The sequence below is a fragment of the Anser anser genome (assembly GCF_964211835.1).
Source record: "Anser anser genome assembly, chromosome: 1".
Taxonomy (NCBI): Eukaryota; Metazoa; Chordata; class Aves; order Anseriformes; family Anatidae; genus Anser; species Anser anser.
This window is the reverse complement of record NC_139720.1, coordinates 184,748,957-184,893,135: the sequence shown is the minus strand read 5'-3', so window position 1 is coordinate 184,893,135 and position 144,179 is coordinate 184,748,957. Positions and strand designations below refer to the sequence as shown.

The 144,179-nt window shown below is 43.5% G+C and overlaps 1 protein-coding gene and 1 long non-coding RNA gene across 3 annotated transcripts; both read right to left on the bottom strand.

Moving 5' to 3' along the window:
- Positions 1-34,151: 34,151 nt before the first annotated feature.
- Positions 34,152-40,954, bottom strand: LOC310892452. Of its 2 annotated transcripts, none has more exons than XR_014578148.1 (3): positions 38,050-40,954; positions 35,761-35,932; positions 34,152-35,537 (listed from the first exon to the last, which is right to left on the bottom strand). It is a non-coding gene; the product is annotated as an uncharacterized lncRNA (long non-coding RNA). The 2 variants fall into 2 exon arrangements; XR_014578149.1 differs by lacking the exon at positions 38,050-40,954 and adding an exon at positions 37,871-38,039.
- A 35,809-nt stretch (positions 40,955-76,763) lies between these two features.
- FOXO1 (forkhead box O1) lies at positions 76,764-141,849 on the bottom strand. The gene is made up of 3 exons (XM_083804667.1): positions 140,937-141,849; positions 81,316-82,672; positions 76,764-80,940 (listed from the first exon to the last, which is right to left on the bottom strand). The coding sequence occupies exons 1-2, from the start codon at positions 141,612-141,614 to the stop codon at positions 81,329-81,331; spliced, it is 2,022 nt and encodes a 673-aa protein (XP_083660793.1). The 5' UTR covers positions 141,615-141,849; the 3' UTR covers positions 76,764-80,940; positions 81,316-81,328.
- Positions 141,850-144,179: the final 2,330 nt, after the last annotated feature.

Genomic DNA, 144,179 nt, shown 5'->3' with positions numbered 1-144,179 from the left:
CCCTCACCTGTCTTAACACACAAGGTAGGTATTGCTGGATAGTTCCACTGTTCTTGTTCAGCTCGTAGCAGTGTCCTTCCCTGAAGGGCGACAGGGAGAAGATGACCCACCAGATCCAGAACAGGCAGGAGCCTGCCACTGTTCACTGTCCCTCTCCTTCTCTGGAAGCCGTTTGTCTGTAGAAGCCTCTCATGCTCTTTGAACACAAGCTGGTGGATTCACACTGCCTGAGCAGAAGCACCAAAATCCATGTTTTTGGCTCCAAAATCCAATTTGGGGCTCCAATGTTTTGTCTTCCCTTCCCACCTATGCTGTACCCTCCTAGAACATTTTTATGAGAAGAAAACAGTACATGGCTTCAGCAGCCATTGAAGAGAGAAGAAGGAAGAAACAAGTAGATACATATTTATATCACGTATCTTCTGGCACTCCAGATGCCAGGGTTGTCCTTCATCCATGGTAACTGCAGAGATGAGGGCAGCCTCCGTGTGAAAGCCCACTCTTTGTCCTCATCACGAACAGCACTGTGCTATTTTCAGTACCGTCACTGATTTGTCTGGAGTGAGATCGCAGTGACATAAAAGTGACTCAAGACAGAAACAGACACAAAAACCACCCACCTTCCAAGCAAATGCATCAGAGTCCTAATTGCAATTAAGAAAACAACTCCAGAATCCCGTCATCATCAGCTGTTTCCACTTTTGTCCTGCATTTCCAAAACATTGCCTTCCCTGCCTCCACAGTGGACTAGAACACACAAGCCATAAAGTGGAGAGCATGAAGGAAGAGGAATTAATGGTTAGCCATTGCTGGAGGAACTGGTGATACAAAAACTGAACAAACCCTCCAGGAACAGCAGCTAGGGCTGGATTACAGTCCACAGACATCTCAGAATCAGCTTACCTCTTCTATCAGCTATCGATAACTGGAGGAGGGTTCCCCCTGTGCAGAAGCACAATGACAAAAGGAAATCCAGCTGGGGAGATGACATACCTCCATTTGAGACCTTGTGAGCTTCTCCAGGCCAGTGACTCCATGTTGGTTGGTGAACACAGTCAGAAGCCAGTGATGTTTTAGGAACCTGTCAGGAGGCTGTCTGATACCCTATGGTGCCTGGTTTTCCTCAACAATATTTTGAAGCTTCAGCTGAACATTAGTGTTCTGTGCACACAGTAACACATAAACCCCATTGCTTACCTCCACCTGGGACACTGGAAAAAACACTGATGGTTGTCACCACTGTCACCACCAAGAGCCTTAAAGGAGGAATATGCAATCAGTTGGCTGTCTATTGATGTGGCGTCCTTATCCATAATCTCCACCCACTTCTATATCCCATCACCATGAAATAATGCCTTATTATGTTCTTTCAAAATGGGCAGTCATTCAAAGACAGCCAACTATATCTTGAAGCATATGGATATGTGGTTCCGTCTACAAGCACAGGTAATTGGTCACACTCACATTTTATCTTATTCCAGTTTTCATCAGTGCATTTGGTAACAGATCAGCAAGTGAATCCAAGCAGTGGTATTTAAACCTCCCAGAACCTCCCAAACCTCTCGGAAACTCCCTTGTGTCCTAATCTTTTAGATAATTAAATTCTGTGCACATATACTCCCAGTATGTTCAGTACTAACATTGAAACAGATATTCCCTCCTTCTCGTGCATTTTTTTAAACAGATGTTCCAATATCCTGAAGAAGGCTGAATTATAAACCTGCATATTATAGTATACTCAGAACTCAGATTACTTTCATCTCAGAAACAAAATGTTTTCCATCTACCAGCTACTGCTTGTTGTGGAAGCAGGGAAATAGCCTGAAATCCTTTGTACAACACCCACCATCATTTACTGCACTGACATCAGGTTCTCCAAGGCAAGGAATACACTCTATGACTTGCAGCAAAGTGCTGGAGCCTCTGTCCCACTCTATAACTTCCAAACCAGGCAGATGGAGCTAGCCACAGCCAAAGGGTGCATCTCATCAGGGTGTGCAGCCAAAAGGTCCTTGCTGGAGGCCCACATCCCAATGCCAGGGGCTGCCAGGGGTCCTCCTCACCTCACCACACCACTCAGTGTGCCAGGCATGCCACAGCAGCAGCACAGCTCAGCATGTGGGTGGCTGGCTGTGCTCAGCCACTTTCAGGTGTCAACAGGCTGTTCTACACAAGTTTAGTCATTGTCTCAAGTGGCTTTAAACTGGGTTTGGCTTTTAATTAACGTCTGTCATCTAGGAGGTGCATTTACTGGGTAGGGGTTTGGTGACTGCATGTCCTCCACAGAGCAGATAACCGTGAGGGATCTCACAGGCCCCTCAGACACTAGCATCGTCACTCTCCTTCCTTGCACAAACATAATCCAATTTAGAAGTTGACCGAAGTTGCTGCCATCTGTAAAAATTCTGGGAGCACCTTACACTTTGGACTTAATGAATAAAACAATACCAAAGATATGTGATTTTGAGTTTTCCCAAGGATAACATGACAGGGTGGCCTGCATTACCAACAAAGTACTTAGAAAAAAATCTTATCCTCATGCAGTAAATTCTGAGGAGTTGTTGGAGGTAAGAGCATACTACAAAGTAAAGGAAAAGCACTTTGCATCTTACAGGAGAATTTGAGTTCAAATACCATCCATCCTCTCACACCTTGATGTAGCAGATGACTCAGAGATATCCCTTACCAAACAGAGCATTTTTTCTCCCTTTCAACAAGTCAGTATAGAGACACTGCAGACAGTAGAGACAACATAGGTCATTGTTGATTCTTCATAGGCCGGGGACTAGTCAAGCCGGTGGTGCTTTGTGGGAGAAGCACAGGTCTGGAATCAGAGCTGCTTCCTCTGCTCTGGGCTGCCCTGTGCATGTGTCCACTGATAGTTTTGTCCCTGACCTCTATTTCCTTTACAAACTCTCACTACATCTTTAAACAACTTGGCCTGTATCAGTTTTGTCCAACTTCAGGCTTTGCTTTTTTGGGGTTAATTTCCCCTTTTCTCTTCTCTTTGATCTCATTTACAAGTGAGACGTATGGGGTAGGTAGAGCAACCTCCTCTGATGGGTTTGCTCTGCAACAGTCTGACAGCTGCCCAGCAGATGCACAATGGAAGCTAAATGGCCATAACCAGGTGCTGTCAGGAAAGAAGCAGGAGCCCGGCAGTCATCCATCATGTCCTTGTTAGGCAGTTGTTGTTCTTGCCAAGCAGAGAAAAATGATTTTCAAGCATAAAAATGCACAATTTTTTTACAAAATTCAGGGGAAAAAAAATGCAAGCAAAATTTTTCAATCGCAGAATATTTTCCAAGTAAAACTTCATTCTGTTATGAACTTTGTAGCTTTCCCCCTCACAGACATTTGGCTTTCGGCCTCCTCCAGCACTAAGTGCTGATAGCTTCACTCCGGATCACGATACCGTGAAGTGAAGGCACTTAAATGCGCGTGTGATCAGGAAAAGAGCCAGCAACATATCTAGCAGAAAATCTCTACTTTGCCCCAAGAAGTATATTCTGTCCAGGATCATGATTTAGCTGTACCCGTAGCGTCACAGGGAAGACTTCCAAAGGGCATGTCAGAAGAAGCTGCACTTTGGCCTTAAGAAAAAAAAAAAAGTCAAAATCTTAACATATTTTATGGAAAAAGGTAAGCCTCTTTGTAAAGCCTCTGTATGTCATGCCCCATTGCATAGGCTTGCTTTTCCTCCTCTCCATGTGCTAACAACCCAGATAAACTGTTAGCACATAAGTGAAGATGTTCTCACATTCCCAGAGGACAAAGAGCTTTCCCTGGCCCTCCACCACAGCAACACTTCCAGAGAAAGGAGCAAGACCAAGTTACAACAAGCCAGCTGCTGGCTAGAAGACCACAGGCTGACCACACCTGCTGGAAGGTGTGTGTCCCCCCCTTCTGAGAAGGAACCATAAACGGGAATGTGAATGGTGCAGGGCCTGGTCACGTGCACCAAGCTCTGCAAGCTGAAGCAAAATGCCACCATTTTGCTCATTTATGAATCAAAGCCTAGTCTTGACTATGACCCCAAACATTCTCCATCTATTGCCTGTCATGGGAGTAGAGAGTCTGCTCCAGTGAGATCAAGAAAAAGGCAGGGGCATTTTGGCTGTTGAGAGAATGCCCTCTCATTGAGATTCAGACTACACTTCAGACAAGATCCATACTTACTTTTTTTTTTTTTTTTAAAGTAGTGGTCTTCTTCTGGTGCAGAGCAAAATGACAGCAGTATTTACTGGGTCTGTTTCAAAGCAGCAACCTAGTATCCCCTGTGGGATATACTCTGAATGAAGTTATTTCACATGTTTTAGCCCCAAAATCCCACTCAAAACTTTGATTAGACCTAAAATCAAATAGTGTCACCTGCTATGATGCTGTTCTCATCCAAAGTAGGTATGGAGCTTGCTGGACTGTCTAGTCCCATCTGCATTTGCAAGCACAGCACCAACACTGTGGCTTGGGTCACCTTCATTTGGGCACAACTGCTAGAAGGAAGGACTTGTGACAGAGAGGTAGCAGCTCTACCCTGGCCAAGCAGAAGCATCTGGTGATTCCCCAACACCTCCAGAAGAAGGGTGGGGGACTAAGCTTGTACAAGTTCAACACTTCCAGGTGTATCACAGTGTGGGAATCCTTGTTTCATGGCACTTGATGAGTCAGCTGTCTTTTGCAAGCTTATCAGTTCAAATCGCTATTTTCCAGCTTCTCAGCAGGGTTTGCTCAATATGAAAACAAACTACACAGGGCATTAACTTGTCTGTCCTGGAGCTGCTCCAGCAAAAGGCAGAACTGCCAGTGTGTGAGAAAAATTCTTCTAAACAGGAAAACTGCTGCTCTGAAGAAAATGACTTTATCAAGTATTGGTCTGTTAGATTTTTTTTGTGTGAGCTCAATGCCAAACTGTCATCAGTGTGTTTTTGCAAAGATCAAACCCTTCAAGAAATCATTTCAGGATACGTTAAAGCTTAGGCTTTGCTAACTCAAAACTCAGAAGCAAGTTTCCACATGGGTTCACCAAAGGTTTCAAACTTACTGAATGAAACCTGGCTGGTGGGCAGGTTTGCCCAAAAGTAAAGGAAACACCTCATTTTTCACATAAAATTGGAGAATTAAATCTGCGGGCTCAGGCCCAAGCGTGAAATCAGTTAACCTGGCATCTTTGGCCAGTGGCACACGCAAAGTTATCTGATTGAGTCCTCTTTCACTGTGAGCTAAGGTCGGTTGATCAAAATACCTTATATTTGTCTAAGGCTGAAAATGCACACATGGACAATTACCTTTGATGACTTTTTGTGGCACCAGTGAGTGACATTACACCTGAGTTTGCTTTGAGATTTTGCAAATCTTCCAGTTGCTTGCAATGGACCAAATCACATACCACAAAAAAAGAAAAAAAAAAAAAATCCGACATTTCTCCAATGAAGAGTTCCATATGGGCCCATCAACTCATCGATGCTCTTGAAGTCATACTGCTTTACTGAGCAACAACAAATATTTAAGGTTTCAGTCCTTTGCATTTGAAGTTGTAATGCATTATTGCTGATTGCATTAACCAAATAAGACAGCCTGGGTTAATAATTGCATATTCTGGACACAGACTGACTGGGGGCTTTCTCCATCCCTGCCCAGGGGGTGGCACCCTCTTGCACCACCAGCAGAATGTCCCCCTGCGACATGCTGTCATCCAAGCTGCAGTAGGGTTGTCTCCAACCTTGTGCACCACACTACTCCCAGCTGTGAGCCCCAAACCCAATACCTCTCTGCAGCCCTGAATTGAGAGGAGGGCACGTTTCCATCTTTAGTGTGTTTGTGACAGTAATCACACCCACACGCACTCATCTGCTCGTGGTTTCATGACCACACTACCACTGGAAAGTTTCCTTCTTCCAGGCCACAGCTCGGGGCCAGCTCCAGTAGGGATGCTGGCAGTCCAAACAGCACAGGGATCAGCTGAGGAGGGAAACACGGACACCAACAGTGTTATCAGCTCCCACGTGGCTTGTCCTGCCTGCCCCTGGCCCTCATGGCCAGCCAGGGACAACATGCCCTGTCCCCAGGGGTGTCACTGACATCAGGATCCGAGCGTCCCGGTGCATCCTTCTCTCTCACACTCTTTCATCTCCGCACAAATTTCCAGCACATGTGAGGAATGAATGTGCCCTGGGCAACAAGATTCTGATAGCTTGCTACCCTACTCAGACAGTGGAAAGCATTCAGGTTTTGGCACCTTGCACTGCAACAGACCCTCAACAAGTAATAAAAACCCATTGCCCCCCAAGACAGAAAAAAACACTTGTCTCTTATTGTCTTTTTATTTTTTTTCTCCCAAGTCTATTTCCTCTCACCTCTTAATCATTTTGCATTTATCATAGCACAGGCCAGTGCTTCATTACACAGATTGCCTATTTCTTCTACATAGGCATTCCATATACGAATCTCAAACTCTGCCTAGAAAAACAGTTCCAGGGCAAAAGCAAAAAAAATAAAAAAATAAAAAAAATTCCCTTTGCTATGTCATATCCACTAACAGACACCAACAGCTTCACTTGTCCCAAAGGAATAAAATGAATTGAGTATTTCCTAAGATAAAAGGCCATTGTTCAAAGGGTTCTTCCCCCTGCTAACCCTGAGCCAGTAAACCCCAAAATGACCCAAGTAATGTCTAAAGTAGTATAAGACAAAGGTCTTTGCACAACCAGGAAGAGGAAGAGCCCAGACGAGGCCATCTTTTTCCCCTTCAAGGGAAAGACTCAGGCTGAAGGTCCTCCTTCCAGAGGTGCAGGAGTCTCCCACAGCCCAAGGTTCACTCCCCAGAAATATCGAGCTGATTTTCAGGTTTCCCCATGTGTTCTGTACAGGGTCTGGAAGGAGAAGGGTGGCCAGGGAAGAAAGGCACAGGGCATCCTCGGAGAGAGCCACCACCATGGCAAACCCAGAATCCTGTGAACCTTTTGGGGTTGCTCTTGCCCTGGAATTTCCCCACCCTTGCTCAGGCTACTTCCATCTTTCTAACTATAAGCACTCTCTCCTGGTTCCTCCCATGCTGGAGGAGGAAGGAATTTCCCTACATTTCAAACCACTCAATCCAAGACCACACTGCGAGGTGATCTTTCCACCTTACAAGGACACGTGCTGAAGGTATTTCCAAGCAGGGGGAAGGGGGATATCTCCAGGCAGACAAGGTAGCAATACTGTGAATAGTGATAGCATCTCTATCTAGAATTTCATATGTGGTGTAGAAAAATTCACACTTAAACAAATCGTCAGGGAAGGGACTGACCCTGCTTCTTCAGTGGCCTTTTTGTTTGCATTTCTGGACCTTTTGGAAAAAGACCTTCTGGTGAAACTCTTCATTGAGTTCATTGACCATCACTTCACTGGAGCATTTTTTCTGATGAACTTCAGTTTCTGATGAACTTCAGCCTCTCTATTAGCACAAGCCACTATGTCAAGGCTGAGAGCTTGACTCACTTGCTAAGCACAGGTGAGCAGTGTTATTTCCAGCTCCCTACAATGTCTGAAGCATCAGCACAGGGACAGCCATACCCTACTGGAAAGGCAGCCAAAGGACATGCCAAAACACGAGGGTGCCTCAGGCAACACTGCTTGCTTAGGCTTAAACAACTGAATTGGGTCTCTGGGATGTATGCAGCAGGCATCTTGCCTAGGGCAGGATACAGAGCACTGGTCTTGTGTTTAACTCAATACAACCTCAGTTCGATAAATGAACCAGAGCTGTTCACGTGCTTTGGAAGAATGATAAATTCACTTCTGGGGTGTCCAAACCATGGTTGTGCCAATGAGGCAGAAAGTGCTGTGAGTCCAAGGTTCCCCATTCAGGGGAGCACAGCCTGAAATCTCAGCATACGTGGGGCACCAAAAAATGCAAGGACAAGGCGCAGGGCTTCGAGCTGTGGGATGATGCAGCAGCCTCCGCTTCGGTTTCTCTTACTAGTGGGTTTACTTCAAAGACGTTGATGCTATTTTAGTGTGTTGCCTTATATTTATTTCTCCTTTTTATCTGTGTGATGAGTTAAAAAATGCCATATGCCTGTTTTTATATTCCTTGGGCTTCACCCCCACACACACCCTATACATACACACAGAGCTTCCAGTTGACTAAGGAATGCTAAACATTTATCTGCGGCTCAGCACAGCCACTGGTATACCAATGCATACATCCAGTGTGGGTGTACTGAGAGATATAGATGCCATATGGAAACCACATCTGACACGTACGGCTTGGGACAAATGGGAGAGAAATCTGTGCCACTCACGCTCACCATGCAAAGAACATTTTTTGCTGAAAATCGTTATTTTGTTTTGACTTTACATGTCTCTGATGCACCAAAGCGCAGACACCAGCTTGTCACCAGAAAGGAGCTAGGGGGAGAAATGGAGTTCAGCAGTGGCACGGAGGGAGAACTGGTCACCCAGAGCCTCCTTCCCTCACCTGCATTTGCAAAGGGTTTGGACCCAACCAAAGGAGGCAGCTGTGCTACGCCCACCCACCGACTGGCAGCTCCACGTTGGCATTCCCATCGCTGCCAGGAAAGAGCTGGCTGCCATCCTGCCTCCCCGAGCTCCCTCCCTTCGGGGGACAATATACACTTCACCTCCTAAAAACTGAATTCCCAGGTACTTCATTCAGCCAAATGATAGCTGATAGGCAAAGAAGAGAAGTCAAGCAGGGCAAGGAGCTTGAGCTGGGCTGAGAAAAAGATAAGTCAGAAAGAGGATTTAATTATACAGATGTATGGTGATTAGGGTCATCCAAGTAGGTAGATGGATTTGCAAATACAGGAAGTTTTGCTCCAGTGGCAATGTCCTGGCTCCATTCAGAGTTGGTCTAGACTGCTCAGAGCGCCTAGGGGTAGCCGACCTTGGCAGTCTCTCTGCAGCTAGCAACCAGCGGGGCTGCACCAGTGCTGATGCGACTTGTTGGGATGCTCAGGGCAGGCTCAGCCCCCAGCAGTGCTCAGGAGGTCTGAAGGGAGGCTGCTTTTCCAGGGGCGGGGATGAGAAGAGCCATGATTTACAGAGGAGGCTGGCACCCATCCACAGAGAGGTTTGGGAGTGGGAGGCTCTCGCACCCACTCGCTATGCAAAGAGACTCGTACCGCCGTCAGTGGAAGGCTGGCTGTACAAAGACCCAAGGGCTGGGCTGGCAGAGGGAACGTGTTGTTCTGCAGTGTGAAATGAGCGTGGAGCCAAAAAAGTTGGTTTGGGGAGGAGCTGGGGTGGTCCTGCTTCTGGGGGTGTGAGGGAGATGCAGGCAGCAGCACTCCCTTCTAGCCCTGCAAGACCAAAGCTGCAAGTGGGGGAACAGAGCTGGGCAAATTCATTTAACTCCTGAAATGCAGCTTCTAGCTGTCTGATTGCTCATAAATCATCTCAACTGGAGTGAATAATGACAAAATGTCACAGGTTTTTGCTTCCCAAGCGTCAAAGCTGTTTCTATTACTTACAAACTGCTGCGGTGTGTTGGTGGTGGCATTTCTCAGAGGAACACGTCTCTCAACAACCATTACTTTGACTCAACCCCATCAAACCTGAAAGCCCTAACAGTGACACGGTCCCAGAGAGGAGGCTTTTTCACTTCTGTCAAAATGGGAACAGGCCAGGAGGCAGGAGGCAGGAGCAGGCCAGGTTACTAACACATGGAAGAGGACTAAAAATGTCTTGCAAAACATGAGCTGAGGAACGTGCCTGCTCTCCTCCTCCTTCAAGCAACTGCACAGCAAGGTGCTGACTGTAAAAACAAATATAACATTACAATGTAGAGGCAGGAAAAAACTTAATCCCAATCACAGAGACGCAGAGAAGAAAGAAATTAATCAAGTAATGCCAAACCTAATAATAACATACCACTCACCATCAGCCTCCTCAAAAGAGAGGAAAGGAAAACAAAGGCACTGAAACACAAAACACAGGAATTAATGGAAAATATCAAACAAATGCAAGAATAACAAGGAGTACAAGACTGCACACAGGTCTCTACTTCCCTTTTCCCCCTTATGCATACAAAGAAAGAGAGGGAAAGCAAGCACCATTCCCAGATCGTGGTATTTCTGGAGCTGGTAGATTGGAAAATTCCTTATAAGCCATTTGAACCAAGATAGCTAGATTTTATTCTACTGAGTGGTCTTGGTTTAGTGGAGTCATTCTACTGAATTGGGTATAAGGCCAACATGACTGTATTTGAACCCTATTCTGAACATTTATATTGAATTGAATTTAGCAGAGTAGGCAATCCCTTAGCAGAGGTGATTCCGCAACAAGAAAGGGATCTCAGAGAAAAACAAAAGAACCAGGTGCTGCTGAGGGAAGCATCCCATCCTGTGTTTCTAACACCAGGGTTTCCTACACTATCAATGTGCAAGTCATAAAAACCAGGAGCTGGAAAAGAGCAAGCCAGCTTGACAGACTTGCTGTACTGAGAGGTGGCTACGGAAAGAAGTACGTGGTTATTCTAGGATTTTGGCTGTCACACGCCAAAATCCTAGGGCACCATTTTGCCATGGCTTTGGCACTGATCCTGACTGAGGGATGGGGTTTTTTTCACCTAGCAGTAAACCTCTACAGAAGAGACATTTCCAGGTGACATCTCACCCGAGGGCTGCCCTTGGTACGTACTGCAGGGAAACAACCATCTCTAAGACGAGATTCACCTCATCTTAAAGTAGGTGTCTGAAATAGGTCAAGTGAGTCAGTCTCAAGAAGTACCAATTGCTCTCTATTCCTACTAAGGGAGTGTAGGTGTCTAGTTCAGGTGAAGACGTATGGTTATACAAGATTAATTCCAACCCCGCTGACCCTTGGCAAGTGTCTCTCCACTTCAGTTTCATCCACAGGCCAGCAATAATGATACCTGCCTTGTTCTGATACATCTCCTCCAAGTACGATGCAATATAAAAACTGAGTTTTGATTATTAATATTATTGTCATTTAAGAAAATAGTAAAAGTCTCACCCACTTTATGTTTGTTTTTGTTGTTGTTGGTGGTGGTGGTGGTTTGTTGGTTTGCTTTAGCTACAATTATTTTAGCTCCTTAATTTCCTGTGCACATATTCAGGGAAAGCATTTATTTATATTTAATTTATTTTTTTAATGGATCAAAAGAAGGGAGAGAAAAAGAATTCTCCTCAAGCAATGAGACCCACAGATCATATTTGCCTTCCCTTCTAGCTACCATGCTTCTTTCCTCTACCCTTCCTCCAACCTCAGTCACCCTGCAACCCACCATCCTTTCAGGCACGTAGTGATTCCTCCTAGATCTCCCCTTTCCTCTTCAGTCCCTTCCCACTAGCTATCCCACCCACATAGTCCAAATTTCCTCACCCAGCTCGCCCAAAGCTTGCTTCTGCTCCCCTGTTGGCAAAACACTGAGAGTACACAAGAAATATAATTGCGACTTCCCATGTCTGTGTTTGGACAGGAACGTGGCAGAGGAGTCAGGCTCCCTGACTCAGTTGCACCCCTCAGCAAAACCACGTGGAAAGGAGCAAAGCCTTTATGGATTTAAGTCACAAAGCCTCACTGAGCTGGCTATTTATAAAGGGATAAGAGTTTTGCAGTCACAGGCAGATTTCCACATAGATACAAAGGTACAACTCTAATGTGAGACCACCATTCTGCCAAATTTTGAATCCATGTCCCATTGCAGGGGAGGTAAATGTTCTTAGAGAAAAGGCCACCAGAGCTTTTTAATGTGGATGAAACTATTTCTTTTCCCCGTGATCCTCTTGGAAATGGATGAGTCTGTTTGTTTGTTTGTTTTCCTTCTTCATGTCCCTCCAAGACAAAGCAAAACACTTGAGGCAGGTGAGGAAATTCTGGTGTAGTTAACAGGACTATCTCCATCAAATTCTGTAATAGTGGGGCTATTCACACTGCTAATCACAGCTAATAAAATACAGCATAGCATCATTTACCCAGAAATTTCATTTAGCTCCAAAGCTCCAATGACTTGCTGCCCCTGCTTTCCAACAGACAAATTCTGCTCTCACATGGAGATGGACTTTACAGCCAACCACACCAAACTTTAGATAAACAAGGTCAAAAAAATTGCCCACACCAGGTCTTTACCTGATTTATTGCTGGGTCTGATTCAGTAGATGTGAGTGAGCTGAAATGCTGAGCCCACACAGCCTATATTTTGTATATGGCTTCAGTACCTAAACACAGTGGTACACAACATGCCTTTTCCACAGAAGTCACAGTAATGTTATTAAAACTTGTTAAAAAAATGTAAGTATGACATGAAAGAAAGCTATGGAAAAGCTAGGAGGATATCCTCATACACTTTTAAGAATCATTTGTGGTATGTGAGCCTGTGAAGCTGCTCCCTGTGTTCTGGTGCAGCATCCTGATTCAGTTTCTGTTCACTTCCCACACCTATGAAACCTTACACTCAGTGTCACATTAGTCATTTTTCTCCAACAGTGTCATAGGGCCAGTCATGAAGCTTTTCCAAGGCAAGATCACTCCTAACTGTATACCTCTATCTGTCCAACCTATACCTAAGAACACCAAAAGGTGGGGATCCACAGCTTCCCCACCCGACTCCCTCCCGTACTTCACTATCCCCAGTGTTGATCTAACCTCAACATCCCTTGTTGCTGTTTAAACCCAACCTATCTTCCTCACAGTGGACATGGAAAACAGATTGCTTCCTTCTGTTATGCATCAGTCTTACAGATATCTGAAGGCTGTTACAATCTCCTCTGCTCCCCAGTCCTCTTATTGTCATCAAACCACCCCAGTCATTCAGTTTTTCTCCACAACCCGGATTTTCTAAACCACTGACCACTAACATGGCTCTATTCTGAATTCCCTCTGACTGGTGTACATTTGTCATGAAGCCCAGTTTCCAAACCAGATGTATCTCATAGCTGAGGATCCACTAGTGCTAGGCAGGGTGGGTGACTGATGGAGCATCTCAGGCTAGACTTCTCCAAGCCAGTCACAGCACATCACCATATCAAGTTCATAACCACACATGCCTGGCCATGAGGTCTAGGTCATTTCAATGACTCTTATATCTCTGTCATGGTCGTATGGCAGACATAAAGAAGTATTATAACTGAGGCACTGAGCCTTCCTGGCAGACAAGAAAAGCAAATGTGCCATTCAGGAGGGAATGAGGAGGGCCAGCAGAGTACACCCTGGACCACCTTCACAAGGAGCTGGCTGAGAAGCAGGCCCCATGGTGTGACCAGTCACTAAATGGTTGGAGGGCAGTTAGTTTTTGGTTCGTGGCATGTAGAACAAGTGCCTTGTACAGAGGATACCCATCAGATTTCCCCTGGGAGCTGGCAATCCCCACCCAATGGCACCAGTCAGGCTCCCTTATCTGGACCATAAACCACAGCAGGGAAGCTTGCCGAGTGGTTCTGTCTGGGCATTCACACCCCTGGTGTGGCTACATTTACCGGTTTTCAGTGGGCTTCAAGCCTCTCCTCACATCACCCTCTCAAACCACAAGGCCTGTCGTATCTCCGCTTCTGCTTATATAATACTCCCAAATCGCCTCTTGCATTCTCTCTGAACCTCACACAAAAACCTTTGTCTTGGAGCAAAAAAAACTCCCAAGGAACAAGGAGCCAGGCTGAGGCTACAGGGTCAGAGCCAGCGGAAGCGGCTTTCCCCAAACCACCTGCTGCTCACCCAAACTCCCCTGCCTCACCTCTGCATGCATATAAATCACCGCAACTATGTCAGAGGACCAGGAATGCATCATGGAAACCCTTCCCATGTAACCGTAGCTGGGTGTAACATTTGCGAGTGTTAGGAGTTCATGTTTGTGCAACAGCGCTTCCGTACGCCGTGTTCCACCTGGGCGCGGGAAGAGGAGTTCACCGTGACCCTTTCACAGCATCAAATTTAGGCACAGTCACACTCTCCTGCCATGAAGGAGGTGAGGGAGGGAGCGGGGAGCTGAAAACTCCAATTTATTGCTAGCTGAAGCAGTAAGTTGAAGTGACAAAATTCAGGTTTCCACCCACTTTCTTCTAAATTTGACATTTTGCTGTTATCGTTTTCCACAATTTATCTGAGGAAAATCTACTTTTAGGAACAGCAGCATCAATCTACTCCATGAAATTCAAATGAAAGAGATCGAGTCATTTTATTGATAAATGTGCCAAGCAGCAGTGCAGGCAGTTCAGGGAGGATACCCGTAAGAGTGACCTGGGCTGCCAGGACACCGTAGATGCTGGCGCAATGGGACTGCAGGAGTGAACTCGTACTGACTGACAGGTTGTCAATGAAAACACTCAGACACACCTCGAATTTCCTTTGTCAGAGGGAGAATACAATATTATTCCAATTCCAATCCCTTCCCAAAGGGCTCAACTGGAAGAACGAGCACCCCAGTCCCATAGGAAAGCAGAGGGAGCAATAACCACTGCTGGCAGATGAAGAGTGGCACATTGTCACCCCCATCTTTTTGTGTATCTCCCAAAGGAAGGTTTTCCATCACATCTGTTCCACTAATTTCAGTCAAATCTACAGAATGTCGGAGTCAGCTCAAAACTGCATTTCTCCATTGTTAAATTATTGGCCAGGGAAAGGGGGGAGTGGATAGGGAGGGGGAATGCCCAATCCCCACCTGCAGCTTTTGGAAACAGATGGAGCTGAAGATGACTGCAGAGAGCAGAAGCAGGCTCCTCTCCCACTGCCAGGGAGTTGAGGGAGGTGGAGGCATTATAGCAGTGTCCTCCTCCTGCTGCTGCTGCTTCCTTGCATGACAGTAGAGACTGGTGAGAGCTCATGGTCCTTGTGCCCTGCCACAGCTCCTGCTGCAAGCATGGGAGATGCTGGGGCAGCAGGGCTCTCAGACATCTGCCGGCACTCCATTGACACTACCTCTCCTAAAAGCTGTGTGAAACACTTTCCCATCCTTGCCAGAAGTGTTTTACAAAGGAATACCTGTCAGTTTTGTCCTCCAGTTGGCACTTATCTTGCTTCAAATGCAGTAAGATTTTTTCTTTTTTAGAACAAATATGTTGCCCCAGTTGAAAAACATCATAGTCAGAGTTAGGGACAGGCTTATAGGCTTTTCATAACAAAGCCTAAGCAAAGATCACAAGATTTTTGTAGCAGAAATCAGAATTTGCTATTTGTTTAAATAATATCACATGCTGTGGTGTCCCAACCTAGCTGGGACCTCCAGATGTTCTGAAAATATATTAGGATACTTAAAATATTAGTATGTTTCAATAAAGCTAAAAGTGGCACTGATTATACTGCCATTACATTAAATTCCTACAGATTATTAGTAGCAATAATTATAAGAGTAAAGTAATAATAAGTGCAATGAAGCTATAACTGACTTTTCAAAATGGAGACTCCTGAAACCTCTTGCATTTTGAGCTGAAATACAGGCAACAGTCCCATCAGCTTTCATCTCTATTTGCTGAACAAATCGATGGTCACTTGTGAAGGAACTGTTCATTTGCTAGTGGGTCATCAGAAAGGCTGACAAACATCAGCACATCAAGCATTAATCTATTTGTAATAGTGCCAAAGGACACTTTTATTGCCAAAGGACACTTTGGCACTATCCAGTGTATCTGGATGGACAGCTTTAAACCTCTCCTCATACCACCTTTTTTTTCCTAAAAATAAAACAAAACTGTCTCCTTTGGTAACTAAAAATAGGTGCTCTTAAGGGTTTAAAGATCCAGTATTGACCTAGACAGTCCAAATGCAAGAAAAAGTCAACACTGAGAGGGGCCCAAAGGAAAACCTCAGACCTGAATAACTCCAATTTTAGGGAAGTTCAAAATCTAGTTCATGCAGAGGTTTCATACAAGAGCTTCCTCTGTCCTTGCAGCCATGCAAATGGTGACGCACAGGTTACACTGATATAACAGGGAACTTTCCCAGGCACAGAAACTCAGTGACTACCCCATGAGGATGGTTCCTGGCGTGCTTTTGGTTCATGGCTACCTGTGCATTTCGCAGTATGGCCACATTTCGCAGCATGGAAAGGGGCCATCCACCAAGGACTGCTAACCTACCTGTCCACAGACATGTCTTATGCTGGCTACTGCGGGGACAGCACTATCTCCATGCCACTGAGTTGGGTCCTTCAAGGAATGCTTCCCAGTCAGGGCCTGCAGCATCAGGGCTGCTATCTCTGGGACTCACCAAGGAGGGTATTAAACAAAAGAGTGCCTTTAGGCAGTTAACGCTGTCTCTGTCAAGCTGGTAACACAGACTGCTTTTTAATTCGACGCTCAGGAAGATAAGTAGCTGCCCCTGCAGAAATGAGCTGCATGATGTGGAGACCTGCTCAGGCTTTCCTGTTGCTTGCAGGCCCCATGCTCACTTCAGCCTCCTGCTGCCTCCTGTTGCTGTTTGTTGCTTCTTTGGAGGAGCATGGGGGATGTCACCACCCGCGTATGAAAACAAAACTCACTTTATGTTACATCAGTAGCCTATTGACATGGAACAGCACAGTAAGCTTTCTTGCTGATAAATAAAAACAATCAACCTAACTGGTTGTTGTATATTCATCATTCCTGATACCTGGCAAACATTCTGGTTGTCAGGCAGGTAATATCTGATACATCTGCCCTGTTGTTTATCTCTCAGGCTACACCAACTCAAGCACCCAGCCCTTGTCTTCATTCTTTGCCTACTCTCTCCAAAGGCCAGATTGAAAGGAGTGGTCACCTTGGTATATTTTTATTTATGTTTTTAAACTCCAAGAGTACTAGGTTAATTGTGGACTTCCGAAAGCTTATAAAAACTACAGCTCATACTTAGTACCATTATTAATTCCAAACATTTACTGCCTGCTATTATAACAAACACTTGCTTAGGACTATATTCAGCCTACCTAAAATAGCACCAAACACTCCAGCTTTGGAGTCAAAGCTCAAGGGAGCAGGAGCCATTTGGTTTGGGTTGGCTCCTCACAGAGCCTTAGGAGATAAATAGACACAGTGTCCACGTCAGGCACTTTATAAGCACCGGCTGGAAAACACAGCCCCTACGTCTCTGTTGGCTGGATAAAAAGCCAACTCTGCAGCCCTGGATAGCAAGCAGGTTGTTTCAGCTCTCAGTTCTCTCAAACATACCATTTGTAACTGGCATGTCAGCTAAGCCTGTGTGATGCTCGCTAAAAGGCAGACAGGATACTGCCTGAAGGGCCACATTCAGATAAAGTGGGATTGTAGTTAAGTTTGTATCTAGAATCAATAAGGACTGACAGGCACTTACAAAGTCTTTTCAGAGCAATTCAGAGAGCTTATTCAAGGTCCTGAGTGCCATCTCGCTATGTTATTGGCATAGATTCGGAAGGTAAACAGTTTTCATGTGATCACAACCATTTCTGATCGATTAAACTATGTCCTGTAAAACTAAAAATAAATGTGCCTCTGAGACCGGTTTTCAGCTTTTGCAATCAACAAAGACAAAACTGTGGTTCTTCACCCTGCCACCAAGATTTAATGAAATTGCTTTTGGAAGTATTAAAAACAAGAACAGCAAATGAAATATAAATTTTAAAGTAAGGAGTGTTTTATGTCCCAAATTACTTTGGCAACAACTGGAAAGAACACCTGCAAAAACAGAGAAGACCTCTAGAGCTGGGGCTCACCTGAGACTGGGTCTCAGCCGCCCAGAAGAGATGCAGTGCCAGCGTGTATGAAATAGAGCTATGGGGGCCAAAAGACAGAAGTACATTTCATATAGGATCAGTAAATTGCCCTTAGGTGTTTTAACTAACTTCCTCTGCCAGGTATCAGAACCCAAAATAGTTTCATTTACAACTAGTCGATTCACACGAAACAGAAAATAAATAAAATAAAATAAAATAAAATAAAATAAAATAAAATAAAATAAAATAAAATAAAATAAAATAAAAGCTATAGCAGAGTTGCTGTTTGTGTGCCTGAAAAGGAACAAGGGGAAGAAAGTTGCTCCAGTAAAAAGTAATTTTAATTGTCAACTCAACCTATAAACAGTCTCGGGACCTACATAAAAATTACTTTTACAAGACAGCTTTTTCTTGGGTTTGGAATATTTTTTTCTCTTCCTGGCTTTCTTTCCACAAGCACATACAAGAGAATGGACCTCACATTTCTCCATCTTGTATGAACTCCATGTCATTGAACAGTGTCCAGCTTAGGATCTATCACTGGTATTATCTGTGTGGATTTCTCTACAGTTTAGTTAACAGAGACTTGATAACTGCAGGAACTCCCATTCTCATTGCACAGTTCAGAGATCCCCACAAGCTTCCTGACCAAACAAATACAACCCCACAGCACAGTGTGTTAGTGACATTAGCACAGCTACTGACAGGAGTAACGTCATGTTAGTCCAGCCCTGGAACTTAGCAAATTAATATAATTCTAGGATTAACTAGCTCAAGCACCAAATTTTCTGTCCAGTTTCAGTTCTTGAGTTATTTTGGTCAATGATAGCTCTCAGCATTGGATAACTACCTGGCTGTTTTTCAGGGACTCACCACATGTTGGTAAAACATATTAATCTACCAGCTGACCTAGGGTGGGCTCATCTAGAAAAAGATGAGAATGGAGAGATGGAAGATCATCTCAGCCTATGGAGATAGGTTCTTGCCTATCTCGGCAAGAACCACGCATTTCCAGTCATTATAGAGACCCTACTAAATGCTTCACTAATCATATAGACACTGCCTCCAACACAGTGGTGGCAGGTTTGTGGGCTAACCTCATGCCAGCAGTCATTCTGTAGACTTCACAAATTCCACAATACCAAATTCCAGGGTCTTCTCTTAGAGCTCACCTAAGTGGGTACAGACCCAAGGAATCCAGGGAACCTGACCAGCGTTAGAAATGATGCATAGTGAGAAATCTGCTCTTCTCAAGAAAAGGGGAGGATGGGTTTTTAATTTCACCTACTGCTTTCTCCACTTTGAAAAGCCTTGCCCTTTCCTTTGCAAGACTTTATCAAATGTCCTCATGTCTTGATGACTGGCATGAGCAAGAGAGAGAGAGAGAAACTGAAAGTGTGCAGAAAAATAAGAGGAAGAACAGGAAGCAAAACAATGAGAAAAAAAGCCTGATACTGGAGAAAGAGACAGGGATAATGTCTCCCTTCCCATGACTGACTGCGAGATTCATATCTGAGGAAATGGCAATGGATGCCCTGACAAGGAGCTGTGTTGAATATGAGAACTGGGACTAACTGGGCAGATTCACAGTGGGGCAGGACACAGACATCAGACAAGCAGACCCAGTGAGAGACAAACCCATGGAGCTAATCTGGATAAATGACCAGGAGCACAAATGAAGAGGGAGAATGATAAAAGGGAAGAACTCAGTGACAAAGGAAAACTGGTGGCAACATGAAGATGCTGCAGGGGCAGGTGGAAGTGAGTGGTTCCAGTCAAAACCACCTGGGGAATTTGTGGTGGGAAGTCATCACAGGACCTGCTGAATAAGGAAGCTGGAATTTGGGATAGGAGAGCTGAAGATGAGGGAAGGAAGCTGGCTGGGCATGGAGAAAAGGACTCAAACAGGCAGCCAGATTTGGCACAGGACAAAGCAGAAGGATGTGTTGATCCCGTACACTGAAGTAAGCAATGCTTCTGAGCCCACCATCAGGAATTTAAAGACTGTGCCAGGAGATAGGTACAGGAGACAACAGTAAATTGCTATTAAGTTAAAAATCCAAAAGGAGCCTTTATTCCCGGTTTAATTTGGAACAGCTGAATTTTGCAGCCCCAGAGTTCTTGTAATGTGCTTTGTGCACATGCACATTTGTACTTTATAGCACAGGACAGGTTCAGTCTATGCTATGACGGAAGCCAAGAGTACAAAATCATGGCTTTCGTTCTTTGTGATTTATTGCTTCTGACTCTTCAGCTGAAAAAGTTCGTTGGCCTGTCTTGTTTGTGCTCCAGATTACAGCACCTAATCTCACATCTGATCTGTTGTCAGACAAGGCTCATCGAGGCTGCCTCATCTCCATTACCTGTCCCCCATCCTAGTTTTTCAAGCTTACTGCTCCACCAGTTTCTCCTTTTCGTGGGAGGAGACCTTACATCACCTTTAGAGGGCTGGTTTATTTTTACCTACATTGAACTTCATTGTGCTATGTTTTCCAAGCATTTTAAATGCTGATGTGTCTCTTGCTTATTCCCTGTCCTCTGTCGGGCTCTGATCAGCGGGAGGCCTGGTTTACTTTCCTCTGGAAATGGCACCTTCAGATGTGAGCTACCATTCAGCAGAGCTCTTAGCAGGCCATTCCTTGGTGTGCCTGTCTCAGAGGCCACCAGAGAGCCAGGGACTACTGAAGCAGCAGGAGGAGTACAGACCTGGCAGCAGTACTAAAAGGGCAACAGTACATCCAGCCCCAGCTTTCCATTCCCACTTCATAAGCAAGACCAAGCTCATTGTACTGTGGCTGGTTTTGCACAGACACATCCAGCCTGGGCAGATCACTCTTCATGGGGCTCCAGGCCATTCCACATAGATTGGCTATGGATTAAGGATAACCAAGCAGCCTCAACATTGTCACCAAAACGGTCATGAGATAACAGCTTTCTCCTCTCTCCTGCTTTCTTCTTATTCCATCCCAAACCTCAGCTCCCCATGCAAGGATCCCCAAGCCATACAGAAGAGGATTTCTGATTCTCTCATTCCCCAAACCTATACTGCTCCACACACAGCTCCCCTTCCATGATTCCTGCTTCCCTTGTAATTACTTTACAGAAGAAGCCCTGACTGCTGACCTCTTCCATATTCCATGTTCACAGACCCTTTTCCTTACTTTCTGAGCCCATCCCACTCCCACATCCCCAGCTGAAAGCACTGACTCCAGCATTAGCTGAATTCCTCCCCAAAGTGCTCCAGAGATGGCTCCAGAGCAGATATGGAAACCCAGCCTGCCACCTTACACAAGACCAAGTTACCATGTGTGAGTTGATCCTTGCTCAGCCATAAGAGCTCCTATGGCCAACCACATCACCACTACATAGGAGCCTCTTCTCTATTGCTATCTTAGTGTTGCTGAAGTCCATGCAGTCCCAAGAGAGTAGGCAGGAGCAGCTGATGTCTCCTGGCCACCTCAAAACTAAGACATATGGAGAGAATCACTGATAATTTTTGAGATGTATCATGTGACAGGTGCTTTTGGCTCTGGTTGTCTGGAAGGAGGGGGAAGAGGTGAAGAGGGTCTCAGATGGATAGTTTTCTAGTGGAGGTTTAAATATGCCTAGCCATGAATCATTCTCATCTATGCTGACCGCAGAGCATCACATCTGTTGTTTTTATGGTCAAAAAAATAAAAAAAGAAGATGACTAATACATCGTTATATAGACAAGCCACTTGACTCAAGCCTGAAGCACAGTCTGCTAATTGGACAAAACCATGGCTCGTAATCGCATTTTAACATTCCTCCTGCTTAATGTTTGTGTTTGGTTAGCTACTGAAGGGTGTTAACCTAGAAGTGGTCACCACAAAGGTTTGAAGTTACAGTAACACCCCATTAAGCAGAACATGGCACATTCGCTTCACACCTGACATGCCAGTGGTAGCATTTGACACTCAGGAGGCTGCCAGCCAAGCCAAACAGCAGCACAGGGATCCATGCAAGGACAGCCAGGAAAGCAGGCAACGTTCTTCCATCTCCTAAAGAAAGCATGGGGGGATTCAAGCAAAGATTGTAAATCAACCATGTCCAGGTCAGCAGGCTCTCAGATAGCTCTTCTCTGCCAGCAGTCATTCTGCAGGTACATGCCCAGATCTGCACTATTCTGGGCAAAGCTGCCCAATGCACGTGACAGCAGAGGGGAACCAGTCTTCAAACACCGGCTGGAGCTCAGCACATAGATTCAAATCACAGCAGTGGCTGACTGAGGTGATAAAAATGCATGACAAAAGCATGCAAAACACTGAAACTGCAACAACAGATCAAGTGAAAGTGTTGGCTTATAGGACTCAGCTTGCTTTTCTTTGCAATCACTGGGCTGGAACCTATGAGGTTTTAATAATGCTCAAGGAAATGCCTCTGTGCAACTCTGGAGCACTCTTTACGGCCAGGTCTGTATTTTCCAGTCCTCTTTGCCCTTTTTCCCTGCTGATATACTCAATGGATTACACCACTGTGGCCTCATATATCCTCTGCTACCGTTTGACTGGTAAACATAGAGCAAGGGGAAAAAAAAAAATCTTTCTGTATTCCAGTAGCTCCCCAGGCTCAGCTCTCAAACATTCTCTGAAATAATGCCAGCTACTTTACATAGGTGCTATTCATGTTTTTATTTATGTATGAAAATTTATTTAACCTACAGGGTGGGGTTTACTTCTTGTCCACTGAATGGTGCCACCTTCAAACATGCAAACTTGATCTGTTTGCAGCATCCAAAATAGAAACATTGCTTGAAGAGTAATTAGATCAAAGTTTAAAAGGATAGATCCTCATTAAGGCTTTTCCTCAAAGACATTACAATCTTAGAGCTTGAAGCTAATCTTCAGTGTCAGCTGAAAGGGGAGCCAGGAGGGTTGAAAGAGGGGAACAACAACCATAACTTGCAATGGTTGCTGTTGCTGAAAAGAAACAAGGATTTAGTGCTCCAAATAGTTAAATCCATAAGATCTTTGAGGGAGAGCAACAGCCTTGAGACTTTCTCAAGTTTCCCTGCTTTCAACAAGACTTTGGTGTATTGTGAAGCAAAAGCTGAGTTGCCGAGTGCCCTGACTTTCCCACCCTCCCTCTCTCTCCCCCCCAAGGAAGCTGTCATTGCAAGGCAGCCACATAGAGCATGTGGAATATCTTGGGAGGAAAAATCCATAATAAGGTTGGTGATTTCCAGCCAGATTTCCCCTGGCCTGGCTTAATTCAGTCTTTCAGAAGCTTCATTCTCTCCTTTTTCTCTCTTTAGTTTTGGTTGTTTCTTCCTTTCTTCCTGTCACACTGGTGACCCTTCTTCCCCACTCTGTTTCTTAAATAGCACAAACAGCCTGCAAAAGATCCTGATGAGTTAGAAAGGTTTTTATCATTCATGTTTTACAGATAGAAAACTGAGGGACTAACCGGCTGTACGAACTGTATGGCAGGGCACAGACCCAACCTACAAAACCATCTTTCCTGTCTCTAGCCATTCATTCAGACACAGCCCTTGCACAATGGTTTCTTGTTTAATTTTCTTTCCTTGTAGTCAGCTTTCTTTCCTTGTCAAAATCTTCAGTTTCACTATCCCTCCACTTCTTAATGTTCTTATTTGATTCTTGACCTTTTGCTACAGTCCTCACTCCCATATATCTTTATTTGTGCCCCAAAATATCCCCTTGCCAGGGTTCTGTACATTTTCTTTGTGCCAAAGCTTTACACATCCCAGGAAAGCTATATGTTCCAAAGATATGAAAGGCAGCAAGAAAGCTAATAGATACTGGCAGATTTATTTCAAACTGTAGGAGTGGATTTAAGACTTGACTGATTCATAAGGCATGGGACTTAATATGGAAGAAGAGATAAAGTAATCCAATTGATCTATGCCTTAAACATGGACCAGTTCTGCTTGCTAATTAAAAGCAATAGTTATGTATAATCTATAAAAGCATTTGATTTCATTTCAATGGTCTTTGCAAATTGCAGTCCTTGATCAGCTGATTACAAGAGCAACAGATTGTAAAACAAATCTATCACCTCTTACCCCTATTATCACATCAATTACAACAAATTGTGCAGGATATAAAACTGAGTGGAAACATATGCATCCCTTTGATAATTCTGAATTTCAATTTTCCATCGTGTAAAAAGATCTCTTTAATCTCCAAAATGTTTCTAGTCTGAATCTTACAGTATTAAGAAATGTATGTGTACCACATGAATGAGTTAGGAAAGCTAGTGCACAAATGTTATTATAAAGATTATAAAGATTTATGAGACAAAATGCAGTCTACAATTAGGGTCCACTGATCTAAATGTGATGCCAGGACCAGAGCACCCTGCTCATGAGCCACTGAATACACGTGACATTACCCCTTACACATTTACACTGCTCAAATAAGAGGTATGCACCTAAAATATGTTTTCAGTGTTGGAACAATACTTCTCCCACATTACACTTCATTTCCATTTATTTAGATGGTTTATCCACTTCATGCTAAACTCTGACATATTTTAAGCCACTAATTAGCTGAATTCCCATCGGACCTGCTGCTACAAGTTTCTGAGATTTGTGTAGCTAGTTAGACCCAGCCTAATCAGAGAGGTTCCATTGTACAACCAGTCCTCAGAGGTATAAAAGTATATAAAAGGATAAGAAGAAAAAAAAAAAAAAGCGTTGGATCACATTGATTTCAGTGAGTCAATGGGAGGTCTGGTTAAACACAGAGTAAGAGCTGAGGAAAGAATCTTATAAATCAGTGCAATACAGATGACATTGTCAGTCTACAAAAATGCTTTTCCAATATAATAAAAAGAGGGTCACTGACACACTGGAAGAAATCATTTAAGTGCCTCCATCTTAAACAGAAGTAACAAATAAAAAGAGATTATGCATTTTGCCAACCTAAATACCTTTTCTAAAGACAGCCAAGGATCTTAGATGTTAAAGCAAAACAACCACCCCAGTGAAGAATTATCTAGCTCAGTGGACCCCTTAATGGAGAAGGAGGGGAAAGAAGCCCCTGGAGCAGACTATACAGGCTTAATTTCCCCAGCCCTCTTTCCCTCTCCCTGACAGCCCCCTGAAGGATTAGCTGAGCCACAGGGAGCTGGAGGCAAGCGGGCCCAAAGACATGGCATGGGTGCTGCAGCCAGCCCATTGACCAGTCCCATCTCCAATCTTCCTGTGGGATCTGGGGTCAGGCTCGTATAGGGATTTGCCAGAACAGAAATTCAAGGATTGCTGCATGGAGAGAAAGTGGTGTGAGTAGATTCTGACTGCTACACCCAGGGAAATGTCATGTATAGGGGAAGATGGAGACTGGAGAGAGGATTATAGGAAGGATGACAAATTATTGAAATGGAAATTATTATCCAATTGAATTGTTATTGAATGGAAATCTATGTGGAAGAGAGGAAACAGTAAAACTTGACTGAGAATTGCCGTTCTGGTTTACAGATGGGCCGTTACACCATCTGAGTGAAAACCAAAGTGATAGGACCAGCACTTTATGCAAGATAAAAAGATGCACCTGCTAAGTGAAATAGAAGCTGTGCTCACACACACCCTGGCTAAGTCTCTGGGCCTAGATCCAACCAGTAACAAAAATGATTACTTCTTTTTTCCTTCTGACTTCCTATTCCACTTTCAAGTCACAAACATTTACACATTTTTGGTCATGAATCTGGCCCCTCAAAATGGGTATTTAAAATTTAAAATTTTATGAAATTTGTGGGAAAAAAAAAAGGAAAGTAGGGCTATAAAAAAGAATGAAGAATCTGTGTGGAGAGATACTACCATCTTAGAAATGCTAACAGAGAGTTTTGTGCCCATGCTAATGAGTAGAAAAAGAGATCATATTCCTATCTGCACTAGAATCTGGGTAGTTTGTTCAAATATTTTCTGTATGGAAAATAAATAAATAAACAGTAGGGATGAAAGAGGCAGAGAACTCTCATGGGGCCAAAATTTGCTTTCTGAAGCAAACACAGTTCATCTGGACTTCCGTCAGACTCTTCAGAAATATGTTAGCTCAGGTTGTGCCTGCAAGTGAGCAGGCACTGTACCAAACATAAATATGCCATCTAGTCAGAGGAGGGAGAACAAGATATACTTTTTTACATGCCAAAACTTATTTAGTAACTGAACAGAAATACACAGATATTGTCGAGCACCTTTCATTATCTTTGCAAAACCCCTGGGTGAATGCATGAAGAAGCTTGAAAGCAGTAAGATTTTGCCTTTCCCTCCTTGTGAAGTTTTGCCTTATTATATCCCCAGCCATAAACATTGAATTTCAGCCCTATTCTGGTTTGCTGGAGTGCAGCCACCCTGCCACCTAAATCTTTCTTCAGTGTCCTACTGCTGTGGCCTTCACACAAAGCAAGCAACAGAGGTTACCTAAAATAAAAAAATGAACAAAATCTCCTGAATTATGAAGCCATGTATTATACACCCAACTCTTAAACTGTCATGTTTAGCACATGGCTATTCTTAAATTTGTCTTCCCTTTGCATCATTTACAACACATATGTCTCAACCCTACTGCTGGATCATTCTGGGAGGATATATGCAAGTGAGAAGCCTTAATGACACTAATGAACCCTCACTTGGGAATGGAAAAGCTATCCTGAAAGTGTAGGACCTGGTTCTTGCATTATGGTAACATGTGGATTTGTGCTTTTCATGGAGAAGAACTGCTAAGGTCAGTCAGGACTAAGGAGAGATGAGCAAGAATGAGCAGGAAAGAAAGAAACATTCTGGTCACTGCTAATAATTATCGTCAGGCAATCACGTTAACCATTTTTAACAAGAGATTGAAGTATTGAAACTCTTTATTTAGAGGTTGCAAAAAATATATGCGTGGATAGTGGAATGCAGCAAAAGAGAAAAATCCCTAAGCCAGGGAGTGCTTTCTGCTTGCCCAAGCTGGAAGAGGTCTGCACCTCCAAGTTGCCTCTGTCCATCCTGGAGGTGCAACCTGCTCTGTGGAAGGGAAATGGATGAAGACATGCACCTACGTCTGCCTTCTCCACCTTGGCACAGCCACATGGTTGCTCCTGAGCCCCCATGCAAGCCCTGCCCCACCAGCAGGAGTCTGTCCAGATCTCCACAGCACTGGGTCACTGCTTGTGTCACTCAGAACCTCCTTCCACCAAGCACTGGCTAAAAGGAGGGCACTCCTGTGTGGGTGGCCATGCACAGGAACAACACCCAGAGCTCTCCATGGCCCTCTGCTTGGGTGTCCCATAGGAGTGTGGTGGGTTGACCATAACTGGTTGTCAGACCCAACCACTCTCTTAGCCCCCTTCTTCCACAGGACTGAGGGAGAAAATAGGATGAAAAAGCTCATGAGTTGAGATAAAGACAAGGAGATCACTTATTAATTACCACCACAAGCAAAAAGACTCAACTTGGAGAAAATTAATTTAATTTAATGACAGTTAATATAGACTTGGATGGTGAAAAACTACTAAAATTAAACCAACACCTTTCACTCCACTGTCCTTTTTCCCAGGCTGAACTTGACATCTTCATCCCCAACAATTCCACCAGCAACCCCCAGGACAGCACAAAGGGATGGGGGCTGCAGTCAGTCCATAACAGCTCCTCTCTGCCACTCCATCCTCCACACACTTTTCCTCTCCTCCAGCAAGGGTCCGTCACGGGCTGCAGGGGACTAGGCTCCAGCGCCTGGCCCACCTCATCCCATGCCTCCTTCCCTCTCACTGGTGTTCAAACTTTTGTTTGTCACTGCTTTTCCTCACCCTGCTCATCTGGCAGTTTGGCCCTATCTTAACCATGTTTTCCCAGAAGCAGCACCGTCTTGGCTGCTGGGCCCTGAGGCAGCTAGATGTGGCTGTGTCCTGCATGGGGCAGCCCTGGCCTCACCTCACAGGGGAGCCCTACAGCCCTCGTTTGCCCTTTACAGAAGAGGAAGAGGGGAAAAGAGAAAGGGAAAGAAAGGGAGAGAAAGAAAGGGAGAGAAGGAGAGAAAAGGGAGTGGAAAGACAGAGAGAAAAGAAAGGGAAAGGAGTAGGGGTAGGGGTAGGGGAATGGAAAGGAAAGGAAAAAGAAAAAGGGAGAAAGGTAAAGGAAAATACAAAAAGGAATAGGAAAGGAGGGTTTCCCACATTTGTGCTTAACTTCCTAAGTATATATATTTGTAAATGCCTCTTTCTCTGGTGATTCAGATTTTTGTTTCTTTTCTTGTCTTTTTCTTTTTTTTAACGGAATTTCATACATAAAGTATGCTTTTTATTCCATTTTTTAATTTTAAGTCTCACAAAAACACACACACAAAAAGAAAAAAAAATATTTGTTCCAATTCCCTGGTTGTGATTTCTTATGGATTGGTTCATAGTTCAGATCTAAGCTCAGTGATCAAAAAAATCAAAGGGCTTTCGGGAGGTCATCTACTGCTGCCCAAAGGCAGAATTGACTATATGTCAAGGGTTCTTGGCAGCTGCTTGTCTAACCTGTTCTTAAAAATCTCCAGTTATGGAGATTTCATCACCTCCCTAGGCAACCTGTGCCAGGGCATAACTATCCTTATCATTAGAAAGCTCTTCTTCCCACTATGTAGGATCATCTACTGGAAGATATATCATAGCTGCTGAAAAATGCTTTGAGATAATGCTGTGCTATCACCCAAATCCACCAGGTGCTTACTTACGCTTAACATTTGGTCAGGAATACACCATCCTTGAAAGATACAGAAATGTTTTTGAGCCACTCCCAAGGCAGCAACTGATAGCAACTGATTCAGATTCAATCAGCCATTGGCTCTTTACAGGCAATAAATATCTCAGTGGCTGCTGCTGGATATCTTCCACACAATGAATAGGAATGAACCGGTTCCAGCACATCTCCAAAATACTTAATTCTTAAAGAATAGCCATTAAGGAAAAAAAAATAAGAAAAGAGAAGAGAAGTGCCCGGATCAAATACTGAAAGCATCCAGCCCCCAATGAGATCCAGATGGCGTTGTGAAACAGATCAGATTAGACTGGATTAGGCCAAATATATATTCCAAGTTTTTACTGCCAATGAGCGAGAAGAAGTTTCCAAGAAGGCCTGCTGAGTTTTTAATTTAAACTGGCACTCCCTGCAACATAATCACATAACTTCAGTGACAGGCAGTCGAGAGAACGCATGCATATTTTGTGCATGGCTGTTCAAATGCAAGAAAAATAAAGCAGTTGTTTAATGGTGCAAGAGGAAAGCCATTTCCAACAATGTTCTGACCAGCAGCTCTTATTTGGTGTGCACATTTCATGAGGGGAATGGAAGTTGCAAAAAACTGATCTCTTCATCCATTTTAGCTAATTCAATTTTCCGTGCCTGAAATTCCTGAGAAAAGAAAGAGACTGAGATGCATCTTATTTCTTCATTAAATTTTGTAAGAAAAAGTATTGAAGCTGTTCTCTTACTCTATTGAAAAATCTTTCCATGGAAACCAGATAACGAGGGTTAAAAAAGAAAGAAAAAAAAATAAGCAAAACAAAACAAAACAGAAACTCCAAGCTTCAGTCACAAGCCATCCATTAAAATATTATTCTGTTCAGATCCTAGCACTCATTTGGTCCTCATCTAAATGATAGCTGAGACAGCACACTGAGCCACCTACTTTTTTAATTCCATTAGGCGGCAGGAAAACCAGCAAGCCCTGTGCCTGTGTGAAGGCTCAAACATGTACAGGGAAGCTACGCATGCAGGAAAACCTTACAACTCCAAGGAAGAACCAGACGGCACACGAAACAAACTAGATGTGAGAGAAGATAAATACTGCAGTGTTTTTTGGTGGTCCCACAATGGACTTCCAGGGGACCTATGCCTGAATTCAACCCCTCCAACTCAGGCACGTAACTGAAGTATCCCTTCACCTCTGGTGACCTCAGTAGTCAACAGAGAAAGAGATTTCCTGCCCCACCCAGGACCTGCATTGCTCACAGAGGTGTCCCTCTTCCACTACTGTTAGCAGGGGAAGTTTGGAGTGTTCAGGCTCCTCAATTAGTAACTTCCTTTAGTGTCCAAAATTAGATAGGATGCAGTCAGGGCTTACTGCACAGTGTGGTGCAAATAGGATGTTTTTGCTAGGTACTTTTTGCACTGTGTTGGTAATTGAGGGACACAGGAACCTAGGAAGAAGTGGGGAGACCCATAAGCTATTTTAAGAAATAACTTCTAAGAAAGTTTAGAGTTTGAGTGCAGAGTGCAGAAAGGACTTTTCACCCCTTTGAGATTCTCCAGGACTTGGACAATATAGAAATCCTGTCTCCTTAAGACTCACCTAAAAAAAAAAAAAAAGGCAATAAAAGAACCACTGGGGAAGTTCCTTCTGAGAGTATTTCAGACAATTACTTCTACAAAACAGATCTAACCACAAAGACATGGGGCATTCAGAGTAGCTCTGTCTGGTTTGGGCCATCTAGTCCTCATCCTGGCAGGTAGGGTGATCGGTTAATCTCTGTAGCTGTGATCGGAATATGTCTATAACACAGGTCCTGCAGCATGACTGAACTAATACCCAGTAAGAGTCTGCTTTCTGGCTATGTGTGTGTTTGAGCACATATATGTGTCTCCATGTGACTTTTCCTCTGGTTTCTTCACCAAGGATCTAAAAAACTAAAGTCAAGACTGTCCCCAGAAAATGTGTCCCATGTTCTCAATTGAACCTCTCATTTTCTGGCAGCAGGAACCTAGTCAGCATTTTAGCAGTGTTCACATATTGCAGACATGATCATTAAAGAGGGCTTATGGTTGGCTGCAACCAAGATTCTCTTCATTTTGCAGCACTGAGGCTGTGGCCTGGAGAGGCTGTGGCAACATCTCCACATCTTTTAAATTCAACCTTTCTGGGCTCCCGAGGACAAGCAATCACAGGATCAGTATGGTTCAGCCTGTGGTTTTTCAGTTGCATGTCACACTACCTCTTTTTCCTTGTCCCCAGCCTGAGGCTGATATTTCAGGCTGCAGCAGAGGGCTGCCAAGAGAGTGGCTGCCTGCATATCCCGGGGCCGTGCAGCCTGCAGGGGAAGCACAGCCCCAGGTGCTGGGAAAGACACTTTCTGGGTGAGAGGGCTCTGCTAAGCAGCCTGCCCTTAGAGCAGCTGCTGCCCAGGTGGGGAGCAAGATCCCCACTGAGCTGAGTGGCTTTCCCCATTGAGCAACAGGGCAGACCCATTGCTGTAGATCTGGGAGCACCTTACCTGTCATCTCTGTCCTTGGTCCTATCCCAGTCACCTCCTCTTAGCACAAAAAGGAAAAGCAATGAGATGCAAGTGCAGGGAAAGCAGAGGGTCCTCACCACTCAAGGGATGCTCTTTTGCCTAAACCACTGAGACAATAAAAAAGAAAAAAAAATAGAAAGAAGTATTATTTAATCTTGGTTTGGTCATGACGAGTGATTAAGAGAAGCTTTGTGTTACCAACCTGTGCACTGTCATGAGAGCTTATTTCTTGATGGTAAACAGACCTAGAAATTATAGTTAGACAGGGATATTAAATTTTATTGATGGAAAATATAACTAAAGATTATAAGCTTAGAACTGCTAACTGGTCTGTCTTCCATGTATTGAATGGCAAAAATTGCCCTGGCACTAATAGGCAGGAAAAGAAGAAAAAGAAATGACTGAAGTTGTCTATTTTTTTTCCTTTCCACCATGAAGTTATCCAGAGCAGGTTCCTTATCCTAATAAAGGCTAGTTAATAACTTATTTTAGAAAGAATAATTATGTGCACTTTCATCTTGCACCCTGATTACTTGCTAATGATAAAAGTAAATCTGTTAAGGCAGAAAGTTAGGAGGATTTAGAGTGGACAAAAGAAAAAAAAAAATCACAATTTCCAAAAAGTTTATGCTGAACAATTGACATTAAGTTATTTCCCTAAATCCTTGGTTAAGACCAGCCCAGCTTCAAGTCTGACATGGCAGGGGCTCTTTGGTCCCCCAAGGTTTCAGCCACATCAAAATTATAAGAGGTATATACGTACATCCAAAGGGAAGCTAGTCAGGTGGGAACCCAAAGGTTAATTAACGGGTCTGGTAACTCGCAGCCTTTTTATCCACCACCAGATTACTCCTGTTTACATATCCAGAGATACCAAACCTGTACAGAGAGAGGAAAAACAACAACAACAAAAACAACAAAAATTAATTTAGAAAGCAACCCACTTTGTTACTCTCTTCTCCCTCTGCTCTTTGCTGAGGTCTGGTCGGATGGGCTTGTTCCATGTGTGGCTGCTTTTCCTCTTTCATGTAGGGTGCTTATTCCAGTACCACTGAAGCAGGTATTAATATTAATCATTCATTGCCATCACAGTCTTGACTCATCCAAAACTGCAGGGGTAGGTTTTCTTTACAGCTCCAATTAAAAATGGAGGTGGCTTTATCCTTCTCAAAAGGAACTGTTGGCAGTGAAATACAAATGACAGAAACTTTGATGCCTCAGGATCTTCCACCACCCTGCTATGAGGTTTAAAGGCCAGCAGGTTCCTGACAAAAATGTATTCAAATGCAGATACCTGTTAAGATTAGCCTTCAGCTACTATAAAAAGTTTATTTATTTCTCAGTGATCAAACTGTTGTTAAGATTAACTGGAATTTGTGTGCTTCTAAACTAAATGGCTACAGGGGATACTCTAATGAGCAGGGGCTGATATCCAGCCACAAAGGAATATCCATTTTTAAATAAAATGATATACTTTTAATTGCATTTTGTCTTTTATTTTCAATGAACCAAACCACAAGAATTTCCTTTTGAGAAATTAAACTCTTAGCTACTGAGACTCAAATAAACTTGGACCCAAAAATGAGTTTGCCCTGGATGATAAAAGTCAGGAGATCAGTTTTGCTAAGATGTGAAGCTGAAAAGTGTTTCAAAATACAAGCACTGAGACATCAGGCTGACTTGGGGGCAACCTGCCAAGCAGGCTTTGCTTTCAAAGCCTCGCTTCCCACTTGCCAAGGCAGGGAGGATCTTATTTGGTGTAGATGTCATAGTTTATGCAATATCACCCAGCGGAAAAACTCAAAGCGCACATGTCCCGCACTGACTCAGCAGAACGGGGTTACAGGGATGTGGTCTGCTGAGAAGGGATCACGCACCAGCTCAGGTCACTGGTTCCCCCATCGTGGTGGCCTTCCTCTTCCCAGACAAACACCCTGCAACCTGGCAGCTCCTCGGGGTGCTGCATTGCCTACACCCAGGGCAGGACAGCAGATGTGCAGGAACTCAGCCATTACCGACAGCAGAAAGCAACTATGGGTTCAGGACCAAGAGCCCAGACACACAAACCCCTCTCCGTGAGCTCAGGGTTGCTGTTGCATGTGAATCATCCTCCTTCCCTCTTTCTGGGTTATTCTTTCCCTCCTCCAAAACCGCTGTCCTGCCTTCCCCCTGCTCCCCACAGCCACCAGACCCATGTAGTAAGCAGCGCTTCTTAATCCTTTCTTGGGGCCCCATTTCCTGCACCTACTAGCCACGAGGGCTCAGGCTGTTAGATGTGAGCTTGAGCTTTGGCGTTGCTTGTGCGTTATGAATTCGTGCTCCTCTCTTCCTGAACTTGAGCTCAAAACTCAGCTGGTGGGGACAGCTGTCGCCTTTCTTTTTTCTTTTCGGTTGCTTGCCAAGGGACCACCCTTCACGTCTGACTCACCACCTCGCAGGCAGGCTCGGAAGGAGTTAACTTCCTTGTCACCCTGCTTTGAGGTTTCCTGCTTTGATACTGCAAAGACTCTTCGTAGAGCAGTGCAAAGGAAAATGGGGGGGGGGGGGGGGGGGGCAGGGGGGAAGCCCTTCTGGTTGTAACACCTGGTCATGATCTGCTCACATGAATAAAAATTACACTCCCCTTTCTCTCAAGTTGAAGACAATCAGGACTACTTCCCTGCAATCAGAATTAAATAAGCACATAGCCAGGCTGAGTGGGGACCAGGGAACTGCAAATCAGTCAGTTTGAGATACAAGCACCCTCAGCTGCTCTGGGCTACAGCAGCTCTGGCTGTACTCCTGCAGGGGAGGGAGCCCAAATGGCACAGACCAGCCTGCACTGACCATCTTTGGAAACCAGGACCCCTGTGGCCAACAGTGTCTATACTATAGAGCACAAGACCCTGGATCTCCATCACTGTGGTCCCCTGTAACAGTATTATCATGATTTCTTATGCTTTTTTCCACTCTGAAGCAGTGAGGACTTTGCTCCACCCCAGTGGCATGGTGTTAACGGCACTGAGAATCCATGTTGTGTACTCCTGGTGTGGCATGAAGGTATCTGGGAGTGTGTGAGGACACAAAGCCCTCGGAGATAGCGCTGGACAGTCGTGTAGGGTGAAGGCACTCACACCTGGTGCACTTCGGGTGGGCAGTATGAGCTGTCCCCAGGACTCTGCTGGGGCTGTGCCTTGGATTCAGATAGCTGAAGGAGTTTGAAAGAAAGACAGGGAATGTGTTAAGCAGTAAAGTCAATTATGACTTGAGGGTTCATGCTTGTTTCCTGACTTTTCTATTTAACACGATGGATGTACCCATTGAGGCTGAGAGTGCCAGGGCCATGTGGGCACACACCCGCTGCAGGAATGTCCACAGCGGTGGCCTTGCAAGGCTTTTTCGCTGGGGAAGCAGAGCTAGCAAGTACGAGCAAGGATGTACAATCCACTTAACCCAAATGAGCTGATCCATGGCAGTAATTTATGAGTCTGCTTTCTGTCTGTAGTAAATGCAAAGAGGGTCCAGCTAAACCACAGTGGTAGGTGGTTAAGCTGGGTCAGATTTCCTCCTGTGTGCCATAGGCCAGGAGCATGCACTCAATTACCATGCCCCAGCTGATGCTCAATCTATTTATTGTGCCACAATATGCTGATCATATGTCTGAGCCTCAAGAAATGATTACCATTTCTGGTTTGATTAAGTGAATGTCTCTTTTGAAGCTGCAAATGATGCCGCTACAATCTATCAAGCAAATATGTATTTATGAATATTTAAAAATGCTAGTTATGCAAATATGCACTTAGGGAATTTAAAAATACACGTAATTAACCTCTTTGGGGTTGCTGTGATCTGCCGAGTGAATACATATCCAAGGAGAATAATCAAGCCAATAAGCCAACAATGACTATTGCAGATGGATACTCAGTTGTATCTCCCTGCTCCCCAGGTGGTGGTAACACACACTGGTTCTGGAGTAGACAGTTACCTTATGTCTTCAGTCATTTCTCTGCTGAGCTGCAATAGCTCAGGCTGGCTGGTGATTCTCTGCTACAGCCACACCTAATCAGGGCGTTAAGACTCATTATGAAATCACTGCTGGGGAAAAAAAAATATGCAGCTTCTTTTCTAAATTAAATGTTTATGTTCATATCCTTCATACCATCATTCGCTTGAGCCTATGCCCTCAAAGGTACACAATGTTTATTGATGTCTGACCCCAGAGAACCCCACTCTCTGGTGGAATCCTTATCCCCAGGTACACGTAACTCCCAAGGAGCATGGATGGTCTAAAGAAAAGGTTCTGGGAAAACAGCCAAGGGATTCACTTAAGCTAGCAAAGACACAGAGGAAAGAGGTCGTGTTTAAAGTACATATGGGTTGTCTCCGTTATCTAAAAGCTTAGCTCCCCTGCTTACTCCTGCATCTTGGTCTCCTTGCCACCCATATTGCACGTATACTACTTCACATCTGATACCTTTGTTGTCAAATCCAACAAGACAAAATGCAAGCACAGTAGTAACAGTACAGACATCAGCTGAGAGGCTAAGTTGGTCAGCAGTGTGTCCAGTGAACATTCACACATGTACTGTCTGTCCAGCTGCTCTCTCTTGACTTCCAGCTGAGCCTATCAACCTCTTCTCATGGAGCAAAAGAATGGCTCTAGGAGCCACGAGTTGTCTCCTAGCTGTACAATGCAAAGGCACTACAGAAAAAAAAAAATTAAGTAATTTGGTACCTTTGAGACTTTTCTATTTACTGAATTTGGCTGAAATTAGACGATTAATTTAAAACTTAATGGGGGAGGAGAGCTAGCAAGCATATACGCGGAATATGATTGCATATTCTCAGATGACTTTTATATAATTTTATTAGAAGATGGTATTTTAAAAATCTATCTTTGCACAGAAATCTCCTTGGTTACTTACCTGGTAATCTGTAGGAGATTCTTCTACCTGAGCTGGAAGAGACTAAACATATCTCCATTTAAGCTTTCAGACACTCCAGGGTGAGCTTCAAACTGGAGCCATTTCACTTGTTCTTCCTTTATTTCTTGTCTGTTGGTGGTTGGCTATATAACCTGCTCAATAGGGCTCTCATCTGAAACACAAGAAACAGGTTCAGATCAGATCCTCCTCATCTGATCCTCCTTCAGATCCTTATGAAGCCATTTGTACAGTGTTCAACAAGTAAGATTAAGAAAGCCTTGTGCCATAATTCTCCATACTGAAAGGTTCAGCTTCTTATTTACTTATTTCAAATAGAAGGATTTGAAGCCGAGGGGTGATGTTTTTAACTACCAGGCTTCTGTTCTTCTTGCCTGATGGATGCGTAGCTTTCACCAAGGCACTCTGAGCACACACTTAAGTTTTGACCAAAGCGTATCTGCATCATGACAGGAGGCAGCTTAGCACCCGTCAGCAGAGACCTGAAGATGCCCTTCCTATGTGCATGCTTAGGGCTTGATTTTGGGGGGTCAGCAGCCATGATTTTGAAGACACCAACAGAAGTTTGTTGGAGGACCTTTAGATTTAAGGCCTCGTGCACGATGGCAGTAATGGCAGGAAAGGCACCATGTCAAGTACTGTTCAGCAATCTCTAGGGCTTTCATGCCATGGCTTCTTACCTAGTGACAGAGCTTTGGTCCATATGGGTCACTTCCTTGCAATAATCTTCCGTGAAAACTTTGGGTTCATATTTACAGGATTTCTCACTCATTCTGAAGTTAGGAGCGTGCCTTTGCCGCAAGGCTTGTGGAGGATACAGCCTGCAGCAGGCCGGCATCCCTGGGGATCATTGAGTGTCCACCACTGGCTTGTCCATGAAGCCCATCAGCCTATATTGCCCACACACTCCAGAGGTTAGGTTCCAGCAGTTCCTCTTTAGTTAGGAACTAAAGAAAATTATCAACTCTTTAGTCAGCACTGGCTCACATCCAGGGGGTAACAGTAAGCCCTGAATATTATACACTGTCAGCTTTGTATAAGCAGCATGTCTTTTGTATTTTTTTTTTTTTAACTAATTTCACTTGTCAACTAAGATTGTTGATTTCCAACTCCAGAATTGCTAAAACAAGACAGAAAGCAGGAAAGAACCAGCTAAACGTTCTTTCTGGAAATGAGAAGTATATCAGGATCCTGAAAAAAGGTATCTGAACAAGCTACAGACCTGGAGGACAGAGAGTAAGAGGAAAATTCAGCCTTGTGCAGACATCTACAGCAAGTCTGGGCTACACTGAAGCCCACAGTCCACACAGCCCTGAGTACTCTGCATCCCACACCCTGTAACCCTAACGCTGCGCTTGCTGCAGTCAGCCCATGTAGGAGCAGTGTTGGTCCAAGCTCGGATTCAGAAGGTGTAAGGGCAGCTGGTACTGGTGCAGTGCAGCACTTGGTACTGTGGGTAGTTGCATTTGCTTAACAATTCCTTTCTGAAAGCAAGAAAAGGCAGCACAATCTTTCACAAAACATCGGTGAAATCTAGACCTAGGGCGAGGCTAGTACAGAGAGGTGAAGTTCAGCCTTTAGGGAACATGCACTAACTTCACAGTGCCTTTAATAGCCCCATCTGAATCCACTCTTACCATACTTGTGATCACAGGAGCAGCAACTGCAACTCTAAGCCCTGCCTGGAAATCTAATCTGTGTGAAAGGGGCAAGTGAACTTCACAACAGATCAACAGAGCTGGCTGAAGTTTAGGAAACATCAGCCTGCTTCTAATTTCAGACTTCTATGAGAAAAGGCAAAATCAGGACTATTATGTTCAGCAGACTGACATTTTCACATGCTAAGTTTCAGTCACAAAACCACTTATCTCTAATGGAAATATTGACACAGATACGAACAGCAACACTAAATACTTTTAGAAAAGCATTTTATTCCTGAGCTTAAGACCTACTGTTTCAAGTGGCCATAACCAGTAGTTCTCTTAAGCAAATTAAGTCCAATTATCTGATGTCTAAATTATAATCCTCTCCCTCCTCAGCTCCATTTGCAGCAATTTTTAGCACAAGAGCAATAACAGTTATGCACACTTACCTAATTATAGATAATGATCTTTATAAAGAGCTGCTAGAATATGCTAAGCATCTTAGCATAAACATACCCATTCATTCCTACAGCAAGAGTATGGTAAAGCTTAGTGATCATGGCAAATAGTATCCCCATAGAAGAAATCTACTCAGTACAAAATAATACTGTGTTAGTCAACGACCTACCTCCTCCCCTTTTCCATCCAATGGATTGCAGGTGTGCTTTCCCACCTCACAGAGATCTCGGTCCAGCCCCTCACATCAGCAGTTTTGTAGGAAAACATCCTTTATTGGCTCTCATTTGTGACACTTTCTCTCTTCACAGCCATGAGGCACACATGTCCTGACTGCCAGCGCTCCCCCTGCTTCAGTGTTTGCTTCGTGCTTTCTTCCAGGTGGAACTGTCACTACTGTGAGCTGCAGCTTGGCCAGAACAGAGCTGGGATGGTGCAGGTGGCCAGCTGAAAGAGCCATCTTGGCCCCTACCCCACGCTGCTCATACTGTTTCCATGTGAAGTTGATAAACTTAATGACCAGATTCGTCTGCCATGGCAGATTAAAGGTGCCACTTGTTACAAAAGGACCAGATTTCCTCAGTATGACTAGGACAGACAAGGTAACAGGCCTCCAGTCCTGTCCACTACTCCTCCTTCCCTCCCTTGATCTTCATAGAAACTATACCTGCACCATACTTCATCTACTGAAATATACCCCGAACAGTAGGGCTTACTCTGCTAGGGACACAAAAGGAAGACCAGTTGATGAAAAGCCCTACCTGCAAGCAGCCCTGTGTCCCGGCAGTACTTAACTCTATGTCACTGTGATGGGCAAGGTCCTTCAGCTACTGCTGCTCCCCAGCCTGCAGCAAGCCCCCCAGCTGCTGCAACCTATCCTGGTGATTTCAGGCAGCTGGCAAGGGAGAGGATAAATGCATCCTATACACAGGTTCTCCAGAACCTGGGCACTGGGCTGAGACTGTCCTGATGTTAGGATTGTGCCTTTGCCTCTCCTGACATTGCACCCAGGGAGTTCAAAAGCAAGATGTGCTAGCTGCCAGGACAGGCTGTACCACACTTTCCAGCCCTCCCTGTATGACAAAAGCAACAGCTTCATCTCACTTAGGGCAGCTACTGGAAAAACAACTCCCTTCTTGCCACCAAGATCTCCCATTGGCATGTCTCTGGAAAACAGTTATGCAGCTAATAGAGAGCTAAAGGGAGCTGAGGTGCAGCCCTTGCGTGAGCAGGAGCAGCCTCCAAGGAGCTGGGGGGTTCCCTTGGCAAGTTTTGGGGGACCCAACCCTTAACGTGCTGTCTGAGGCACGCACGCTTTTTCATATCTGAGGACCAGGTCTGCAACCTCGGGGGAGGCAGGCTGAGCAGCAAGTGCATTTCCTCCCCTTGCTGCCAGCAGACCTGATAAACCACAAACCGCATGGCTGGGAGGGGCTGTGGGAGCAACCTCTTCACAACAGAGTGGTCCAGAGCATCTGCACCTGATGCGAGAGCCTCCTGGGAGAGATGTCACTAGCCAAAAAGGTGCCAGAGTGCTTCGTGCAGCTCTGACAGCACTGGGTTCGCCCTCCTGAGAAATTATCCCTGCTGCATGGCCCTGTGAAATAATGAGAGGAAATTTAGTCCAGATCCCAGTTCCCAGCTCTGTGCTCCAGCCCATCAAATTGTCAGAGGCTACCCTGAGGTTTCAGGCGACGGGGACATGACAGCAGCCTGAGGTTGCAGTTTTTGCTACCTCATCATCTGGTAGAAACAGAAATTTCTGCATAGGGCGTTGTGAGAACCGTCACTTTGACCACTTTAAAAGACAAATTTGCATGAGTTATTGAGGGTCTGTATCTCCTGAGCATACAAATAAGCCACCGCTATCAAGGAAAACACACAAGCACCTTTGCTGCTGTCAGAAGCAAAGTAAGATTCAGCAATAAGAGAAACTTAGAAAATGGTCCCATTAAGGCTTCAGCTGTTCAATCCTGCCAAACTAAAAGGTCTGCCCAGAGAAAAGCATGATGCTGAAACAAAACTGCTTTGGTAGGACAATCTCATGCTTGGGAAAAGTAGCAGAGATGAGGCAGTTACAAAAGAAGCGCGTCTGGTGAAGGATCTGCTTCGATGTGTGGTATGCTATCTGTGTGAATATCAGCTTAGCTGCAAACTCATATGACAAGTTACTGTACAAAACCTTTCGTAACACAGAGGTGAGGCTGCAAGACTGCTAACCTCACCGGTGCAAACCTCAACGCTGCAGCCAAACCCATCTCACTGCTGCTGTTTGCAGTCTACAGCCAGACTTCTCATGCTTATCCCCTCTCTGCCATGTCGGCACAAAACAACTGCACAACGTGTTTTTGGGAAAGTCACACCAATAGTGTGCAGAACGGGTGAGCATGTAGCTGGTGTGCTTGGTTATGAAGACTTCCTGCCTCTTACCCAGGAAGGGCATGGTCTGCAGGTGTCATACGGGCTGAAAAATAACGTAGACTCCCCGTGACTTATTCCTAGTTACCGCTTTGACTTTCAAGGTTTGTGTTAACGAGAGAAGCTCTTTAGCCACATTGTGTTTATATGGAAATATGTATATTTAGAGAACACGTGATAGTAGGAAAAAGAAGTATGGTATTATTTTGGGCAGGCAAACCATAACTGCCCAAAGCCCCACCACACACAAACACAAAACACCACCCCTTGCAATGGCAGAGGAATGGACAAGCCAAAGCAAGCACAAACCCTTTCCTCCCTTTGCTTGTATGTCATGAATTGTCTCCTTGGTGCCACACTGCAGATGTCCTGCTGCAGTGACCAGGGTGCCAGGCCACCCGGAGAGCTTTGCATGACCCAGACAAGCAGAAAGAAAAGACCTTGGGTTTCAGTGAGACTTTCCACGTTAGCCAGCTGCTCACCATAGCTCCGTGAGAATCACTTAAGTACAGCCTCAGCTGGGTGGATTTAACTGTCAAGAAAAAAGTCATTTCCTGCTGATATGAGCAACAGCACCAACTCTTTCCTGCACAGAAATTTATTTGTCCCATTTTACAGATTAAGAAGCAAAGACAGAAAAGGGCTGTGGTTCACCTGACCTAGAGTCAGGCCTGGCATTCATCTGAATTAGCCAAGAGCTTGCTCTATACTCCAAGACTTTCTCTTCTAGGGAACACACCAGCAGAATCAGTTTTAATGGTGTCTGTTAGGAGCTATTTTCTCCTGACATACAGACAATACATTTTTTGGTACCTAAAACTCTGCAGATTTTCTGCCAAATGGGCTCTGCTAAGTGATCCGAAATACTGGATCAAATAAAATCTTGTTTAAATTAAGCTTTCCATAAAATATTTCCTTTGCATAGCTAAGAAATGTGTGGGGTACGTTCTCTACACACCAGCCTCTTGCTGCATAGGCAAGATTGCTGCTGTTGGCATTAATGATTTTAGCATTGGCAATTATCTAACATAGACCAAATTGGAACAAAAACACAAGAGTCCTAAATAGTTTCAGATGATTCACCACAGAGCTCATTCTTTACCTTCAATCACTTCTTTTTTTTCCTCAGTTAATACTATGCTTTGCAGAAAAGGCAGTGTGCCTAATTTATGTTATAACTACAAGTATTTGTGAAAATGATACTTTAATGAGATCGAGATGCATTTCAGAACAGTGGGTCAGGTCCCCATCTCCAAGTCCAGGGCTTCAGAACACAGCAAAGTCTGTTTTACCATGCAAAGCCTAAGCTATCAAGTTGAGTTGGCAGCTTTGTGCATGGGCATGAGAGGTTTTCCTCCTCTTATCCTGTCTTTTTCAAAAGAAAAGCAAACCCAGCATGATCTTCTAGATAGCTGAAAGAATGAGGAAGTTGTTCTATAGAGGGACACATCAATTGGCATTATGTTTTACCCAAGGACAGCAAGGAACCTAGTTTCATTGCACCGTGATCAGCGGAGAGGATTCAATCATTTTATCTACTTCCAAGCATGGTTTTCATCTACCTTCGCCAATGGATTAAACAGAAGTAAAGGAGCAGCACCCGCAGTGATTTGCAGACTGCTGATGGTATCAAATGCAATTGCTCAGGGTGAGAAGGTGTTCCTGGCTGTGCACCCTCCAGGTCTTGTTCCCCAACCACCACCTACCTACTCAGGCTATGGGGACCTCTCAGCCTACTGAGTGAGCGTGACCCTTGCTACACATATTCACGACGTAGATACATCTTGAATACCATGGCATATTTGGGCCCTTCCATCTCAAAAACTATACAGTAGGATTGGAAATGGTGGAGTAAAGGACTGATATAAAGGCAAAGAAATGAAGCAGCTTCTGTATAAGTAATGACCAGGGAGACGAGGACACATCAACCTGGGAAAACAGGGACTGAGGGGGGAATATGACATCATATATAATGACACATAAATCAAATCCTGAACGGTATAGACAAAACATGGAACTTTTCTTCTTCATTTCCCCCTCATATGCAGAGGGCTAGGGGGTATTTCATGAAACTAGCAGATGGCAGATTCAGAACAAACAAAAGGAAATATTTCACAAACACACACAGAGTTCAGCTGTGTTCCTCACAACTGGTTGTTGTGGATGCCAAACATTTACATGAGTTTAAAAAGCAATGAAACAAGTTCACAAAACTTGTGAAAACTTGGAGAGCTTGGGGAAAAAGAAATATAATCCATTGGCAGCTATTAAGTACAAGGCTACTACCCTCCCTCCCAGGTGAGGAAGTGCCTACACAGGTACTGTTGGAATTAGGGACTATTTTCCCATAAATGTGTTACAGGAGAGGAGAGGAGAGGAGAGGAGAGGAGAGGAGAGGAGAGGAGAGGAGAGGAGAGGAGAGGAGAGGAGAGGAGAGGAGAGGAGAGGAGAGGAGAGGAGAGGAGAGGAGAGGAGAGGAGAGGAGAGGAGAGGAGAGGAGAGGAGAGGAGAGGAGAGGAGAGGAGAGGAGAGGAGAGGAGAGGAGAGGAGAGGAGAGGAGAGGAGAGGAGAGGAGAGGAGAGGAGAGGAGAGATGCACTGGCCATTGCTTGTTGTCTTACATACAAGATATAGTTTTGACTATTGGCATCAGGAAAGATTGTTTCCATTAGATGTTGTTTCATGATAGCTAAGCATAAGGGACCACAGAAGGTAAAGTGCTGAGCTCCATCCACTTCAGCTCACTTCAAAGGAGCTGAGCTGGGATTCGCAATAAGCTAGAGGTGGTGGCAAGTGCATAAACATCGGGAAGAGTATGTTTTCTTTCCAGCACAAGTCACTTGACTTGAATAGGTCTCTGTCAGATTCAGTCACAGAGGTGAAAATATTTACCCTCTTTGGAGATCTACAAACACAAAAATATGAGATAAGTACCAAGTATTAGATGAGGGATCATAACACTTCAAGGAGACATCAGCACCATGCTGGAACTTCCTTTAGCAGTGAGGAAATGGCATTACTATGAGTAGAGAAAGAAAACATTAATTCCTGCTCATTCTCTCACTGAAAGCATAATTGTAAATCACCCTTGACCAGATGCCATGAGAGGAAGAAATGCTGTTTCTAAAGCTGTTTAGAAATCACTGCCTCTAGTACTAAATGCTCCAAACAATTGCTTTTAAACTAGGGACAGTAAAACCACAATCCTTGCTGTGCACATCAGCAATGACAGGTAATGTAACTAAACAGCTCCTATCACACTCCTGCAAATTAAATGCGAGCACTCTCAAATGGATGGGTTTGTATTCAATCAATGAAAGGCCACGGGGCAATTAATTACTGAGTATAGACAGTAGAAAAATTCCCTTTCTCTGCAGGCAGAAGGTTTAAACTGTAGACCCTGCACTGCTCCTTAAAAGTGCATATCCTAAAGCCCACGGTGTCCTGTCCATTTTTGCCAATGGGACATCCAATTATAAACAATGGGAATATCATTGTTTGAGTCTCCGTAATATGCAAACATACATACCACAGGTTGAGGAAATTGCAAGTGAGCCATTACAATGATTAAGTAGCTGAGCAACCTTTTGATAAGTTGCAAGTAATTTAGTTTTCCCTGGAGCCGTGCTGTTGAGTCCACAGTGTGAGTGGCACTGGCAAAGCAGTGAGGCTGGCTGGGAGGGCAGCCACTGCAACTATGCCCCTGCATGCAAAAGACATTTCTGGAACATTCACCTCCTTCACCATGCTTCCACGGAGCTCACTGTTTGAAGCTACAAATATGTTACACACTCCTGCCAAAAAGCAGCTGACACATGATGAAATTTTAAAGAGTTCTAGTTGCTATCTGACTGCATCGCTGGTCCTGCCCTGTGTAACTTCTCTTGGCAACTCCATCAAAAGTCAATTTTTGTTTGTCCGCTTCCTGTAAATAGGGATTTGGGGAGTGGGTGCCTTGTTGTAGGCCCCAGGTCTGCCAAACTCTTGTTTCAAAGTCCTACTTTTCAAGAAACATGGAACAGCCTGATGAGACGAAGAGTGACACTGCCTTCTTTACATTGAAACTACTCCTTGGTCCTGTTCTGCAGATTAACAAACAGTCTTACAGATGAGTTGTAATTTAGCTAGGAGCAACCCCTCAGGAGAGGCACCTAGAAATTAGTATCCTGGAAAATGCCTGCGCTACCATGCTTGCCATTCCTCTGATGCGGACCCATGAAATGCTGGTGCCCGAGTAGCGCTACTCTGTGTGCACAGAAATAGCTACACACCAACCTATGAGACAAATTCAAATGTGTCTTTCTACTTAAAAAAGTACTCAAAAGGCTGAAAGAAAGGGAATGGGGATCAAAGCACAATGGTGCTCCCCTCTCACTGAAGTCAGGCCCATGGAACCACCAACACCAAAATGCCTCCTGCACCTTCATCTGCTAAATACTTTGCAGCCGTTCCAAAGTCAACTTCACTCCCCAGGGGTGACATCTTCACAAGTGCTGTCCTCATCTTCATCTGCAAAAACAGTCAGTTATTATTGACCCTTTTTTAAGGGGGGTGTGTTTCCCTCAAAAATCTCTCTTAACTTGCAGGAATTAACTAGCAGCATCCCTGTAATTTGCCTCCTGTTCCATGTAATCATAGCAATCAGATAGCAAAGCCTTCTGGCTTTAACCACAGCCCACCAATTAATGTCGCATAGGTAAACGTAGTTCAGAAGCGAATGAAGTAAGTTTTAAACAAAGGTTATCAGTGCCACTATGTAATTTTGCTAAATGGGAGAGAAGCAAACACAGTAATTTGAATCTAATGTAGTTTTCCATGCTTTTGAATGGAAGAAACCAAATATTTGGCTACGAAAACAGATCTGCTTTTTCAAAAAAGACCTGAGTGGCACTTTTCTGTGATATTGATGCTGGCCCATCACCACCAACACTGAAGTCAAGGCTGTGGGGGATCGCTGCTGATTTTCATGAAGCAGAGTTAAGGTAGTGCTACCAGCCTTTGAAGACCCAGCCCAGAAGGCCCTGTCCTTGAGCTCCACATGCACAGGTTGACAGGTTGTGCAAAATCATGGCCCAAATAGCAGAAGTTCGAAGTGGGAAGGAAGTAGGTGAAGAAAAGACAGCACTGAGTTTTTTGATGAAAGGGGAACTATCAGACCATAGAGAAGCTACCAAGAGCATTACTCAGGGAGCAGCCTTGGCCCTGTCTTGTTTAATGTGTTTGAAAGTGACCTTGATAAACAAAGTGAGTGTGCTGCTGCTATTAGCTCATAGCATAAAGGAGAAAAGTCCCACTTTCCTCAGGGGAAGCTTCCAAAGGCTCCTCCTTGAACTGGAGGAGCAAGGTGACTGGAAACAAAAATGAGATGAAATTCAAAGCTACTCAACACAAGATCATATACTCACGGAGTAATAGTGAGAACTGCTACCATAAGCTGAGAGCTCATTAACTGGAGATGACTGAGGAAGAGAAGAAGCTGGGAGTATTAGCTAATTATAGGATGACTTAAGTTACTGAGTGATGCAACTGTAAGAAAAAGCAAATGTGATCTTAGGATATGTCAGTCAATGCATTTCCAGAAGAGACAGGTAACAGTTGTCATGGCATAAAACAGTGGAGCAACATGGAACAGTAACAGCATACAAATAGCTGTGCTACTTCAGACCAAGGGTCCTCCAAACCCATTACCCCATCTTCAACAGTGGCCAGAGAAAGAACAGGAAGAATAAGAATAGGACAAGCACTTGTAAGACTTCCCTCTGATACTCTCACAGCCTTGAAACATTTTCAGCTCAGGGGATTTCCTTCGCTAGTTGTGGTTTGACTATTAAGCAACCCACAATGGATTTTTCTTCCACATGATTCTCATTCTACCCTTGAGCCATTGTAAATTCCTTGCATCCACTGTGCCCTTTGGCAAGGACTTCCTCACATTTACTGCTTATCACATGAAGAATCAGCCCCTATTTTTCATTTTGAACCTAGTCCCCTGTTGTTTTAGTGGGTGGACCCTAATTCTTGTGCTGGATGAAACAGGGAACAGTCAACACACAACTACCTTTTCCCAAATTTCACAGACTTCTAGCATACCTTCCCAAGCAGCTTCTCTTCCAGGCTGAACATGCCCCATGTATTCAGTCACTCCATATCCCTGATCATCCCTGGTCCCCTTCCCTGAATTTTAATCATTTCAATACACCCTTTTGAAGCTAAGAAGAGTGTGATTACTTACACTAAGCATTCAAGGCATGGTCAAGCTACAGATTTAGACATAGCTAGCCTATGGCATAGTGGCATAAAGATGTTTTGCTCTCTGTTCCATTCCAAATAGTTGCTATGTTTGATCTGGATGTTTTTCTGTGTGTGTGTTTTGTTTTTGTTTATGTTTTTGTTTTTTAATGGGATTTTTAAGCTGCTGATGAGTATAAAGCTGATGTTTGCATATCTGATTCAGCCATCCATGCCCAAGAAACATTAGCTTCACCTCGAAGGAGTACTGAAGTATAGAATCAGTCTAAGATAATGAGAGAAATGGAGTGTCCATCATACAAGTTGAGGTTAAAAGAAAAGGTGTGATTCCTGTCTGAACACATCACTGATGATAGCACCAGGCAAGGAGCAGTTATTGAGGACAAAAGACATTGTTAGGATAAAGATGTAAATTGGGTCTGTGTGCAAATTAGGCTTGGATAAATTCAGACCAGTAATTAAAAGAAAGCTGGGGACTGAAAGATTCTGGAGCAGTGTTTCAGCAGAAAGGGGTAAAAATGAACTTCATTCCCAGATGGAGCACAGTCAGTTCATGAAAGGACAGTTGCCTGCAGTACCGGGAGATTCGTAACACAGGAAGGCCCCACCTAGGTATGCATTTAATAACATACGAGGTGCATCGCACCAGCTCCCTCTGCGGCTCCATTTAGACCCTCCCAAGGGCAATGCTGTTTTCATTTAGGATGGAGTAGTTTTCTTTGCATGTAGAGATGAGGAAACCTACCAACAACATGCACAAAGGGGGGAAGGCAGAGGAATGAAGACAGGCTGGCAAGCTGGCTGCTGGTTACTCAGGGAAGTTTCACTGCCTGAACGAGCCATTACCAGATGAAGAATTTGCTTGGGAGGTACATGGGAGTAGGAAGCCTACATTAATCCTTCTACCTTAGAGCAAAGTAGTGGTGGGAGGAGCAGGTTACATAATCCCCAACCATTTTAATAATTCAATATTTTTTAAATACTTAAATCATTTAAGCAATTATTTGTGGATTGACGAAACCCCTCATGCTCCTTGTGTAGACAGAGAAAGCGTTACTGCAAAGACCCCAGATTAGAGTAGGTCAGATAACAGAAGCATGGAACCAAGCACTGGATGGATGAACAAAGCTTTTTGGTTTGGGCTTTTTGGTAGGTCTTTGGTTTGTTTGTTGTTTCTTTGCTGTTTCTTTTTTCCCCAGCCTCAGTGTCTATAAAACCTCAGACTACTACCACATTAAAGAAAACAAAAATAAAAATAAAGTCTCCACAAGTCCTCAGGCTCACAGTTTTCCTTTTCACTTGATATATGAACACTAGAGGATACATGCTGGAGAATTAAATAGTAAAAGGTATTGTTGTATATACCAGCATAATGAAAGCACATTTCAGAGAAGTGTAAGGCAAATTTAAGGCATTTCTTTCCTCCTGGGAGGTCAGAAAACTGGGAGGAGACATTTCCGTATACTCAAAGAGATCCTGTATCACAGGCAAGAACAGTAAAAGTCTTCCTTTCTAAAGTGCCAGTAGAGATGGCAATCCTGATTCGAAAGACTCCACTCCTGTAAAACTCTCTTTACCTCGGCTGTCAAGCAGCTGCCAATTTCATTAACATCACTGGCAACCTCTGAAGACTCAGATTTGCAACAGTAGTGATAAGGCTGTGTTTTAGTGCCAAAAGCATCCAGCCAAACTCCAGTTTCCAGAGGAGCAAAGATTTAGAACTGACTACAGATAAATTTTGTTAAATAGTCTTAATATGAAAATATGAAATATGAAAAACTAATGTAAGTTTTCTATAAGATGCGTGCACAAAAATGCATTTAAACATTGAATAAAATTTTTATTTGATTACTTGATATTTATGTTCAGTGCAGAAAACAAATGTTTTTTTCCAAAGCATCATCTTCTGCCAGTCAGAGAAACATCCAGATCCTGGTTTGATAATTAACATCTGTATTTTTCTTTCAAGAATAGAGGAGGGATGGACAAAAAACTAGGTTGCAGAGTCTCAGGGGCTTCACAGCACCCAGCTATAGACACCTTATAAAAAAAACACCATCTTCCATGTAAATGAAAAGAGATCACCAGAGAGCAATGCAGCCTCCCTAAAACACAGTCCTAGTAAATTAAAATTCTTGAAATCTTGTGTCTGGGAAAAAAAATAAAAAATCATGATTTCTGTTCTATTCCCACTGGGGCCATGTCATCTCATCATCAGGAATAACAATAAAATCAATTCATTACGTTTCATTGAAGGCAGCCTCAGGAGAGAGATCAAAGAATGAAAGGAAATGAAAGCTGACCGACTTTATCACCTTTGGAGTCAGTCCCAAAGATCTCAAATTAATTTAGATTGGTGGGGCAGTGCATGAAAGCTGGCAAGCCCTTGTACCAGAGCAGAGCCTTTATACAAACCAGTGAAGTACTGCAGTCTCCAGGGTTTTTCCATGAGCCAAATATTTTTGTGACCACTAAGTACTTCTTCCTCTGGCTATGTCAAGTTTATTATCAGAGGCAGGGGGAATACTTTCATGTTTTCCTCTTGAATTCTTCAGGGAGACATCTGTCCCTCCTGAAAGACCCAGAGGCGACATTTCTGTTTGCAAACTTGACCCCACTAAGAGGCAGCCGGCTCTCAGCACCATCCCTAGCCAGCCAGCCACCCACAGGAATCAGGGGCTTGATCTTTCTCCCTGCTCAGCGTAACAAAGCAATTCCCCGAGCCGCAAGTCACAGGGAGTTTGCTAGGGTTGCAGCAGCACAGAAACTCCTCAGGAAGGGGCTGGGGTCCAGGGGAGCTGTATGGGGAGCAGGCATCACCCTACCATTGGCTGCAATCAGGAACATAAAACCTGAGGCCAGCGCCCCTTCTATTCTCCATACCAGGGCCATAACAGGTCACAGAGCTCCCTCACCCTTCTCTTTATTTTTGCCCTTATCCTAGGAATTTGACTTCAGCTGTTTGAGGAACAGCCATCTGAGCACTTGTTTCCCCTCCAGTCTTACCTTGCAATGCATTATCATGTTTTATTTTCAAACCAGATCACCATTTCCTTTTCGGTCTTTGTTGTAATACCCAGGCCCTGGGCTCCCAGATGCAAAACAGGCTCTGTGCAACTGCCCTGACTTATCCCAAGCCAAATTTCGCAGCATCCGTGGTACCACATGCCAGAGAGGGAGACCAGTTCCTGATAGACCTTCCCTTTCCTCACCTCCCTGGCAAGTGGCTGCCTACTGTAAACACTCAATTAGTCAGTGGATCCCAGTAGCCCTGATGATTCAAAGCCGTGTCATCTGCAGCTGCAGACAGGCACTGCCGGCTTTCCCCTCGTCCGCATGCAACTTGACGAGTGATGTGAAGATACTGAGCATCTCGGACCTGATTCCTTAGCAGCCAGCTACGTGGAGTCTGTGACCACAGGGCTGGTAAATCTCCCTCAAAATGAGATGTGATCGATACCTTAACACCTTCTGTGTGAGCTAAGGATGTTTGGATTTGTGCGTTTTGGAAAAGAGATGGGTTTTAAGGGGGCAGCCAGGTAGCTGGGCACTCCTCCCACCACGATCGAGCCCCCACCGCTGAAACCAGGGCCCTGTGAAAGGACTCTGTTTTCAGCCACTCACTGAACATCCAGCAAAAATGAATTCCCTCGTTCAACCCTGATGCTACCTTCAGTAGGAGGTAAAACCTCATAAAAAATAGATTTTATGGAACAGTTCCTGATCTTCCAACTTAACTTACCATCTGAGGACTCCCACAAGGAGTCCCACAGGGACTGCACAAAGTCTGCAGATACTGCTGCATTAGCTAATTTCGAAGTCTCAGCCCTGTAAGAAAATTGGTCTGAAGAACTAAGAGAAGATGTATTTACTACCATCACAATCTGTGCTCTTTACCAGCAGTTTGAAAAACACCACTTTCTTTCTTTAGCCACTTCTCCATGTTGCCTCACTGCAGGGCAGCTGACATTTGTGGAGGGTCTCCTTGACTGCTATTCCCACTGCATGGTGGAAACACATTGTGAATAAACCTAGGCATGAAACGTGTGTGCTAAAAAAATAAATTCTGAACCCAGACCATCAGTTAATCCATGGGCATTTGAATTTGCATGCAAATAAAAAAAAGTTGTGATTTTTTTAACCATCCAACAGCTGTTCCTGGACTTGAACGTGAGGAGTAATTTGTCTCGGCATAGCTCTTGATGGATAGATCCACATGACCGAAAACACTTTCATAAGTAACACGTAGTCAGGCTGCTGGCAAGCTCAGAGGACAGAAGGGGAGAGAGACAGAAGGACTTTTCAGCTGCTTTTCCTGGTGGTCAGCTCAGCTGAGCGTCAAAGTACGTCGCTCGCCTAAAGAAGAGATGCTGCCACTGGCGCATGCCAGCCTCGCCTGTAAATAAATAAAAGGCATCATTTTCCTCTGCTCTGAATCTGGCACATTTCACCAACACTAAATTGATTTAAAACCTTCCAAAGGAAAAGCCTCAATGTTTAATTTCTTTGACTAGCCTTGGATTCTTGGCCCTAATTTTATTTTCCATAACATCCAGTTTATTTCTTTTGACGCTTGTTATCCTTCAAAAATGCTATTGTAATTAGATCATGACACTCTACAACTATCTCCAAACTTAAATATTCCCTTTCATTCAAGACAGTTTATGTGTAAATTTCATAGGATTTTGAACAATGTTATCTTGAAAGTACACAGTGTTCAGAGCCAGGGTGGAAGGAAAATAAACTCATAGAAAATAAGAAGTGATTCAAGCTTCTGCCCAAAAATTCAAATAAAACTCTTTTGATCTTCCAGAAAAACCTTACTTGATTTTATTTATTTTCCTATTCTTCTCTGCTTCCTCTGTTCAGACAAGGAGGGAAAATAGTGAAATGCCACATGAAAAAAGATATTTTTTACTGTGTTTTCAGCTCACCAAGGACTGAAAATTTAAAAAGAAAGCACGGTGACCTAAAAGGAATCTCAGTTTATTCACCTTGGGAAAGCTGCCTGTTTAAGGAGTCATGTGACATATTATTGGAAATACAGATCTGCCCAGTCCAATCTGGTGCAGTGCCACAGACTAACCAAGGATGACCAGCTGCTACGGTCAAATTCATTGCTCCTGAAACACCTTTGATTTCAGCCTCAGACAGTTTGCCATAAAATAGTTCTCTCTCCCCTGTTTTTTTCCAAAGTGGCTGTGGTCTAAAACCAGAAGAGTTCACTTTCTTTTCCCTGTTCAATTCATCTGCTGAAGCAACTTCCCCAAAAGCAAGCAACTTAAATGCAGCTGGCTTTTAAAGACAAAAAGTTCATGCTCAACCTGTGTTCACCCCTCTGTAAGGGCCACTGCTCTGGGGTTGGGCTGGCACCTCTCTCTAACCACTCTGGCTGCCAGCCTTGCACATGCACCCTTCCAGTACCAGCTCCTTGGAGGGCATCCACCCAACGCTTCCATATGGGCCAAGGTCAGGCCCTGGCTTTGACGTGGGAAAGCTGCATGACCAAGTGCAGTCACCTTAATCACCTGCAATATGCTGACGATGGGAGGATATGAATGCAGGGGAAGAAACCTCAGAGCTGCTCTTGAGCAGGATCATGAAGAGTGCCCAGATTCATACATATGTACAAGAAAAGACAGCAGAAACAGCTCCAACTAAGTTTCCACTGCCTATGCATACTGCTGGCACCACATTTCTGTAAACCAGTACACCCTCCAAACCAGAGGACAGGATTATACAGAGGTCCGAAAGCATCAAGACGAGCAGCTGAGTCCCAGCAGTGGTTCCTTTCACCACATGCTCTAGAGTCCAACCAAAACTACCCACACACTGACCTACCTGATTCCGCTGCTACAGATCAGCCCACTATGCTGGGCGGGACGCAGATCTCATGCTTGTGTGCTGGGCAGATGTCCTCTGCCTAACCTGCTCAAACTGGCATCTAAATTGCAGTCTTGCAGCGTAGGCTCCCTTTTCCTGAAGCTTCTGGCTTTATACTCAGGATCCCTACTCTCACATCCCCACGTCTCAGCCACCCCACCCCATAACAAGGCATGTAGAAGTCAGCATTGTGCCCAAACGTACACCAAGGAAATTTATTAACATGGCAAGGACAAAAGCATCACTTTAAAAAATTGATCTAATTTATTATAGCTGCACTCAGCTTTCAGGAGCCCAAACCAAGCTCCTGAGGCATTTAAGACTGCAGAGTTTAAGTCATTTGGTGTTAGAGCAATCAACGCAGAAATCTGGTGATTTGTTTCACGTTGACTGGTATGTATCAAAGCAGATGAAGATAACTCCACCTTTTGGCACATTTTACAGGGAAAGAGCAGCTTTTCTGGGCCTGCCTACAAAACTGTCCTTCTCTCTGCAAAGAAGACTGCCTTTAACAGCTGGTTGTGGGGGTTCATTTCCCAAAGCATAAGAAAGCACCTTGAAATTGCTGCCTCTCTCCCAGTCTCTGTGTTCTCCCAGTCCAACAGACATGTCCTGGAGAGCAGCCCTGCTCTAAAGAGGTAAGCAAAGCCCAAGAGGACTCACGATCAGCTTAAACTCACATGATTTTCCTGCAGTATGTACACTGTCACAACCCTCCTGACAGTGGTCTCCAGTGTTTCTCATGCAATAGCATGAAAAGCACCCAAGTTCATTCCTGGTTATCAGGACACTACCTAATGCTCAGGTACTGCATTCCTTAACCCCTGGGAAATTTTAGTTCAGCTTGTGCCTTAAGTAAAAATGCCTTAGAGCATTTCAAAACGAAACTCCTGAAGCACATTATCCAAATGCTAAGAACAAGCAGTTTTCTTTCATGCAACTTTGGAGTCTTTTGCTGTGATATCCTGGTTGCCCCAGGGCCAGCTGACTTCAGAAATGAAGACTGCTCAGTATTTCCTAGGATAAGTTTCCTATACAATTATCCTCAGGACAAAACTACCTCTGAAATCCATGTGTTTTTTTTTACCACAGAGGTCAAAAGGAGTGACCATCACAGAGCACTTCTGAATGTCCCCCAGCCTTTAAACCCTCTTTGTCCTATCCCAGTCTGGTCTCTGGGAGCAAACACATGGTAATAGCATTAATCCAATTCTCTGCTGAACAGGTTTGTTTCCTTCCTCCGCTGATAAACAATACAACTCCCAGCACCAATGCACCACTAGTAAAAAAGGTTGTGAATGACCAGTAATGCCAGAGGCTTCATCTGTTCTCACTTTTTAGGACACTGGAGTACTCTTCAAAACATTGGTCCCACACCATCGGAGGGAATCCTAGATCCTCTCTTAGTTTTCCTCTTCTAGAAAACCAGTTCATACTGGGAGGAAACTTTGTCAGCTTTAACTCTCCAAGTATGAAACTTGAAAACACTTTTGGGTGTTTTATCAGCAGGGCAGGTGCTAAATGGATGTCTGGTACTATCCAACTAAGTACAATTCAACTAAAAAATATGTGAAAACAATAGAGGTACAAAGTTCCCAGGAATAAAGCTGTCCTTTTTTATTATTTTTTTTTACAGTTAGAAGAGTTAAAGGGGATGCCCTTTTCAATTAAAGATGGTAATACACCCTGTATGTCCCAGAGCCAAAACTTTCTTTCAGTTCCCGCAAATACAAGATGGAAAGAATTTCACGAGACCTTATCAGAAAGAATTCGCAGTGAGATAAACATTTACTTCTTCCATTTGTTTTCATTGAGACTTGACTTGTCACTAATAATTATGACAGAGGATGTGATAAATGTCCGCTCAACATTTGTAAGAACAATATGCTCTACCCAAACATGAGAACACACAGGAAAAAAGGCTAATCATAAACTAATTATTTCTTTCACTAATCATTACTGCTCTGAGTCACTGTTTCTATGAATTGCCTCACTCTTTTTTTTTTTTTTGCCTTCAGAAGTGAAGGAAAGGAAAAAAAACTCAACCTTGTTTTGTTCCTTACTTTGCATCTTTCTCTTTTCATGTTCTTATATATATTATTTCTCCTTTCCAGGAGTATGTTGATGTTCCAAACCTGTGTTTGAAAGTTACAGCCTTCATAAATCTGCTTAATGGCTAAAAGCAGTTAAAAGATCAAAATGGTAAACCTGCCTGTGTTTTCATACACGTAAAATGTAACTCCTGTGAAGCTTTTCAAGGAGTTGGATGGAGCTTGAATGACAATATGGACTCATGCTTTTCTCCTGTTTCACCTACCACTTTTCCAGTGGGTAGAAGAGCTCTTCATTCTGCCACAGAGGTAAGACACATTCTTATTTTGGGTCTGTGCTTTGCTTTCATGGCCCAGCAATGCGTAAAACAACCTGAGCTGACTACCTTGTTACCATTCCCAAATGAAAAACGCATCTGAGAGTTTCAAAGTCTTAGCACTTCCTAATGCCAGGAGAATGAGAGTTACCCAATAGCCTTGGAAAGCAGGGACCACAAGTAAGAAAGAAGGGTGGTGAGGGGAAACCACACAGGCTCTGTTGGAAGATTACAGTTGTTGAACCAAATACATTTTGAAAACTCACTGTTTTACTGATGAACACATCCTGAGAATATGAAATTGCTCCTTCATGAAATGCCAGGGTTCTTTCATCAATGGGACTGTGTAAAACAGCAAAACTGAGTAAACACTTTGGGGTGTTGTAATTAGCAAGAGAGTTTCAAAAACATGACATACCCATGTTTCTTCTGGGTATGTTCCAACATGGACTCACAAAACCTTCTCCATACAGTCCAGAAATGGGACCCTGTACCATGCTGGATGCCTTCAGGTTTTCTGGCTGGCAAGCAGGGTTTCTGTATTTCTTAGGATTTCAACTGAAGTGCTACAGACCTATCTTAAATGACAAATTCCAGATCCTGCACCAGACTGTGTAACTTTTATGATACTTGGTGCTCTCACCTCTGCTTGACTTCCTAGAAAGTGCAGGACGCTCAGTGCTTTACAGTAGGATCTCAGCAACATGCTGGATTTAGCCCTTGATAGACATAGAATTATACTGTTTCTTTGTTACGAAAATCAGATATTTCATTCACTTAACATTCAAGAGATGTGAAGAGAAAAGTTCTGGATATTGTATGATCTCTTGGGAAAATAGGGAAAAAAAAAAGAGCAAGGGTAAAATTAACAAATTGCTCTTTAGAAGCTGCACAATCTGACAGTTACATAGCAATTTGGAGTTATTGTCAACAACCCTATCTCCTTGGAGACTGGCTGACGCTGCAGAGAAATATTAGATGGGAAATTAAGGTTAACAAAGGGTTTCCTACTGTTGTTCCTAGTAATATAAGCACTTTACACATCAGTTCTAATTCTGTTGAACTGAGAAAAAGGAAATGGAAGAACAAAATTGAAACAGGGACCATCGTTCTACAGCAGAGTTAGCCGATAGAAGCCCCCATTACAATTAGATGTACTCCAACCCCCATAGGCTCATGTTCCCACCAGCAAATTACTGGTGCAGTCTTACTTTACCTGGCTATACTTCACCTAGTTTGTTGAGGCAATCTTTCAATTACCATTGCCTAGAAGTTCCATGTTTTTGCCATTAACAAAAGTTCAGTAACTTTTTTCAGCAAGATCTTGTTTCTATTCAAGAAGAAACATGACATGGCAATGCTCTCAAAGACAAGACAAATTTTTTACCCAAAAGCTGTCTGAGGCCTGATGCTGAGAGGCAGTGGGCAAGCGTGACAGGCAGTGCCACTGATGCCATGCTTGCTCAGCACTGTTCAGCACCACATACACCAAATTTTCCAGCTGAATATGAACTCAAGCCTCTTGATAACAGCTGTGTTGTGTTCTTTCCAGCAAGGCTCTGACATGAATCAAGTGGAAGACAAAAATACCCATTTCTCTTACAGAGATGTATCAGCAGTAAATGGAAATATTTCAAGAAGTTTAGGAACTCATTTCCAGTCAGAGCTTATCTTTTCAGCTCTTTTCGCAAAGTACTGCAAAAATGCCATCCAGCACTGAGAAACTCTTAGGTGTTTTCATAGAATGAATCATAGAATGGCTTGGGTTGTAAGGGACCTCAAAGACCACCCAGTTCTAACCCTCTGCCATAGGCAGGGACACCTCCTACTAGATCAGGTTGCCCCAGGCCTCATCCAACCTGGTCTTGAACACCTCCAGGAATGGGGCATCCACAGCCTCTCTTGGCAAACCAACATTTTGAGGTCTTATTGCCAAATCCATACTAGCAAGTGTCATTATGGTTCTCCATGTTCTCACGTGCTTTGAGAAAATGGTGGGTATTTTGAATAGTGACCCTTTCATCAGGAGCCTGAGAAGGAGACAACATTTCCAGGTCAGGCTCCTATCTGAAGATGAAAGGCCCTCACTGTTGCCTCATTCACAGCAGGAAGAATCCATCAAACATTGGACACTGAACATTTCTATCACACTGAGGCCAAATGGACCTCAACTGTCAAGGCTCATGGTCATCCTGTGAGTTCTCTTTGTTGTTTCTGCAGTTGCATACTTATTGTATGCAGTGTCTGCCACCACCGCATGTAGCCACTGCTGTATGTACTTTCCTCATCCTTTTCATTGCATTAGTCTCTCACAGAATCACAGAATTGTAGGGGTTGGAAGGGATCTCAAGAGGTCATCAGGTCCAACATCCCTGACAAAGTAGATTCCCTAGAGCAAATTGCCCAGGTAGGTTTCCAGATGGGTCTTGAATATCTCCAGGGAAGGAGACTCCACAACCTCCCTGGGCAGCCTCTCGTTTCATCTTGCTTCTGGATGGAAAGAAATTTGGAGAAGGACCCATCTATCTGTACAGTATGGTATATGCTGGGTAGAGAGTTGCACACCATGAGCTTTCAGGTGATATCAGTATTATTTAGAACTCAAGGTTTATAAAGTCTGAAATTGTGTAGAACTTTTCTTCCTTCTGAACAGTATAAGGCCAGTTTAACAGAGCAGTAAAAAGTGGAAACGATGCAGACTGGATAGCACAGAAATGACCTACCAGTAGCAGGAGAGCTGATTTTGAATGGGAGTGTGAATACACTGGTTAATTTCCTCCAAACCCTTCCAAAATGTCTCTTTCCCAGCCTATCTTCTGTACTCTTGACTCAAGCTACCTCATGCTCCTCTACCCAGTTCATGCCTCTGTATCCCAATGGTCCTAGTCTGTACTCCAGACCATCTACCTCCCTTCAGTGGTTCCAGTTCTCCTTGATCATCAGTCCCAGTCTCCCCTTTTCTTCAGCCACATATCTGACCCCTGCTGCATTCCTACCCACCTACCTCTTTGCTAGTTCCGTCGCCCTCCTAAACTGAATTTCCCCCATTCAGCCTCCCAACACTGCTTCTCTCCCCTTGTCACCTGTACCTCCTGAGGTCCTTATTTTACCCCTTCACACCGGGACAAGACAGCTTTCTCTTCCCTATGGCTGAGGTGCCAGGAAAAGACCATGAACAGGAAAGCAGTCCTCCATTCTCACTTCCAGCTGCTGTTCCCAGCTCAGCCCATAGCAGTTCAAGACACAGCTATGGGAGATGCTTTCCAACCCATCACAGACTCAGATGCTCTGTGGGGATGGAGCATGCACGTGAGACATTGCCAGGGCTAGAAGATGGCCAGGGCCAGTGAGGAATATGTATGTCCTCAGGAGATCTGAACCCTAAAAAGGTCTGCAAGTTTCTTCATCAAATTTGAGGAAATTGCACATTCTGAGTGGCTTATAACTTGATCAAGCCTGGAGAGACTTTTCACAGGGATGGAAAAAAAGACACCTTTGACAGAAAAGCAACAATTTCCTACTGCATTTTGAATCTCTGTTACAAAGCACTGGGAAGCATGGAAACGAGAGCGTTCAAAAATCACTAAAATGTTAATAAAGTTTTAAAAATCTTGAATTTATCTTGAACTGTCTTTGAAAAAAAAAAATCCTGGTCTCAGTTTCTTATTATACTTACCTGATGGCAGCAGGCACACTGCATTGAAAATTTCAGCCCACATCATTGAGCTTTGAGGATGTGAGTAATAATTAAAAACAGTCTTGAACTGCCAGGTATCACATGACTTTAATAATAATTAGAGCTACCAGCCCCACCTACAATCACATCTTTAAAAGAATATAAATGAATTCGCCATTTCTAACCTTTTTATTGCTCACTATTGGTATACGGTTTTGGTTTTTATTTCCTGTCTGCCACTCTTCTCCAGCACCTCCCATCCCAGCCTGAGTACTCTGTGGAAACATCATCCCCAGCCTAGGGGTTAGGATTGTTTTCTAGGACATGTACACAGAAGATTTCACTACAGCTGGCAGTTTAATGCTACAGCACATTGTACAATAACAGCACTATTTTCAAGCAACCGTGTAGTGCTTCATTCTTCCTGAACCAGCCAAGAGTTTCATTATCTAAATCTGTGTGAGAACACAGGAAACTGTGTTTCCCCAACTCCTGAAATATCTGCCTCAGGAAGGAAGGTATATTGTCTTTTTGATGCCTCTGTTTTGCTTGTGAGGTGGTTCTGTGTGCCTGTTTTGCAACAGCACTACAAAAGCAAACCAATTCAAATCTCCTATGGAAATGCCATGTTTGCGAGACAGTTTGCATCCTTTTAACTCAAGAATGACTGGATCTTGAGCATATCTTTAACGTTATCAAAACCTCTGTGATCTGGGAAGCTCTGAAGTGTGATCTGTTTGAGCCGCAGTGGGAAATGAACAATATGAAAATGATTCCCTGCATTTCAATCACCCCATATTTTTGTTTCGAGAAAGGGAAATATACTTCCTGAAAGTCTTTCACTAAGTCCAGGACACCAAAAAAAAAAATCTACTCTAATCTTTCATTTTAGTGTGTGAAAAATAATATCTGCAGCAAGGGATGATTTCTATGACCTCCGAAGTCATGAAAGCAGAGCTGAAATAATAATAATTACCAAGACTTCAATCTTCCTCATTCTTTGCCTACACAAATCCTACTCAAGGTACCAGGAATTTGATCTGACTAATAAAATGTAAAGATATTGAGATTCAGCACAGTTAGTAAAGTAATACTGAGCAAGTGCAAGTCTCTGCCATGATAAATCTCGAGACGCAAACATAAATTATCAAAATATCTCTGTGAAGTTCAACTTCCTGGACTTACAAGAAGGTTAGTTTTATAACACTTCAAAATAGTTCCTGAAAATTATGCATGGGCTTTTTTTGACACTCTCCTCTTCATTCTCTAGCAGCAAAAGACACAGTTAGAGAAGCATGTACATGTGCCCTTGCACACAAGCACACAATGATACCAGCTGGTAAATGAATTTGAATTTGCACCAATCTAAACTTGCTTTTAAGCTGCTTCTCTTGCAAAGCCCTGTCCTCACTGACCTGCAGGCATCTCCCTCTGATACGTCCACATCTGATCCCTGGGCCTTGACCTGTCATGCACGTGCTTCAGTTGGCTGCAGGAAAGGACCCATGTTGCAAGCAAGGCTTGCTACTGGCTGCAGCAGACCTTGGGTTATACCTGGGAAGATTCCTACTTCAAATTCAGGCAGAGATTCAAATACAGGCAGAGACAAACAAACTTTTAGAGAGTTGTCAGAAAAGGCTGGTAAGTTCCTTTCTGGGCATTGTGTCGGTCCATAAGGGATGGACAGACAAGTACTCAGGGAACAGGGCAGATCAGGTAACTGAATCCACCAAGGTGACAACTCTCTTCTGAAGAAGGATGTGACCAGAAAAACAAAGTCAATGGCCAAAACTGATCTTTATACTTGGAAAAATAGTAATGGGGCTCCCAAGCCATGCTGCAGCCTGTCATTTATTCCTGCGGAGAAAGCACAAGGCAGCTGTAAGTGACAGCTCAGCCTTGTGCTCACCAGTCATTCAGGAAATTTTATCCTCACCACTTCTACAATTCTCTAATTTATTAGTCTGAGAGATTTGGCATTTTCCAGCAAGGCTAGCAGGAGAGGATAATACTTCAGAATGGTGACAAAGGGGGGGGTTCTTCTTGAGCCCATAAATTACAGAAATTACAAGAAGTTCCTTAAGCTTACAGGATACCTTCTCCCCCTTCTACTCATTAGGCTGGATAAATATTTCACAGCAACAAAACAAAGCCTAGAAATAGCCCCAGTGAGCTCTGATAGTCCATGCCACTTGTTATTCTCTCTCTCAGCTTACAAAGACAACTTTTTTTTTTTTGTTAATTACATATATCCATTTTTATACACAGTCAATATTGGCCTACTGGTATAAAAGAGAAAAATTCTCTGAAAGGCTTAACATAGCGCTTTTGGGCCATGTATATTATCAGCTCAGAAATCTTCCCCACAACAATCTATGGTAAGAAACGAAGAACAAAGAACTCTCTTAAAAGGCTGCCAAATAAGGTAGATAGGACATTTGTTCAGGACTCCTTAATGTGTTTTTTATATTCTCCCATGGATACATTTGTACTTCATAATTCAGTTTCTCTGCTGTCCAATTATCTGCAGACAATTTACTCTCGGGTGGATTATAATAGGTTCTGCTTCAGTTCAGCCAAGACAGAATTGTAGATGCTTGGTACAAGGCCAGCAGCAAAGGAGTGGAAGATTGCTGAAGTATTTTCGGGGTCACTTCTTATTCTGAGCTTCCTACAATATGTCCAAACATATTGTAATCTTAGCTCTTTACGTTCAGCATATATCCAGGTCCGAGACAGAAATTTTTACTTCCATGATTACTTCAAATGTCTTTGAAATATAAACAATTACCAGCTCACCCCTCATGTAGGGTCCAGAAATAATCTACCTTCCCGCTCTCAGGCCTCCTAACATCACCTTTTCTCTCTTTTTTTCACGATCAGCAGGTAAAGAAAATGCTCTTTAATGACGAACTTATCTGATGTACAATCTTGGGTTTGATTGTTTTATTTTAACCTTTTCACTTAAGAGGACCATAACTTGGAGGAAAATTCTCTTTAAGTGCCTCTTAAATGACAAGTCTACACTTCACAGTTCAATCAGTGTGATACTGCGTGTGCCTGGGAATATACCAAAAGAGGGATAAATTGAATGTATTGAGATCTCAGTTATTACTGTACATTAATACCACAGACCTTAACTTCTTTGCAATTCTCACATGCAGCTTCCTGTAATATTATAAAGTCCCTATTGTCTTGCACAGAACAGAGTCTGGTACTTTCCTCCTTTTTAAAATATAGTTGACATTTATAATACCATCAAAAGCTTTGAGGTTTTCTGACAAAAGCTCTCAAAGCCTTGCTTCCTGTTCTGATCTACAGGCAGACATAAAATTCACAGCACAGACACAAGTGCACCAGCAACCCTTCAGTTTCTAAAGGGTTTGTGTGTTTTAAGGGTGTTTTTTTTTCCATTTTGTCTCTACTATCATGCACCATTACTACCTGGTTTGAAAATCAGCGCCAAGGTAGTCATAAAACGCTTCTCAAGTGAATGAAGGCTTTCAAAGTATTATCTGTCAGACATGGATATGCTCTTGGAGGCTCTGAATGGCTCTTTTCATTGTCTGGTTTGCTTTTTGCCATCATCTTTCCATCAGAGCTAAGTTTGCTGTCTTGGCAGGCCAATGTGGCAATTGACACTGCACATCATGGTGTAGTGAGCCAGAAATGATCCAGGTGGTAAGAGCCCTTATGCTGGAGCAGAATGCTGTCCCTGCTAGCCCTAACAGGGCAAAATCAGGTGGGTATGGCCCACAGGATTCACACACACAACACAGGCCCAGTACCAGAGGCTTCCTCCAGATTTGGAGTGCCCAGCTGGCAAGAGCACCCAGCTGCGTAGGTGTGCAGGGTGACATGCGCTTTGGCTCCTGCTAGCAGAGACACGCCTGGTGCCTCCCACGGAGAGCACCCGACTTGCTCACAAACAACTATCCTGGAGAGCAAATATCCCATCCCCTCTGCAGGTTTTGCGACATTTTTGAGTTTCCTATTGTTCCCAGAGAAATAACTCCTGGATTATAACCCTGTTTGGTGGAGTACCTCTCCCTAGAGCAAGGAATATGTTGATTCTGTGAATAATGGAAGGACCTTGGCAATAGCTTCCACCGGATAATATCCATTTCCTCCCACTAAACAACTCCATTTCCATCATAAAATATCCTTAGAAGGATATTTTTCATTTAGATAGCTGTGCTGCCTCCAAGATCAACCAGTCAGACAGGTCTACAGGTTTCTTCCTTTGTTTCTGAAATCTTTTTAGCCTGATACACCCTTATAACCCAAAGGCACAACTAAAAATCCAATATACACAACATCATTAAATCCTTTGCAAAGGATTTAACTTCAGGACAATAAGCTAATGTAGTCAGTGGGCTAACATAAGCTAAGTTGGCTTTCACTGCTTAGCTTCTGGCAGTGACTCTGCCTACCTTGTTGGTACTGTTTACATTGTAGATGGCCTCTTAATTATGCCTCCAAAAAATCTAGCAGTATATCTTGGTCCACACCCTTTTTTACAGCAAACAGCAATGCCTTTCAGTGCTTCTAAGTGACTGTTCTGTGATAATTAGGCCTGTTTTGCAGAGGTCTATAGGCTGCAAAGAGCTAAGGCACACGATTTGTTGCTGTTCAGAGCTCATTCCTAGGTCCCAGGTGATCGTGCCACAGAGTGAAGGGGCAGTGTTCAAAGGGGCTGAAGAAGGTGGACTACTACCAGCGTGAACATCAGCTTCATATCTTCTTCCCCAGTACGAGAGAAGACATCGCATTGCAGCTGGCAAATACGATGTGCCAGTGAAATAAAAAGGGTACTCACCACAGCCTCAGAGATCCATTCAGGAATCCTTAATGTGGACTTTATTAATACAGACAGTCCAGACATGGCTTAAATTTTTGTAAAAAATGTTTACCTTTATGGAGCTGCAGACAAAAAACAACGTTCCTTAAAACCGCTGCTCCTGTTTTATAGCCTAGTTTCCAAGTTTTCAGCCAAATGTTTTCATGTTACCAGAGGAAGAAAACTCTTAAAAACTACAAGTCTTCAGCAACAATGATGTTTGTAGAAAAAGAAAATAGAAAGATAATCAAGAAAGTCCAAATGGTCATATCTCTGATTACCTCATGCCATAACTTCTGTGTGTGACTCAACTCAGAGTTGAGTATTGCCTTTCCACACTTCAATGAGAAATTTTGAACATACAGGTATCAGACAAGCTGAAGACAGAGGTGCATCAGGACTTCAAAACACCTTGGCACTCAAAGATGGAAGAAAATTGGAAAAAGAGGCAGAGAATGGACAAATTGCAATGTCATATTATTTCCCCAGTCTAAAGGGTGGATCAACAAATCAACACCATCAGTCTGATACTGACCCTAGGAAAACGATGGAGTGTTTGATAAAAGGATTGAGAATGGCATAGAATTATATAATGATTATTAGTTAATGATAATCAATGTGGATCTATGGAAAATAAATCCCATGAAATTAAATTGATGTCCTAACATGACACATTTTTTCATAGCAGTAATAGGTGTGGTAGAACTACTTAAATGTATATAAAATATTTTGCTGGACACAGGAAGGCAAAAGATAACGAAATAAATAAAATGCATGATAAGTTTCATGGAAACTGGTAATGTCAAAATGTCAATGTCAATAACCATCAAACAACTGTCTTAAGGAATGCTCCATAGGCAGAGAAACCCCTTCGGTATCTGTGACTCTGAGAGATGATGCAAGCTTGCAGTAACACGCTTCAGCCAAAACACAAATGTACAATTTGGATGTATGAACAGGCCTGTACTACATCCATGCTGTGAACTGCTGCTGATTCAGTGTACTCAGCTCTTATGTCAAGGGGAACACTGGAAATCAGAGAGGAACTCCAAGAACGACTAAAGAGCTTTAAAAATGTGCCTTTATGAAGAATCCTGTCAATCACTCCAAATTGTTTCTCATAGAAGGTTAAGTGAGAAAACCACAGTATTCACCAGGGAATGGAAATTTATCCACTCTATCAGAAAATATTAGGACAAGGGCTGAATGCAGAGATTAGGCAACTGGTCTAGCATGTACATCAAGGTTGGTCAGTTCAGAATCCCTTTAAAGTCAACAGACCAACATATGGTCTTACAGTATGCAGTTCATCTACCCTCATTTTAGGGGGTAGGTCTAACTTAGGATGAAATATATTATACCTCAAAGGCGCTTATATCTCTTCGTTGACCAGATAGAGAATCTGGAAGGGAAACAAGCTTGGAGCTAGGAAGAAGAAAACCCACTTAGCCAAAAGGGAAAACAGATTCAGCTTTGGCAACCATTAAGCACTGGGACAACATACCAAGGGGCAGAGTAGATTTTTCTTCAGCAACAGCATCTAAATTGGGGTCAGAAGGTACACTGCTGTTTTGACAAGGCCGATGGCTGCATTGTGCAGGTGGACAGGCAGCACTGCTGCAGTGCTTCCTTCTGGCCTTCCATCAGTCCCTGCTTGGCTAAATTTCATGCAAGGCAGCTTGAATTCTTCACACGAGCGATTCCCTTTATTTACACCATCAACCTTTGTTCGCTGCCTATTGCCATGAAATAGTGTCTATGATATTCAGATTTAAATGAACACTGTGTGCCTGTATACACATACAAAACCGCATGCATATAACATACACGCACACTCTCACTTAGTTTTCACATTTATGTCTGAATCTTGATCAGTAATGAGCAAGCTAGAGATGTCTGTTCACTCTGGTACACTTGGGTCTAGGCTGTTGGTGTCTTCCTTCATAAAGCCAATCCTTGCTTCAGAAGAGTAGCAGTTTCCACCTAGACACTTACAGTGTTCAAGTACCAGTTTTCTAATATGCAGAACACGAAAAAAAAAGTAAGGTTTGTGGATGGAGTGTATTAATCCCCCTTGAAGTGGTGACCATTCTCCTCAACCCAGAGAGGCAGGAGCTACAGCAGAAACACATCAAAAAAAAAAAAAAAAGAAAAAAAAAAGACTATTCAAATTCTTTTGCAATCACTGTCTATGTCAGCAACTAGACATAAGGTCTTTCTATAATTTCTTCTTGGTTTGTCCATGTTCCTGGCAAAAACTGAGATTTTTAAAAAAGATACTTACAAAGTCCAGCCTAGCATCTCCAATAACAATATTCACACCAGTTACTTGTTTTTCTGCTCTTCAGTTTCCACCTCGGCGTAAGGCAGAGGCCAGATGGAAAGCAGGAGTTAGCTAGGCCAGTTCACTTTTGGTGTTGCAACTTTGTGGGAGGGAACGCTTGGTCTCACTGCTGTAAATTAGGGAGAATAATTCCCTCATCTCCGGCTGGGGTGGAGCTGCCATGGAATTGCACACCTTTGCCTTCTGAAATCCAGCCAAGGGCTATTACAGCTCCATGTGTGACCAAGAGGCAAACAATCGGCTTGACCTCTCCAAGCTAGCTTGGCACTGGGACTCTCACTGTCTCGGCAGCCCAGGGAACAAAGATAATAAAACAATGGGGTAAAAAAAATAATTTAAAAAAAAAAAAAAGTGACATGTCTAGTTTCAAACTACCAAGTGAAATCTGCTCTTCAGTGCAGCATGTAGCTCAGATTCATTGGGTCACTGTTATACCAAATAAGAACAGCTGCTGACCAAGAGACAAATCCACTAACAAATGTTTCAGCTGCCACAGGGAGAGGATAGTGTTACTAAGAAAAATTGCTTGGAACAGAGGATGTCTGGTCGCTTTCTGTATTGCCAGGTGACAAAAAATATTCTATTGCAAACTGAGGCATTTTCAAGCATTTTTTCCCCGTGTTTTTTGAAAACTGCGAGTTAGCTCAAACACCTGCTACATTTATCATCTCAGTCCCTTGGAAATATCAGGGATTAGCCAAAGGCTCCTTCATTTCTTCTGTGCAAGGTGCTTGTACCACACCAACCACCTCTCTACTCTGTGTACAAAGAGAGGGAAGCTCTAGTCTGAGGCAGTGGCCTCTGTAAGAACAACATACAGGAATATACATGTGCTGTCATCTGAAGAACTCAAAACATTTAGAATCCTTCATTAATTAAGCTCCTAAAACCTTCTGTGAGATAGGTGGGCCTTGGGGACTCTGTAGGAACTCTGGAGTCATTTATACTCATTTTTTCTTTTAACATCCCGTTTTAGCTGAGAGTGAGCTGGCTAGAAGCTAAACAAATGCTAAATGTGAGCCTTTAAAACTGGAACACATTTGTGGATTTAGCAGATTAAATTTTCCAACAAATGCAGTTTTATAGCATAAAGTCTCCAAAGCTGAACATCTCAGACCTAAAGACATTGGGCTTAACCTATGCCCAAAGGTCCCTCAGCACCTGATAGACTTCACAGCTGCTGAGTTTTATTGCTAGAACCAGACAGTTCAAACTGAGGACATCAGCCAGTTTAATAAAAGCACAGCAAAATATCCCAACAGTGACCTATTCCAAGTATCATGTGTTATGGGCATGCTCATGCCTTATCACAAAGTCATGTTTGAACAGGTCATTAGACTGGAAACAGCAGCTTGCTACACCTGGTTATACTCCTGGAGAAGGAACCTGAGGAGGAAAAAGCCTTAGTCTGCTCCTTTTTGGAGGCTTTTATCTCCAAAAGAATTATGAAGAACTGGGGGTAAATCTGAGCATTGGGCTTCATACAGATAGTCTTATTTTGCATGGCTCCATCCATTTCTGAAAAATAAAGTGCCTCCTAGAAATCCTTCTACACAGCAAAGTATGTATGTCTTTGTTTCTCCTAATTTCTCTAGGGGGTTAAACTGTGTGAACCAGAGGCCTTATGGGGGAAGGGGAGGAGGGAGGGCATGTCAATTGTCGTGAATTCTCTCAAACAAATGGGAATGTGATGGCCAGCACCATAAACAGGGCTAAACTTTTCAAAGCAGCATTGGAAGAACAAGCACTGGGGAGTTCCCATCCCAAGAGTAAGTTTAAACCCCAAATCAGAAATAAATTTCTTGGAAAATTTAAGCTGCTAAATCCACGAATGTCTTCCAGTTTTAAGGGCTCAGATTCAGCATTTGTTTAGCTTACAGCCATCTCACTCTCAACTGAAATAGGTTGGTAAGAGGAAAAAAAGAGCAAATTACTCCAAAGCTGCTACACCAGAAGCACTGGTTGGAGTACTCTTGATCGAATGGAGATGACTTTGCAGAGGAAAAAAAGTGGAGGGCATGGCTGAAGTAATATTTAAACCATAGTCCTTATGGGCTCTCAGAAGTGTGAAAGCTTCCTTGTTCGGCCAGTGCTCTTTGTCACTTACGTTCACAAGCACAGTCATAAATACATGTAGGTCACAGTGTAGGTCTCAGCACCTGTCTTGTAGACTGGGTAGTAATGCCTGGGTTTTCCCTGTGCCTTGCTCTGGAGGAAATGTTGACTTAGCACAGTTCCGTCACTAAGCCATAGCTACTCTTCTCCAACTCAGTAATGCTCAGGCCCTCTTCCCCAGTGAGTTATTTTTTGGCTGAATCACTCCATTGGTACCACTCTCGCATTGTGAATGTCCCTACACAGTGTCATATTCTTCCATCAACTAAAAATGTGGTCACTTGCCTGGTGCACACCTGATTGGAAAGGTTCACACCTGATTAACCACACAAACACTATTAAGGACTCTTCCAGGAGCTGGGATTCCTGGTTTCCCAGTAGCCTGGTGGCCACAAAATTTCCATACTTAATCTAGACTATTCATTTTATATATTAACAAATGCACTCGTTAATATTATACAGTCACACATAAGCTACAAATACATGTATCAAGCTCATTGCTTTGGGTGCAATATGAGCTTTGGCATTAAAACTGTACACCACCACATGGGAGCAACTGCCTCAGAAGCTGTTTTGCCTGGACTTGTGTTTGAGAGCATGCTGCACCAGAAATTTTTGCTGGCTTTCTGCACCACAGTAGCTCTCAGACCAGGGACATCTTGCCCAGCCACTGGGTGAACACCTGGTACCTCTCCTCAGCTCGCTCTGCTCTGCACTGACCAGCAGCTTGCCCTAGCCTCTTACCTCCAAGTCTGCACCTTCCTAACCCCATTTCATTTACTTCTATTCCTTTCTGCAACTCATGCCCTTACAGTCTTCCTTCCCCTTAACTTCTTTTTTGCTACACGTACCAAATACAAAGATTTGGATCATAACACTTGTTGCCAGCAAGCTACTCAAATCAATTTATTTGTTTTCCCTTTTCCCACCCTGTTTCCCTTTTTGCAACAAAGACCATAAAGGCTGCAAGTCAAAAATGATTTCCTGGAGTAGATTTTTCCAACACACACCCCAGTGGGGCCCCATTCTGCCATATACGATGTTGAAAAGTAGTGCTATAAAACTCTCCAAAGAGGGAAGGATCATAGGAACCTGAATTAAACCAGGTATCCAAAAGCCTAGCACCCCTTGATTTCCATCATCTGTCAAGAGCTACATTCATATCTGTGCTCCACATTACTGATGGATTTCTTTCTGCATGAGTCATGCTAAAAGTTGACTATTTCTCTCCATATACCTAGTAACTAAGATGTACTTTGTTCAAATACACAGCTAAAGTATGTTTCAGAATTGTCCGTAACCCAAAAGAGCTTGAATGAATACAGATTATTTTTTTAATTTAAATTCACTGATCAGAGAGACATGCTTTTTTCTCATCTTGAGAAAAATAAGTGAAAAATCCCCTGCCTTCACATTAAACCTGTTCCTATCAATATATCAGAATCCATTCCACCTGAGCAATAAGCAAATAATTTTAAAACACAGTAAGTGCATCCTGAACTTAACACTTCTAGAGTTTTAAAACACCACTGAAAATGAGAGTCCCCTGGAGAAATGGGTCATTTTCTTCAACAGAGAGCACCCCAGGAAAATTTGGCTGCTATATTCCCAGAGCAGCCTGTAAATTCAGTGCGACTGGAACCTGAAATTGCAGGCTGCTCTCACAGCCGCTGAGCACAATTTATAAACCAAAACCTGAACGCACAGAATCAAGGACCATCCAACCTACAGCCTACACTTTGATGAGTGTTTTCCAAGTGGGTGAGTTAAATCATTAGGACGAAAACAGAAAATCGAGGCCTTTGTGCCGAGAGTTAGGGCTCTCGCAGGGCAGCTCCTGAACGCTTGCGTTGGGAGGAACGACTTACCGAAGTGGAGCAGCCCTTCGAGCCAGGGGTGGCCAAGGCTTTGGCAGTGAGCTGGGCAGCCTTCGTTTGCCAGGGTTCATGCTCTGCCCTTGCTCCATGGGTAGGAGTCACATTCCAGCAATTAGCACAGCAGCGCCAGAGACACAGAGAGGGGAGAGCTGCCTGCCTGAGACCCCGCGCCGGCAGGTCTGCCAGCTGGGCTTCATCTCCTTGGCTGCCAGAAACAGCTTCATATCATCACTCAGTTAACTAATGCGCAAAACACAACTGGGAGGTTGGTATGCGAATGCCTCCTACAGTGGAGAATTATGAGGCCTTCCTCAGTTGAATTGTGAAGATGCCCAGAAACGTGGTGAATAAGGGGGTTGTCATGGTCAGCTGCGTCACCAGTTCCCTTTATGTGGCCAGAGGCTCTTACAAGAAGTCATAATTCTGCTTGATAGAAGTTACCATTTCTCCACACAGCAGTAAACGACTGTCGGAATATCACCACACCATTGTCCATGGGCAAAAAAAAATAAAAGAAAAAAAGAAGAAGAAAAATGAACTGATATAAATCACGTCTACATTAAGGTTGTTTAGTGGGAGTAGGCTCAAACTTTTCACTATGCATTTGGAATAGCCTCAGAGTGTCTGCACAGCTTCTTGAGTGGGTGGCAGAGAGCTTCCTGAACCTCTCACAATGACCTCAACACATCCTAACATTTCTAATGGCTAATGCAGCTGAAACAGGCTTCAGGACAAACCAGAAAACTTTGAGAGACACAGCAACCTTCAAAACCAGTCATAGAAAACCCATTACTTATTACAAATTTGCAAAGTTGCAAGCTTTTCCAGAACAGGAACATTTTTATCATGCTTGGAAAGTGCTTCACATCTTGTGGACACTGCTAATAAAAGCAAGTAAAAGAGAAGTTGCTAATTGATAGTAGATGGCAATATAAATAGGAAGCAGCTCTGGATGCCCAGTCTGTGACATGGCACATGTTTTGGGGGTCATGAAGGCATTGCCAAACCTACCATCAAGGAGACAAAAAAAGACAGAAGAGCGAAGGAATTTGCTTCAAAAGCCTTAGTGCTTTATAAATTGCAAGGTTCTCTGTTATTCAATTTGAAATACATTAAAAAGTCCAGGTTTCAGTCAGTTGAGGTGCCAAATATTAAGTCAATTGAAACAACCTACAGGTTGCATTTATGGAGTTTTAGATAACTACATTCACTTTTAATGGTTGAAATTTAGAGAAAATAACCACTTGCTCTTGAAGGGAACATGCAGAGGTGACAGCTTTCTTAAAAATTCTTTTTGAATGTTTTGAGAAGAGTCAGCATTGATCAGACTTCACATTTCAAAGCTTCACAGAGGAAGCAGCTTTGGACACAGATCTAAGGAAAGAAAACTAAGTTTGCAATGCATATGGCAGTCCATTAGCATTATATTTTCAACACTTGAGTGAAGTCTGTGATTTCCTGCATGTTGGCTGGTGAGCTACAGCATAAATTCACTCTCACTCAGTATTTATAGCTGCTGGCATTCAAGACTCAGTTGTGATGTCTACTCAGTATCTCTTCACATGAAGTCCTATAACGGACTGTCTCAGCTATAGGCAGGATAACAAGCCTTATTTTCTCCTTGCATCTTCAGGTCAGCATTTCTTAATCAGTTGCAGTGAGTTAACAAGCCTGGTGTCATTCTGTTAACATGCAAAGTAGAGAGCTCAAACTATGGATCCAGCAAGAAAATGCTGTTCTCTCCTCCAGGAGAACTCCATTCTACATCATTAAAATATTTAGAAAGAGATAAAACTGCATATTTCACACACATTTCTCTTCTGGCTGACCTCAGCTGTCAGCATGGGAGAAGCTGCTACCACTGACACACCATTACTTCCAGACCGGTTCTTCTAGGCTTACTGTTCAATATCACTGTTGGCTATCTCTGAAAGGCTTTCAGGTGCCCACATGAATGACTTTAACCCCTTACATACGTACAAAAGCAAAAAAGTAGTGCTTTAGTCATCAGTGTAGGGGAGAGGCTGGGATATGTAACATAAGATTTTATCCTTGCCTTGAGCAAAACCTCCATAGAATTGCTTGGGAAGAATGCAGATTTTGTTTTTCCCTGATCCCCTCTCTTCCTTGTGTCCCTTTTTTTTTTTTTTTTTATTTTTTCCCTAAACGCTTATAAATCTAGCTGGGTAATTTGCATTTGTTACATCGCAACAACTTGGTAGGGTGACAAAATAATCTCAGTTGGTGTCTTTCCATGAAAGGTATCAAATAAGTCTCCCAGTGCAGAGACAGCCAGTCTGTGGCCACTGCCAGAGACCTGAGAAAGTCCACGTGGATGTTTGAAACCTCCTCGCAGAAGGGTTTCAGGCAGCTGTTTTTGGCTGTACCTATTCCCAGCACAAAGAAGAAGGTGAACACAATCTTGCAAGGTCAGATCAAAGGTCCACTTACGCCAATATCCTGCCCCTGGTAGTGGCCAGCAGCGGATGCGTAGGTGAAAGGAGTGTAAGCAACTGGCCATAGACTGAGTAATCCCTTCCCTGGTACATGCTCCAAGCTTCCAGCAACTGGCTGTTTAGAGACTTCCTGAGCTAGAGGCCGCATCCGGACCATTGTGTTTAATAGCCACCGATGGACCTATCTTCCATTAATTCATATAATCCTTTTTTGAATCCATTTATACTTTTGGCCTCCACAACATCCCATGGCTACAAGGTACAAAATATAATTATGTACTCTGTGAAAAATTACTTCCTTTTGTTTGTTTTAAACCTGTTGCCTGATCATTTCATTGGGTGCCTCCATCTGTGTCCTGAAAAATACTGATTAATCATTTTTCTATTCACCTTCTTTGTGGAAACCATATTTTCCACAGTTTTACAAACCTCTACCACCTCACTCACCTGTACTCACCCTCACTCCTTCTTTTTTTCTTTTTAGTCTCTGTTCCTGACTCTTTGTAGCCCCACAATACCATCTTTGAAAACCAAATGGCATGCAGTATTTATGATCCATGCACATTCTGCATGCAAAGCGAGGCACAACAGAGGTTTTTCCATTCTTGTCCCACACACTTAGTTCTGCTGTTTCTTTTTGACCACAGCTAACAGTGAGCTGAGACTTGCAAGATATCTTTCCAATGACTCTAACTGTTGTAGCAGCTCATCCAGGGTTCATTAAGCATCCTTATGTGCTAGGCTCACTTCTCCCTTCTCCCCTGAGCCTCATTTCACATTTATCAACACTTAATCCTATCTGCCATTGTATCACCTAGTCGCAGAATATCCTGGAACCCTTCCACAATTCTTGGCACAGCCCAACATTTCCCTGTCCTGTATGATGCTCAGCAATTTAGGTCATCAAATGCTTCTGCTGATGATTTTTCAAACTCACTGAACAGCACTCTGAAGCAGTTGCAGGGGCTGAGAGGACCTGCATGACGTCCCATTTCCCTCAGGAACTTCACTGAGGGAAATTCCTGAAGACACTGGAAAACCACACAGGTTATGCAGATCACCCTTATTCTCATACTTTCTGACTCTACCACATTTGTGAAGCACAGCCCCCTCCAGCAGAGACATGGCTGCCATTTCCCCCATCACTCCATGATGCTGCCAACTCTGTGTTACACGTTCTGTGAAGTTACCTTGTGTGGAAGTCAAACCCAGCTCCTGCGATCATGCTAGGACCCATTCCAAAGGTTGGTATCATTTTTTTTTTACTTTGTTTATCTGGCACTCAGTCCTATCTAAGCATCAGCTCTTGCAGCTGTTATATTGAAGTCCAGCATATTTAATGTTATTATATTCAATATGACTATTCAAAATTATTTTTGGAGTGAATATAAGCCTCATTCACCTGTTGTTCTGCTTGGTCACCAGCAGGCACTCGGTTTGCTGTACCTGCCAGAACAGGACAGCTGTGATGAATATAACCAACTGGTCAAGAAGTCTGTAGTCAGGAGAGCCGCACTTATTTTACATCAAAAATAAACTTTCAGACATGTGGACTTATACCAGCAGTCTGTCTGTGGCTGAACAAGACATAGAATCACAGAATGTCTTGGGTTGGAAGGGACCTCAAAGACCATCTAGTTCCAACTCCCCTGCCGTAGGCAGGGATGCCACCCACTAGATCAGGCTGGCCAAGGTCCCATCCAGCCTGGCCTTGAACACCTCCAAGGATGGGGCATCCACAACCTCTCTGGGCAACCTGCTCCAGTGCCTCACCACCCTCTGAGTGAAGAATTTCCTCCTAACCTCTAATCCAAATCTCCCCTTTTTTAGCTTAAAACCAGTCCCCCCCCCCCCCTTAAGTCTCTGTAAGTCCCCTTTAAGTACTGAAAGGCTACAATGAGGTGACCCCGAAGCCTTCTCTTCTCCAGGTTGAACATCCCCAGCCCTCTCAACCTTTCTTTGTACAAGAGGTGCTCCAGCCCCTTGATCATCTTTGTGGCCCTCCTCTGGAAGAGAGGGCCTGCAGAAACCCAGCTCTGAAAACCCTCCAGTGAAAGCCCCACTGCGCAGACCGAGGCTCAGTGCAAGGGTTAAAGCACACTGAGGCAGCGTGGGAGAGGGCCCGTGGTGGGTGGGACAAGATGTCTCACCTCAAAGGGCTCCTGGAGTCACCTGTGGAGTGAATCGACCTTGGCTTTGGGGCTCATTTGGCTGTTAATTTGATAGCTCTGTCGAGGAGGTTGAAGGAGGAGGAGAGGGCAAAGAACCGCCTTACAGCAGGTCAGCCATCATGGTTGAGGCTGAAAGAAGGGCCTGAGGTCTTGCATAGCTGAACTGCTCTAAGCAGGGGAAGGAAGGAAAAAAAAATACTCCTCTAACTTGTTGGGGTGAAGGGGGTAGAAAGGGAGGAGCAGGAAGTGGTAACTTATTTGGACTCCTGAAATGAGACTCCAGCTCTCAGAGGGTTTCACAGCTCATCATTTGTTTTCACCTGGTCAAAAAGTCCCAAGCAACACATTGGCCCAGGACGTTGTGCAGTGTGTGGCTGCTACTGGACACAACTTCAAAAAGCAATATAAATTAAGCTCTTTTCCTGCTAGGTTTGAGCCCTTCACCCCAGAGAAATCCAGCCTCCTCTCCCCTTTGAAACAATCACTTTCCCTGTTCCGTCAGCCAGGAAAGAGCTTAGAACACTTGCAAAAATCCTCAACCCCTACTTCTTTGCAATTCATGTACATGCACTTCTGTGATTTTTTTATTTTTTTATTTTTTTTTTATGTTGAGCTGCAATCCTCTGGCTACAGCAAAACTGAAGGCAACTGAATACTTCGTAAACAATTTACGTATCCCTGCCAAACTCCATATTTCCCTGGGAATGCAGCAAAGCTCTTGTGCATGCTCTGTGCAGTTGCCTGTTCAGGTAATGTCACTCTAGGGCACTGAGAAGGAAATACAACCGTTTGTGAAGGCCTCTGCATTTAAGGATAGCAACAGCAGCTATTGATGAGCGCACAGCAAGGATGTAAGATGTTGAGGCTCCAAGTTATGAACAGGCTCTTTGTCTGATTCTTCACTCCACGGCCCTATGCCCATCAGAAGCTTCCTCCAGATGCACTGCACAAAGCCCTCATCCCTTTTCCCACCATCTCAGTGATAAACACCCACACAAGAAGTTTACTCGCAAAACAACACATGCAAAATTTCTGAGTGCCCCAGGGTCCAACAGCAAGCAGAAAAACATAAAATAAAATAGGATGGGGCGCTGCCACTGCCTCCTCATTTTAGCTGTCATTCTGGCACATGCCAGAACATTACCCCAGGCAAAAACATCAGCAGGTAATGAACAGGGATTTGCATGCAATTCCACCAGTGGTCATGACCACAGGCACTGCCTGGTGCAAGTTTTTCCTTCTCAGGACCTTCACAAAACCCATCTTCACACACCAGCTGAACAATAACTGGCTGCAACATCTACAGCTATTTGTACTTTTAATTGGATTATCAATTGACATGACATAATAGCTGATGTTTCTGCACAAAAACATGTTTATTACATTGATGCAGGACTGACTCAGAGCACAAGGATGCTTTGAGGTTTCTATGCTTGATCAGCAAATTCAAATCCCTCTTTGCCAGATTGGCATAAATTGCTCACCGGTCCCTTCCCAAGAGACAAGCTTTGACTATCTCTCCCCACAGCAGTAACTACTCATGTACCAATTAGATGCACATCCTTTCCAACAACGGCTACACAAACACGCAGACGGAGTATCTTTGGATCTTAACTACCCTCCCATTCCAGAAGTGAGGCTTTTCAAAATGTCAGTGAAGGTACCCTCAGCTTCTTGTTTTTCCCCAACATGCAAAAAACCCTCCAAAATGTATACCAAAGAAAAAGAGGCAGAGCTAAAATAAAGATGTAAAATACAAGGAAAAATTACTTTTAAAATATCTTAAGGTCTTTCTGGTTTTATGTGCAATGATACTCTTGCATTCTTACACCCTTTTTAGTTCTACCTCTGCTCACTTTAAGATCAAACTGGCATTTTTGCCAGCAATTCATTAGAAGCCTGCTCTCCACCACCCCTCTCCCTCCCCACCTGCAGGCAAGCTGGGATCTGGGCCTCACAAGACTATTGTGGCGTGGGTGTTATTGGCTGTCTGTTTTGGCAGCCTCTCCTCCTTTCTTCCAGCTCTGTTTTGAAACACAATCTAAATTAAAAAAAAAAAAAAAAAAATTAGACGTTCTTGCTCTCTCTGCTCACATCAGCACTCCTGCAGCGTAAAACACGGCTGCAAAAGGAGCAGCAGCGTGCAGGTTGGCCTACATAGAGCAAATGCTCGGCAAAGAAACTCTTACTTCTAGGGAAAGTACGTAATTTGGGAAGGAAGGAGGGGCAGGGGAAGGCAAGAGGTGAAAAGGAGGGAAAAGAGGGCTAAGAGGCCTTTGTGAAGCGTCAAACTTTAATATGAGCAGAGGGAAGAGAAAAATGTCTCTCCAGAGACGGCTCCCTCCCACATTTAGTAGCATTAGGATCTAACATGTAATTTGGACTAAAAGACTAATTCTTTTCTGTGGTTTGATGGATGTTAATGTCGTGTCCCCCCCCCCCTTATTTTTTCTTTAACAATGTATTACATAACATTCTGATACACTAATTACCATCTCATGTCATAGCAATTTTATTAAGAGCTTATACTTACAAATACCCATTCTGAAAGGATTTCAGGACTTTTTTTTTTTTTTTTTTTGTAATTTTCTCTGAACTAGGCTTGTTGAAGCACTGGCAACAAGGTCTGAGGCTGTATAACGCGGCGTCCAGTAACAAAGTGCCTCTACACAAAATCTCTCATGAGCTCTAAGAGTCAGGCATGGATTCTTCTTGCGTTTAGTCTCAATGACTTGTAAACAAGTTACTTTTAGCACTCTATGTTGTGATAAAACACTTGTAACGCAGCCCTATGAGGTTCCTGTACCTGCTACACTTCCAATTCCAGAAGTAATTCCAAGACAAATTCCTTTATACCAAGTAATGGAAATTTTGTTTAACTATTCTGCAGTTAGTGTTTGCTTGTTAATATGGTATCATCTTGCCAGACACAAGACTTGGTACCATGAGGTATTTTTCCGTATAAAATTGCTAATGCCATCAGGATTGTCCAAATGGGATCATCATCATTAAAAAGATTACGTGGTAAGGAAAGTGATTACAACAACATCTGAGCAGAAGGATTACTAATCACAAGTAGAATCCCGGTACAAATCTCATTCTCCGTATACAAGAAAGGACACAAAACCTTTTAAACATAATTTATATACATTTATGGCTTTATACAACAAACTGTCAGGGATTGTTCTCATGTGTCTGTAAAAGTACATCAGGCACTTTTCTGAAAATATCCACGTCTGAATTTTAATTCTGCAATGTGACTAAGTCAGAGCAGTGAAGCGTTGAAGAGCTGTCACACCACTCGCAAGTAGAGCTAGCAGTATGTACATGCCAATCTTTCACGATATTGCTGGTTTGTGGAACACCCTCAAAAAGGAGGCCAGTTTTAATGCCAAGTAATTTGCTTTTTGTTTGCATAAACCATGCTGCATTTTACATTATGATTACCAAAAAAAAAAAAATAACAATGAGAATACCTTATTTAAAATCAGTCATAAATTAAGGATCCTAGCAATTTCATAATGAAAATAGGAATTTCAAATCAGTAAAAAAATAAAAAAAGTACTAACATACATCCAGTGGTTTAACAAGTGCAAATTTTATACTGTTTTATAATTGGTCCAATTTTATCTTCTCTTCTTAGGGATGCTCTGTTGACTTAAGCCAATAATAAGCAATATGAATTTTGCTTATAAGTGTAGGCAAATTGTCAGTTTATCAAAGCAGAGCTTTCCAATTAATGCATCTACTACCTAAACATATATCATATAGCTATATTATGGAAACAATACATCTTTATATTTAAAATATCTGAACAGCTCTATAATACAATAAACTTTTAATAACAGTACAAACCAGAGAAAAGTCAAAAACAAGGCTGCATAGGTAAGATCATCCGCACAATTCACAAACCAATCATTTACAACAATTCTGACAAACTAAGTTACTCCAGAAACTTGGTACTTTTACTGGAAAAGGATTTATTACTAGAGGTCACATAATGTTTGTTTTCAAGGCAGACAATATGCCCTTCATCAGACTTCACAGTATTTCAGAATTACAATTGCAAAATATTAGAATGGCACCACACAAAAGAAAATAAATTTGACCACACAACCCAAAACCTCTGATTATCTACAACTGTTTTCTGTCAGTAATTAAAAGGAGCTTCCTACAGACTGTTGTAACTTAGGAACGGCTACATTTATATTTTTCATAGTTATAAAAGGAAACAAAGAAAATATCTGTATGCAGGAATTTATACAGTAGCAGTAAATAATAAACAGGAGGTATATTGTTAAATGTAGCATGTTCAGCTGCAACCCCATGGAGTATTAGCATTAGGTGCTGCTTTCTTGGCACACGAACGTGAATTTTGTGACTACATTGGCCTATGTGTATCAGTGCCCATGTGGGAGCAAACATTTTTGCACATGTAGCAGAAAGAATGGTCTTCAGAAACCTACATGTGAGCCCTCTGCTTGTTCCATTGCCAGGATTTACCATCGAGTCTCAGAGACTACAAAGTTGACGGCGGAGATGCTATTAGAGAGATTTGCTGTAAAAGCAGGCTGCTTCATTAAGGCTTCAGCACTACGAACATTTCTTTTGCTCAAGAGGAGTTCAAAGACCTCTGCCACACTGGGGGAGATCCTATATCACAAGACAGCCTAACATCAGCCTCTGGAATTGCTGACAACTGTAATAAGATATCTAAAAATTCAGACCAGCTGTAATTAGTAGTGATTTAAGCCCAACAGGGAGCTAAATGCTAGCACATCAATAGATATATTGAAGAGTTTTAGGAAAGTCATAACAGGATCATTAAATATATGGCTTGTTGCTAAACTTCATTTTCTTGGCACATCCCATTTCTTTCTCCACCATACTCCATCAGTACAGGAAAGAAGAGTTTAAGTTAGAACATTTTCCAGTTGTGGGGTACATAGATAAAACAAAAATCAGTGAAAAGATTTTATTCCCCTGCTTCACAACAGCCAGCCCTAGCACAAAAACTGTTAATGTTCATCCCATCAGCTCCAAAGATTTCTCTAACACAAATGACATGTACCAAACAATGGAAAGACAGGTGAGGCCCATACTCCACACATCCTTGAAAACTGCATCATTTAATCGCAAAAAAGTCAGAAATCACTTATCCAAGATGCAACCCTGAAAATGCTCTGGTCAATGTGCCTACTCAAACAAGGGCAAGTGTTTCCACAGGAACAAGGCCTCTACCATTAATGCTCTCTCTAAAGTTCTTGTATTTTCGACCTACTTTTTCTTTCTTACTCAAAAAATTAAAAATAATATTTTTTTCTCCTGGAACAGGGGGCAACACAAATTTTAGACTTCCATTCAAAAGCAGCACTTCTGCTGCCTTAAACATACCACTTGTCAAAAGAAACACCGACACTAGAACTAGTGCTAATTAATAAAAATGGCAATTTTGTCATTAATTTTACTAAAATTATGAATTTTCTCGAAATGGTCCTGCTCTTGAGTGTACAAACATTATGAGACCTCCATGAAATAAATATAAATGAGAAGCATTGTACAAGCACCTAACAATGAATACTTAACACTTTGTGGTAGTCAGAGTTAAAATGATAGTAGAAGCAGATGACATTTCTAAAAATGCATATATAAAACTGATTAAATATTTCCTAAACATAAAGTTGTCTATATTTATACATCACACAACAAAAAAGGGACAGAAATGTTTTGTATTCAAGATACTTATTAAGCTTTTCCTTTATTAGCACTCCCAAGTGCTAGGGAAATTTATAAAAACATGTACTTAATCCAGTTAAAATACTGTACAAAATGAAGAGGTTATGAATGCTGCCCGATCTCAGAATTATTTTTTTTAAGTTGCCTATGTAACAAAAGTAGATTTTAATTATAAGAAAAATAGCTTGGAAAGTATTCCAAAAATTATCTTAAATCCAACAACAAAGTCATTAGTCTGACAATGAAATCCAGATATATTCTTGCATAAATTTACATGAATACAGGTAACTTATCAAATGGCATTTAACCTACTGTTTGTTGTGAATAGTCAGTGAGTTTATTAGGATCATATTAACAGGCTGTTCTGTTCCCATATGAAATGTGTGGCAATTTTAAGTAAAATAAAGCAGTTCATACTGCTGCAAGGCAAGTCCACAGTTATCTCAATTCATCAGAACACAGGTAACATCAATGAAGGTTAAACTTACTTAGGGCATGAGATCATCACAGTATTCTTACAAAAGTTTATAAACTTTTCTTGGACCAAAACAGATAGTCTTAAAAAACAATTCTTCTACAGATCATACTGTACAAAACCGAAAGCACAACATGATGTAAGTAAGAGTCTTTGCTGTGATTATATGGTGTAGTGAATTTGGCACTTCAGAGTAATGAAATTTCCAATGGCACAGTTCTTATCTACAGCAGCACATAACCTGCAAACCTTGGGCAAACATCCTGTACAGGAAAATACTCTGTCTGCTGCCAACTCTGACGAAAGGAAGAAAAAGAGAAAAAAAAAAAGACACAAAAAAAAGCTAGTGCATGTGCACAGCTCTGTCAAGAAAATTAAAAAGGAAGGTGAAGGACATCTTTGTACTGCTTTTCTCAGTTCCTGCTGTCAGACAAGTCTGGAGAATTTAACCGTAGCCTAGGAGAAAGAACAACAACAACAACAGCAAATTAACATTCACACCAAAAGATTAATTCTATTAAAATATGCGCAAACTAGCTTTAAAATAACTTAAATGGGGAAAAATTGTTTTCATTAATTGTTAGTTACCAGAAAGTTTTTTTGTTTAAAATATTAATGGCAAAAGATTACTGGAAGTACAGAAGTCAGTACATGGCACTCCTAACGCACCAGTGCAAACCTGCTTTACAAACTCATAAAGGACTGGAAAATCACTGACTATAACAGAGGCATTTCACATGCCAACATGGGCGATCACCCAGATTTTAAGCATTTGACATCTCTTTTCCCTTTAAGCTCTTTTTCAGATTTATTATAAAAAGCACAGCTTACCTCCTACTACATCCTAGCCTGACACCCAACTGTGTGTGGTTGTCTTTACGCTGTGCTGAAAACTTTGGTTAGGCAATACACTGTCAAAGTTAAAATCTAACGTTTCTCCATCCATAAGGTCATTACGAATAATTGACTCCATGTCACAGTCCAACCGTTCAATTAACATGTCATCTAAGTCACTGGGAAGCTTCTCCTGGTGGAGGGAAACGATTCCCACCCTTCCATAGCCGTTGCAACTGTTAACAGGGGCATATGGGTTCATAGCATTCATCTGCATTGGATGACTCATAGGCACTTGTAAAGAAGTCTTCACTGTCGACAAGCGATTTAGACCTGAAGTATGTGACATGGGGTTCACTGTGTGTGACAAGGCACGACCATTAACTGCAGGTGTTGGCTGGTTATGTCCTTGGTGAGGGCGGGCGTTAGGGTTCATCATTTTATTGTGGGGTGGCTGACTGCCATAAGCTGGCATCACCGAGTTAGTGACCATCAGCACACCTTGGCCCAGCGCCCTGCCACCAGCCTGGGAAACACCAGTGTCTACTGATGCCAAGATATCGTTGTGCGGAGGAGAATCAGAAGTCAGTAACTCCTTCAGAAGTCCTGCAGGACAGTTATATTGGCTCATCGATCCATAGCTTGATTTACTGTCTTGAAGAGTCTGCATAGGAATTTGGGGCAAAGAGTTCATGCTAGCTTGAGCATACGTAAATTTCCTGTAGTCTGGATTTGGTGAACCTATACTTGTGGTCGAGGATGCAAATGAGTAACCTGGTGTTTGCTGCATCAGGGTAGCAGATGAAGACTGGGTTGACACAGTCATTGACGTATTAGGTGACAAAAGATTTAGGTTATCCAAAAGATTTTCCATGTTCTCTGAATTACTCATCTCTGAAAGGCTGGGTAAAGTAGAAGTCATTTTGGTGGCTGATGATGGGTATACCATGGAGTGCACATCCCCGTCTCCAAGATCATCTTGCTCTGGCAAAATAGGAGAAAGTCTTCCACTAATTGTACTAGCGTTAGAGCTAGTTCTAGGTCGAAATGTACTCCAGTTATCAAAGTCATCGTTGCTGTGCGAGCTGGGGCTTGCAGGCCACTTCGAGAACTGCGATCCAGGGCTGTCACCATTTCCCTCTTGACCAGACTGAAGGGATGCTTTTTTCTTGGCAGCTCTGCCTCTGCTTTTTGCAAACTTGCTGTTGTTATCCATGGATGCCGCTCGCCTCCTCGGAGACTTGCCACTCTTTCCTCCTTCAGGATTGAGCATCCACCAGGAACTCTTCCCTGTTCCCTCATTCTGCACTCTGATGAACTTGCTGTGCAGAGACAAGTTGTGACGGATTGAATTCTGAAAAACAAAATAAGGTGTAAGAGCACAGGATGCATTTCTGAGGGCGTTGAAAGAGAGGCCTCTTATAATGTTACGTGTGTAAGAGGCACTTCAAAAAAAATTATTTCAGAACTGAATCCTTTCATTCAGCTACATTTCCGAATGCCATATTCCTAACCGTGGTCCCCAGTTATATATTCATCTGTACAAAAGGAGATACTTAACATGCTGAACATTACATACATTTCAGGAAAGTCTTTCACATCAACTCCCCTTACAAGAAAACCTGCTGCAATGAACAGGACTTCCACAGCATGCTAATACCCTTGCTTGCACAGTTTTAATTCTTTCAAATGAAGAAAAGATGCTTCTTTTATGGCATGTTTTTATTTGCTTTTGCAAACATACTCTCATTTCACTAGAAAACATAGGGGTAATTGTGAAATGGTAAAACATGCCAGTATGGAAATATTTCTATCAGTGCACCACTCAGAAGTGGCTAAATCTTGCAGAGAGTTGCCAAATTAATTTGTCTGCCATTTGGCTAGATCACATCTGACATTACAAAAAGTTAAATAAAAATACTGAAGTAGTTGATTCCTCATACAGGAAGAACTACGGATCCCTCATATAAGAGACAAAATATATCAGAAGACAAAGAAGACCACTGAAGATCTCATTATCAGGTTCATTCTGATGAGTTGAACCTGACTGCGTTTAGAGATTTCTTTTATTACTATTTTATGCAATGTTCAGGAATGCTAGATCCTTTTGTATGGTCTTTATAATAGGATCTCATCATGCACATCTCTAAACCCTGCAAACATGCCAGTCCATACATATTGCCACTGAACATTATTGAGGCTTATATCACTTGTGTTAAGTGAGAAAAAAAATATAGAAAATCAGTTGAGGACTAAGTTCTAATTTTTGTATGTAAAAATCACAAATTGCCTAAGAAATCATGAGGGAGAAAGGAATGCAAATAGCACAGACAAAACTGCATTTAAAACTTCAGTCTTAAAACCATCTTTCTCTTTCAAAATCAACATTTTAACAAGCAATGTTGACCCTTGTAACATCTGATGGCACAAGATATCTTGTGCCAAGACTGACCAGGGAGTACTCAAGCTTTTCATTATCTCCTGCATTTCCCAAGCCCAGAACGCCACCTGTGACAGGAGCATCTCCAGAAATGGGCCTTCCTTCACCTTCTCTATTCTACTTGTCCTCCTGTGCACACTTAGTTTCTCGAAGATACTGCCAATATGCACATCTTGCCTCATTCTCAATACATCCAGCTGACAGAAGGAAAGCAGCAACAACCCTAAGAAGGAGCCATGCCAGGTGAAAATGGTCATCTAATGGGGCTTGCCTCCAACCAGAGACCTGAGGCTCAAACTCTCTGCCATGGCCATGGCACACTGTGGACTGTGGAAGCTCAGTCGGCCAAAGCAGGCCTGACCATCTGCAGAGCTCAACAAGAAAGCTTACTCTGGGGTCAAAGAGGAGACCTTCAGCAGATGAAGGCAGCAAGAAATCCTGGACAGGTCTGTAACACCTTATATGCAACAGCACCCTGAGAATACCCCCAGAGGAGCGCTGCCTCACACCAAACAGGTCACGAAGCCCTCGTGGACAGCAGAAGATGGCAGAAAGCAGCCTTATGGCAGAGTGTGGTTCAACCAGCACAGCACGGAGTCAAAGCATCTGCCTAACTTCAGAAGCCTTTCCAACCTCTCCTTCCCATCCAGAGAACCATCTTTAACAAATTATCCCAGTTAAGTCAACACCAGTGACGATTTCAGCATTTCCTCATTTAATTTTGAAAGGAAGCCAATCTTTCTGATATTAACTAATTGCCACAGGACTGTGTCTCTTCACTGCAGTCAGTCTATACTAACCCTGCAATCAAAAACTCATCTTCTATCTAGTGACAGGGCATTAGGGAAGGCCTTGAAATTTTATTTTCACCACATGTGGCCCTGTAAAAATATCATCTGGGGCTCGCCTCTGCATAGCTTTAGGCTTGCGAATGCTCAGTGCCTTGCAGGGCTCAAGGCAAGCATCCGCCTTCCCCACCACCTGACGTTTTAGTAATGCAGTGTTAGCGCCGTGTCAGGAGGGTAAGCCCCAAAATCCGTCTCTGGACCTGCCCGTGGCTGTGGTTGAAAGGGCCAGGGAGGGTTGGGAGCCAGCCCCACCAGCCCTTTGTTTTCACTGTAGGGCCACAGCTGAATTAAAGGCTGACACAATTCCAGATTTAGCAATGTCGCAAGAAAGTTGTTCTGCACGTCTGTTGATTAAAAAACCTCCTGCGCCAGTTCATTTTTTTATTGTATTTTGTAAACATACCCAGTTGGCTCAGGCTTACTGTTTACTATCAAAATAAGCATATCGAACACGCAAAACATCAGGCAGTGAAAATCCCATGCTAGTGCTCAACTCTCTCTCCTCTGCAAAAGAAGTGTTAAATATTTAAGAAATTACTGCTATTCCTTAGTCATCAAAAATATCATAATCTGGTATTATTGTACTGAGGACATCTGAGGTCGCTCTTTGAGTAAGAGAGCTGTCTCCTAACACTGCCAACAATGAAAAAAAAATTTTCCTAACAGGAAAAGGTTTGCGGCCCAGAGCTTGTTACATAAATTCCTGTTTTTCACGCAGCCAGCAGGACATTAAAGAAGCTATGATTTACTAACTTGGAAAAAAGTGTTGAAGAGGTAAATCTTGTGAAAATATGCACTGCTGTTAATGATGTTGTGTCTACAAATCTTTGCCAGACGCAAACATGACCTGATAAAAAAGTATAGTTTCAGCAGTGGATCTTGGCAGCCGGAGGAGCGGCACCGCCAGCCGCAGCCCTGCCGCCTCAGCACGCTGCAAGACGCTTCAGACCGCGGCTTTCGGCAGGACTTTGAAGCAAAGCCTCTGAAAGCCCACCTGAAGGATACAGAAAGCAATCGGCTGCATCTCCCGCCAGGTTTCCGTGCACTGGCAATGCGTGCCAGGTCATTCCGAAAGCATCCCCGCTGGAATTTTATCAGACCCACGTTACGACTCCAGCAGGACTGCTGCCACCTGTGGGGTGTTTCCTGAGACTGAGTTTGTGTCTTTGAGATGAAGCTCTGGAAGCCTCTGCTCCTGTTTGGCCTTCAAACTTCATCACGTACTTCATACCTCAGTCATACTTCAGCAGAATGACTATCAGCTATGGATATGATTATCGTTCCTTGCTGATTAAGAGCCAAAATATGCAAAACCAATATTTGCTAAATGTAGTGTAATGAGCACATACCAGCTAATAAAACTAATGAGGCCAAGAAAATGATTCATTTGAATCTACACATTTATATCGGTCATCTGCTTTTCCAACATTTCTTGAAGCTGAACCACACTGTAGCAAGAACACCCAGCTTGTTCTTCTAAACAACAAATAAACTCAAACTGCTTTACATTTTAAAGTAATACATTTTAAAGTAATAAAAGTCTGAGACATTTAATCCCTAGATGCCAGTAGCAATGCTGATGTCCAGTACTGTATTTAAACTCAAGAGGTACTTATATTAAAACATGCAACCTAAGGTTACCCTGAGTAACTGCTGAAAAAGTCATATCCCTCTTAAAATTGAAGTAGAAGTATCTATTTTTTTTAATTGGTTTGGTGTCTTACTAAAAAGAAACACTTGAAAACACAGTTGCTTTATTGAACTTGACAACATTGTAGGCCTTTACTTAAAGAGAGCCCAGACAGTCACACTGGCCATCTTTTGTCCACCGCATTCCTTGAAACATGCATGGGAGAGGAAAGCAGAGCAAGAGCTCCTATGTAAACCTACTGCAGACCTCACCAATAGTCCAGGCTCACTGCAGACTTCCCCAGGATTAGACTGTGGATCTGTCAGTATCTGTTAGTATTGAGCTGTGAGACTGAAGTGATGGAAAATCCCATGAGGGTCCATACTGAGCCTCCTTCACTCCCTGTTCAACTACAGTGCTGTGATGGCCACCAAAAAGGGACAGCAAGGAATGGATGCAACAGTTGGCATTTTTTACAAGAACAATCTCATATCACAGATATCTCAATCACAGATCTGCTATCAAGCTGCAGATACTCATGGTATTGCAATAAAGCACACCAGAGCATCTTGGAAAATATATTCATCAGTAACTATCAACAAAGGCAGAAAGAGTAGACCTCTGGAGGCAGATGCAGTCGTAACGAAGTGGGAGACAGTAAGGTAAGAGGAACACTGCATCTGCAATACACAGGTCAAGTATTTGTATTAAAATCAACTGTCCCAGTTGCCCACCAATTTTTCATTCAGAAGACATTTCAGCAGTCCACTGCTTCCTATGCCTTATTCAAGGGGATGGTCTACACATGCTGCTAGTCAAGGTGCACTGCCATTGGCTGAAATGGCTGCAAATGCAGATTGGGGTACAGTACCTGACTGTAACTCTCATATCTCTCCAAACAAAATCTGAAATAGATTTGGAATGTGGAGAGAAACTGTCAGTAAATATGACACTTCAAGACTGCTTTTGCTATGACCCTCTCAGATAACTGTAAATGATGGGGGGGGGGGGGGGCGGGAATGAGGTGGAGCAGGAGATTGCTTATTTATTTTAATTAAGAGTAGGAGAACATTGCAACAGGAACATGTCTGGTAAGAAAGTCAGGCTTGAGGACTGGTAGGATGGAAGTTCATCGACTCATCAATTAACATTATCACTGTTGAGAGGTGCATGCCATGAACACTGTTGGCTGATACGTGTCAGTGACCAACATTACTGACATCTTACAGAAGAAAGCAGAAGCAGCAGAGTCCCTCTGTGGAAAGAGCTCTAAAGCAAAAGGGAGACCCCAGGATTTCCTTATGCTGTCACAGAGGACATCAGACCCGTCTCTCAAGGTCTGTGTCTTGGAACTTCACAGCAGTTCCAGATGTTCCAATCACCCTCCTCCTGGAGCCTCAGCCACTCTACAACAAGTCACAAAGAAACCTCCCAGGAAAGTATGCAAGGACTGTCAGGACATGCTCAGGGCTCCTTCAGCATTAACAACCAGACAGCAGCAAGGGCTAACCATGGCAAATGGCACCATGTGGCATCTGCTCAAGGCTAGGTTAGACCATGCCTGGCAGAATAGGCAAGTCTGCTTGGAATAGTTTTGATGCCTGCAACCCCTTTGCTGTGCTTGCCAACCATCTTGCCAAGTTTGCAAGGGCATGGTGAGGAGGCAAAGGGGGAAGGAGCACATTGATAACTCCAGATGTAACAGGATATCTTTAGGCATGACAGTCTGCTGTAAGGCTATCCTCTTTGTCTTAACTATGAGATATGAAAAGTTCAGACGCAGATACTGTATATCGTGCTTAGGCTTGGCTCAGAGCTGGTGTTTGACACCCAAAAATGTTTGGTCAAATGATAGCACACTTGTTCATAAAAGAGCCTTACGCCATATTTCTCTCTCAAGAGGGTTTCTGATACCACAATGTTCATCAACATGACCACACATCTGGCTGCAGTGTCAGAGGTTTCAGTTGCTAATGGAATAGCTATCTTTGCCACCCAATTGCTGCATTCTTTTCTTGCTCAGAAACCTTCTCAGTTGTCTGATAAGAGCACGGACAGAAAGCATGTCACTTACCCTCAGGTCAAACAGTCATATTTAGAAGAGGCTGGCAATTTGCCACCTGCAGCTGCATGAAGGTGGAAAGACAGGATTTCCTCCCAAACAGGTCATGCTTTTTTAGGTCCTTTGTTCTTAGGGGGGTGCCTTTGTTTGACTTCATTTTTATCCTGCGCTGTCCTATGGCTAAGAAGTTTCAGCTGGAAAAGGTGCAGAAACACTTCAACCCTCCTACGGGGACCTCGTACTGTATCTCTGGGTTTTTCATTACTGACAGTAGCAATAGCGAGAGTCTTTCCCAGAGCACCACCCATGAAACATCATCTCTGAACATGGAGGTACTTTCACAGGCTGTTTCGTTTGATGAGATTTCAGCAATCCCTTGTTCCCTGCGTGAATGTACAAGAATGTAACAGACTGTATATTACCACCATATGATCACTATACATGGACAGAAGAGGCATATTGTGCCCCTTATTTCATTGGTGTTAATCTAAGTCCTGCTCCTTCTGCAGTTAAGTCCGCAGATTTATACCCTATTGCATTTCCTTTCCACAGCTGTAGAAGGGTTGGCCATCCTCCAGGTTGCATCCTATTGCCCCACGTGGCACCAGGGACTGGAGGGGATTTCACAACCACTGGAGCTTTCTCCTCTGAAACATAATATGTAGTAACAGAAAATACATGCACAGCTCCAGACAGGGATGTTTAAGGGACTTGGCTATGCATACGTACATGTCAGAACCAGCAGCTCTACTGACATGTATTTGAGTAATTCCCAACCACGACTCCCAGATAGATTATTAATCTTCACTTTAGGCAGACTCATTTAAAGCACTTTTCTATAATAGCAGTTTGGACATTTCTAATAAAATGGCAACACCTGCCTACTTTCTCTACACGAGCATTTAGAAAGGATGAGTATAAAACCCATGAACTGTGTAATACATAAAATAAGAAGCATACATACAAGGCTAGCACACACCTGGAGACTGCTCCAGTTGAAATGACCCCCAACCCAAACTTCTCATGACCACCCTTCTGTATTCTGGGTCTAGAAATACATTTATTTCTATAATAACCACACTACAGGCATGATACAATACCAACACAGCACACACCAAATATACAAACATTTGTTAGCATTTCAAATACAAGGAAACTAAGTGACACTGATTAGGAAAAACAACAGACGAAAATGCATATGAAAATTGACGGATATTTAAAAGGGGTTTGTCAAATGGAACTTCCTCCATCTCTGGGATGGCAAAATCATCTGGGAAGCCAAGACAGATAACAGGTTTGTCTAAAAACTATCAATTTTAGGGATGAAAGGGGTGAAAGAAAGGCAACATTAAGAAAGCAACACAGTAATATAAAAACATAAAAGCAAATAACCATCAGGATAAAACAAAAGTTGTGAAGTGTAGAAAATAAGGGAAGACACAGATATCAGATGAAAAAAATAATGCAAAGCTAGCAGGGGTGACTATGTATTTTGTGATCTAGACAAATCCCAATAATGCCATTGCAAAACTGAAGCTTTAAGACTGCTGTTATAACAGACAGACAAAAACAAGCGTTTGACAAAAACAGGCTTCCTGATCATAGATAGACAGTTCTGTTTTCCACAAATACGGAACATAAATATATGTATATGCATATATTTATGCATATATGCTTCTGATGAAGAAGGAACATTTCCTAACTTCATTAGTGACAAAGCAAGCCAAGACAAAGCTTCACTGAAGAGGGACATTTTGAAGTCAGTTTCCCCTGATAATTGGGGCCTCCTTGCCTCCTTCTTAAAGCTTTCTCAGACCTTTGGCCTTCAGAACCAGTCTCTGCTGCAATCACGTCAGTAATGCAAAGCAGCAGAGGAGGAGGATGGGCACACAACCTGGATGCCTTGACATCGGTCCCAGGTGATATAATAGAAAATCTGACAAACGATTCAATTAATGAACCATCAGAGGTAAGGGATATGATTATTACCTTTATTACCTTCCAATTTATATTATTATTACATGTATTATTATTACATATAATATTATTACATGTACCAAAAAATGTATCTTTTGAAGAATTTACTACTTTTCTCAAGAAAGGTAAGATAGAGGAGACCTGCAGATACCCCAATGCCACTCTGAATGACAGCACAGCCAAGATTAGCACTACTCAGTGCCTCTAATGCACACTCATCAAAGGGATTAAAATGATTAGAATTATCTGTAGTGCAATAAGCCATGAGGAAGGCCGCTGTGATTTGCAGCAGACCGGCGGCCCCGTTACAATTACTCACTGCAGGCTCTACTACAGCAACCATGAATGAAGCTATGCAGGGGACGCAAGCACAGCAGCAGGGCAATAGTTTGAGGCAAAAGCTATTGCTGAATGCAGAGCACAGACAGGTTATTGTAAGGTAAACACAGATCACAATTGTAAATTTATTAAAATAAATACAAATATTTGGAGTAATAAAGTAGCAGCTCATCCATACAATGCCAGAATGACTAATAATGTCAAATTTCATTCTGTGACTATCGTAAAGAGAGATCGAGGGGTGTTTATTTTTTTTCAGCCAGTGGGAATAATTACGATCGGTAGGACAAAGAATGTTAATCACTCGCTTCCTGTTTAACAGACAGCCTGCTTCACCTCTGCCACTCTCCACGGTTACACCCAATTCATCACAAAGACTGCTGCACTGTTTATAGAAAGCTTCCCTCTTTTCTCTTTTTAAATCTAAGCTGCCTTTTATTGACATTCGTTAGCTCTAATGAAGAGGCACAAATGTGTATATATATCAATACCAATTAGACCAGCAGCTGATGTTATAAGGGGCACTAGAAACACGTTCTCACAAACAAGCAGCACAAAGGTGAGAAATAGGCCAAAGTCTCTGCGTAAAGCACGGAGGTGAGAAAAACCATAGTCCGAAAATAGGGCTCAATTTTTGCACTGGCTTTTGTGGACATTCAGAGAAGTTCCAGGAAAAAAAAAAAAAAAAAGAGAGAGATTACGAAAGATTACTTCAAAGGCTTTAATAGGCTAAGTTAAACAAATGGAAAGATCCAAGCCTCTGCCTGAGTATTCACATAAACTTTGCATGTTAAAGGCCCTGGATAATGACCAAAGCAGTCATTTGCCACTTGCCTTTGTAAAGGCACAAGCAGACCTAACCCTAAATATTTGGTTTCAATTGGATGCTTCACCAGGGAGCCACACATCTTCTCTTCATCTTCGTGGATTAAGAGCGTTTGCTTTCATAAAACCATCTATAACCCAGAGGGTTAGAATGATTGTCACGAATTGATGAATTTACGAGCAATGGAGAGGCTTGAGGACTCGTTTCACCTGCGACAACTCCCACTGCCTGACCACAGACCTCTTCTTAAGGAGAGGCAGAAGGAGCAGCCACCGGTTTCCAGCCGTGGGTCTGCGGAGAGAGCCAAGCACACCTGCAGCTCTGCGCCCGTGACTCCCACAAAGCACAAGAGAAGTGTTGGGGTTTTCAGCAGAGAAGCCACCAAGCCTGCCTGTACTTCTTACCTCGAGAAGCAACACACCAAGAGGGATGTACAGTTACCATAAAGTAAAAAGTTGGGTTGACTTTGTGCAGATTAAAAGAAAAAAAAGCCAAAAACATATACTGGTACCAGTATAACAGGAGTTTTTCTTTTCCTTTAGCAAGCAAGCAAAGAACCCGAATTCTCTGGACATGGGTGTCACTGAATACTAGTTTTTCAGAAACAAAGAGTCAATGAAAGCAGCAAGCTTCCTTTGCAGCAGGGTTAGCTGTGCCCCACAGGAAATCCCTGGCTGAAGGAAACTGCAAGTCTTGTAAAAAGAAGGGCAAAGCCTTCCATTTACAGGCTGAACAATATCTTACACTACATCTCACTGTGCATTTGATCTCTATTTTGGCTAAATGAAGTGCAGTGATAGGCTACCAAGATGTAAGTGTAGTCCCCAAAACTATAAAAAGGAAAATAAAATAGAGTTGATTTGTTTTGTTTGGTTTCAGTGCATCTTTAGAGGTTCTTTACCACACCTAGTGGAAAAGATGCTGAATGTCTTACATTTGTAAGGGGACAGTGTCCATTTCGGAAAACAACCCTCACCTAGTGTTGCTGATGTTGCTGTAGTAACCAAGAGAAACTGAGGGAAGAAGACAGGGATATTTCTCTTCCCTTTGGTTTCTTTCGTACATGAGCACAGTCCAGTGTATGAAGTCACCATTTTTACTGTTTATTTTTCCTCTCACCGATTCTCCCCGCATCCATGTTGCATATTAAAAGAAAATAAAGTATTGTTTTGTTGTTAACAAAACATTAGTAGAAAAAACAGATTTATATGTTTTTATTAAAATAGCTGAAACAGGATCAGACTTAAGTTCTTGTTAAACTACTGCATCGTCTCCAGATACGTAGACAAATGATATGCAGTCAATATTCATTCATTTTGTGTTTTATTTCTCATATTTTTCTTTTTTCTAAAGTTACAAGAGGCAAGCACTGATTTCCAATTGCTCCTTTTTGCATGTCCTCAAGAAGCAGCACATATACTAGGTATTGTGTTTCTACACAGCTTCTTTGAAGACAGTTTGTCTTGGTACATTTTTCCCCACTGCAGAAGCATGCCAGACCACCAGCACAGTCTCTTCTGGAGAGCTCTTTCCAGTCCAAGCTTGGTCCCATAGCCCAGCAGATTTTATATAACATGATTTACTACTTCAATGCCCACAAAAAGCCATCAACCCAATTTCATTATAACCTTGAGCTATATTCCATGTGTACATTGCCCCCTCCACTGTCTGGCCAGTTGCGGCCACCCCTTTTTCAAATGAGGTGTGGTCTAAACTTAAAGGGTTTTCAGTTTATAGTCTCTCAAGGGGGTCTCAGGACTCTGAGGACTCATGACGGGTGGTTGCAATGTTCATGCCAGCATCTTCCTCTTGAATACCGCTTTCCGTGACGTTCTCCAGACTGCAGCTTCAAGAAACGCTGGCACTCATCACTGTTTTTTATGACATCTGGTCAGTGTTATAAAGCCATGATCACCCAATCTTGCACAACGGGCAGCACCAACAATGAGCCAAGTTACCTGTGGACACACTCACACCCCAGGTTTCAGCAGTCTATGGGAAGCAGAGCACTGTTTCTCAGAGCAAGCTGGGCACGCAGAGGAGGGAAATCTAAAGGAAAATTTCTTCCCTCACACCAGTTTTGGAAGCACTCCTATTTCCTCACTACTGTAGGCTGTGCTCTGTACTTAACAGACCCTTATTAAATCAAAGGACTATTTACAATCTACATACTGGCAAGTCCACATTCCCATAGAATGTCATCTGGCAGCAGTGATTTAAACCATCAGCTCTGTATTTACTTGCTTTCCTCTCTCCCAAACAAGAAGAGTAAAAAGGACAAGAGGAGAGCATGTCTTTTAATGACAAGAACGGAACTAATAGAGTAAGAGCTTTGGTGCATCAGCATTTATCAGGCCACCCAAAAATACTTTAAAAAAAAAGGAAAATATTACACTGAGGACAATATAAAACACGCTGGACACAAACTAGGAGAGCAGAGTGAGACATTGTTCTGCAAAAATGAGCTTTGTCAGTGAAAAAGAGTTTCCCAAATGCCTGTTGGTGCTCTTTACAGACCACAGCACTCACCTAATTAAAAAAAAAAAAAAAAAAAAAAAAGACTGCTGAGTCTTCCGAGGAGATGCAGGAGATGCTAGGAAATCAGTCATAGGCTTGAGCTGAACAGGTGGAACATCCAAAACCACACTCAAGCATCAGAGTTCAGAGAAAAAAAAAAATTGAGAAGCCTCCCATCCCCCTTTGCTAACCTCAAAAGCTTTTATCAGCTTTCTGATTAGGCTCCCTCCTCCTGGAAGGCTTGGTGCAAATTTCTGGGTAACCGAAGCCTGCCATGGTCCACTCATCCCTCCCTGGCTTTGTCATGAAGACGGGAAGGTGGAGGAGCTCTCCTCTAGCTTTCCCCAGCCATGCACTAAAGCACTATGGTGAAACCACAACGGAGACAAGCAAGCTGAAGTATCCTAATCAATTCAAAGGGCTACAGCAAGAAAACCTTAAGACTCTTCAAAGGGACTTGCTCAGAGTTTTTGTCTCCTTTTGACATCTTTTTCTTAAGCACTGCAGTGTAGTTTTTCCTCTTGCAGATGCTCAGAGAGGCAACACCCAGCCCCCTGCTCAGACCTGGAGATGCACAAGCTCTTTTCTGAGAGCATTTGCTAGGTCAGAATGGGGCACTCATCTCAAAAATAAAAAAAAAATATATTAAAAAAAAATCCACCCTCACAGGACACAAACTTACATCAGATTAAAAATAGCAGGAATGTCAGCAGTAGGAGCTGTCATTTGCAATAGCTATCAAGACAGGAAGTTATTTATTCTGTGGATCACATAAGAGCCTCTTTAAAAACAAGGATGAAAAAGAAAAAAAGCAACCAGGTTTACTAAAGCTTGTTTTCTAATATTATTTATCTAGCCAAGTTTGTTTATGAAGTTTTGTAATAATTTGTCATCAACACATCTATGGATTTATGTCCACAGATTGATTAAGCTGCCTGCAAACTCCAGCAGACATCGCAACCCTCTTTTTTTTTTTTTTGGATTCTTTTCAATTTTAAAGATATTACAGGGAATGTTTCCACATTATCATTTTGTTTTAAAAAAGAAATTAAAGTCTTCAACTTGGAAAGTCAGCTGTTTTCAAGTATTTTATTTGTTGATTATTCATATAGTCATAAACTACACACGGTATTTGGCAGGCCATGCTTTCCTCTGCTAAAATGTTTGTTTTTACTTCTTCAGTTATTGTGTAGATGCTGGTCATAACATGCTTTAGGTTGTTTTGAACAGCAAGGAGGAAATAAGCAATATTTTACCTTATATCACACTGTAACAACATTAAATGCCTATGCAGCAATATGCTGCCTATTCAGTATTTTCAACTTTTCTTCCTGTCCACTGCTGACTTTTAACAGCAAGAAGATAATCCATAACTTTATACAGCTTTGCAACATTTAAACAAAGTTATGTTTGGTTCACATCCCGGTCAAAACAGAACACAAACAAAAAGGAGAAAGAAATAGGATGTGTAAAAAGAAAATAAAATAACATAACTGTATTTGCTGGAGGTTGACTTATAAAATTATAGGAAAAATAACAAGGCTCTTCTAGTCAGCTCACAGCCACAAGCTTTGCAGGTAGCACAGGCCAGTTGGAAGAGGTAGAGCCCTGGCACAGCACTGTTTGCCTAGGTTCATCCTGACACTAAGGCAGAGAGTTAGAAAAGAGACTTGGAAGTCTGTGAACTCCATGCCATCCCCACTGCCCATCAGGTCTCAGTCTGCTCCTGACATTGCTACTGACCCATTGGGACTCCTAGGCATATGCCCTCTGGATTACCAAAAAGAAACATGTCGTTCCAAAAGTCACACCGATCTATACAAAACTATCTCAGCTCCAGAGCTGAATTTTCAGAATTATTTTTCAAGAATTTATCAGGGATTTTTAATAGGGCTAAGATTAACGTTATTTTTCAAGTATACAGTTCTCATGCAGCAGGATTTCCACCTCTGCCCCGTTAGAAAGAAACATGACTATTTCACTTCATGTTTCCTTTGGCCATCTTTGGGGAAAATACATGTTCATCATTTAAGAGTTTGAATTTTGGCATAGCAACATTTTAATACCTAAAGTCCTCTAAACAAGTAGGCTCCGATAACCAGCTTTTTTCTGTTCTTAATGGGCAGAAAGAATAACCCTACCTAAAAGCATCTTATTTTGGATCACTCTTAACATGAACTTTGAAAGATCTCCAATTTTCTAGGAGAATAAAAACTTCTGACACTTAGAAATGAAGATGTTTGGCAAGATAGCCCCCTGTTCGCACAGACATCTGCAACCTACTTGAGCAAATCTCAGTGAACTACATCCATCCAAAAATCTTCTTTGGAGCTGGAACACACTTACTGACTTACCTGGAGAATATTTCTGGCAAGCCAGCAACAGAATGCTTTCCCTAGATTTTAAGTGTTTAACTAAATAAAAGCACAAAAAGAGTTGCAAGAAAGATGCAGATCTGCATGCCTGTAAATCAGAATAGTTTGTGGACATTTTCTTGCTCTAAATGAACAAAGTTGCTTTATCAGCTCCAGAAGCATAGCAAATGGAGATTGGGCTGAGCCAAATTATTATTGCCAACTGGACAACAGTAACTGGGGCAAAAACAGTTTTTCTAAAGATAGGACCATGTGCATCAACCCACTAATTTTTCTTTTCCTTGTCTCCCACCATCAGTTGTACATATGCCAGGCTTAACATCAGGCATCACCATCTTCTACTTTTATGTTAAATTAAATTTAATCACGCCAGCTTGACAAAGCTGCATCAAAGGACCCTCACCAATAAAGCAATACTGTACTGGAGCCTCTCTCTGACAAAGTTGGTGTCTGAAGCATCAAAACAACATTGGTAGAAGTTGAAAGCAAGCATAAATATTTGCAGTTTATCTGCTTCTACACTTGAGCAATATTTAATGTATCCACTTTACAGTGCTTGGCCTTAATAATAATAGTAAAATTTATCTACCTTACCCCTCCTCTCCCCTTTTCTCTTCCCCCACTTGCTACTCCCCCACTGAGCTAAAAATAATAAATTCAGAGCAGATAACAGGAGCCAAATCTTGGCTTTAACATTTAGAAGCTAGTCATTGTTTGCTACAAGCTCAAGTTTGTATGTCTTAAAGAGACTACAGTTAGCAACTGCTCTGATTTAACTAAATGTCCCTCATTTACCTGGTAAGGAGAGGAAGGTGAAAGAAAGAATATTTCTTCCAAGGAAGGCTCTGTAAAAAAGGTACTTCCAAAACTCAGCTTTGGAGCAGTGAGTGAAAGATCTGGACCTAGTACCTTTATGATATCTAGGCATCAATTACTGTTTTAACAGGGTTTAGTACCACGTTATATACGCCTTTTAATGAAATCCTCAAGGCATCAGTTGAGTTCAGAAGCTATCACTTAAAAACTCATTATACACGTCAGGCTCAAATAATGGAAATTGGTAAAAGGGATGTGGGCTCAATCCTTCTTTTTCCTCCTCCATCAATTATACAAGGAACCCTGCTTCACTCCTCCACTGCTGCCTACTTCCTTCAAAGACAGGCTCTCTGGGACATCTGATAAGGAAGCTTAGAGTTATCTTGCTCAAACAACAGCCATCCCCCACATCCCTCCCCACACATACATTCAACACCTTTGACTGATTTTCCAAGGGGAGCAGCAGTTGAGCAGTTTTGACAACAAAAAATACAAATTTCCTTGCTCTACATCTTTAAAAAAATAATGAAGTGAGATTTCAAACAGAATGGATGAAATCTTTAACAAGTCTCACGTATTTGCCATTTTCTTTAAGTATTGAAATGTGAAAACACTCAAGGATGAGCTTGATCAACCAAAGCATTGAGATGTACAGTCACCCCTAAGGAGGATTGTAGAAAAGTCTCTAACACATACAAATCCCCCAGCTGCAGCAATTTCTGCACTGTATGGTTGGCTAATAAAAACCACAGAAACATGTTTAAGACAGGTTCAAGGCCCTTTTACCTTAAGAAAGAAATTGCCAGAGCACAGCAGTGACAATGTGTTTGCTTCCTGGCACAGTTTAAGGGCACACCACAGCCTTTTAACACCTAGCAGCTTGCGTGACTCCTCTTCATTGTCACAGAGGCTGCCCACTTTTGTCACTCCTTATAATTTTTTTTTTATTCAAGACACATACATATCCTTTCTACTGTAGCTGTTTTCAGCTTGAAGCCCAACAGACCCTTGAGGCCTGTAAAATGCTTTTAAAAGCCTTCAGAAGGCAGGTAGGGAAGGTGAGCTCGGTTGTATGTCCTCTACGACTACAGTGGTGTTCCTGTAATCCTATACCACCAAAAAGAAAAAACGATTTTAAGCTGCTCATTCTAGAAAAAGAGCAAGAACCAACTCATATTAAACCCAGCCCCCAGACTTTGTCAAAAGCCTGATTTAGAGGATAAGCCCAAAGGAGATTAACATGAGTAAAATGTCAAAGTACACTCAGACAGCAACAGCGTCTTGACAAACAGTGAAGGGTAATAAAACCCAGAACATTTAAGAAACCAACTCTGCAGAGAACAACTCCTAACTGTGCAGCACGTGCATGAAGGAAAGCCCTCCCGGAGCAGGTTCTGGCACCTGGAAACTCAGCTCACCAGGCCCGTAAGCAAGAAACGCAGCCAACCCAGCCAACTTCAGAGCAAGCAAACCCTGCGAGAAGAGAGCCATGTTGTCCAAGGACAAAGGCAGCACGACCATTTCTCCATGCTCTTTGGGACCTGGTTTCCCAAGCTGCTCTTGCAGTCAGGCTGGGCTGACGAAGGAAGAGCCATGGTTCTCCTTTCAGCTGCCAGGAGGGGAGGAAGCAATCCAGTAGCAGAAAAGCACACAGTTTTGAAGGGGACATCCAAAAGCTGGTGCTCAACGTTATCAAGGGATAGGGACAAGGAAAGCGGCGGATTCCTCAGCTGCCTCCTCTCGTTCCTGCCACAGGGGCAAGCAACTTTTGGAATCATTCTGATGGGGTGAGTCCTAGGAGGTGACCTGTCGGACCCTCATGTGCAAGCAAGAAACAAGTGCAGGTCCCCAGTTAGAAAGCTCCACCAGCTTGTGGTCACCTTCCCCACCCCACACGCTCCAGTGTTTATTTAAATATCACATACAACAGTCACTGAGAAACTTCACCTTTTGCCACCCTGGTCGGCCCTACCACTCCGCAAGTACCAGTGACGCAGCCACCCCCGTTTCACAAATATACCACTGCCACCACCACAGAAGTTAGAGAGACTTTCCATACTCCACTGCTTCAAATGTACCTGGCAAGTAACTAATGCCAGTTATGGCAGTGGTTACCTGGGGTGTGATCCACATCGATACATTTTATATCCATATTCACAGGCCTGAACACCAAAACCAGGCCCTGAATGTCCCCATGGTGGAGGAGATGTGCAGCAGGAAGGAGAAGCACAGGACAACAGGGAAGGTAATTGCTTCGCTCTCCTCTGTTTAAAATAAGCTGGCAGCAAAAGAACTAATGCAACCAGAGTGAAAAGACATTGAAGGAATAACCCATAGCAGCAGCACCAACAGAGAAGGATTTAAAGAACATGTCTTGTACAACAGTTTCATCATGGCTGCTCTACGAGCCGCAGCAGATAGCAGCACTTTGAGTCCTCTAGCATGACATGACTGCAGGGTTTAATTGCACAAAGCTACGTGAAGTAGGCTAGGGCAAGAGGCAAAGATTGTCCAAGAAGCCTGCAAGGAGAGTCTCAGGCAAGCTGAGTTACAAAAGCTTAAACTGGACAAGTGACTGAGGCGCTGGAGTCAACATGATCCAGCACAAGTCTCCCAGCACTGAAGGCCTTTCTGGTGTCACCAGAAGACCTCCTCTGCCTGACATCCATGTAGCAATGCTGAGGGAAGAGTGTCAGCTGCTGAACCAGGCAACGCTTCCCTGAACAATCTGGGTCCTCCACCAAGGCAGTCACAGGCAAGGCGTGAGGGAGCACTCCAGCACAAGGGGTGGTACGAGCTGAGGTTGCCACTCAGAGACAAGTTTTTGTCAATTCACATGAAATCAGGAACCTACAGCCCAGGCAGCAGCTTCAAAATAGAAAGGCTGCTTCTTCAAATGGGCTTCCAGAGGGCATCCTGGTAAGAGCTCCGCCTGAAAATAATCTCGATTCTCACCCGTTGCCCATGAAAAAACAGTTTCACCGTACTGACAGCATTCCTCCACACAGCTGCCATCCGCTGAACCAGCCAGTTACCCAACTCAAGCCTGTGTCTGATCAAAATTTTCCTCTTCCTCCTCCTGTCCCACCCCAAGTTTTCTTTATTTCCTGGAATGATGACGTCCCCAACACCTGGGCTGAACACAGCCATTTTCGCCAGCAAAGAAACCAATTCCCTTACACCAATTCCCAATGGTTTCAATGATTTAATGTGCTCATTATGGACAAACCTTACACTAATCAATGCAAAATTTACAATTTATTTCTCTAGTTCCAAGACTCATTTTCTTAATAGAAAATAGGGCATTACAATACTACAATTAACATCTAGTTCTGCTGTATGAAGATCTGCACCGCTTTGGTGCTGCTTTTCCTTCATCTACATTTCAATACAACATGCTTGAATCTTTTTATCTTTTTTTTTGAGGATGTGTTTATTACCCATCCTACAAGCCTCATGATAAAAGGCAGCAAAAGATGAATAAAGGGCACTTGTGAAGACTAAAGTCCATAATGATGATCACAGGTCATGCACACAGGAGGCTGACACCCTCACTGGTATTTTGGCTGTTGACTCTCCAACTAACTTTGCAAAAGTGTAACAGAGCAGTAACAAAAAGGCATGAAAAATAACTTTGGCTCCCAAATGCACCTCTCCTAACTGCGTTGAGACACACAGTCCTGCAATATGAGAGGAGTGCTGCCCTTCCTTATCCACAACGCCACTGCTAGCAGGCGCTCCCACCAGCATTGCGCCTACTTGGGTGTGGAAAGGCAAAGAAGAGGAGGGAGATGAAAAGGTGCCTAGCACCTTTGTTAGACGTTTGGAAAACACCATCTTCTCCAACGCAGAGGAGGAAGCAAACAACAAGCTCTGCAAGCCCCATCCCTCAGCTATAGCCGTACGCACGAACATGCACACGCACTTCCTCCAGCTTCAAGAAAACAATGAAGCGTGGGGAGGCCGGCTCTTATATAAAGTACATACCAACTAAGTATAAAATTAGGAAAGCAGCTGCTTCAAAAACTCAGTCACCTTTTTATCATCAACAGAGCTTTAATTAGTACCCATCTGCTTCCTGTTTTATACTACAGAGCTAACTTTCACCTGTTTCAGCATAACACCCCTTCCCCCAAATGCAAGTATGTGCATGCACACACACACAAAGTTAACAAACACCGTTACGCTTAAGTAATTAACATTGGGAATCCTCATTTGGAGTATCTGGGCCATTTGCTTCCTTTTTTAAAAAGCTAGGCTTTGGCAGTGTTATCCAGTTTCACAGCAAACACCTTTAAACCACAGACATGGTTGTTGTGCTCCACCATAAATATGAATGCGGTGGCACACAGGGACCCCAAATGAGGACTGGCTCTGTACCGTGCTGAGCCTGCCCAGAGGACTCCCAAGTCAAGTCTGGGATTTTCCTAATGTCCGTCACACACATGAAAGGATTTATGAATAAACAATGGCAAGGCTGATAGTTAAGAATGGATTCAAACTCACCCCATTGTTTGAAGAGAAGAAACAACATGCAGAAAAAAAAATATTACTTAGGGAGGAAATAGCTTCACCTTTGAATTTCCTGACATTTTTCCTCCCACGCTTTTCCCCTTCACACATCAATTATTTATTTATTTTCCACAGAGGAGACAAGTGAAAGTTAAGGACAGCAGCAAAGCTACGTGCTGTCAGCCCTGCCTACCTCTCCTGCACGGACTCACCGAAGCTTGAAAGCTTGCCAGGCACGTGGTATCTCCAGAGAGCAAAACAAGAGCAAGCAAAGCACCCAGAGAAAGAATTGCTTGGCAATGGCCATGAAAGGAGCACCAACTCCTAGGGCCAGCTATGGGAATGGGAAGAGGGGTGAGCAACTAAAGGAACAGTATTTGCAAGCACTCTACCTGATTTTTGAGAGTGTGCAAAGCTTTCTCAAACTTAAACTGCAGAAGGGAGCTTTTCTTAGCATACCTTTAACACCAGCCACCACCTCCAGAGCTTCTTATGCCAAAGTCAACCTGGCAAGCACTCTACTCATGCTCCAGTTTTGGAGCACAAGGAAAGTGTTCTCTCTTTATGGCTAACAATGCAATCTGCCACGGCTTTCCCTGATGTATGAAGCTGAAAAAACTTTTGGAGTTTTCTCCCATTTCTCCCAGCTCCTTCTGGAGCTGCTTCCAGAGGTGTTGGAACTGCCTGTCTGCAGGTTCAATGAGATTCATCTCCAGAAGATTATATTGGAAGACTAAGAGGGTTTTTTTTTCCATTAACTTGAAATCTTAAACCACCTGTGAGGCTGGGGATTTAACTTTTCAGAGCCTGCCAGATAAACAGGAGAACCAAGACGACTCCGGTATCAACCATTGCAAGTGCTTTTATTTCCTTTTCTTTCCCGCTCCATGAAAAAAAAAAAAAAAAAAAAACAGTTATCCTGACATCACCCTTACAAGGGGACTTTTCCATTTCATTCTTTTGGGATGGAAATAAAAAAGAAAAACACAAACACATGAAGACTGACAAGTGAAAAAATAATCCTGCAATAATCCCATTTATGGGATTAGTAGCCCCATAAATAATCCTGTAATAAGAATTTCACCAGTCACCATTTAATGTAGCAGTCATGGGGTTACCATGAGAAGCCACCCTACAATACCCTCCTGTTTCCCCCACACAGTCACTCAAGGGGGGGATCACATCATTGGCAACACCAGAGGTGTCAACGCTGACAACTCAGCACTGGTGATGATTATAAGACTCAGAATATTCAGATTAAGTTCCCCACAACATTTACTTTTAGTATAGTGTCATTTTATCGAAACAGCACACTAAAGTATCATCTCTGTACTTAGGGGGAAATTTGTCTAGCATTACACAAGCCTGATAAAGAATAAGAATTGCCATTCAAAAGTAAAGATTATGCCTTGTTTTAAATCTCCACTTTCTAAAAGTTCTCATCAAATTTTCTACTGTATCATTGTTGAGCAAACACAGGATTTTGTACGTGCACTAAGCAAGCTAATAGTGAAGGGAATGAGCTCTGTCACTAGAGAAAAAAAAAAATCAAATGAAAACAAATGGGCTTCCAGGCACAATGCTCTGAGCAAGTGAAATCGGTGAGAAAGGATGAAGCAAAATGAGCACCAAATGTGAGAACTCCAAACGTTCCTTGCAAAAGAAAAGGTGGCTCACATCTCTCTGGTCTAACTGCTGCAGTCAGATATGGAAAGAAAAGGGGTACTGTGATTTTGCAGATTTTATTTATTGATTATAGCAAACAATTCTTTTTCTACTAAAAATGTATAACCCTGCGTTTTCACCTAGAAGATTACACCACCACTTAGATATTTTTCCATGATATCTCAAGCAACATATTACAAAACTTCATCCAGGACTGAAACAACAGATTGTCTCAAGAGCAAATGACAAAATATTTGTACCAGAAATCCTGGCAACGTTGCGTGCAGATGGGTTTCTGAAAAATGGGGTTCCAAGAATAAGTCACCCGTGGTTCCAAAAATAAGAGTTAAATTCAAACAAAAACTGGATGTTCATTTCACAGAGCACTGCAGTCCTTCCCCAGGGTCCCACCCTCGCCACACACACGAGGCACTTGCTAACCACAAGCCTCTGAAGTCTCAGTTACAGCTACATACACGAGACTGGGGGAACACAACCAAGTCCAGCGTCCTGGCCACGTAACCCAGAAACCAGCACGCTACGTGTAGCCAGCTATTTTGCTGTCAACAGATTTGAACCTAAAATTGCATGGGGACCATGCACAGCAGCTCGGAGCTGCAGCAGATGAGGGAGCATCCCACCAAGCGGCGCCAGCAACGTCCCCGCCTGCCCTCAGGGGACGTGGGGACCCAGGTTGGGTCTTGCAGCCTGTTGGGGTGCAGCTGGGGCCACCTCCAAAATTCTCGCTGTCCCCAAAACACCGGGGCGGGCGCCGTGTGAACTGAGGCACAGAGAGATGTCATGCTTCAGGGGGTGCCACCTGAGCATGACTGCACTGCGGCAGAAACAGATGTCTGAGACTACTATAATAAACAGAGACAGAGAGATTTAAAAACTGCATGTTATTTTTCTCCTTTTATAAGGACAGCATCAGAAGCAAAGTTCACTAGGTAGTACGGACTTTTCTTTAAACAATTCCTGGGTTTTGGGATGCATTGCTTTCAAGGCTCTGTTTGGTTTTGAAAACTTTACTCAGCCAGGCAACCATGTTTACTATATTTTTTGTTTTCAGTGTCAATAGCTACTGACCTGATAGGGAATTCCAGGATATTTTGAAACAAGAGTAAGAAAATAGATGCCTGTTTTAAAAGACATATTTAGTCAATGTGATCTAGATCACCACTCTCTAAAGCCTTCATCAGGCTTTTCACTTGTGGCTTGTCTTTCTCAGCAATGGCCAACTTCGTATACAAATACTGTTCATAAAAGCTATGCAAAACTAGTAATGTTTGGTAAGAGACAGGCATACATTAACATAGTTTTAGCCTAACATGAAAAAGCTAATATAATTTTTTTTTGAAATTTGGCACTCAACCGAGACCAAACTTTTCCGTTAGATGATTAAATAACTGGCTTGTTGTATTTTGCATAAAAGGCTTAAAAATGTGATATGGATCTGGGGAAAGGAGAAGTGAAACAAGAATGGAATAATGAGATTTCATGATAACAGAGACCATTTCAGTCTGGTGCACGAGCAAACGGTGCCCTTTCCTTTCTTCCCTTCCATGTTTCCCTCTATATACGAAGTCAATAAAACTTTTTCTTGGAAGTTTGCGAGATGACATAAAAATCTGTGGTTACATTGAATTGAAAGCCTGGTCATACACAAGAGAGCCCAAAGGAATGTGATAAGAGGAAAAGAAAAACTCAGCACCTTACAGCATCAGCTATACAGTACACAACTATGTTATTATAATTAAGAAATAATACAGAGAAATGTATTTACTGTTTGACACAGTGTAAGTTTCCAACTTAAAATCCTGAGCTTTCAAGAAAAATAACCATTATCAGTATTATGACAAATGACAATTAGACCAAAACTTAGTTTCTGTTCCCAAGAAAGTCAACAATAACGTGGCAAGCTGATGACTTCAAAAACCCTACCACTTTCCAGCATTTTACTGTCCCTGCATCATATTCAGTGTACTTTAAGCAAATATGTTGGTTCATGTAAAATAGTCGCACACAATTTTTATTTTTCCAACACATTTAAAGCTTATTTAAGCCACACTTGAAAAATGACACAAGCACAAAAAAAAGGCTTGAATTAATGCTCATCTAATATAACTGTTTCGAGCAGGTCAGACCACTGGACACAACCTGCAAATGTCTGTCCTGGCTGCCAAGAGATATGCCTGAATTTATAGGCAAGGCTCTCTGCCCCAAATATTCACTGTGTCAGTCTTCTACATAAGCATTCAGCAGCTCTGTGAAACAACCCGCTAACTCAGGTCAAGAAGCATTGCTTGCCAGTTCAAAGTTTTGTCGAGCAAAAGTAGTCAAAACTATCTATCGCAGTTAAAAAAATATTTTCTTTAAAGATTTTCCTTCTTTCTTGAAGAATTAGGATAAATGAGAAAAAATAGCTCAATAAATGTACAAGTCAACTGAAAACTGAAAATAGATACTTTGAGTCACTCTTATAATCTAGTAAATACAGGTCTGAGTTCCCAAGCACAAAGAATAGTTATTTCCCTTCACGCTCGCCCCTTTGGTAATCCACAGAAAGGGCAGAGGAATACAGCCAGCTGCAGAGCAGTAGTTCAGCCAAAGTATATAAGCACTTCCATCTCAGGCTGCCTCACAGCCGTGCATCAGAAATTCAAAAATTGTGCTACAAAACACGCAGCTTCACATAAGGAATAAGGGAACTACACGAGCACAAGGAAACCTGCAGGGACCCAAAGGCCCACGATAAGCAAACAGCCCTAGATCCCCACGATGTTTTTTTTCTTTGGAAGAGAAGCAAGGAAAGGGAAATTCAGTGACAACACAAAATAAAAAGCCATGTCTGCAGTCCTTCTGGAGCCCATAGAAAGGCAAATTCTTCTTCAGAAGCTCTGGATTTCAAGGAAAGCAGGAAGAAGGTTCTCTGATAAAGAGGAAAGATGGCAACACGATAAAATAAGACCTCACTGCATACTGCTCCCTTCCTATCTCATCTGGGGACAAAGTTCAGCAAAACTGGATGAGCTTAAAAACTGATAAACTGAAGACGACTTCCTTCAGTACCGGGAAAAGCAGAAGCCAGACTCCTGAAGCATGCATGTGCATGCAAATACCAGCTGTCAGAGGACACCACAAGCTCTACACTCATCCTGAAAACTGTCCATAGGGCAGCTGAAGGCAATGTATGCTGTATGCTTAGCTTCTAACAGCAAAAGAATCACCTCCTAAAACCTTTCTTATTTTCGCCTCTCTGCGTTACGGTAAGAACAAAACCCACAAATATATTTCTTGGAAATTCCAACCTTTAAAATATTACAAAGGATATTAAAACTGGCAATCATAATGATAAAGCGCTGCAAATGGTCAGTTCGGTCAGAAGTTATTTCATAACGGAGAACTAAAAAATAGCTCAGCTATTCGAAGCCAACATTTAACTGTTGCTGTGTCTGTGTGACTACTAAGGTATCCCGAAGTTTGGTTTACTGCTAGTAAAATGCCTAAGCACAGCTGTGAGGAGACATCTTTCTGCTTCCAAATAGAGGTGACTGCTTTTAAATGGACTCATTCACCCACTTCGGTGTCATATGCTTCTGTTGTATCTCAGTCGTGGCAAGAACAAACTCCTGCTTTAGGCCACAGATACACAGATGATGCATTTTAAGAAGGAAGAAAGAAACATTCATTTTCTGTATTACTGCCACAAGACCACTCCAGTTCTATATATAGTGATGTTACCTATATTACTCCTCTTAAAGGGGGGAAAACACCTTCTAGAAACTTTAGCAAAGCGATCAGAGGGCTCACAGCCACCTAGTCTTGCCAACTGCCAGGCGCTTTGCTTTACAAACACAACCATAGGCAGGACAGGGTTACACCATCTGTCCCCAGATCCAGCTGGTCAAGACACCAAGGGCTACAGGACCACAGTGCTGCCCCAAAGCCAGGGATGGCGGACACTGGAGTAAAGACACGTGGAGTTACGTCCAAATCCCCAGCAAACACCCTTGCTCTGTTTTATTTTCTGTGGGTTTCATCTGACTGATCTTCCTCAATAATCCTGCCCATACTCATTCACAGCAGCTTTGCGGAGATCAAATCACACCACAACCGTTCTCCCTCCAACCCAAACCAAAGCCAGGTCTGCTACAGCATTTTGAAGAGTTCAGACTTCTTCACCTGAGAGAGTACTTAGGATTCTTCTTCTGCAAAGGATTTTTCATTTTATAAATTTGCACTTTAACCTTCAAGCTTGACTGTACCCTTTAGGCCACAGGCCCTTCTATACAAGGGAGCCATTTGTCCCAATCCACCTAGGTAAGAAAATAGGTCTCTAGGTCACAGATCTATCATTATTTCCTTGTTTTATTTATTATCCCATCAGCATACGGATTGCATGCCACTCCATTAGGCCTTCTACAGAAGGAGAAAAACGGTGGCCTCTCAGGGACATGGGAGCTGTACAACAAGGATTCAATGGGGGAACATGTATCTGCAAGAGAGCAGCAGGAGCTCACCAGCAACCTGGTCTGTTATCCAGGCCTTTAAAACCCTACAAAGACTTGAAATGGGCTTTTGAATAAGGATACAGTAGCAGGTTTGCTGAAGGTTTTTCTCCAACACAAGAAACTAAGAAAATAGGTTTTGTAAAGAAGTAGGCAATGGAGACAGGTACTGCAGGTGAACTAGAGGTTCGTGTGAACATCACAAGAGTGAGTAAAAGTGGAAGGGAAAATAACAGTGGGTTCAATGAGGCCCTGAAAGTGGATGATGAGACACCCAGATCTGATGCGATAAACAGGAGGGGGAAGGAGGTGGTTAGGCAGGATGTGGCATGGCACGGGAAGGGGCTACTACAGCAAATGGACACAAGCACGGCCAGGGTGATTTTTCTCAAGGCTAGAGACACAGGGCAACTGCAGAGCAGCCTCTGGTTTCTAAACACTGGTCTCCAGTGTGTTTGCAATGTACTTCAGACACGTTACCAATTCCAAAAGCAGTCATTTGCTTTCACGACACCATTCCACCAGGTGCCTGGAGCTATCCCCCTCCTTTTTCTCTATGAAATTATTGTTTCCCTGTTTTAAGACAAACCTTCTATGCTGTGAGGGTGATCAAACTCCGGTGCAGGTTGTCCAGAGAGGCTGTGGAGTCTTCTTTCCTGGAGATCTTCAAAACCTGTCTGGACCTAGTCCTGAGCACAGCTCCAGCTGGCCTAGCTCCAAACAAGGGTCTGGACTGGACAATCTCACAGAAATACCTTCCTGCCTCAACCACCCTGCAATTCTGTGATCTCTCCTTTAGTCTGTCTCCTCTGATGGTCTTGGTGAACACCCTGGAGGCAGTAGCACTGCCACAGGAGGCATGGCCATGTAGCCTGTCTGCAACAGCACTTTGATCCATGCTGCCTCTGTGTTCTTTTGACAACTTGGCCCGCAAGAAATTGCACTCCCTGTGTTTTATGAAAAGCAAGAAAGGCTTTCAAATACTTAAATGGAAAATTACAAGGGGCCTCATGTTCCCAAACCATCTTGGACACTGACTCATCACTGTCCAAGCTCTCCAAAACCATGTCACTGCATACTTTATCTATTCCTTGAAACAGAGTTGGCCCAGCACAGCTTTGGTTTACACTGCTCTGGAGCAAGTTTCAGTGAGATGACAGATTTCCCCTGCAGAATACAGTAGTCAGACAGCAACTACTCCACAGAGCACAGGATGGAGTGAAGAACAGATGGGCTTCTTTACCACCTCTCTACTTAGGGAACCAGTGTTCAGATGTAGTCACTGCAAGCTGTGTTTCAGGTGCTATATGGATAAAGATGAAACCAACCTAAAAGGCCCAAACAGCTATGGGCACGCATTAGAGGAGCTCTGCTCAAAGCAGCAGGGAGCCTCTCCTTGCTCCCTCTGGGCCCCAGGAATGCCCCTCAGCAGCAAGGCTCCTCTCAGAGCATCCAGGTGCATTTTCAATATGGGTGTCGTGCTCTTTTAGCTTCAACCTGCAAAGGAGGTGTTAGGAGGCCACTGCTGCTGGGTGACAGCATTCATTGCACTACTCCTGTTACTTTCAAGCTGTGTCACAGATTTATGGTCACAGGCTCTCATTCCAGCAAAACAGTCTGTACAGGTCAGAAAAATAATGAAGACATTGGTAAAGCTGATGCTTTGGGAAAGGGAAGCTCCCCTAAAACGATGTCAAAGGTTGCAATTATTCATGTTCTTGATGCTTGTATTTATAAACTTTTTTTTGGCATAGGAAATTCTTTCTCTCAAACAAATTACACAGGCAGAAAGAACAGAATTATCACAAAGTAATATCCATCAATAGAGCAACTTCATTCAAAGTCCTTTGAATTATGCATTCCAAAAACATTTATTTTTCTAAAGAAAAAGTTCAGTATAAACTCTAATTCATTTTCAGTTCATTACCTCTTGATGCATTCAAAAGCCATCATCAGATAAAGACAAGAAAGAAGAATTAATGTCTCCCTCTTTTCTCGTTTATCATTACAGAAGTTTGGCAAAACTGTTTATCCTTTAAAAAAATAAATAAAATAAAAGATAATTTTTTTAAGTTTATCCTCAAATAAGAAAATATAAAGAAAAAAGCAAAAGGAATCAAATCTCACAAGCTGTAGTGGGCCCCCAAAACAGAATACAATTCTTAGTGAAAGAAATGCAAATTCTTACTGAAAGAAACGCAAATAGCTGTCATAGTAGATAGCTCTCACAATGGACTTAATTTATTAATTTATTTTTCAAGCAAGACCATAGGAGAGAAAAAATTATTCAGCACTGAAATGAATCAAAATATCATTTTGATTAACCACAGCTAAGACTGTGCTGTACTACTACAGATTTCTGAAAGAAAATTCCAAGCATGTTCAAAAAATCAGACTATTTTGATTTTTTGCCAGACAGGCTACCTTCCAAGAATAAAAGTGTGGGAAAAAATGCTAGTACAGTGACAGAACAACATTTCCACTTCTCATTCCTAAAAGGAGACAAACTGAAGATAAAATGAAAGAACTGACAATTATTTTGTGTATCTTAAAGCTCACGCATTCCAAGAACCAGTGTAAAATAATAAGTGATGTTATCTGGAGAAAGCAGACGAAAAGGTGGAACAGAATGCCTGAAGAGCACAAGGATTTTCCTCAACATGTATCAATGTTAAACACTAGAAGTAGTGAAATTTATCGATGAAGGCATTTTTAATTAATTATTCTGAGAGGAAAAAAACACCACTATTAAACTTAAAAACATGCTTTTATTGAAAAAGCTTTTTTTGGTGGGGAAGGTCTAAAAAATTTGCTTTTCTCACTTCTTTTTCATGGGAAATGCAGAGACAATTTTAATATGCAAACCGCATAGGTTCCACCAATCTATGCCTAACATTTTAAGTGTAATCAAATTAACATTGTCTCAAGCATATCAAGTCCATAAATTTTTAAGCTTCTATAAAGCAAGAGCCACTTAATGCAACTTTTTGTTTGTAAGGAACCGGGCAGTACTTGATGGTGCAAACACGGCCACCTGTCTCTCTGAGTCTTCACGTATCATGCGAGAGCCAGCGTGAACATTTGTTCGCCTAAAACGCTCGGCATATGGTTGAACTGACAATTTAATAATATCTCGATAAGGATGTTGCCAGATTTTTGGCGGGAGATAAGCATGTTTTATCATTAAATATTTGTACTGCAGTAGCACCCAGAGACCTTGATCGGAAAGGGGCCTCATTGTGCCAGGCATTGAGGCCTATGGAGTCAGTCACCCAAAAAGCTGACAGCCCAAGACAATCAGGCTACAAAAAGAGACTGAGGATGGTATGTGCTATATATACTACAGTGGAAACAAGCCTTCCTCCCCAAAACATCTACACCCACCCATTAAGACTTCTTCTAGAAGTCATAATTGATCTGTAGACAGAAATTCCACACCAACCTCCCACCACCATACTGTCTGAGAAACTACAGAGACTTGAATGGAGGAGAGGACTATCTTCAAGACATTTTCTTCTTTATGCATCAGAAAACTACATTGCAAGGTCAAAATCAAAGTGGACATTTGTCTTCTAGACACTATCAGTTGATCAGCTATTAGCTTCATTAACAGCACCAAGCACTAAAGCTTTGTTGCCTGCAAAGATTCCTCTAAAATGTGAACATTGTTCTGGGATAGCAGATCATTCTGCCTGCAAAATGTATAGGTTACTCTTATTTATGGCACGTGATCCAGTGAAAATCCCTCTTCATCTCTCAAGTTCCATGATTATGACCTGTTTCCAGAATATCTTCTATCCTTAACAACCAAATGAAAAGTGAATAGAGGAAATGGATTAAGCATGAAATTGGGTCTTGGGATACCTTCATTCCATTCATACTGCTAAAGCCATGTTATTTATGTAGACATTACTGAAAATAGCTCTCCTAGGCTGCGCATTAAATCTAGTGGCAACCTCGTAAGAACAGAAAACAACGCCCTGTATCAGAGCTAAATCTTACCCTTCAAACAGTATTTCTTACTCAGTGATTTCCTATGAGAATGGGCTTTATTAAACTATGTGTCAGCAGATTGAAAATAACTATGACCCATGGTACAGAGAAAAGTTGAGAGTAACATAAGTTTCTATTCAAAAAGAAAGTATCTGCCTGGAAACTTAGCATTGAGACTACAAAAACGAAAGACCTCATAACCAGCAGAAATGTCTCAAGTCTGATCCACCTTAATCTTTAGACAACGACACAACGCACTCGCTCCACTTTTACATTCATGACATAAGGATAACTGCTGCAGAAACAGGATTTTAGCATGTAGATGCTACTTGTCTCCTAAAGACTTCATACAATCAAAGTATCTTCCTTTGTAGCAGGACAGTTATTTGGGCATCAACCACTTTACATGTTTTCGATGTTTTTTTTCTTTGGTTGTTGTTGTTTTTTTTCATATACATGCACATATACACATCATATAAAAGTTATCATCTAAAGACTAATATTTAAAATATTTTACATATAAAACATATTATAGATATACAAGATTGTGTGTGTGTATATATATATATATATATGTATATCTTTAGCTGTTTAGATGAGGCAGCCTGCAGCCTTACATTGCACAACAGCTGGTGTCACCTCCCTTTCCCCCTCTCAGCCCCCAAAGGAACCAGTAGGGGTAGGCTCAGATCACTTACTTTCATCCAGTGTACATACCAACGCAAAAATTCTAGAACATTTTTGTCTGCCACGTGTTTTCAATTGCTTTTTGTGTACCACATTTGCTCCGACTTCGTATTTAACCAAAGGTTTAAATTAAGTAACCCGTAGTATTTTCGTTTGTCTTCACAAGTCCCATTCGCAGCTGACAAGTGAACTCTGTCCTTGCTGCTATTTGCAACGTGTCTGCACATGCAAGTCAGACTTATTCTGCCTTCTCGTTTCCAGGACTTGAGAGAATATGCAGTTGACATCTTTTCTAAGAAAGCTGCAATGGTTTTATTGAAAGTTACTGTAGACCACAACAGGCTCTTACAGCATTTTTTTAAACAACCAAGAGAATTCACTTTTTTTTTTTTAATATTGTCATGATTGCTTCTTTTTAACAAGAAATATGACTGAAAGCTTCATCAGCAGCAAGCACCTTCATGATAGTTCTCAGTTTGCAAAATTTAAAAAGTATATTATGCATACAAGTAAGAGTAATACTATTTCTGGGCAGTAGCAGCTTTCCAGTACCTAAGGGGGGCCTACAGGAAAGCTGGGGAGGGACTCTTTGTCAGGGGGTCGAGTGATAGGACAAGGGGGAATGATTTTAAACTAAAAAAAAAAAAAAAAGGTATATTTAGATTAAACATTAGGAAGAAATTCTTCACTCAGAGGGTGGTGAGGCACTGGTACAGGCTGCCCAGAGAAGCTGTGGATGCCCCATCCCTGGAGGTGTTCAAGGCCAGGCTGGATGGGGCTTTGGGCAACCTGGTCTGGTGGGAGGTGTCCCTGCCCATGGCAGGGGGTTTGGAATTAGATGGTCTTTAAGGTCTCTTCCAACCCAAACCATTCAGTGATTCTATGATACATGACTTAAGAAACCCGATGTGGTATCATTAATATTATTCAGTATTCATTTAATCTAACAAATTAAGAAAACCTAAGTATACTATTTAGCAACATACACATGTAACTTGAAAACGCAGTGTGTTCCACCTAATCATTTACTTAAAGTTATAATCACCTACATTCTACAAAATAAATTCAAACTTTGTTTAAATGTGAAGGTGTCTCACTAAACAGATACATGCCTTGACAGGGAATTCTAAATACAACAGGTCCCAGGGAAAATAAGAAGGATCTTATGTCTAACCCAGTTAAAGTCATGTTTATATTCTGAAATTCACTTTAATTTGGCTACAGTCAGACACCACAGCTACAGAATCTGTGATTCTGTGATATTACCAAACCAAGCCTGTAGGCAGACAGCGGTAAGTGCACTCAGATGAACTGGTTTTAATCCGGACATGAAGCACAATGGGTCAAGCACCTCCTGTTCCTATCAGCTCCACCTCAGAGACCCCCTGTCCCGGGGTACTACCTGTCCCCCGTCCGTCAGTCCTTCCCCCAGCCCAGGAGGAGGCCAGGCCCAGCACTGCCTGGACAGACAGCAATGCTGCGGGGGGAAGGACACCAGCTCAGGACCGGAGCTCCTCCCCGCTCCTTCCTCCCTGCGTTAGCCATCATTGTGCTTTAAAACAAACCCGAGGGCCCATGTCGGGATAACAATCGCAGGAAGGGGACTCCTGACAGCCTGGCTGCGGATTTACGGTGCCCGGGGACAGGAGGGCAGAGGTTCACGCAGGAAACGATAGCAGGACCAGGACCCTGCCCTGGCCGGCACGGGGCCCCTCCGCAGCCACAGGTTTCAGGAGGCAGTGGAGGGAAGAGGAGACGGAAATGTACTTTGCTCTTTACAGCTTTAAAGTCAACTTTGCCTGGCTCTGTGCTGCTGCAAAACTTGTCCCAGGGTCTGCTTTTCAGTGTTTTAGCACCGTGATAGATATTCGAGCATCTCTCCCACTCCAGTTGGGAAAAATTTCAGCACTGCCTTACGCAGAGGAAGGACTCCTCTGGTTCCTCCAAAGACCTCCAGCAGCAGCCACAAGTCAGTCCTTTGCAGAAAAGCATCTGCCAAACCAAAACCCATGCTTGTGGCTTCCAAGAGACTCAGATGCAGTTGTGAATGGCTGCAGTCTTCCAACATCGCTCAACATTGGTTGCAACAGGGAGCATGCAACGCAGAATGGACTACGAAGGATCTCTGAAAAATATACACCTTTATTTTAAATGATTCAGGATGCTGTGTGCTCTAAATTAAAGCGATCTCTGTAAAAGGATTTCAGGTTACACCAAAGCAAGTTGTGTTCACTGCTCTAGTGACTGCAATCTCCCCTCACCTTCTGCTGGAGGAGAAACAACAACATCACATGCTGTGCTGCAGGTCTGGGACGGGATGGATGTTCATAAACACTCGGTCATGTGTCTATCCTGTTTTCCACACTTCTAACTTCATGCATTTATTTATAGTTTCTGAAATTCCAATATATACATGAATTTAAAATCCTCTAAAAGCTGCCCATCCTGACAAAGCCTCCGATTTGTTTGCCCATACATACGGGAATAAAAATACCACTTGAACTTGTGTTTCTCCATCCCATTTCAGCTGAAACTTCTGTTTGCCCAGACTATTCAAGGCAGAAACGCTGGGATTTAACTGTGCATATTGTCTTATTTTTGGTAACAGCTTCCCTTGCACTTTACAGCCCCTCTAGCATGCAATTCCAGCCAGTGACTGCAAGGGTGGTTTTGAACTCAGCCTCCCCACATAAACGCCTCTTTCAGAAGCTCTAGCCTGGCACCACTTTCATGCTGATACATGTGATAGAGGCCAAAGTCTCAAAGCTGTAAAACCCGGCAAGTTCAATCACCCGAGGGAACAGAAGGCACGGCATTCTGCCCACACATTGCTACAGAAAAAAAAAAAAAAGCATACCCAGACTTCCTGATCCGATTAGCAATTCTGGCATCAGACCCTGACCCAGACAAAACACAGATGACTGATACTTGCCTAGGACCAGCTCAAGGTTTCTCAACAGCGTAGGTAAAACTGAATCTGGTGGCATTAGCAGGGTGGCAAGCAGTAAGCTGAGGACAGCCCCCAAAAGGTGTTTTCCATTCCCTGCAGTATGACATCCCCCATACATCCAGCTCACACACACTCCCACATGCCCACCCCATCATCTCAAACCCAGACTCAACTAACCACATCTGCGAGAGCCTCTGTCCTTCCTCAGCAGCTGTTCATCCTCCTCCTCGCCCTGCTGCAGTCCCTAATCATGGCCAGGCACCTCTCTGGCCACTGCAGTAGGGGAGCCAGCACAGGGCTGGGAGTTGCTTCGCCTTGGGAAAACGAGGCAGTGGGAAATGGGGAAAGCAGTTTTCCTCTTTTGCTGAAGTCTGAAGAAGCTGCAGTGACGACTGATGCTGCTGAAGAGGGCTTTCCTCCCACCAAAATGTGGGCTGCTCCTCCTGAAGCAACAGAGGGCTGTGCAGAGGAGAAGCAAAATAAGCCATCTGGGCACCAGGTCTGTCTTCCTGGCCTCTGGTCCAAACAACACCGGCAGCCATCACCCTGCTGGCTTCACCCCCGTGACAGCAGGCCCTGACACCCCTAGGTGACTCTCACCTGAGGGCAGGCACCTGGGGATGTGGGGAGGTGTTTTCACTAGTTCTGTAGAGACCATGCCCAGAAGGTCCCTTTCCCCATAGCTAGAAGGCAAATGCCACTAAATGCAATTCCCAATCTCCTTCTGTAAGCAGCATTTTCTGGGTGTATGTTTTGTAACAGAGGGATGCTAACAGGAATTCTGTAGAACAAAGAACAAGCTATTTTTAAATTTAAAGGAAAAAAGGGAGGGGAATAGAGCTGCAGAAAGCAATGGCGTTCTCCATCCCAATGCACACACTACAGTTAAGAAAAAAAGGAGTGTTTCCACATCACACAGAGAAAGAATTAAACCCAAACCTAAGTATTTCCTACTATACAACTTCTCAAGACTTCTTGCTGCCTTCTCCAGTTTTCCATGGGTATCACTTTGCAGGGGGCAGAGACCTCTCAGATGAATATTCAGGAGCAAGCAGTGATTCAAAGAAATGATGTGACTGGAGACAAGGATCACACCTTGTTTCTGACATCATGGTTTGGGTTTTCTCTGCACTGTGAGATCAGTGTTCTCACCGCAGTCTTTTTCATGAAATAATATTTTTCCTAGAAAGACCCTTCCTGTTAAGTATTTGGGATTACTGCCACAAATAGGCTCTGACAACATACTGTTACATACTGCCTACTGAATTGTTTTCAGCTTCTTTACATAGCATAGGTAAATCCAGAAGAGGTCAAGTTATAAACACTTGTTCTTAGAGGTAAAATTCAAATTTTCCTAACAAACACTCCCAAGTTTTCCCAGAAATATAGGGTAAAATGTACATATTCAGCTACAGTTTCTCAGCAAAAATTCTTATCATAAAGCAAATGTCTTGTGAGAGGCCCACATACTTGAGCCTAACACAAATCCAGCTTTTGAAGCTGATGGGAAGATGGGGTTGGTAGGATTTCATTCATTCTTAGCCTTAAACCACTCTTTCGTAATAACTGTGAAGCTAATCATATCAAATAACTGTAGTAGAAAGATGCTTAGCACATATAATCATCGCCACATTCCTGCTTTATGATTATAAAGCTGCTCATTATCCAGCTCCATGCTACTAAGGGAAGTTGTAAGGGAAGACCCCTGATTTTTTTCTTTACCAACCTGCATTTAAGTGCATAGAGTTTAGTCCCTGAAAGTCTGAGTTGTTCTAATCTCACCATTTTTTCACCCCAAACATGTGCAATAGCACCTTTATCATTTCTTTATACAGAATTATTTGCATCTGTCTTTTGAAGTTTCAAGGAAAATATCAAGCTGAAATCTCTCTTAATTACACTTATAGAAATTTCTCGCAGTGTCAAAGTTAAAGACCTTTATTTATTACAGTCTTTAACCCATACTTCTAGGGGAATGCTTCATAAATCAGTACCTTTCCTCTCCACCCTAGCTGGACAGGTGGCTGGCCTAGAAAAGGACTTGTGGTAACAAAAATGCAACATCGTGCTACAGCCAGACCAAGTAACAGCAGGAGAGAAAATACAAAGTATTTTGACAACAAACACAACAATCTCAGTTTAAAAAAAAAAAAAAAAACCACTTTGTAACTCCCAAAGAACACCTACTACTTAACCATTCCTTGTTGATACACATACAAAATCAATTTCTTACCCTAAATAACTCCTTAAATTAGGCAGCTCTTCCTGCTCGCACATCCACACGACCCCAAAGAAAGCACGTACTGAGTAAGCTCGGTTCCCAAATTGCTACCTTTCTTTCACACGGGAACGCCGGTGGCACTGAGATGTTAATCCTGTACTGGGAGACGTGCTCCGGTTCTGCCACAATGCAGTCAGCCTCCGTTCCCAAAACCTGTGCCTTCCAGTTCTCCCTTCAATGCGAGTTCCAGGCCAAATAAAAAATAATCATAATAATCATTCATTAAAGTAACTAACAGATTACCCACATACTTCATATGATAAATAAAACGTTTGTAGTATAAATTCTCCCTTCAGGCCCACACTGCCTTTCCACTTGCCTATTTTGTATAACCTCTTCCCATACTGGGATTTTTCAGATTAGATAAGCCAGTATGTGTTTTAGCCTAGACTCCAGTATAGCCTCTTCATCTTGGAAGATCTATGTGGACCTGTGGCAATGGGAGATGATAATCCTTTAAAAAAAACAGATAAGATTTTGGATCCTCGGATGATTTAAGGAGAACTACACTGATGGCATAGTCCAGTTTCTTCTGCATGCAAATATGCAGAGATCATGCATTTATAAGAAGCACTTTAAAGTACATAATTCATACACAGAGCTTCCCTGCCTCACAAATACAAGGAGGAAAGCAAGGAGACCGATAACATTATTTGCCTTTTCTAACATACAATAAATTATAAAGTCTGGTATTAACATTTATTTATTAATAAAAAATTAATGTTTGCTATCAGATTCCTTTCTCATCCGATGCCTTCAGCTATCGTAGATACTCATGGTCAGAAAGTACCCATTTTTCTTGGTATTGAACCTATAACACACTGGAGCTTAAACACAGCTAATAAAAATTCCTGGGCTACTCTGATGAAGTGCTTGCAGCTCCCGTTTTGCCATTTCCACAGAGCCTGAAGCTATCAGATTCTCTCTGCTAAGTATTAATCCATACGCTTTATTTTGTCCTGATTTTGACAACACGTTAAGTACCATATACTCTCAAAAGATGGTTTCAAAACAAACCAGCAAACAGAATTTGTTACGGGAACCTACCAAGCACTCTTTTTGATGGCTTGCTCAAATTACCCTGCACAGCTAAGTAGGCAACTTGCGTAGGTTAAGCAACCAATTATTTTGACTCTGATCAAACATCCAACATTGCATATACCCAATATTGCAAGATACAAATGCTGCAACACTACTGTACTTTCTGAGCACTCAGGGAGCGAGAGACAAAATGCTAAAATGTGGGTTGAATAGGAAGAAGATTTGGTGGTTCACTACAGAACGCTGTTAAGTAGCAGGCTTCAAGAAGTCATGAGTAGTCTCCTGATCAGGAAAAGAGAGGATGAAGCAATTAAAGGACTGTTAAGAGTGGATCTTTCAAAGCCTAACTTCTTCAAGAGAATAAACAGCAAAAAGGCAGCTCTTATATGCATGGGAAGTCTCACTGCATCTTGCCTTAGTATTTGTACTCAAACACGTACTGAATATCTGACAAATGGAAGCCCGTCCAGACCCCATCAGATAAGCACAGCACCAACGTTAGCTACTCCATCTTCCTCACAAGAAAGCAGTTCAAGCTCCTGTGCACATGAGCTCCACCACAAAATCACGGGCCCATGGCCTTCAGCCCTGTCAACCAGTTCTTCTACCTGCAGTTTGTTTCTCACAGGTAACTTTTGCTCATGTTAAATGAGTAAGGGCACAAGTGAATCACACTCGATTTGTCACTCACTGACAAAATCAAGCTGACACAAGGGTCTGTCAGCTTTGCAGATCAGGGAACGCATTAACCAGGTACCAGAATAAACCAACTGATCAGCAAACAACAATATAGTGGATTGCCTCAAGTCACTGTGTTACAGGAAAGAGAAATGAGATATTGGCAGAGCCCCCATATGTGGAATGGGCCACAATGCCCACCTGCAGGCAGGACTGGTCCTTCTCACTGGGCAGCCTAGCTTTCCTCCCAGGGTGGTGGGATGAGGCTCTCTCAACAGCAACATCCAGACCAGAGTGCTGGCTATGCCCATATTTCGGAAGATGCTCTCAAAGGAGAGGTATCACTTTCTAACCTACCTCCCTACTTGTCCATATGTCCATCTGGAGCTGCGGGTTCAAGTAGACTAGAAACATCCAGCTACAGGTTTCCAGCTCTGATGCCTGTCAAAGAGCAAGACCCAGTAGGTGGTTTTAAATAGCTATATGGGAAGAGTTTTCCTGCCTCATTGGACTCTAATGAGGATCTCACTATCCCTTCCTCGGTCGTTTTTCAACATCTAGCTGTCAAAAGGTCATGAATTTCAAAGATGCCCTCATTTATCAGCAAATGCAATAGTATTCACAAGCTATTACTGAAAAAAAAAAAGTAGAGTACAAGATGACCTGTCACACTTTTCGTAGTAAAATGAGATTTTAGGAGTTGGCATTTCTCAGGCTATCCATGAGTGCAAGGATAAAGTCACTACCCAGCATCAAAATACAGTTACCTCCAAGGCGTGAAGGAGCAGCCGCTCCACACGAACGGTATGGGATTGTTTATAAGACGGGAAATGAAGCTCAACTTCTCCAGCTGAAGCTGCGGAGGAATTCAAGGCAGGCAGAAAGTAATTATTCAGCTGGAGTTTGGCCAGGACGCTGGAGTTAGCACTGCTATTCTTGCAGCCTGTGTCAGGGGACCATGCAATGACCACCAGCACTGTCTACTGAGTCATCAGCGCCGCTTCCTGCGGGACCCGGGCTCTCCTTGGAAATCTCCCATTTCTGTATTGACCAAGCCCATCCCCAAGTCACTTTGGGAACACGGGACAAGGAGGAAGGGCTCAGAGTATAACTATTAGTGTCACTTTCAAGAACAGTAAAATTTACATGGATTAAAGGGATGAAATCTTTATATATAGTAAAAAGGATAATTATAATGAAGGCATCTGTCTAGCTGGCACCACCTACAGCAAGACCTGCAAGCAGTAATTGTACAATAACAACGTGGTGTTTAGTGTGAGGTTTAGGACTTTCTGCCAGAAAACCTAAAGCATCCAGGTTGTAAAACACTGTAATAAGTAGGTAATCCCCAGCCTGGCGTCCAAGTTACTGCCCTAACCTGTTCCTTATGATTATAAAATGTCTCAGTGTCAGCAGGTTCACTGTGAGTCAGAGCTGAAATAATAAATGGCTTATTTTCCATCCTGATGGAGGAAATACATCACGGCTCATTGTGGCTCACTTACTGAGGCTGTTTTTTTTTTTTCTTTTAAACAGGAAAATGTAAAAATAACCAACTCATTCTGCCTTATTGCACTTATTTTTGATTAACAAAGCCCTTATTACAATCAAATTAGAAAAGAAAAAGAAGCATGTTTTCAATATGGTCTGCAAAAACAATACCTTAGGAAAAATACACAAGAAAAAATACTGCCCAAACAGCCAAAGAATATGAAATTTGTGACAAATAGCCTCTTTGCCAAAGTGATTCCATCACTTTGCTCCTGTAAACAACTGGCTGCCTGAGCTGAGGTAACGATCGAGGCTCTAACCTCACCTGCACTTTTGCTCCCAAGAAGTTGCCTTTAATCACGTTCCAGTGCAAAATGCTCAAAGCTACTCCACTGTGCATTGGCAGAGTCAGGACCCCTGGCTGTAAACTCTAGAGGAGAGGTGCCATCTCTTGCTTTGGGTATTGCTACCAAGCAAATAGGGCCCTACTTCTGGCAGGTCTGCCCATGCACTACATAAAAACCTCATTGAAGAGTATGAAAAGAGAGATAACACACCAGCATCCCAAAAAATATTCATCCCTTACCTAACACAGACATACATAATGGCAGGAGTATTGCAAGCAAGGTACAATCAGTCCTTGCACCATTTACAAACTAAAGGAATTGCAACCAGTAAAAGAAAATAGGTATCATCATTCTACATACTTAGACCAGAGGCACAGACACATTAAGAAGGCTATTTCAAGTTCAAATTCAGAGCATGTATATTTTATACACATACACACAGAGTAGCATATACGTAGAACCCTTAGAACAAAAGAATAATATAGAAAAAATAAGAATGATATAGAAAAATCAATTAAAAATACACATATAGATAACTTAAGTAGCATCAATCATAAAATAAAAAATAAAAAGAGAGAGAGAGAGAGAGAGAGAGAGAGAGAAAGAAAAATACCAAAAGTAGTAGAAAATACAAGTAGACCAAAAGTTGCACAAACTGTAAAAGGAAAAAAAATCTGGAGTGAATATCATGAAGACAGCCCTGATGGATATTTCCCCCGCGCACAGTCTCAAAGAGACTGCATATTTGAAATACACAATAAGTGACACTGGACATTAAAAAATGCATTATTATTTGTATGAAAATAACATGTATTGAAAATATAAAATTTTTCCAATATTTCATTGTAGGGGAAAAATGATTTATTTTTCTGCATTATGCACAGAATAACAAGCTGTAAATTAATGCTGTAGACCAGAGTATGAAAAGCAAATGTTAATTCCCAGAGGGAATTAACCACTGCTACAAAACTGCTAATCAATAACTACTAAGTTATTTAAGACCAAATGCCAAATACTGTAGCAAAAAAAGGGCAGATAAAAGTACAAAGTTTCTTTTAAAGGGTTGTTTCTGGACTGCAAGGTTTTTAAACATGCAGTTCAAATGTACAAATGAACGATTTCAACGTCTTGCCTGTCTTTTCTGCAGCCTCTTACGCATGCTTCAGTAACTCAAATTTATCATGACCTTTAAAACCACAAGATCCTTTGGGTAACCGTGGTCAGGACTCAGAGCTGCAACTGCAACAGGCAAGACTTTTTCTCCCCATGCACCCTTCAGCATGCCAGGGTCTGCCTGTGAGCCATGCAGCAGTGCTTGGTTCTACCCCATGCTGCTTTCCAGATTGCAGAAAAAAAAAAAAAAACATTAATAATTCGAGTTGTGTTCTTGTGCTATCCATCAGCCCTAATTCTTGGCAGCCCCTCATGCAGCTACTTAAAAGGACTAATGGTCTTGCGATGGAGTCATGGGACTTTGACTCACAGCCCCAGCTTCAGCTCCAGGTTCCACTGTGAGGCCTCGAGCGGTCCCGGCCTCTCCTCCTGCCTGTCCTCCTCAGCTGCCCCCTCACTGCCACCAACATCCCACTCCTCTTGGGCCTCCCTAGGCTTCGGCCTGGTTTTCTGTAAGGTGGTTGGTGGGGCTTCTGGCACATTCAGGGTTGCTCCTCTCAGCTGTCCTCCACCAAAACTCCGGTCAAAATGAGTGAAAATATTAGCACGCAGAAGGTTGATCTACTCGGGCTATGCAAGCACAAGCCAAGCCATGGTTTCCTACAGACTTCAGTCCCTCCTCAACAACACCCCTCCATGGGGCCGCAAAGCCCCCAGCAGAGCTCAGATGCCATACCAGGCATGGCCACTTAGCTCTTCAAATTATTATTTTTTTATGTTTTATGACAGTTAGTCATAATAACAAATATTAGAGCGACAAGCACAGAAGTTGGATTCATCACTGCCTTGTGACTCATTAAAAAAAAATTTGAACCTGAGTGAAGTTTCTGTAATTTCGGGGCCACATTTTGCATCAGAGATACACTTCAAGAAGCATTACAAATCAATACAGTTTCAATAACAATACAGGGATGCACAAGCACCCGGTATTTAGAATGTCAAGAAATGAGGATTTACAAATATTACACAGATAGGTATCAATTAATGTCCATTTATAATTTTCTAATCCTTCTCACACTTTGGATTTCAGTCCTTTAAAGTACAGAAGAATGTTGCATTTTAAGCTGCTGGATTATTTTTATTCCTGTTTTGGCTAATGATGTGAACAGATCCATTCAATGACATTACACAGGACCATTTCTGAAAGCAAAACTCTGCTCTTTTCTATTACACACCAATAAGAGCAAAAATCTCTTCCTACTGACCCAAATATCATGGAATATATATGTCTAAAAACAAGATTTGCAGACAGACCTTGTATTGGACAACTAGCAACACTTGAAAAAAGCATACATGCTTTGAATTACACAGGCTCCTCCTTTGACTCCTTCTACTATTTTATTTTCTGCATTGAAATAGCCATTTTCTGAAATATGATTCACAGCAAGTTACATTCCCCTTTAATTTCAGCTTGTTTGTAATATTCATTTAATTCTACATCTTTTTATGTTTATTATTCACTTCTGTATTTACAATGTTATTGAAGAGTTCATGCTTCCAGGTAAAGTTTGTATTTTTTCCTGAACTAATAGGAAATCCTGTAAGATCTTATTGTTGCAGTTTTTCTCCATAACAAAATCTTCCATTACATAACAGACTGCGTACCTTTAAGATATTCCTTTTCTTTATGACACATGTTGTCTTCTCTTTAGAAAGTAAAACTTTCCTCACTAAGCCTCAGCAAGAGAAAGCAGGAATTTACAAAGCAAAAAAAAAAAAAGAGAGAGAGAGATAAAAAACACATCTCATGCCAATCCCTATTTAACTCACTTTTCAAAGTTTTCTCATTTCCTCTGTTGCCTTTTCTTATAAACACCACAACCAAAACACAATTGTTTGCTTTGATTTTCAAAACTCTACTGCACCCAAACATGAGGAAATTTCCCTGCAACCCGCTGAGGTTACCAGTATGTTATAGCCTTTGTCCCCATACTGAAACCATCCACTCTGCGGGCTTTCTAGTAAGCACAAAACAACTTGCAGTTGAGATATTTCTTACGTCTGTCCCGGAGGCTGGACTGACAGACGTCCTGGCCATCTCTGGCTCAGAGAGCACATTTCACCCCATGCAACCAGGATGCACAGCATATTGTATCCCGTCTTGCTTTCAAATGGAGAAGGGGGAGAACCCTTGCAGACTGCATATGTGGGAAATTATGCTATTTATTTGAAAAACAACCTGTGCTATGTGTAAATGATGTGGCTGGGCTCTGTCTTATATGAGACCTTGGCTAAGGCTTCCTCGTGCTGGCAGGCCGGGAGTAGGGCGCTGGTTAAACCTCATGGAAGTCCCGTCACCTTTCCACCTCCTTGGAGGAGCAGGCAGTTGCTGCAGCATGTGACACCCATGACTTCTCTACAGACTAGGAGATTCCTGCTGTTTTAATCCTTCCTGGAGAGCCTTCCTTCTTCCCCAGTCTTTCAATGGCCTACCCAAGGCCACTGTGGTATGGACAAGCACAGAGCTTGGTTTCCAAATCAGTTTGCCAAAGTGCAGCCTGTACAAAGAGAAATCCAGGGGTTTCTAAACTCTCAACATCTGCACGACAGAGCAAACTGAGCCAGTTCCTCATAGAGCCAAAATACAGAATTCCTCACACGAGCTGGAAACAACACGGTCTGAGATACCGTCTTAGTCCTGTGCACTCAGGACTACAGGCTTGGATATGACAAGGTTATTTTGTCAGCACTTGAAGCCATGTCCCTTGGCCTTTTCCCTAAGCTGATGGTGTCTCACAATTTGAGCCTGAAAGGACTTGTGGGTACGTTCACAAGGGCTGCTTCATTTCTAGAGGAGTTACTCACTATGCCTGGTGAAATTTTGCTTTGTGACAGCAGGAACCTGTCACCCTTCAGCTGACGATAGAAGGATCCCAAACAGACCAGCCTCTTAAGCCAAAAGGAGACTATATAACCCTCATCATATCTTGCTGTCTTCTTTCCCCTTTTTGTCTAACCAAAGGCTTTCCTTGAAATGTCAAGAGGTCAACGCAAGGAAAGGACTCACTAGACTTAACTGAAGGCAACTAGTAGACTTTCTAACTACAGGCAACCTCACAAAGAGTTCAGAAGAGGACTGTGGTCTCCACACCAGCTAACTGATCAGGAGCACACAAGAAATCTCTGTTTCCCACTATGAGCCTTTGATATCCCTAAGGAATTTCTGAGAACCACGTCAGGCTCTCACGCAACAGGTTTCCATCAGCAGCAACACACATAATCTTCAGGTTGCCAACAGAAGATGAAGAGTTGTATCTTAGACGTTAAATGAGATCTATTTTTCTTACCGAAGCTACCTGTGTGAACATTAATGCAAGATTTACATAGAAGTGGGAAAAAAATGTTATCAGGGGAGGAATATTCAGGTCAGTATGGACACATTTTGCTACTCTACTTCTATACTTCATGTAATAAAACTCAGTGTAAAATGTACTTTAGCAGAGCAGCAACACAAGCAATAAACTTGGTCAGAAGATTCTGACAATAAAAGCACATGCTGCCTCCTCATTTTTTTTTCCTTTAATTTGAAAGGAATTTTCACGTTTCAGTATAGTTCAGATCAAGCTCGAGATATTTCTGGGAAAAGGCATGTTTCCCACAGCAAAGCTCATTTCTCTGTCACTTAATAGCAACAAATGTAAAGCCTTGGTTGGCAATTTCGATTTCTCCTCTGCATGATTCATTTATCCCTGGGATAGGCCTGAGCAAGGGATTCTCCCAGCGCAAGACAGACTAATCAAATTATTTCAAGTCAGTCAGGTATTCGCTTTATGCCAACCAGCCCCAGTGGCAAAATCTCTTGTAATAGCAGATCTCCCAACGTTAAGAAAAAATATTCATGGGCTAAACGCGAGCTTAATCACAGCCAAGAGGCAAAGCTCCTACGGCCAGAAAGACATAAATGTTATCCCTGTCTCCTTCTCATTCGTAATCTTTCACACTGCATTGGAAAGTAGCTCAGAGGGTGCAGGCATGTATTTCAGCTCGTACACTTGACAGAGAGACCACAAAACTCACCCCCACATGCAAAGCAGCATTGATACATTGCGCCTCTGTGGCTGGCACTGAAAGGCCAGATTTTTGCAAGGTACCAAAGATCCCACACTATCCCCTGGTGACCAGGACTGTGTGACAAACCCAAGAAGGCTTGAGACTTCCCAGTCACACCTGACACCCGTCTCTCAGAATAGGGGTCCATGTACATGGATCCAAACATCCAGAATAGCAATATTCTCCCTTCCCATTTCTTGACCTCCAGCAAAGAAGGGAGACAAGATTCACAACGCTCACTCCAAAAACTTTGCAGGTAAAGTCAATGCATGAGCAGCCTGCACTGGGTCCCCACCAGGCAAGGCCACCAGCCACTGGGCACTGCAGGATGGATCACCCAAGAGCTGGATCGTGGAAATGAAATGTCACCCTGGCCACCACCACAAATGCAGCAGGTGAATTACTAAACTCTGCTGTTCTTCAGAACAGGGGCAGTTTGGAGATTTCCACCTCAGAAGAAATCTCTGCAGCCATGGCACTGCCCAGGGCCATAGACAAGCTCATGTAAGTGGCCCAACGACCTTGGCGTGAGTTGTATTTTATGCTAGCATCTTTTGGTGCTACTTTTACAAGATGTATCTAGCTAAAGACGCTTCACCTGATAAGTGACTTCTGGTGCATGTATTTCTTTCCTCTTGAAGTTGATGGTTTTTATTTCAGGCACACAGAACCTCCTGAACACCTGAAGGTTTGCCAGCCTTTCCCCACCCCGTACCACAGGCTCTAAAAGGCACCAAGGAGCATCGTGACACCACCACTGCTGCCGTTTCATACATTCTCATATCAAACGCAGAGGGCAGTCACATGCTTCTGTTTACACATCCCATAATACAAGGCCACTATTTATCAATAAATGCCTTGAGGTGCAGAGCAAAGCCCAAATAAACAAAATCTGCTAGGATTATCTGCTGAAAAAACAGCAACAGCAGTGGCCAGGGAAAAGCAAAATGATGAAATGAGGATGCTGCAGAGATGGTCCAAAGAGCGAAAGAAGAGACTGCTACAGATATTCAAAGAGCTGGGTAATGAAGAGGGAGGAGAAGGCAGCAAAAGTAGAGGCCCAACTTATTTAGGGGAAAAATAAAATAAAAAACAACCACCCTCTAATTCAGGCATTAAAGAATGACTTAAAAAAAAAGCACATAAAAATGCGATGTTTTGCTCAGTAAATAACTAACCATTGGAACCCATGGCTGCAGGATAGCTAGTGGAAAATAACTTGCAGTGATTAAAAAGGGATTAAATGGATTTTATAAACAACAGTATCTGTTGTTAAACATGCTAAAATAAAATTACAAGAGTTAATAACCCATTTGCTTCAGGGCATAAACTAATCCTCTTCTAAGGGTAGCAGAGATCTGCCTGCATGTCAGCTCAGTATCTGGTGCAACAACTCTTCTCCAAAGGCGAGCAAGCTTTGCTCTTAATTCCTGGCATTTAACAATTCTCTTTCTTGCCTGAAAAAGAGAGCATGCTATTGTTCAGGCCTTCAACTGACCTCACATAATTAATTCTGCAGTTTACCAGATATATAATTCCCTTGAGGGGCAGGGGTGAAATGCAAGAAAGGGAGGAAAATATAGTTTAATTGCTATATGCTTCAATATTCTACTCTCAGTTTCTTCAAATATAGTTTGTCAGGGCACTCAGAACAAGTGCATGAGATAAAATTCTTGTAAAAAGCTTAAGACGTGAACAAAGCACAAAATCTATTAGTACTGTTTGGTGCAACAGTTCACCAGCCTTATCAGTTTATGAGAAAATTAGATCTTTAGGAGAGATAGCAAGGGAGGGTTTTTAATATATTAGAACAGAAGAATTTACTCACCCTAGTAATAATTAAAGCATTATCTAATATCATAGACTGTCCTCAAAGGCGGGATAGAGTTGAAGTACAAACCCCTTGAGATTCTGATTCCACCCCTTTCAATTCCCAAATCCCAACCCGTGAACCTTACTAACGGACTCGCCAGTCTCTGAAATAATTGCTTCTGGACAAAACACAAGATGAGACATGACATGCTCAATGCTACGCTGTGGTTATGACTTTTCAGTTCCAAATGCCAGCTTGCTCTTTCCCACAGGGAAGACAGCCACGTGCTGGGGATGCTCCTCCTCCAGCTCAGGAGAGCTCCTGGAAGAACAAGTCTTAGCATCAGACATACAAAATTCAGACCACAAGTGATCCTCCTTAGTACACTGCCAGGCTACCTTCTCCAGTTCCATATGTCTACAACTTTACTGTTATTAATATTATTGTTAATATGAGTAGTAGTAGTACTACTACTACTTTTTTTTCTTTTTTTAATGGGGTGCAAATTACATCTGGCTCCGTTTGGCAGTCTCACGGGTCAACATTTGCACTGTATTTTCAAAAAAGGACTTTGCAGTGGCCCACTTCAAGACACTAGCAAGCCAAATCAGGTGTGCTTTCCAAGTCTCAGCAGAACAAGGAGGCTGAAAAATTTGGCACTGACCATCCAACAGAGCAGTATCAGTGCTGGAGCCATGTGTTAAACTGATAACCAAAGCAAGGGATATAAAATGCCTGCAAGGGACAAAAAAAAAAAAAGAAGAAGAAAAAAAAAGCTCTGAAATTCAAATTAGTTTTACAGTGAAAGCAAACATGCTGTTTCAGACCACCGTATGTATGTACTCCCTCTGCTCCCCTACTGCTGAAACAGCAAACCGTGCATGGCAGATGGCATGATTCATCTTAAAATTACTCTAGCAGCATTCCCTCTATTAGCCTCCAAGGAGTAAACTAGGATAAAAATATTCTGCATGTTAACTTTAACTAGGCAGTTGTCATGAGGAGTCATCAGGTCAGTCTACTTGCTTATTTTGCAGAATTTTTCTTTCAATCAGCAATAAGCGTTGCGTACAGAGATACCATTTATTTGTTGCACCTCTCAGGAGTTAATGCAGACAGGGGCAAGAAGGGGAGCAACTGAGGGGTGGGCAGGGGGGAGAGTTTGTTTTCCCACAGAGAAGTAAAAAAGTACAATGAAACTCAAGCCAGGAGCCACAGCACATCACACTAACAACAGCACCAGCCATTTCTGGCAGGGTGGGGTAGCTGGGATAAGAATTTACACCGGCCCAGGAGCTGAACACAGATCTGCTCAGCTGAAGGCATTCTTCTGTGGTATCGTTCTGCCTTCACCAGGGATGGGACACAAGCATCCATTCAGTGTCAGGAAAGCCTCGCCAACCAACCTGCCCCAGAAATGCAGTTACAACACCCTGCCATCCATCCCCCTCCTTCACATGAAGGGCTGGAGCCAGCAGCACGAATTCTTCCAGAGAAATACTAAAACATAGGAAATAACAAATGTAGTTCCCAGCTGAGGGCTCACTCACAGACCTGTTGGACGCGATGTCTTTGACTGAAACTCCATCCCTCATTTAGAAAAAATCCCCACGCACTTAGGAGATGCTTTAGACTATGCTGACAGTACAAAAATTCACTGCTGTGCAGGACACATCCCCAGGATCGACTACTGCAACGTTAATTGCCTGGACTCCAGGCCCCAAGCTAAAAAAGCCCTTCCAAAATAAACAGTCCATAAGAACTAATTTATTTTTTGCTCCATCAACAATATGTCTCAGTCAACAGAAGCAGAATATTTTGTGTGCTTTAATACCCAGGTTAACCAAGGAGGGGGTGAAGCCAATAACATGGTTAGCCTCATCTCTGGGTAGAAGGTGGTGAAACTGCACTTAATGCCATCTCTTCAAACAGGCGTTTTCTACATGTGTATGCCCTACACGTCAGCCTCATTGCATAACCCGGTTGTGCAATAATTGCAAATTCATTTACATCTTCATTTTTGTTCCAGTGCTCCAGAATGGGGAACCAAGGGAGGACCATCAAATGGCAGGAGGAACTTTGCAGAATTCCTCTCCTCCACCATGGGCCAGCTCCAGGAGGATGCTCTGCAGAGGGTTTGGACGCAGTGGGAGTAAAACACCACTGCTCACCTGGAGCAGACATCTGGATCAAGGCTTTAGGGAGCAACCTCAAAGCAAAGGATGACTTCATAGCATCAGGAGATGACTGGTGTTGGCTTGGACTGCAAGCAGAGAAGATTATGGTTTCTCCTTTTCATGCTTATTGCTATGTAATTGCCATAGAACTGTAAAGAAGAAGTAGGCAAGAGTGCAGTATCAGGTTTTCATAGACTAAACAAACTGGATTATTCAAGAGCGACTCAAGTTTCCTAACAAGCATGGAGCACTCTGCATTAAGATAGCATCTACTTATGTCCCGAAAATCAATTGCAACAGGCTGCATTTTAAAATACTGCCTTAACCTCCTCTCCTGCCATTTATTTCAGCAGCACATTTACTGGATTTACTACATTTGTGGACAAGGGCATAATGCCCCAACAGCACCAAAGACCAGACCCTAGACCAGTATTACTGCTCCGCTAGCTAGAATATGCACTCGTGTTGTATTAGGAAATGTTCAGCTCTTGCAACAAAGGCAAACCCTCAGCCATAAAAATCTGACAGTGCAGTTCTCCTCGGAGGCTGTGCATGTTCCTCAAGGAAGAAGGGAAAATAAGGTGGGGGAAAAAAATAATCATCCCACTTCAACCAAAAGTTAAAGACTTCATCCCTCTCTGGCACTCTCTGAGTTTTCCAAGCATCGTGTCACCTGCATGCAGGAGTGCCTTGCAGCTCCACCTCAATGCGGGCCTAAGGATGGCAGGGCCAAGATACCATAACTACAAAGAAAAGGAAGTTGCTTTGACTTAAACATGCTGCCACGCTATGGGTTTTAACATCTGAAAAAAAAAATAAATATATATATATATTGTGTATGGTTTTTGGTATTGCTTCCTTCGCTATAGACTTCTAGATATTAATCAAGACCTAAATTTATCTAGCTAGATAAAAATATTTACTACATTTTTATTTATGTTTGAATTACATAATGTATTTTGATCTGTCACACATGAGGCTGTATCCTCATCCTGAATTTCAAATGCCTTCTGGTTGGACCTGCAGATCCATCAGTTGAGCAGCGCTCAGTCGCAAGAGGCAGGGCAGAGGCAAGACAAGTGCAGCAGAGGTGTCAGGGATGCAAACACTACAAATAACTAGAAGGGACCTTAAAGACCATCTAGTTCCAAACCCCTGCCATGAGCAAGGATGCCACCCACTAGACCAGGTTGCTCCAAGCCCCATCCAGCCTGGCCTTAAACACCTCCAGGGATGGGGCAGCCACAGCTTCTCTGGGCAGCCTGTTCTAGTGCTTCACCACCATTTGAGTGAAGAATTTCTTCTGTATGTTTAATCTAAATCTACCCTCTTTTAGCTTAAAAAATAAGGTAGATTTGTCCTATCACTACACTCCCTGATAAAGAGCCTCTCCTCATCTTTCCTGTAGGAAAGTAATAATACACCTGAGAGAATTTGATCAACAACCACCATTTTTTCATCAATATTTGATCAAAAATATGATCAATAAACACAATACTTGCAGCATGGATCTTTCCCTTCAGCACAACTGTTGCTCTCCTTGCCCTGAACCTCAGAAGCTGAAGCACCTCAGCAAAAGACAGACACGGCAACAGGGCATGCTCCTGAGAGGCCAAGGGATACATACCGTAGCATCTTTGGATAGTGTTATATATGGTGAATTACTACACATTTCTTGCTGTAAGAGGTAACAGGAGATTTCACTCCTCCTCCTCACACATGAACAACTAGAGGAATAGCAGCACACCGGCCTGACGGATGGAGGCGAGTGTTCACAGGACGGCTCCGACGGGCTCGGCTGTGGCACGGAGCAGCCACTGCATCACGGCTCCAGCACACACAGAAATCCACACAGCAGCATCCAGCCAGGGCCAGGGCAGCAGCCAGGCCCCAAGCTTTCCCCAAAAGCCGCCAGCTCGCACCTCCCCACCTCTTCACGCGTTCCGACAGCGGGAATAATCCCTCTTCCTTCGGACCATCACCAGGATGCCTTCAGAGGTGGGCTTTCTGGGAGAAGGGGCTGTGGGGGCTGCAAACAATTTCATCTAATTTGAAAGTTCACATTTGAACAGAGTATTTTTGGAAAGAGAAATCAACACGTTAACAGCGAACGGGAGCACAGAGCAGATAATCCTTTCACATCCTGACAGCGGAGAACTGCGGAGGCCTGCTATGAAGCATCTCTGAATAACAGCGTCTTCATTTTTTGAATACCTAATTAAGAGTTTCTATATATTGCAAAGCCTCGCTATAAGATATAATTCAGTTGGCAAACACCAAAGATTTCTCAGTCTGTAAGTATGCTTTTGGCAATCAAAATTTAAATCTGGATATATGTACAAGATACGTATGGCACAGGTACTTTATTTTTTATTCTAACAATTACATTCAAATTAGGAGATTAACTTGAATCGGTTTCAAACAAATGCAAGCTACAGGCAAATCAGTCCTCCCCCCAATACCACAGGAATATTTTTTTGGATTGTTAATATCCTTACTCCCGTTAGCTGCCTCAGATACATTCAAATACACATTACAGAACAGCATCCAAGACAAAACGAGTTTTGCTTCAATCTAAAAACACTACAGATGCCAGAAGACAGCACCAGCTCGGACCCGAAACTCACACATGCCAAAAACCATTTGCAACCGTGCTAATTCATATTATGGGAACTGAAAGGCAGCTCTATATAACACAACGGGCAACAAATCCATTCCTCTAATTTCAGTCGCCAAACTTTAATTAATTTCCAGCCAGGCAAACATTAAGCATTTCTGCTGATCTTGCAGGATGTAAGCTCATTTGCACAATAAATGCGGTCTAACAAGTCACCACATTTATAGCGAGTTGCTTCAGTCTTATCTAACTGCGTAGTTTGAAAAGTCAGTGATGGGTAAGTGAAACTCCACCCACGTCACAGTTTCTGGAGTTAAGCATAAGAAAACTGAAGAAGTTGCGACTTTTTCATTGCAGGCAAGACTGCAAACAGCATTTGGACAGTTAAAGTCCATTCTCTGCACTATGCAAACAGTCCTTATTCAAGAAGCAAAAAAAAAAAACAAAACAAAAAAAAATATAAATAAAAAGCATACGATCCGCACTTTCATTTTTCCCCATAAAATGAATGTCAGGGCTCCAATGCTCCGGAGTTCCCCTTCCCAAAAAAAAGCAAAAGCAAAGCACCTCTGCTTCCCACTCACGGTATTTGCCCCCCCCCCCCACCCCCCAAAAAAAAAAAAAAGTAGAAAAGTAGATTTAGGAGATTTCAGAACAGCCCTGGGTGAAAAGCTCGCTCGCTGCCCTCCTCCTCTACAACATCAGCGGTGCAGCAGGACAGTGGGGCCCGGCCGCCGGCCACATTTCATTCCAAAAAGTTTTTAATTTCCTGATTTCTGGGTGTGATTTAAAAAATCTCACTCCGGTACTAAATAAATTAAATGTTGGGCCAGGGGGTTAAGCCTCTAGCACTTTTAGAGGGAGATGCCAACATGCAGGACGCGGAGAGCAGTCGCCTTCAGCCTTTCACATCCTGATGCAGGAGATGCACGGAGGCCTGGCATGAAATGGCCTCTGAATGACAGATACTCAGAAAAAATAGAGATGCTAATTAATAAGAGCTCTTACATATTACAAAGCAGAGGTAGCAGATAGCATTTAGTTAGCAAATACTATAGGTAAAGGACACCTCTGCTTGCGAGCACTTCTTTGGCAATCAATCAAAAGTCAAATCTGAATAGGTGCTTTTTTAGAGTATGCCCCACACAGACACACTGTGTTCCCTCAAGTATGCATGTGCCAGGCTTCAAAACTTAAACTACACCACAGAAACAGCCTTGACAAAAAGCAAAAGGAGCCCCACAGGCTCACACCAGCACGCAGTTAACACGTCGGGGGAACACGGGCTGCTCAGCTGCCACCACAGCCATCCCTGGCCCACTGGTGTGGAGCAGCAATAGGACCGAGAGCATTTCCAGCTGCGTGGATTCCTAGCATTCCCAAAAATTAGCTTTCTAAGGCTAGAACAAGAGAAGACTTGTACCTTGAGGCTGAATTAACTCTAGAACAAGAAGTGTTTGCAAACTGGACTGTAACATCATTGATACCATGCAGCGATGCTCAACACCGTGAGCAACAGCAAGCTGCCTGGGGCAAACTGAGCGCGGCCCTCCACTTCTCCAGCAAATTTCTGCAAGATGCAGCAGCTGTCAGAGTCCCACCAGACTTTCAGACTTTTCCCCTATGATCCCATGTATCACAAGGGAAAGCACTACTAAACCTTTGCAATTAACTGCAGAAGTGCTTCCACACTAAATAAGCTTGCCTCCTTAGATATTATTTGGTAAAGATCAGTAGCCACCACCAAAATCTAAGCACAATCGCAAGGCCTAATGAAGTTCTTAGTCTGAGATAATCATCAGTACAGTAAAGCAGTTGACTTCATTCTTTTTATTCCTCCACCTCCTACATTAGGAACGGAGACCTACCAAGAAACGGCATACTACGGCTGCTGCACTAACTGAAGGTGTTTGCATATTACAAACCAAAGCATAGGAATGAAGCAGCTTTGTTTGATGAACACACAGGAGTAACATTCAATGAATATATTTAGAAATAACTTTAATGTGAATAGCACTTGCCCTCAGAAGTGAACGTAATTCATGCTGAAGCTCTCTGTGCAGCGGCACAGATGCCGTTCTTCAAAACGTGACTCTTCCCTGCACACTTCATCCACTGCTGAAGTGCAGCCTATCATTATGAAAAGCAGTATTCCCCCGTATTTAAAACTCACTTTGGCACACCAAACTTACACACAGAATGCTACGAGCTATGAATGCTATTCATTAAAATATTGGTATGCACTGCCATATGCTTAACTATAGTTAGCTGCAGCCAGCATCAGTGAATGTGAAGTTCTCTCTTCACAGGAGTTAACAATAAAGTGAATTTATCCATTTTTTACATATTTCTGAAAGAGGAAAACAAACTATCTAATGGGTATCTTCAGTTTATCTTACTTCAGAATTCACTACTCAAGGTTACAAAACCATTTCCATGAGAAATCCCTGTTTCAAACACTAACTTTCTCCCAAAGCAAAAGGGGCTGAAGTTTGAATCTCTGTAGGCTGTGGCCACAGCCCTACATATTTCACAAATCTGTGGCTGCAAAATGTATCAGCATTTCTGCTCCAAAAGCCAAGCACTCTTTTTGCAAAATATTCACCGGTTGTGTAAACAGAGTAGCATATATTTAGGTAGCATTATGCTTTGGAAATTGAAGAGGGTCTGAACAAACATCTCAAGGGTACACCATTTCTGGAGTCTTATTAAGAATATATATTATATATATAAATTGCCTACTTTATTGTTGATCATTATATAAATAAATAAATAAAAGTCACCTAACCATCTTTATCCTCTTGTACCACGCTGTTTCCATACAGGCAGCAAAAGCCCATTCCCTAATCCACCAACTCCACTGACCCCCTGTGAAGTAATGTAATAAAAAAATAATGGCATTAAGAACGAAGCCAAGTATGTCGTAAGGAGTACAGTGGCAAAGAGACCAGTTGCCTTGTTTTTGTACTGAACTTCTTCAAAGCCTGTCACTTCAGGAAGATTTAGTTCATTGTGTCAGTATACAAAGCCTCTCAGGTGCTTTGTTTTGGCATTTAATCTTGCCCATAATCAGTCAAGAAACTGAACAAGCATGCAGCAATTGCAGCAAATAGAAGGCATGCTAAGAAAATGAAGAGTAATTTCAACATATAATTCGAGGCCTGGACTAGAAGCTCAAAACTACCCGTGATGGATCGCCAGGATGCATCACAAGCCCGCAAGCAGGGGCAGCAGCACACAGGTCTGAGGCCAGAACAGGCTTCGTCCTTCAAGCAAGGTTTAAGATCAAAAAAGGCAAATATAGATGGAGAAAGAGAATTAAGTAATTAAGTTTAAAAGGAACAAGCGATGGAGGGTTAGCATGGAGTTTTATCACTAGTTACGAGGGTGCAGGCACCTTGCAACGATTAAGGTGAACTTTCAGCCATGAACCTTTTTTTTCCCTTACTAAGCAGGATTCAGGCTGGTGACTCAGAGGCAGGCAGTGAAGGCTGCCACCGAGGACTGATAGTGGCAGTGAGCAGGTACACGAGTCACCAAAAGTAAAACTCACAGCTGCGTGGGCATTGGCAGGAACTGGTCTGGAAGAGAGATCGCAGCAGCTCACACAGAGCAGACACAACTGCAACTTCCAGGTGCTGAGGCTGTTACCAGTGCCATATGTAAAAAGGCATGGCTCTGAGAGGATTTACCTGGCAGAATCCATAAACAGGGAAGCAAACAGATGGACATACCTCTATGCACACGCATGGGTGTGTTGTGTGCATGCGTAACACAACGCTAAGGGTCCACAAACCTCCTAGGAAAGCCTCTGACCTACCACACTGGGACAGAGTTAAATACCCGCAGGTGTGCAACCAGCACTGAGGGAACACTGAGCAATTCATCAAGGCAATCTTTAATTAAAGTGACATTTCTATTTCGATGTGGAAATGTGCGATAAAAACCTCGCTGAGATCTACTTCTTCCACTTTAACTACTTGAGTTCTGCACAAATTTCTCTGATTTAAATTATTCCCCGATCTAGAACCAAAAGCTTTTGACAACCGATCACTCTGGATTTCCTAGAGTCTTCCAACGCTCGATAACACACGTGTGGCTTTCAACTTGGATATACCACACCCCAGCACCGATTTTGCACGGAGGCCGATTCACTGCGGAGGAGACCACAGAGCTGGCCTATGGTGAGGCCACCCGAAGCTCCTTCCCTGCACCCGTTTTGTCCTCGGGCCTACATCCATTCATCCTTCCACAGCTCAATACCATCTATCCTCACTCCTTCAGCAACGGCAACAAATAAATTTGGGTGATCAAGTTTCCTTAGGACTAGAAGTCAAGGAGGTGTAAATGCACGTGCGGCCTTCACACCTGCCGCTGGGAAAAACAAACACTGCAGCCACCTTGAGATGGGAGCCACCAAAACCCTGTGTTTTCTGCTTAATGAAGACCTCTGTCCAAACAGTCGCTGCATGTAGCCAACATAGTATTACAGGTTGTGGTCTGAACACATTTTCAATAGGAGGCTGAAAGCCTGAGGCCATTCAGGTAAGTTTAACTCTGACGGCTCCTTCACAGCAGAGCGCAACCATTTTGACGTAAAGCAAAGACATCATGAAATATGTCCGCCACAAAGGCATTTCATTTCTTGCATATGATGATTAGCCAAAAAGTTATCAGATTTGAGGTAAGGAAAAGTTATCTATGGCCATGATGAATCCCTTTGTGGACTACAAACTGTCCTAAGCCCCATGCACAGTCTCCCACTCGCACAGGTAGAAGAAAACACCGCTTTCACTTGGCTGCTACGAGACAAAAGTTTCATTCTTCCATGCAACTTTCACAACAATTTCTTAGTTATCTCAGAAACAGATCTTGTTCTTGCTTCAGCCTTCTCTGAGCAGCGTCGCTCGCTATCGGCGCTTGCCCACGTTCACCCCTGCGGCAGGTCTGGCAGGGCCCAGCCGCTGGGCAGGCGGCCCTCGCTCCCCTGGAGCTCAACCGGGTTTTTTTGGGTGTTTTTTTTTTTTAAAGCAGAGTTTGTGCTAAGAAAGTCTGGAGTAAACTATTTTGCACGTACAGCCAAGAGCAGTTTTAACTACTTCAGTAAGCTAACAGTGAGAATTTTATCTTACTACCTTTACCCTTTACTACCCTTATTTAAAATCGCATTTCCACTTGAAAGTTTCTGCTTAGAAGAACTTGGATGCTATTCCGAGCTCCCACCAGATAATGTCAACACCATTGAACTTCTTTATTCAACAAAAAAAAATGAAAAAGCAGTTCAACATCAGATATTAAGTGGGGTCCGTGCTGATTCACAAGCATTACAGCAGGCAGCTCTCGACTTCTGCGTGACAAACGCAGCCTTGCCACCAGGCATAAAGTGCACATTCTGTTACAATTCCTTGTGCATTTCAGAGTTGGTGTATAATCTGAAAGGTGCCTTGTTTACACTTACAAATACGCAGGCTCCAACAAGACGAAGCTTTATTTAGGAGGGAAAAAGCAAAGCAAAACAAAACATTTTCTTTCTCAGGCTGCAGAACACCCACACACCGTGCACCCCGGGCACCGACCCGGCGATGCTCTGGCTCTGAGGGGCTGTGGCCAGCTCCAGCCCCACTCCGAGCTCGGCACCCACAGCACCAAACCACATACAGCATGCGGCCAACACGATCCAACACAGCAGCTTTCTGAGCCACCTGCCCGTAATGTGGCCAAAGGGAGGCCTGAGGGCAGCGTGTAGGCTGCACGTGTGTGTTTTTGGGGTACCTACAGCGCCCTGCCACAGGGTACGGCCGTCCCAGGGCTGCGCCAGCACCAGCTCTCCCCGCCGCAGCGCAGCACGGGTGCGTGGGCATCGGCAGCACCCGCTCTGCCAGAAGGAGGTGTGCGAGGCTTGTCAGTGGCTGAAGCAACACAGGAAGAGGAGCAATAAAATAAGAAACACCTAATAAGTTAGGCAGCTAGCAGAGCTCCTGATGTGCCTGCTTGAACTTGGGAGTTCTTTGCTCTGATTTTAGTTTTGTTTGTTTTCCTTTCAGTTCTCTCCGACTCGCTCTGCAAAGGCACTCGAGCCGGCTTTCTTTATTTCTGACAGACTGAAACACCACTGGAAAAAAAAAACAGCGTTTTCAGGTGACAAGTTACCTTATCTAAAAGTTGTCAGCTATCAATCATTCCCCTCCTATTAAGGCTTTTTCGTGAAAGATGTCTTCAGACAATTATCCTTTAAATTTTTTAGTCAAACACATTGATAGGAACTAACAAATTACTTTTTAAAAGTCTTAAAAGCCTTCAGTTGACAATGAGTTTCAGATCCATCTGCATTTCCCTAGGAGGGTGCTGCCTCCCCGTAAAAACATGATGTTGACGAAAATCTGACGTAACAATCACTCCTAGCTAGGCAAGTAAAAATCTATATAAATACAGGATTTGACTTGAAAAAAAATGCAAATATTACAGATACTAGGAAGGTGAATTGAGCAAAACTCGACAGCTGGCAGTCTGACTGCCCTAACTGGAGCCAAGTCAGGAGCACAGCAGCACAACACGCCGATCCCACGTTCGGCACACGCACCCCGCACGTTTGCTGCCATCCTTCGCAGGGAGGAGGAGGAGGAGGAGGCTGTGCCTTCACGCAGGCAGCGGGAGCTCGCTCTGACAGCGCTCTCACGCAACAACGGGGTGCCGAAAAAGCAGGCGCTCTGGGTCCGTCGTGGGTGGATTCGGGGTAGGGGCTGGGGAGAAGAGGGGCTGGGGGTGGTGGCAGGGGGATGGGGGTGACAGGGGGATGGGGGTGACAGGGGGATGGGGGTGACACGGGGATGGGGGTGACACGGGGATGGGGGTGGCCACCACCACGGTGGGTGCCCAGCCCCATGCAAAGTGACACCGAGCTGGGCTGTGCTGAAACCCCCCCCAGCCCAACAGGTTCCTCGCCACCGGTGCTCCCTGCCCCGGGAGCGCAGAAAACCCCACAATTTAATAGGGAAGCCGCTCCCGCACGCCGACTTCAGCGCAGGCATCCAGGCAAAGCCAGCTTACTCATTAAACGCACGGCGTTTCTGCAACCCTTGTCCTGCCCCTTCTCCTTCCCCAGCCCCGTTTGCCTCTGCCCCGAGTCCCCGGGTCCGTGTCCCCCCCCCGTGGGGCCGGGCGGTCCCGGGGGCGAGCTGCGCCCCTCGCACCCCGCGGCACTGGGGGGGGGGGGGGGGGCTCAACACTGGCAGCCCCCAAAATCCGGCCGCTGTGCCCGGGGCCGGCGCCGTGACACGGCGTGAACTTTTGCTTTCGGCGGGGCAGGGCGGAGGGGGGGGGGGAGGGCGGAGAGAGGCGAGCCCCGGCCCCCCCCCGTTCCGCTCCCGGCCCCGGCCGAGCCCTGCGGGGGGAGGGCAGAAGCGGCTCTTTTTTTTTTTTTTTTCTCTTTTCCTTTTTTTTTTTTCTTCCTTTTGGGAATAAAATAAATGAAGTGCGGTGGGACAAAGTGAAATGGAGTGGGATAAAAGTGAAACGGAACGAGATGAGATGAGCTGAAATGAAATAAAATAAATAAAATTAAATAAAATAAGATGAAATGAAATGAAAATAAGATAAAATAAAACACATTAAGGTAGAATAAAATGAAATATGATAAAATAAATTAAAATAAGATGGAAAAAAAAAATGAAATAAGACGCGAAAGGCACAAGCGCGCTGCAAAGCGGGCGGCGGGCAGCAGAGCCGGCGTGTGCAGCGCCGAGCACCCCGCAGCCCCCCCAGCCCCGGGGGGGTCCCGGCGGTGCCCCCAGCCCCCCCCTCACCTTCCAGCCGGCCGAGCTGTTGCTGTCGCCCTTGTCCTTGAAGTAGGGGACGCTCTTGACCATCCACTCGTAGATCTGCGAGAGGGTGAGCCGCTTCTCGGGGGAGCTCTCGATGGCCTTGGTGATGAGGTCGGCGTAGGACAGGTTGCCCCAGGCGTTGCGGCGGGACGAGCTGCTCTTGCGGGGCTGCCCGGCCACGGGGCCCGGCGACAGCCCGGCCACGGCCGCGGGGGGCACCGGAGGCACCGGCGGCACCGGCCCCGGCGGGTGGAGGCGGCAGCCGGCCTCGGGCGCCGGGAAGTCCCCGCAGCGGCAGGCGGCAGCCTCCGGGGGGCCGGCGGGGGGCAGCGGCCCGAAGTCCTCGCTCTCCTCCAGCAGGCTGAGGTTGCTGATGAAGTCGGCGCCCAGCGCCCCCGAGGCGGCGGCGGCAGCGGCGGCGGCGGCGGCAGCGACGGCTGCGGCGGTGCCGGCCGCCCCCTCGGGCTGCCCTCCGCCACCTCCTCCTCCTCCTGCTCCTGCTCCTCCTGCTCCTGCCCCGCCGCAGGACGGAGCCGGGCTGGAGGTGGCCGAGCTGGGGGGGTTGAAGTCCGGCCGCGGCAGGGGCCAGGTGCAGGAGCGGGGCCGCGGCAGCGGCTCGAAGTCGGGGTCGATGTCCACCAGCTGCGGAGCCTCGGCCATGGCGGGGCCGGTAGCGGGGGGGTGGGGGGGAGCTCGGCGGAGGCTCTGGGGCTTGTCGGGGGCGGATTTGGGGGGCGGCTCAGCGCCCCATGCAGGCTCCGGCGCGGCCCCGACGGCGCGGCCGCCGACTCCCGGCGCGGCTCCGGCCCCGCCGCCCTGCCCGGCTCCTCGGCGGCGGCAGCGACCGACTGGAGCGACCGCCCCGCGCGGGCCCGCCTCCAGCCTTCCTCCTCCTCCTCCTCCTCTCCTCCTCCTCCTCCTCCTCCCGGCGGGGAGGGACCGGCCCGAGCCTCGCCAATGGCAGCACCGCGCCGCCCCCCGCCGCGGGGCGGGAGGGTGCCGGTGCCCCCGGGCTGCTCCCGGGGGGGGGGGTGCTGCATGCGTGCGTGTGTTTTCGGGTTATTTTGGGGTCCCTCCCCTCGACGGGGAGCGAGAGCCCTTCAGCTCGAGAAGGGGGCGGTAGCCGGTGCCGTCCCGGCGAGGTGCGGAGCCCGCGGGGGGGGAATTGCTGCGGGGAAAGTCCCCAGGACGGCTCCCGAGGGGACCCTCGCCCCCCCCCCCGAGGCCGCGGCCCCCCCGGCCCTGTCCCCGCCGGGCAGCCCCGGGCTGGCCGTGCTCTCGGGGCGGCTGCCGGAGCTTCGCGGTGGGCTCACTCGGAGGTTTGACGGGCTGCGCTTCATTTCTGCCCCGTACTCACTTCCCTCCGGGGGCACTCAGTCTGTATCCCCTCCCCAAGGCTCGTACCCCCTCCCAAAAGCGGCACAGGGTCCGGGACGTGCCGCCCCCCTCCGCCCAGCCCCGAAGCGCCCGGAGGTGTGTCCGAGGCGACGCAGGAGTTTTGCTGTGCTTAAAATCGAGACATTCCCTTAGCCTAGACAAGCGAGCTCAGGGATGATGTTCCTCTCCTCAAACTGGCAAACCCGGTAGAAAAATCTGCCTTGTTTTCAGTAGCAGAGGGCTTTTATCGACAGGCTTGGGAGCCCCAAAACCTGCAGCTGGCCGGGGCATTTGGTGTCCCCGTCCAGGGCCACACGGCCAGCCCGTTCCTCGTCCCTCCGAACCAAGGCAGCGAGTGGAAGCGTTATTTAACTGCAGCCCGTTGTGCCTCAACCGATATTTTCCGAAAATGAGTAACAATAACTAGGAGGGAGAGGACGAGACTGGACGTAGGCCCACGGTGTGCAATTTACTGCCAGATCATACGTCTGCATGCACGCGCTGTTATGAAAACGCTTTTTAAGGCACGTGATGACACCCAGCTATGTCCTTAGCGCACGTATGCACACGTGTGGAGTAACTGATCGAATCTGAAAGCATCTTTTTTGCCATGTTTCTTTCCCCACATGCCAAAGGTGGTTATTATAGGCTGGCTGCGTGTCAGTTCTCAGAGTTGCGTTGCTTTAAAGCTGCTTCTACATTGTCCAAGCCCTATAAAGGATTCAGCCCACAAATCTGTATCGCTTAGCCCAGAGATTTAAAATTAGTAATAGCAGTAATATTTTTTATTTCTGCTTTTTTTTTTTTTTAATAGCAATATAGTCCCTGTTCAACCTAATAACATGCATGCCATGTTTCAGCTAGGAACAGCTTTGTCCCGCAGCGTTATCCAGCGCCACTGCAGTCGCCCTGCAGCCCAGGCGAGCACCCCGGTGATGAGGAGGAGCAGGGACCACGGGACGCGGCTGTGCGTGAGAGGCAGCCAGGCCATGTGGCAACCGGGCATGATTAAAAGGGAGCCAAAACAAAAGAAGTGTCCAGGAGTACCGAAACATTTTCTTTTACTTTCCTGCCATTGGCATCTGTAAAAAAAAAAATAATAATAAAATAAAAAAATCTAGGAGCCAGGCTGGCACCCGTCCTGCTGAAGGAAAAGGATTTGTTACCAGGCTTTCTTCAAAGGATTGTTTTTTTAGTCTTGTGCTCATTGCCTTCTTTTTTTTTTTTTCTTTTTTTTTCTTTTTTTTTTTTCCTCTGGTCAAAAATCTAGCTGTTGTTCCCTGACCTCTATTGGTATACGCAGATGTTGAAAAAAATTGCTTTCCTTAGATGCCAGCTGGGCCAAGCAGGAAGAAAGCTGCTGTGATGGGCTTTCAGTGAGCCCTGGCGTGTCCTCAGCTCAGCATCCTCTTGCAGGGCGAGCGCTGCCTTGCTCCCTCTTGGCCCTGCATCGCCTTGCGTTGCTCACCTCCCCTTCTCGGAGGGGCCCTCGCTCGTGCCACAGGCCCCACGCCTGCTTGCAGCAGTAAATACAGTGAGGAAACAGCCTTCAGTGAGAGGTGAGGGCCAGCAAGGCAAGGAGCAATAAAGGCAGAGCGTTCACATCGCTGCCTTTGCTCAGCAAGCCAGGCCGGGCGATTCACGGCACAGCAGGTTTCGTTCTGCAAGGTGAGCGTTGCTGGGGGGTTCGTGTCCCCAGCCACCACTGACCACCCGCCGGAGACCCTGCCACAAACCAAACGTCCCATTCGGCTGCTGGAGGGGGGCTTCCTCCTTCCAAAACAGCTCAGCACGGTGCTGGCTCAGTGCAAGAAATTTTACCACATCTACAAATGACAGCGTTAAGTT

Excerpts from the sequence above, each read along its gene's own strand:
- FOXO1 (XM_083804667.1), bottom strand. The coding sequence starts at position 141,614 with ATGGCCGAGGCTCCGCAGCTGGTGGACATCGACCCCGACTTCGAGCCG. Across the intron at positions 82,673-140,936 it reads ACAGCTCGGCCGGCTGGAAG|AATTCAATCCGTCACAACTT; the intron begins GTGAGGGGGGGG and ends TTTGTTTTTCAG.